Source organism: Miniopterus natalensis, chromosome X (genome assembly GCF_054644295.1).
Source record: "Miniopterus natalensis isolate mMinNat1 chromosome X, mMinNat1.hap1, whole genome shotgun sequence".
NCBI classification, from domain to species: domain Eukaryota; kingdom Metazoa; phylum Chordata; class Mammalia; order Chiroptera; family Miniopteridae; genus Miniopterus; species Miniopterus natalensis.
In genome coordinates, this window is record NC_142103.1 from 17,027,249 (window position 1) to 17,143,179 (window position 115,931).

General features: G+C 41.2%; 1 protein-coding gene across 1 annotated transcript; it reads left to right on the forward strand.

Annotated features, from left to right (window-relative positions):
- The first annotated feature begins 2,011 nt into the window (after positions 1–2,011).
- Positions 2,012–65,449, forward strand: KIAA1210 (KIAA1210 ortholog). Its single transcript, XM_087813510.1, has 14 exons — positions 2,012–2,209; positions 14,716–14,775; positions 24,829–24,899; positions 31,264–31,435; positions 37,467–37,593; positions 37,913–38,044; positions 44,396–44,530; positions 51,748–51,943; positions 53,610–53,611; positions 54,286–54,391; positions 56,547–60,362; positions 61,328–61,491; positions 62,373–62,472; positions 64,169–65,449. The coding sequence occupies exons 1-14, from the start codon at positions 2,175–2,177 to the stop codon at positions 64,339–64,341; spliced, it is 5,289 nt and encodes a 1,762-aa protein (XP_087669636.1). The 5' UTR covers positions 2,012–2,174; the 3' UTR covers positions 64,342–65,449.
- The last annotated feature ends 50,482 nt before the right edge of the window (positions 65,450–115,931 follow it).

Genomic DNA, 115,931 nt, shown 5'->3' on the forward strand with positions numbered 1-115,931 from the left:
AGGGTACATACAATAATCAACCAATGAATGCATAAATAAGTAGAACAACACATCTCTCTCCACCCCCCACACACTCATTTTTCTTACCTACTTGAGCAAAAATTGCAGACACTATACTTCACCTCTAAATTCTTCAGCATGTATCTCTTAAGAACAAAAACATTCTCCCACAAACTTCCAATGCAGTTATCATACCTCTTAAACTTAGCTAGAGCCAAGATTTGAACCTAGCTCTGACTCCAAAGCCCTGACCACAAGTGCTGTGTGAGTTCAGTACAAGGAACCATCAGTATAGCCTAGGAATTGCAGGCTGAATTTTCTGTGGAACTTCTAATGATGATTATTCATAGCAATGAAATAAAGGAGTTGGCGAAATAAGCACAAAGAATGCATAATCAAAAAACAAAATTCCATGTGTGTTCTATTTGGGTGGGAGATTTGCCTTCCTAATTAGTTTCTTCTCTGGCCAATATTAAAATTGATCTTTCCTGCCCTGGCCAGTGTGGCTCAATTGGTTGGAGTGTTGTCATGCATGGAAGGGTCTCAGGTTTGATTCTCCATTAGGGCCCATACCCAGGTTGTGGATTCCATCCTTGTTCTGGGTGCGCATGGGAATCAACAGATTCCTGTTTTTCTCTCACACTGATGTTCTCTCTCTCCCTCTCCCTCTCTCTCCCTCTAATCAATTTAAAAAAATTGGTCTTTCCTAACCACCCTCTGGGGTAGATACCTCAGAAGTTATTCTTTGATTAAAACATAATTGCAAAAAAACCCCACCCCCACTAAATGGGTAAGCCACATATGAATAGAGAAATGACCATAAATTCTAGCTAGAAATTTTAGCCACAGGTCAGGATTCAATATCTACAATGTAAACCTAGTCCTTGGTCTACTTATCCAATGAAATTCCAGAAATGGGATGTTTGTTACCTATTGCCCACTAATGAAGGAAAGCAGACCCTCTGCTACAGACTGGCCAAGACACCCCTCACTCCCCCGGAAGGGGCCCCAATCTGGCTTTCTTCCTTCTTTTCATTCAAGGAAGCCAGACTTAGAAAGGCTGTGGGATCAGGTCCAGTCCTGAGGTATTTAATGACTGCCCCCGACCCCCTGCCTGCCCTGGAGAAACCTTGAGCTTTTTAAACCCTTCATTTCTCTCAGTAACTTAAAAAGAGCCCAAAATCTGCATCTGCATTTGCTTTGCTTTTCGAATTCTCACTAGACACTTGCAAATCAAAATGTTGCTGTGTCTTAGATGATAGGGCAGGGGAGGCTGGGAAAGATGCCCCTATTGGATCTTCCAGGCAGCCAGCACTAGGTCACACTTTTGTTCTCTCTGTTCTGTTTTCCGCAGACACAATGTGATCAGCAATATCTCTGAATCCATGTCATGTAAGTCATGTTATAACTCAGATCCACTGTGTATACATGATCATCTCAAGGGAATTCAAATTTCTTTCACAGCTTTAAGGACATTCTTGGTGGTTTTGATTTTTATGATTCCCGACTTGCTTAGAAAGTAAACTGTTTTCTTTGGGATTAAACAAAACAATTTAGGTGGGTCAAAAATAGTGTTCAGATTGAGATGGGAATGCTTGCAGCCTAGCTATTTAAATTCCCTTTTGGGCTTTCCCTCCCCCCAGCTCCTTTGTCCCTCCCTCCCCCCGCCCCCCCCCCCCCCCCAGGCAGAATAAAAAATGCCTGAAAGCGACTAATTTACATTTGCTTCCCAAAGCTGTGGAGTGTCCTTCTTTGCTCGGGTAAGAGTCTACTAACTCGTTAGGGCTTCTTCCCCTCCAAACTCCTCCTCACATTCGTTAGCCTGCAGGGATACAGAGATCCTAAGAAAGAGCATCTGGTATTTTGCACTGAGGATACTGTGGTCGCGGGAAGTTGGAGGCAGCGGGGAAAGGGGAGTTAGCTGTTCTAACCATGTAAGGAACAAGCCCAGCCCTCTTTGGACCCGGTTCAGAAGACAGCGGGAGGCCTCGGAAAAAAAACTTCATCTGGCTGGTTGGTGCATGGGCCGGCTGGTTCGGAGCTGCGTGCGTGTGAGCGCTGGGCGCACAGAGCTTCCCGCACGCTGCATCCCCACTGGTTCTCCCGCAGTGCCGGCTCCTATAAACGCCGGCAGGCGAGGTTCGTGACTGGCGGCCGGCTCCGTCGGAAGCGCGATGGCTGGGTTCTATGGTTGTCTGAAGATTGCAGAGTAAGTGGTGGGTGCTGCGAGGGCTCCAACTGGCCTTCGCGCAGTGGAGGTGGCAGAGCGCCCGCCGAGGGTGCGTTGGCTTCCACCTGTCCAAGCGGGGCGCTCGCCCGCAAGAGGGGCAGCTGGGAGCCACCGGGGCTGGGCGGCGGGCATGGAGGGGATCCAGGGTTCGAATTTACCGCGGGTTGGAGGCGGGACGCCCCGGGAGGGCTCACACAGGTGTGTGTGCGTGCGTGTGCGTGTGCGTGTGCGTGTGCGTGGGAAAGCGGAGGGGCGAGGGCTTCCAGGACTCGGTGGCCCAGGAAGCAGTGCGGGGAGGCTGGACGCCATGCGGCTCCTGACTCTGAGGGCTTTCTCCTTCCCGCCACAGCCCTACCTGGCTCACCTGTGTCCCAGCTAAAGAGGGACCGGGCCAGGCAGGCGGGACAGGCAGGGTGTCTTCCCAAGGCTGTTGCGGTTGTTGATTAATTTACTCGCCAAGGCAAGGAGAGAAGCACCAAAGGCAAGATTTAGCCGAGGCTCAGTGACATGAACATACCCAGTTATTCCTGGGGTTTCCTTTCCTGCGCATCCCGATGCCTGACCTCTTGGTGCAAGGGGTACTTTGTGGTACCCCTCCAGCCTTCCCCGAGTTTGTAAGGAATGGCTCAAGGGTCTGAGAAGGGAGAGCTGCACAGAGAAGGAGGATGTTTATATAACCAGATGGGCTGGGGAAGAGAGACTGGCACAAAGCTATACGTTCCTAGCCCACGTGTCCTAGCCCACATCTTATTAAAATAAACCATACCCCAAACCTGGATTTTACAAAGCTAATTTCATTGACTAGTAACACTATTAAAACAACATTCTCAGTAACAATTCACTTAAATAGTGTGTTTCAGTTACACCAAAACACTTACTTATTGCACCAGTCAGCACCCAGCCTGACAGAAGATAAACGGGCTGGGGGGCGCTGAAGGCAAGACATGGGGGTGAGGAGAGCACAGAGGAGAGAGAGATGAAAAGAGAGAGGAGAGTTTGAATGAGTGGAGAAAATCGCCTTAAAGTTTTTGAGTTGTCGTAATTGTGTAAATTTGTTGCAAGCTATACAATGTGCAGTCTCCAGTTATTTGCTGTGGTGTTAGGTCCTCTTCTCTGATCTTTTCCCAGGGCTCCAGGGGGTGGTGGGAGAGGAAGAGGGGAAGGGGAATCTTGCTGCTCAAATATTCACTGCTCCTCATGCAGGCCTTTGTTTTTTTCCAGCCTCCATCCCACCAACGCCCCCCACAGGGGGGTTCCTAGAATCACAACCTAGCCAAATCAGGAGGATTGCCCCCTTTCAATGAACTTCAGTAGGCCTTGAAAGTTGAATTTGGGGGGAAACACAGTATTGGTTCACAGTTTCCTCTCCAAATCACAATTGCATTCTAAACGTTATATACATAGGTGTATACATTTAGTATATGAGTTGGAAATGTTTGACCAGTAGTGGAAATGGGTATACAAGATGCCAGTGGATCCCTGAAACGCAGTATAGTACCTATATATACCAGGTTTTTCCCTTTGCATACATACCTATGATAAAGTTCAATTTATAATGGGCACAGTAAGAGATTAACAACAAAAACTATACATAAAATAGAACAATTACAACAACATACAGTGTTAAAAGTAATGTGCATTTTGGAGGGGCCATTATTAATTAAAATAAGGGTTACTTGAACACAATCACGACAGTCAATCTGATAACCAAGATGGTTGAATGACTAATGGGCAGGTTGTGTATGCAGCGTGGATACACTGGACAAAGGGATGATTCATGTCCCAGGTGGGACAAAGCAGAACAGCACAAGATTTTATCATGGTACTGAGAACGGCAAGCAATTTAAAACTTATGAATTGTTTATTTCTGGAATTTTCCATTTAATATTTTCAGACCACAGTTGACTGTGGGTAAGTAAAACCACAAAAAGTGAAACCACGGGCCCTAGCTGGGTGGCTCAGTTGGTTGGAGTGTCGTCCTGTGCACCAAAAGTTTGCAGGTTCGATTTCCAGTCAGAGTGCATACCTAGGTTGCGGGTTCGATCCCCAGTTGGAGTGCATATGGCAGGCAACTGATCTATTTCTCTCTTTCACATCAATGTTTCTCTCTCTCTTCCTCTCTCTCTCAAATCAGTAAACATATCTTCAGGTGAGGGGAAAAAAAGCAAAACCACAGATAAGGGGATACTAATAACATGTGTGGTATTCAAAGCCACACATATCCTTGTAGGCCTTGCCTCCATTCCACTAGCCTCATTGGCACTTTGCTTTAATTAAGTGAGTTGCTAGGTTACCAGTTTTGGTGTTTAAATTCTGAACTGGTTATTGTAGATAAGCTCTTGCTTAAGATAACTACCTATTAAATTCTATTATTTTCATAGACATAGAATGATAGCAGGTTACAGGAGAATTGTCATGGAATCAGTGAATACACTTACTAGTAGAAGGGAGAAAATAGTAGTAGTCTTGAATTATGTGATACTGTTTTATGCAAGTATATGAGGAGATGAAGGAAAAGCAAAATAACTTTCTTAACTAGACAAGATCCTGTAATGGTGGGATGGGTGAAAATATCTTCATTTTAAGGATGATGAAACTGGATCCCAAAGATGTTAAGTGATTCTCCGTAGGTCACACAGTCAATGACAATTCCAATATTAGAATCTTGAGTACCCTGCCTTCCAGTGTAGAGCTGTACAGCCTAGGATAGAGGAAAGATCATCCTCTGAGCAAAGGACCAAAAGCCTGCATTATGGAGTTATGTGGCTGGGACTGCTGGAGGCATAGATTCAGCCCAAGGCAAGGTAGTAAGCTAGGGCAACTTTGCTGTTGGCAACCCCAAAATCTCCTGTTACAGCCCCTTTCCCATTTCAGCATCCTTTCTACTGCAGGTGTTCTGGGCCTGAACCTGGCCTTTCTCTCCAAGCCTGTCTTCTCAAGCATCTGGCATCCTAAGCTGTGGACTTCTCCTTGGCTAACACATTGTCATCCTGTGGTCCAGGGGCTAGCTCTTAAACTGACCTGTGATGACAGGATAGTGGGCATGGATGGATTAGTCCTGACAATGTGCATTTCAATAGGCCTGGATGCTTTTGTGTCACTCTGATCCTTGGTGGTCATCTGGGGGAGCTTGCTAGGTTGGTGGGCCCCTCACATCATGCTAGTAAGTTTTTCCCACTCTAAGAACGGGATTCAAGAAGGTGAGACTGAGCACTTCTGAAACAGGCACCTGCCACTTTACCAGGGAAGAACTATTGTAAATGATGTGCCGACCTGCTCCCCTTGGCTCCAAATCTTCCCTGATGCCCTCCCCTCCCCAAGCAGTGTGGGCTGCTATTTAAGATTAGAGGCTACGAATACTGACATGTTATGAGTTTCAGTTGCTGGTGCACAAGAGGCCCATGCATTCTTTCTTGGCCCTGGGTAGCCCCTAGCACCCAGATGCTGGAGGATCCAACCTTGCAGATCCCTCCAGTGGCTGAGTCTCACCACCCTATCTGCAACCTGTTCTCCTGAACCTGAGGCCTACCTGCACCCAGGGAGCAATGATGAAAGTGAAACCTGATCCTATGTGAGCTTCCAGTTGGGGAAGGCAAATATAGGCTAGCAGAAAGCAGCAGAAATATGTAGCTGCAACTACTTAGCCTGCTAGCTCAGACCAAACTTCCACTCCTCACTGTAATTAAGACCATTTAATGTGGTCATTAGAGATCCCTGTGGTACTTCACTTCCTTTTCTCATTCCCATCTTCCCTGTGTTTTTTTTTTCTTCCTTCTAGTTTTAGGAGAAAAGCTGTTAACTCTAGTTCCCTGGCCAGGGGCCCAGACTGGCTATTGCATTTTGCTAACCTGCATTCACCCTATGGCATCTGTCCTAAGTACTTTCTGTTTCATTAGAGCACTCTAGGAAAGCGGATGGAGTGGCAGGTGTCCACCAGGGGGCAGCACTATCCCAGGCCCCTCCCCCCTCCTTTTCAGGGGGTGTGCGGTGGTGGTGTAGCATATTTACCAGTTTACCAAAAGTTTGTCTCTTTTGACTATAGCATAGTTAAAATATTTAACTCTAAAAATTCATTTAGGGGGGAATGGTTTTAAAATCTTTTGGAGGTTTCTCTAAAGATGTAGTTGATAGGTTTCATTTGGTCTTTAGCAGCATTGGAAAAAGTGTTCCATATGTTGTGGGGAGGTTTAATTTCCTTGGGAATATGTTAAAAATGTGGAAAAATATATCATTTCATCAGTAACCAAAATTTCAGCTTTTTATATGGAAATATTTCCATTAGTTTCCCTTGAATCCTTTAAAAGCCCATTTTCTGTTGGGCCAACTTTAGCAATTTTGAGATTCTAATTTTTTTTTGGTTATTTCTAGAAATTAGTGGGCAAAATATAGTATGCAATTTGGTTGCTCCTGTCATTTACTAATTTATTTTCTACTTCAGCTTTCAATAAACCAATTCATTTTTATCCTTCCTTCACAATTTCATAGTTACAGGAAATGTGGGCAGCTAATTATACAATACATTAGAGTAATCCTTCATTAGTATTTTCACTCTCATTCTGCTGCTTTAAAATGTTTTATTGTTTTGAGAGAGAGAGAGGAAGGGAGAGAGAAACCAATTGGGTGTTCCACTTATTTTTTATTTTTATTTTTTGTCAATCCTCACCTGAGAATATATTTTTTTCATTGATTTTTAGAGAGACTGGAAAGGAGGAAGGGAGAGGGACAGAGAGACACACACACATCAATTAGTTGCCCCCTGCGCACGCCCTGGCTGGGCCTGGGGCTTGAACTTGCAACCGAGGTATGTGCCCTTGACCAGAATAGAACCCAAGGCTCTTAAGTCCGTGGGCCAACACTGTAACCACTGAGCAACACCAGCTAGGGCAGGAACTGTTCTCAGTATTTATACAAATTAACACATTTAATCTTCCTTACAGTTCTGTGAATGAAGTAGGTACTCTTTTGTTTTCTTCTTTATCTTACAAATAAGAAAACTGGGTTACAGAGAGTATAGTATGTGACTTGCCTAAGGTGCCAGAGCTGAGATGCTACAAAATAGCCTGGCTTTAAAATCCATGCATGCTGTCCCTGGCCCAGTAGTTCAGTTAGAGCGCCATCCCATTGCACCAAGGTTGCTGGTTTGATCTCCAATCAGGGCACATACAAGAATCAACCAACAAATGCATAAATAAGTGGAACAACAAATTGATATTTCTCTCTTTCCCCCTCTCTGCCTGCCAAGGCTCCAACCACTGACCTACACCAGCCAGGGCTGTTTCACTTATGTGCATTCTTTGGTTAATTCTTGTATGTACTTTGACCTGGGATCCAACCTGCAACCTTGGCATATTGGGACAATGTTCTAATCAACTGAGCTACCTGGCCAGGGACTCATTCTGCTTTATTTACTTAGTTATTTAATTTTTTTGCTTTTCTTTGTTTGCTTTTAAAAAATTTTTGAGAGTATTACAGATGTCCCCTTTTTTCCCCCAGTGCCCCTCCACCTGGTTCCCACCCCACCCCTTCACCACACTATTGTCTGTGTCCATGGGCTATGTATATATATTATACGTATAAGTTCTTTGGTTAATCTTGTGGGTTTTTAAAAATATTTTTTTGGCTGCAGAGATTATCATTTTAAAAAAATTGATTTCAGAGAGAGGAAGAGAGAGGGAAACATCAGTCCAACCCGCAGTCTGGGTATGTGCCCTGACCAGGAGGGAATCAAATCCGCTACCTTTTGATGTACCAGACAGCACTGCAACCAACTGAGCCACACTAGCCAGGGCTCATTCTGCTACTTTAATTGGTTTTTACTCTTCCATGAAATCTTCAATAGCTATTAAAACCATCCATTTAATGCAAATTTCTGTAAACTATGATTCGCTATAAGAAATAGTTGTTTTCAAAAGGTCAGGTTTAGGCAGTGAAAAGATTTGCTGTTTGATTACTTCAAATACATATGCTGACCTTAACCCAGAGGTTCTCAGCAGGGATGTGGGACTTTTGGCAATGTCTGGAAACAGTTTTAGTTACCAAAACTAGAGAGAAGGTGTGCTACTGACCTCTAGTGGCTAGAGGCCAGGGATGCTGCTCAACATGTAGGCTCTTCCTACCATGAGTAACAAGAAGAGCCCTCTACAACAAAAGATTGTCCAGCCCCAAATGTCAATAGTGTCAAGACTGAGAAACTGCCTTAAACTAATAACACTTTACCAAAGTAGAAGTCGGAGGAGGAACACTTTTAAGTATTTAGATTAGAGTTATTCAATAGAAGTTTCTGTGGTGATGGAAGTTTCTGTGGTGTTCTCCATCTGTGCTGTTCAGTATGAGAGCCACTTAGCCATGTGTGGCTATTGCGCACTTGCAGTGAAGCTAGTGTGACTAAGGAGCTGGCTTTTTAAAACATTTTAATTTTTTAAAAATCCTCACTCGATATGTTTCTTGATTTTAGAGAGAGAGGGAGGGAGAGAGAGAGAAAGAGAAACATCGATTGGTTGCCTTCCACATGCGCCCCAACGGGGAATATAACCTGAAACCTGGGTATGTGCCCTGACTGGGATTCGAGTCCACCACCTTTTGGTGTACAGGACAATGCTCCAACCAGTTGAACAACCCAGCCAGGGCAGGAGCTGGCTTTTAATTTCATTTCATTTTAATTAAAGTTAAATAGCCATATGTGACTAATGGCTTTCATATTGGACTCAACTTTAGTGGGACTGCAGTCTAGTGGAACGTGATTCTGGGATCAGACAGTCTTAGGTTTGTGTTCACGGTCTACCAATTCTTAGCTTTATGGTCTTGAGTATTTCATATAAGCTTTCTGAGCCTCAGTTTTCTCATCTGTAAAACAAGAGTGATAATGGTACCTACTCCTTGGAGTATTATGAATATCCAATGAAATGTTGCATGAAAAATAAAGCATGTAGCAAAGTGGGCATTTAAAAGATGGTAGTAATTTTTGCAAGAGATTTGTGATTAGTATAGTAATTGTCATCATGTAAATGGGGCTTCAGCAGGACTTACAAAGGAGATCTCCCGTGGGATATTATTTAAAGGCCATTTCAGCCCAGCTGGCGTGGCTCAGTGGTTGATCATCTACCTGTGATCCAGGAGATCCTGGTTGGATTCCTGGTTAGGGCACATGCGAGGGTTTTGGGCTTGATCCCCAGCAGGGGGCGTGCAGGAGACAGCCGATCAATGACTCTCATTATTGATTTTATCTCTCTTTCCCTCTCCCTTCCTCACTCTGAAATCAATAAAAACATATTAAAAAAATAAAAACAAAAACTTTTTTAAATTTTATTTTGTTTAAAATATTACAGATGTCCCTTTTTCTCCCCAATGACCCGTTCCACCCCATCCCATCCCCCTCCCCAGTCCCTCTCCCCACCATTGTCCATGTCCTTGGGTTGTGCATACATGCATATAAATTCTTTGGTTACTCTCTCCCCCTCCACCCACCCGCCCTCCTCCATCACTCTGACATTCGTCAGTCTCATCTATGCTTCCATGTCATTGAATCTATTCTGTTCATGTTTACTAAGTTCTTTACATTCCACATATAAGCGAAATCATGTGATGAAAAACAAAACTTTTAAAGGCGATTTAATAAGTAGAGCCCTAACTCTCAGCCCTCATAGCATTACCATAGGCATGTCCCCATGCCTCTTTAGGCCTTGGTTTTCTCATCTGTAAAGTGGGAGTAATAACAAAAATGATAATCATTTATTGCAACTTCCCTGTCTATATCACAGAATAGTTGGGAGAGTCAAATGGCTGCAGAAAAGCTTTGAAGAGGCCAAAGCTCTCTGTAAGTGTAAGGTTAATGTTACAAGTTGGCACAAAAGAGTGCATTTATTTAGATTCAGTGCAAAGTTCTGTCTTGGTAGAATTGCCTTAAATTCAGAATGAGAGTGCCTGAATTGGAGAAGTTGTACTGGAGAGCAGCAGGAGGCCAGGAGCGCTTCAGTGTCAGATTTGCCTCTGTTCGTCATCCAGCCAGTAGTGTTTTAGGAGAGCCCAGGCACCACTTTAAGGATGCATGGAAGTTTGACATTTGGGGTTGGACAACCAGAGCGGTGTATGGACCAGCCTGCCTCCCGGCTACTAATGAAGGAGCAAGGCATCTGGCACACTGGGAGAGAAGAGGGCTCCTCCCAGGAGCTTTTAGTGTGCTATCAAAGGCCATACTGCTCAAGGGCTCAGCCACCCAGCATCGTGTTTGGCCCAAGAGATACACATGTACACACACTGAAAATATTTGGCACTGGGGCTTTGGAGTCAGACATGGGTTTGAATCGTCACAGTGCTACTTACTAGCTGTGGCCATGGGTGAATGCCTTCATCTTTCTGAGGCTTAGTTGTCTCATCTGTAAAATGGAGATAATGATTTCTACCTCACAGGATTGTCACAAGGATTAAGTCAAGTAACTGGCAGGGATATAGGCTGCTAAACATGAGTTCCTTGCCACCTAATGTTGATGAACAAAGGGCAACTTTTAACTAATTAATTAGTCATAATCCCATTTCTGTTTCTCTGAGATGGAAAAAGGAAACGGAAGTTTCTGCTGATGCTATGGGGAAACCATACAATTCTTTCTTGAGAAGAGGAAAGGGAAAAGGACCCTCCTTGCTGTGCCACTACCATGTCTAGAAGAGCAGTCTGAACTGTTTATGGACAGACTAACAGGAGTGATAATGGGACCTACTCCTTGGAGGATTATGAATATCCAATGAAAATGAAGCACAGGGTTCTGAGCCAGTCATAAATACAGTGTTAATGAGGAGCCTGAGCAGCCTCACTTGGACTTGGGAGTTTCCCACAAGAAATTACCATACTCTGTGTGCCCAGAGAGAGGCTTTCTGGAGACAGTGGGTTTCCAAGGCATCTGGAATCTAAACTCAAGCCATATCTGTGCCTGGTTGATCCAGTGGCAGCTAAGGAGCAAAGGGCACAGACTGGATCTCATTGACTTTTCCCTCACACAGCCATGGGTTCCATCCCTCAATGCAGATAGCTATTTACAAAGCTGCTGGTCATCAGGGGACTGCTGGAGAGAGTATGGATAACTAGAGGAAGTCTCATCCCCTACTTTTGAGAAACCCATGGAGAACAGGGGACCTAGTTCATTATCACCATGGGAGAATAGTAATGATAATAGCTAACATGTATTGAATGCTTCTTATATATTACACTCTATGCCAATACCTTTATACGTGTTACTTCACAAAATTGTTTGTGAGAGCAGAACCCTTCTCTTTTTCAAGCACTATTTTGATCTCTTAGCACATAGTAGGTACTCAACAAATAGTTATTAAGTGAATGAGTCCTCACATTTAACCTATGATGGAGCTACTGCTCTTAGCCCCACTTAAAAAATAAGGAAATTTAGGATTTGAACAATTAAGTGACTTGCTCAAGATCACAGGCTAGTAATTGACAAAAGCCAGGAGTCAAATCTAGATTTGTCCAACCTCATAGCCTAACCCTTCTGCAACTATGCTCCCTCCTCAGAAGGCCAAGTTGCCAAATTTCTCCTTCTATGACAAAGGAACATCTGCTCAGAAACTACTGGATCAGAAAATCAAAAACACTGCAAAAGAACATGATATTGTGACATTCATACCTCTTTCATCCTTGGGAAGAGGGAGGAGGTTCATTTTATGGATAAGGAAACTGAAGCATAAAGAAATCACATGACTTGTCCAAGGCCACACAGCTTGTGACCATCTTCATTAGTTAGATGTTCTAGTCTTCGGAAGACTCAGAGCCTGATAGGGAGAGAAAGAATTTTATCTATTGGCTCCAAGGCTAAATGGGAAAAATTTAACAAAGGGCCCCCTATTGTTAAAATGGCTTCTTTGAATTTCTTTGATAGTAGAAACAAAACATTTTACTCATCTAACCCGAACATTTGGAACTGTATTCCTTGTTATAAACACAACAAATTATAACAATATAATTCAGTTATCTACTATAACATATAAGGGAGATGTTCAAAATGAGGAATGGGGAAAAAAGAGAAAGAAGAGTACAAACATGGGAGGGTCTAGATATAGATTTTTAAAAAAGTAACAAATGTAGGCACTGTTATTTCAGAAAAGATTGCTACTAAAAACTGGTAAAGTCACGTTGTGCTTTTATATCAACAAGGTCATTATGTCTTATTTTCCATCCTGGGAACCCCATGGACCAAAGACCAGTTCATTTGATAAGCTGTGGGTTATGTTACTAAGATTTCCTTATTGCATTTAGAACTCCCAACTGTCTTGGAAAAATGAAGAGGGGAGTAAATGAAAGGGAGACTTCTGAGACCCATGGGGGTTGGGGAAAGGAAAAGGGCCTGGGAGCCCAGGCACATCTGCCTGCACACATTCTGAGCAGAGCCCAGTAGATAAGCAGGAAAAGTTTACTTTCCCAAATTTGCATAAAGCATATGGACAGAGGTTTCTACATTAGTTCGCTATTCCTTTGTGGTAGTTGGAGAGGGTTTCCAGAAGCCCTTTAAGGGAATCAGGTGGGAAAAATATCCCCACTAAACCTCCGTCACCTATTTTTGAAGGACATAATTTTGCTTTTACATGTGAGGAATGTTTATTTCTTCTGTGCCTGTGGTTTCAGAAGCCAAATATTAGTGATCCAAAGGCCTTATTTGATGCAGAAATGCCTGTTTGCTTATTCAGAGTTTGAAGAGGGAGGAAAATCTCTGGGATGTGGTAGTTTTCTGATAGGGATGAACTCTTGATTTGAAGAATTTTTTAAAAAATTGCTTTTGAAAGGGAAGAAAGAATGAGTGGGGGGTTTTAAGACAAATCTGAAACCCTGTGCATTTCTTAAATGGGAAAAATAGCTTAGTTTCTAAACAATCTGAAGGTAGAAGAGCTTTCTAAAAATACTGGCAGGCTTCTGAAGGGTTGCTCTGAAGGCTGGTTCTCCGTTGGCCTACTCAAGTAGGGCTTGTAGTGGGCTTCTGCAAAGTCTGGCTCTCTGGGAATGAACTAGGAACTTTGAAAGAGTGTCTGAGTGACTCAAAGAATCCCAGAATGTCTGAACTAAAAGGAACTTTGGGCTCAAGTCTAGTTCAAGTGTAGTTCAACCCCTTAGTTCTTAGGTGAGGAAGCTGAGGCTTAGAGAAAGGACTTGGTGTGCCTGAGGCCTCACAGCTAATTCATAGCAGAACTGAGGTGTCAAGTCTCAAAAGTTGATTGGTCATGTTGAAGGCTAAAGTCTTAGAGATGTTTATTAAAAACACAAAATATCTTCTTTTGTGGTCACAATCCTTCTTGGATATCAGTCAGTTTCCTTTTTCTTCACCACCCTTGCCTTGCCATCCATTTTTTATTTCCCCAACACTTTATTATGAAAAACCTCAAATATACAGAAAAGTTTAAAGAATTGTATATAGTACAATGTTGTTATACAGTTGTATATTGAACACTCCTAACCCACTACTTAATTTCAACAATTCTAATTAAGTTTCAGACACTTAAAGGCTTCATGTACATATTATAAACTAAAACTTAATATTTTTTTCATTTTCCAATTACAGTTTACTTCTAATATTATTTTGTATTGGTTTCAGGTGAACAGCATAGTGGTTAGACAATCATATATTTTACAAAGTGTTCCCCCTGAGATTCCCAGTACCCAACAACCATCAGTCTGTTTTCTGTGTCTATGAATCTGTTTCTATTTTGTTTGTTAATTTTTTTTCTTTAGATTCCACACATAAATGAAATCATATGGTATTTGTCTTTCTCTGACCGAGTTATTTCGCTGAACATTATACCCTCTAGGTCCATCCATGCTGTTGCAGTGGTAAGATTTCATTCTTGTTTTAAAAGTAATAAATATATGTTTTTTTATTGATTTCAGAAAGAGGAAAGAAGAGGGAGAAAGAGACAGAAACATGGATGAGAGAGAAACATCCATTGGCTGCCTCCTGTGCACCCCCCACTGTGGACCAAACCTGCAAACCGGGCATGTGCCCTGACTGGGAATTGAACCAGTGACCTCCTGGTGCATGAGACAATGCTCAATCAACTGAGCCACACCAGCCAGGCTCATTCATTCATTCATTCATTTTTTTTTTTTTTGGCTGAGTAATATTCCAATGTATATATGTACCACCGCTTTTTTTTATCCACTCGTCCATTGATAGGTATTTGGGTTGCTTCCTGCCGTCCATTTCTTATGGCTTCCCAACATGACTTGCAGCAGGGTTTCCTTAAAGCGGGGTGTCTACCTCAGAATCACCTGGGAGTTTATGAAACATTCAGATCTCTGGGCCCCACCCCCAATGAAGAATGAGAATCTCTGGGGGTAAAGGCAGAGTGTTGACTTACAGCTTTCCCCCTCACTCATTTCTCATGCCATTGTCAATATCTGTAGCAGTAGTTTTTAAAAACCTTATTATTTATTGAGCACTTACTTTGTATCAGGTACTTTGCTATTTTTCATGCTTATTTCATTTATTCCTCAGATGCTGGCTGTGTGCTTCCTTCTCACTCTTAAGTGGACAACAGAGCAATGTCCAGCTGGGGTAAGGGGCCAGCCACCTCCCACCCTCAGTCAAGCTCTCTTCTGTAATTTTATTCCCAGGGTGGCATTTATTTCCCTAGGCCATTCTGACTGGGGATTCTTGTGCCTTAAAGTTTAAGGAAGTTCAATAGATTTCTACTCTCCTGGTTCTCACTGCCACTTTTCTTTTTCCCTCGAGGTGGTGACTCTAGTGGAAAGACCTTTGCATATGTCATTTATCCTTTAAAGAGACAATCCCCCTTCTCTTCCTGCATAGGAATGACTTCAGTTGAATGAGAAGGATTGTGAGAATGCTTTGAGCACTGAGTGTTGTGATCCTTTCTGCTTCTAGGCCTAAAGTGAACACAGGAGGATGGTACCAGGAATCTTTTTTCTGCTCTTGGCCATCTGAGCCTTTTTTCTCCCCACTCCCATTAACTGTCTTCTAGCCTCTCCCAGTTCTAAGCCCTCCTCTTTCTCTGACCTCTTGCTGTCCTGTCTAACCCCGGCCCCTGGGGCACTCCATTTTCCAATCCATTGCTATCTGGTCTCCCTTGTCTTGGAGCCTCCTTCCTGTGTCCTTCTCCAGAAGTTCTTTTCTAGGCAATGGATTAAAGAGGTACAAGAATCAGGTGTGAGAGAAGATTTGACCCTGGGCAAAAGGGATGTAAGTAAGCCAGGTGCCACCTATGCCTCATTGCCCCCAAGAACATCATTCCAAGTCAGAGTCCTCAGGCTCTTCCTGGTAATCCAGAGTTTCTGGCTATCATCTGCCCTCTCTGCCTCATCCCCAACTCACCTCTGCTGATTCTCAGTGCCTCAGTTCTCAAGCTGTTAACAAACTTTCTTACCTAGCAAATGGCCCATCTTAAGGTGGGCTTCCTTTGCTAGGCCTTTCATGGTTACTTTAGCCTACACCAAGAGGTTCCTTTTAGTCCCTTTTGCTGCTTTAAATGGAGCCAGCCACAAAAGCAACCTCTAGGACCTCCTGTGGCTAGACTGCCTCATGTCTCCTAATTCTTCCATCTGCTGTTCCCCTCTACTCTCACCTTCCCTTGTTCTTTGACCTCATTTACATCTAGGCCTCAGCTTTCTAGCCTTGCTTTGACACTCCCTGACCAACTTGGCTTTGCAATGTATTTTGGTGTTTTTGTGTGTGTGTGTGTGTGTGTGTTGGTTTTTTAAAAAAATATATCTTTATTGATTTCAGAGAGAGGAAGGGAGAGGGAGAGAAAGAAACATCAATGATGAGAGAGTCATTGATTGGCTGCCTCTTGTAAGCCCTCGACTGGAGATCGAGCCCACAACCCTGCATGTGCCCTGACCGGGAATCTAACCTCTATCTCCTGGGTCCTAGGTTGATGTTCAACAGCTAAGCCATGCCTAGCCAGGCTGTTTTGTTTTGTTTTTGCAACATATTTTAGACACACTTCTCTGGCTTACTTTTGCCTTCTGCCTCATTTCTGCCCTCTGACTCCCTGTACCACACATGCAAGCAACACACTCTATAGCTTCCTGTTCTATGGTCCTTGCGGCCTATAGCCCCCCACATATACGATTTTCATGTTTATTATTATTATTATTATTATTATTATTATTATTATTATCCTCAGGGAGTGAATGATTTTAGTGTAACACTTATGGGCTCTGGAGTCAAACTTCCCTGTTCAAATCTTGCCTTCACCATGTACTTCCATGTGACCCTGGGCAGTTACTTAGCTTTGTACTTTTCTCATCTACAAAATGGGGGAGGAGTGATAACAAATAGTACCTACCTCAGAGGATTGCTCTGAGGATTATATGAGATGATGTATGCAAAACACTTCAAATAGTGTCTGCACATATTAAATGTCCAGGAAATGTTAACTGTTTTATTTTGTCTTTGTCATTGCCTCCATAATACTAAAATAGGTTGGATCACAGAGTAGGTTGGCATAAAGACTTTGGAGTACTAAAGAGAGAGACAGACCCTGGGAAATAATGTTTTGACTTTGTTGTCTGGTTGAAGGGGAATGATGCTAATGGTGAGTATTTTAGGCATCCACTTGATGGCCTTGGTGGTCAAATACCCACCGGTGAGGGTATGGAATGTAGAGAAGTGATCCTCTATCCCTTGTATGCCTTCTTACTGACACCCACGGGCATTTTGAGGGTTGGCTTTGCACAGGTTGCTGAAGATGTTTTTTCAAACAATGTTCCACAAAAGCCATGTTACAGTTACTGCTTTGGGCAGATATCCATCAGGGCTCAAGGAGCCAGGATAAATAATCATCAAGATTGCTGTCCTCTATCCAGGACCCCATGAGGGCACTCACATCTGCTCTTAGGAGCATAAGAAAACAGAAGTTCTAGAGCTAACTAGTTGGTCTAGAGCCTGCTAAGAGTTGCTGCTGCTCTTGGACCTTGCTGGGAAAATGCCAGTTATGCTGACTACCTTACAAAGCTCTGATTTTTGCATGGAAACAGTTGTATCATGAGTGGAACATGGTATCAAACTCCTACCACCCCAAATGAACTCTGCCAATCAGTGAGGTGACTGTCCACATCAGATCCATCCTCATTGCTGATGGGCTCATGGAACAAGACTTCTGGAGCTCACTGTGTGAGTCCAAGAGCTGGTTGAACCTCTAATGCCTTCCTGCCAATTTCATGCAAGGAAAAGAGGAAAGGGGAGTAGTCACAGACTCCTCTGCCTTGGAAGTTAGCTGGTTTTATAATTAATAAGGAGAATGGGGGCCTTTTCTGGTGTTTTCATTTCTGGGAGCAGCTCAGATTCCTTTATGAGTTGGCTTCCTGGAGGCAGATATTTCCTCTAGAATTGGCTGGGTAGTTTTAAGGAGGAAGGCATTTGCCATCATTCTCTCACCCCTTCTGTGCCAGAATGTTCAACTCTAGGACTCTTCATTCACTGATGGCAAATACATACACGCTGGTTGAGGAGATCACGAGTATAGCAATAGTTGAAAGGGGTTGGAGACATTCTCGTGTGGGTAGAGAAAGCCATCTCAAACAAGGTAAGCCTTCAGGAGGCTTTTGCATGTTCTAACATTTTGGCAGAGCTTAACCTGCTCAGCTGTCAACTCACTTGAAAGAGTGGCAACTTATGTTCTTAAAAAAAAATGTTTGTGGTGGAGTGGGCTGGGAGAAGGGAGCCAACAATACCCTCATTGGCTTCTCACTGAGTTCTGTGTTGCAGCTTACATAGTTCCAAATTTACTCCACTTTACTCAGTTAGAGCTTGGAGGACTTGTATCTGTTTTCCATTGCTGTGTAAAAAGTTCCAAAAATTTTAGTGCCTTACAACAACGCAAATTATCTCTCAGTTTCCATGAGTCAAGAGTCCAGGCATGGTACAGCCAAGTCCTTTGTTCAGGGTCTCACAAGGCCGTAATCAGTGTATCAGCAAGAAATACAGACTCATCTGAGGTTCCAGGTTTTCTTCCAAACTGACTGGTTGTTGTTAGAATTCAAGTTTTTGAGGTTGTAGGGTTGAGGTCTCTGCTTTTTGGATAGCTGCCAACCAAGGGTTGCTCTCAACTACTAGAGGCCACCTGCCATTCTTTGCCACTTGGTCCTCTTTACAACCTGGCAGTTTGTTCCTTTAAGGCCAACAGGAGAGTATCTGCTGTAGCTTCAAATCTCTCTGATGTCTATATGTGACCTCTAGACGCTCTTTTAAAAAAGCTCACCTGATTAGGCCAGACCCACCGACACTCAAGGACCAGGGATTTATAGGGCATGCACACTGGGGGAGGGACAACAATCTTGAGGGCCATCTTTAGAATTCTGCCTACCACAGACTCTATGAAAAGTATTTCATCCTATCAGATTTTTTTTAATGAGTCCAGCTGCTTTCCATTAGCATTCCCCACTCTGGGAAGGCAGCAAAGTTGTCAAGTCATCTTCTGAATTCGTGAACCTGAACCAGGCTGTAGTTAAAAAATTTCAACAACCTTGGAAGATAGGCCTTTCCCCCTTGTTCTCTCTCTTCCTCTCTCTCTCTTTTCCTTAGAGCCCTTGTTGAGATCTCAAGTCAGACAGTCTGAGAAGGAAAAGGCAACTCTGGGGCTTAAGCATCTGGGGTTGGCCAAGAGAGAGCGAGCAAGCAAACATTTAAATAATGACTGATAATGCAACTTTATTTATCTGTTGGGCCAGACTTTCTGATGACCATTATTACATGACTTTTATACTCCTTGGAAGTGGTTCTGAAGGCCTCTCATCATTTACTGGATAAAAACCTACATTATTTCCCTTTTCCTTACTCAGTTTGCCAGCTTTTTCATGGACTTAATGCAGAAGGATCTTTCACTGAAAGTGTGTCTCAAATTGTCCCATATGTTTTAAAAAAGGAACCACTTTTCCAACTGATTTCTATTCATCACTTCAACCCTCTCCTCCACTCCTGCATTCATCCATCTATAAAAACACCTAGTGAGCACCTTCTGTGTGTCTGGTATCAGGATAGATGCTGATGATATCCAGATAAGCAAATGTGGTCCCTGTCTTCAATGTGATACCAGCTATGACAGAGGCATGTGCAAAGGGCTGAAAGCATGGAACGTGGGTGGTAACGTTTGAGCTAGATCTTGAAGAATGTAGGATTTCAAGGATGTGGGGACTAAAGGTTGGTATTACCAGGCCAAGTGGACAGTCTGTGCAAAACCCAAAGAATGTGAAAGAAGCCCAGCCGATGTTGCTCAGTGGTTGAACATTGAACCAAGAGATCATGGTTCCATTCCAGGTCAGGGCACATGCCCGGGTTGCGGGCTACAGCCAATCAATGACTTTCTCTCATCATTGATGTTTCTATCTCTCTCTCTCCTCCCCTTCCTCTCTGAAATCAATAAAAATATATTTGGGGGAAAAAAGAATGTGAAAGAACATGGTATATTTAAGGAATGACTAGTGATTCTGAGAGACCAGAACATGGCAGTGTGAGTGGGGGTGGACTGCTGGTAGAATGGAGGAGGACAGGAAAGGTCAGATTGCGGAGGGCCTTGAGAGTTAAGAACTTGGCTTTCATCCTGCAGGCAGCAGGAAGTTGGTGAACTAGTTTAAGCAGGGAGGCTCATGGTCACACTGGCATTTGGAGAGAACATTGTTACTTTTTTTTTAAGATACCAGTAAGGTGAAAGTAGTTTTTGCTGAATTTCATAAATAATAGACCAATGGAGGCAACCCCAAGGCTATTGTTAAAGAGCCTTGGTACAGTTAAGAAACAAATTAACTTTAAAACTTTATTAGCCACAGCAAGACACATGAAAAAAACACAATGATGCCTCTATGAGGTGATAGTGGGAAGCGAAGCTCTGGTTAATAAGTCAGCTTGGGGGCAAAAAGAAAGAGGTTGTGCCAGTGGTGGTGGCTATAAAGTAGGAAGGGGCAGGGTATCTGTTCCTGAAACCTCCTCCATGAGGGTCAAGGCTTAGCCCAGCTGAGTGGGGCTCTACACCAAGGGGGTCTTGTGGTTAGGACACCTGAGAGTGGACTCTATGCACCAAGGACAAGAGAGGCCCAAGAGTACTTGGTTCTGCACAGGTGAATAATTTTGGGGTGGGACCCACTTTGCTGGGAAGGAAGGCAGGTCCTGCTAAGTTGGGCAAAAAGGGGGTTCCTCTCCCAGGACAAGTCTTCTGCCTCCCATAGCACACCTCTACTTCTGAGAAATTGCTGACTGCAAAATGGTTCTTACATTACTTCCCCTTCCTTTATTAAATTTGGGCATTCACTCAACAAATATTAATTGAGTGCTTGCTATGTGCCAAGTACCATTCTAGGTGCTAGGAGATCCAGTAATGAAAAAAATAGGCAAGGTCCCTGCCCTTATGGAGTTTACATTCTGGTAGAGGAGACAAACAAGATACCAGTAATGAAATTAATATAGAATAAACTTTTAGGTAGTGAAGTGATGAATGCTATGAAGATATTAATAAAGGATGATGTGACGAGAGAGACTGGGGAGGCTTTAACTAGGATAATCATGGAAGTCTTCTCTGGGAAGTAACATTTGAGCTGACTTGAATGCTACAAGAGAGTCAGCCAAGCAGCTAACGTGGGGCAGAATCCTCCTGGCAGAGGGAGCAGCAAATGCAAAGACCCTGAGATTGAAAGGGGCGGGGTGTGTTGGGAGTTAGCAAGAAGGCCAGTGAGGCTGAAGCAAAGGGATGAAGTAAGGGGGTAGCAAGATCGGTGGGCACTGGGGCATTGTCATGGGGCCAAGTCACATAAGGTCCAAGGTAAGGAGCTGGGTAAGCCACTAAGGGGGGTGGGGGGGAGTGAGCAGAGGGCTGACATGACTGATATGGCTGCTGTGTGGAGTATAAGGAGGCAAAGATGGAAACAGTGAGACCCATTATTGCAGTAATCCAGCAAAAATATAATGGTGGTTCAAACAAAGCAAGAAATGGTTGCATTACAGAAATATATTGAAGGAAGAGAGGAAGAGTCACAGAATTTACTGTTGGATTACATGTGGCATGGGAAAGAAATAAAGGAATCAGTGACTCCTAGGCTTTAGTCTGAGCATCTGGCTAGTGGCATTTCTTGAGATGAGGAAAATGGGGAAAGACAGTATGAGGAGAACCAAGAGTTTGATATGCACTGTGAGGTGGAGATGGTAGCTGGGCAGTTGGTTATAGGGATATGGAGTTCAGGGAAGAGGTCTAGTCTGGATACAGAGATTTTGGAGTTCAGAATGTAAGTAGTATTTAAAGCCTGAATGAGATCACCTAGGATATGGTAGCCACTAGCCACATGTGTCTATTGAGCACTTGAAATGTGGCTAGCCCAAATTGAGATGTACTATATGTTTAAAATACAACCCAGATTTCAAAGACTTAGTATAAAAAAGAATGTAAAATATCTCATTGATATTATTTTTATAATGATTACACTTTGAAATGATAATTTGGTTCTATTGAGTTAAATAAAATAGTAAAAGTGACATCATCTGCTTCTTTTTGCTTTTTAAAATGTGGCTACTAGAAAATTAAAAATTGCGTACGTGGCTCATAGTAACATTTCTATCTGGGCCTAGGAAATGCTTGTAGATAAATTAGTAGGAGGGCCCAGGTCAGACCCCTTGGGTGCTACAACATTTCAAGTTTAGTGCAGAGGAGAAAGAACCAGCAAAGGAGATAGAGAAGGAACAGCCAATGAAAATTAGAGGAGTGGTTTTCGTGATAAAGGCAAGTGATAATAATATTCAAAAGGAGGGAGTGTCAGATGCTGCTGGAATATCAAGTAAGTGAGGGTTGAATTTAACAAGAGCAGTTTTGGTGAAGTGGTTTGGAAGCCATTCTGTTTGGAAGCCTGATTGGAGAGAGCTCAGGAAAATAAGAAGTGAAGACATAAAGATAGTAAGTATAGGTAACTCTTGAATTTTGCTTTAAAGAGATGCAAATAAATGGGGTGGTAATAGGAAGAAGATTTTGAATCTAGGGGAGGTTTGTGTGTTTTGTTGTGGCTGTTGGCTTGTTTGTTTAGAAGGGGAGACAGCTCAGCTGATAGTGGTGCTGTCCTCAGGGCCCTAAGATGCAGTTGGGGAAATAAGGCAAGTATGGCAAAAAAAATTTGAGACAGTCTAAACTCAAGAGTTAGTTAAATGGAATAATATTTACATTGAATGATTCTATTAGTGCTCTAGGGGTTCAGATGCTGCCAAGATGCCCCCTTTCTTTGTTCTCCCTTTAGTCTTCCATATGGGGTTCTCCCAGTAGTCTTCCATACAAAAGTAGGTCTACAGTTGTGAGTACGTGAAACAGAGTTTATTCTTGTATTAGTATTCATTAATTATTGCATTATTTTCCATATGAACAACTGCAAACTTACTTTTGCCCCACCCTATATATTTTCTCTTTGGTTGTTTCCCTTTCTTCTACTCCTGACAGTAGTGGATCAAGGACAATGTTAGTCTTCTATGGCCTGACATTTTGGAAAACAGGGCCCTTTTTCATGTTCTTCTCTAAAGCTCAGAGATAGCTTATTTCCCTAGTGTCTAAAAAGCTTTCCTTAGTGGCCGGGGTGGGGTGTTGCCATATTTAGTAAGATGGTCCAGAAACTCACCAGTGATGGTCCAAGGAATTTTTATGTTCTTCCTCTGAATTTCTGAGGGGCTTCTGAATTTCCCTACCCCTTTGCTTCTTTCAGATGTCCCAATGGAATGTGTGTGTCTGTGTGTGTGTGAACTAGTGAGCATTGTGTGGGCCTGGAGCTTAGTCATCTTCAGGCAGAATTGTGATATTGGCTGATAGAGTTTGAGTGGCTTGAACAAAGTGTCAATAGCATTCAGCCAAAGCCCACCAGGAACACACTTGTTGTTCAACAAGTTGTGTTTATGACTCATTGCAGTGAGAAATAACTCACACCATTGGACTTTTCAGTGAGAGAGTTGGATGCCATCTTGACGTTAGGGCCCTTTCAGCTCTCACTGTGGTTTGGAAGCTTTTGCTTTCCAAGGCCTCATTCTAGTTGGGTGACCTCTCAAGTTCACCTTAACCTCAGAGCTTATGGTCACCCCTCTTTACCTCCAGAAGTGTATCAGGGGTTTATGATGTATGAGTGCCTATTTTTCCCATATATGACAGCAATGGAACATCATCAAAGTTAATTTTTTTTGACAACCTGAAAGGAGAAAATGTTAACTTTATATATGTAATTTTAAATATGTTTTTATTGATTTTAGAGAGAGAAGGAGAGAGAGAAACAGCGATGTAAGACGCCCCCTACTGGAGATCTGGCTGGCAACCCAAGCATGTGCCCTGACCCAGAATCAAACAATGATTTCCTGGTTCATAGGTCAACATTCAACCACTGAGAAATGCCGGCCGGGCCTAACTTGATATTTTGATTTACAGTTTTTAAATTATGAGTGGAACTGAGCCTTTCTTGATGTGGTTATTAGATATTTGTATCCCTTTTTCTATAAACTCTTTGTTGTATCCTTTGTTCCCTTTTATATAGAGTTGTTTGTCCTTTACTGATTTATGGGGATGGGTAACAGCTTTACCCATACTATACAATTAATCCATTTGAAGTATAAAATTCAATGTATTTTAATATATTCAAAGATTTGTGTAACCATCACCACAATTAATTTTAGAACATTTTCACCACCTCAAAAAGAAACCCTGTGTGCTCTGGCTGGGAAGCTCAGTTGGTTAGAACATCATCTCCATATGCCAAGATTGTGGGTTCAATCTCTGGTAAGGGTATATATAAGAATTAATCAATGAATGCATCAATAAGTGGAACAATCTATGTTTCGCTCTCTCCCTCCCTCTCTCTCTCATCAATAAAAAAAAGAAACCCTGTATTCTGCCACTCAACTCCCATCCCCCCAAAAAACAAAAACAAAACCTATCTCCCCAGCCCAAAGTAAGACACTTTCTGTGACCATGTGTTTGCCTATTCTGGAATTTTATTTCAATGGAATCACTGTCTTTTTAAAAAGAAGGATAATTCTCTCTAATAGCAATTCCCTTTGTATACTTTTCTTGAATAATTTAAGACTCTAACTCAGCCATTTTCAACCTTTTCCATCTCATGGCATACAAAAACTAATTACTAAAATTCTGCAGCACACCAAAAAATATACATTTTGCCAATCTGACAAAAAATAGGTATAATTTTGATTGATTTACAAATACTACTACTAATAATAATTACCTACCTTTTTTCTTCCAAAGTGGCCTTTAAAAAAATCAGGTGCTTATACTTGGATATAAGGATTTTTGGTACTAAGAATTTACCAATCAGACACAACCTTATTATGTGACATGACCAATAATATGCAACTCTATTATATGACCTATATATTTATGGTTGAAGACAGGGCATTCACACCAGACGGCTATTGTTGTGTTGGCTGTTTTCATTTTTAATTTGACAATATAAGGGAAAAGAGGTCAGTGCCCTTGACTAGTCAGGTATTGCATGTTTTTAAAAATTCTTGCCTTACACCGGTTGAAAATTGCTGCTCTAATTGAAGGATAAGGGGTAGGGTAAAATGATTGTGTTATGTTCTGGATATAAGTGATGATTTTTTGTTTTTTTACTCTATATTTTACTTTAGTGATCTTAGTATGGCTGACTCACTAAATGAAGCTTCTGGCAATCTGGAAGTTCTGGAGGGCAGTGATGAGGGTAAGTAACACAAGAAAATCTTGGTAACTAGAACTAGATTTGTTTACTGTGTTTAACAACCCTAAGAAAGAAAATCAAGTCACAAGCAAACAAGTTCATATCAAATTTCTAACAACATGAAGTTCAGTCCACATTTACTTTTTAGTCTTCTAACCGCTTCACTTTCATTTCCAATCTGATACTCAAAAGGTTTGTCTGAGGCCCTGCAATCTTATTAGGGGATGGTTAACAGGTTCTACTTACTAAGGCAGGGGAAGTATTTCTGCTTAATCAGAAAAAAAAAAATCAGAGCAGCCCATGATCAGAGAGATTCAACTGAGGTTTTACTGTAGCTAGTAATTCAGATTTAGCCAATAGTAAAGGGGGAATAGAAACAAAATATGCCACCATAGGCTTCTGTTAAATAGGATTCAATTTAGAAAAATTTTCTTGTTGCAAAACTTACTCAGATGTTTATCTATTACTTAAATTATGGTACCAACTGTGAGTGATAGGTGTCCATGAGTGATAGAAAGGGAGGCAAAAATCACTAAACAATGATAAGCTTTACTGACACCAAAAAAAGTGGAAAAAAGGAATCTAAGACATAAAATGAGATATTGAACTTAATGACAGAACTGAATTTAACAGTTCACTGGGTTATTCTTCAATTTTTAAAAATATATGTTTTTATTGATTTCAGAGAGAGGAAGGGAGAGAGAGAGAGAGAGATAGAAACATCATTGGGAAATTCATTGATTGACTACCTCCTTCACACTCCCTATTGGGAATCAAGCCTGCAACTGGAGCATGTGCCCTGACCAGGAATTGAGCCGGTGACGAGTTGGTGCATGGGCTGATGCTCAACCAACTGAGCCACACTGGCCAGGGCTGTTCTTCAATTTTTGCTGAGTTTTCTTAGTGTATTGTGTAGAAGACTTGGTATGGAAGGACAGGGAGGGGAGTGCCTTTTTGTGGTTTCCTGGAGGCCTGACCACTGAAGATGAGAGGTGGAGGATACTGAGCCTGGTACATGGATCTCTGAGGAGAGGGTTTAAGCCTTCATCTCTGTGTCACCACTGTTTAGTATTACGCCTCAGAAAGAGTGATTAGACACTCAAAAATATGTAATGAGTGAATTAATAAATGAATGATAGGCCTCTTCACCCAGGCAGTCCCAACCACTAAACTAACTGACCTATCTTTTTGTAATGAGGTAGACAGATCCCTACAAACGAAAATGGCAATGTAATGCCGCTTGGTGAACAATGAAGGTAAGGAAATGCCTTTTCTCTATTCCCAAGATTTTTTTAAAAGACCAAACATTTGGGTACATTTTTAGTATTAGTCATTGCTAGCCAGAGAATAAGGTGGCTGTTGGGAGGTTGAAGGAAAGGAAGGTTAGTTAGAAAGGTTTTTTCCAAGCAGCAGTGCAACAGAACAAGGTCAACATTATGTGATGCATTTTAAAAGCTGAGTTCAACTTAGATGGGCTGCCTGTGTGCATGGTGGATAAGCAAATATACAACCCAGCAGCAATGATTCCATCACTGGATTTAATGGTGTTCTCTTCTCTGGGGGGGGGGGGGGGACGGACACCTGCCTACCATGGGCCATTTTCTGGCATGTGATACACTGCAGGCCCTCATTGGATGAGGATGTTGAAAGCTACTGCCTGTTTGAGATTACATAGTCCTTAGGCTTGGACAGGGAAATGAATGGCTTTGTTATAGAAGAAGTCCAGACAGCTGTCAGCTCTCACCTGTCAGTTCACTGACCACCACTGCTGTACCTTATGGGGCATAAGGTACCCAGTGTATAGGTGATCTACATAAACATTTCTGGATACAAATGTCAGTTTTGACCCAAACCTGCTGCATAGGTCTATCTACCCTTTACATTTTTAGCAACTCTTGAAACCAACCCACATAGGACTCAGTTGCTGGCAATTTAAAGGCACCCCTTTACAAAGAAAGCTTGAAAGGCCAATTTATACACTTGAATATATGGCAACTGTCTCAGATTCCATTAGGGGTTCAAAAGTAACATAGATGTGGACAGTTCCCGGCTTTGTAGCTCACTCCCAGGGCTCATCTCCATACATGGGATCTGATGTAGTTCAGGATGGGGAGATCTCTTAACACAGGCTGAAGACCTGGAATATTGCAGCTGACATTGACTGTCTGGCAATAGGTTGCTCAGTAAGGCTGTTTCCATCTGCCCTAGATCAGTGAGCAGCCAACCCACCATGTGGTATGGTTACCATCTCTTGGTGACCCTCCCAACTCCTCACCAACAAAACTATACTACCACTATACCTAGAGCTACCCCACAGGGAGGAGTGGACACATTCTTTTCCTCCTAGAGCCCAGAATTAAATAGACACACATTGCTTAAGGCACTTTAAATCCTTATGGGAAAATAAGTTGTTTCAGCTCAGTAAAAATGGAAAATTGGGGGGGAATTGGAATATATGCATATTTAAATTTTAGTACCTGTTACAGTTCTAGAGTCTCTAGTCATTTTGTTAATTTAGGTACATAAAAATGTGTTAATACTTTCATTTACTCATACAGTGGTTATGACTGGTATGTTCAGTTTTGCAGCCTGAAAAGTTTATTAGAAGTGCTTTGATTCAGTTATTTTTTTGTTAATCCTCGCCTGAAAATATTTTTCCATTGCTTTTTCAGAGAAAGTAGAAAGGAGGGAGGGGGGATAGAGAGGGAGAGAGAAACATCCATGTATGAGAGACACATCGACTGGTTGCCTCCCGCACTTGCCCTGACCCAGGGTGGGGAGCGAATCCACAATTGAGGTAGGTGCCCTTGAACAGGAATTGAACCCGAGACCCTTTGGTATGCAGGCGGATGCTTTAGCTACTGAGCCACACCAGCCAGGGCTTGATTCGCTTAAGTGTTTGTAGATTGTGTGACAGATGTCTTTGCTGCTTTATGAGAAGCAGATTTGCAACTCCAAACCCTCCAGCTTTCTCCTCCTCCCGTCCATTCTGGCATTTTGATGCAAGAGAGGCAACAATCACTATGTTTCCAAACACTCTGAGCATAAAGTTGTTCCCCTTTCCAAAGACCAGAAAGAGATCCACCTGTCAAGAGTCAATCAATCATATTAATTCTGTTTGAAAAATGGCAATGCCTGCAAAGGCTAAAATATAGCATGCTTCTTCCTGTTTGTGAGAAGACACTGCCCAATTTGTCCTCACTGGGCAGAAATTACTTAGTGGTGTATTGGAGCTGGCTTACACTGGCTTGAGAGAGACTGTGCATATCTCTTCTTAAATGTCATGTTGGTAGCTTGACATTGACTGAGATGGGAGTATTTACACCACAAAAATAGTCAAATACTACAAATAACAGCATTTTTTCCAGAGATTCACTTGGTAAATATTTTTCAGTTAAAAACTAATTATAGTAATTAGTGTAGTATAGTAGTGAGAATTTTGCATAAAAATCTCACTATTTCATAGATTTTAGAAATTGTTTTGGGGTGGGGAGATTGAGAGAAGGCCAGAGAACAAAATATAGATTATTTTAGAGTCACCCTACTCTGTATTGTATACTTTTTGGCACTTTCACACTGAATACTTATAGTAGTTCTATGAAATCAAACATTTTAAATATTTTGATTTTATTGTCATACAAATTAGTTTAATTTTTCTTGAAGAAAATTATAGAAGGGGACTTGAAAAAAATATGTTTTCTGTTGTATATTCATGTTTTATTCTTTCTATCTTTAGGTAGAATTGCCAAATTTGTCCTGATCATGGCCCTATATAGATACCTCCTAGTAGATGAGAAATTGCCCAACTCATACAAAACTGAAATTTCTTAAGCAACAATTATCAAGCAAACAGTCCTATATTTTTTCATTGCCCCTCCCCATGCTAGCTTCTGTTTTTCTAATCATGTATATTTTAGAGCTCACTATTGAGTTATAGATGTGAGGTTGCTTCCCTTTATCTATAGATAGATTAGATAGAATTGATAAATCAGTTCTATAGATAAAATTGAATGTGGTCTTAATAAACAAGAAATTATTGACTACCTAATACTAGCTCAAACTTATTAGCACTTACTACATACCAGATACTATGCTAAGCTCTTTACCTACATTATTTACAGTTTACATCAACCCCAACAAGGGCCAGTGTTTAAATTATAACATGCTTAAGGATGACTCTGCTAAGTGATCTCAGTTTAAGGGAAATGACACTGTGTTGGTACTCTGCACCCCTCAGTGGACTCAGTTGTCCCTTGGATGTTACAGCTTGCCTTGCACTGTGCTAGTTGCTAAAGGGATGCTAAAGAGGGCCCGCTACAGCCTTGATTGGGGGACAGTAGCTAAGACATAGAACTATATCTTATTCCTTTCTCATGATACTCAAAGTATAATAAGTGCTTGATATGTGCAGACTAGAGAGCATTCAGATACAAAACTCTTGGTGCTAACACTCAAGTTTTAAGTGTGCAGAGAGAAGTGTGAATTGTAATGATTGGTCAGAAACTGGACTTGAGGCAAGCCTTGAAGTTTAGAAACCTTTCTAATAGGCAGGGCCAGCAGTATTAAGTACACAAATAGGTTATACCATTTCAGAGTTAAAAAGAACCCTAGTTCAGCATTTCCCCAGTGTGTTTTGCCAGACATTCTGCTTGCATGCATTAGGGAGACAATATTTTTGTTCAGTTTCTTGGACAATATTTTTGTTCAGTTTCACCGTATACATAGGCATGTTGAAGTTTCAGGAAAATCTTGCTGGAAAGCAGACCCCTAAACTTTGTCTTATCCAGTGTCTCCCAGGTACTGGACTGTAGACCCCTTTTTCATGCAACAGACCCATAAGTATCCCTCTGAACACACTTTGGGAGATGCTGATTAGTGTGATCCCCTCATTTTCCTGCTAAGTGCCAGAGCGGCTGAGTGATTTACCCAAGGTCACAGAGCTAATTGACAGCAGATCCAAGCCAAGAATTCCAGAGTTTTCTAACTCTTGGGAAGTGCTTTCCATTAAGCCACCAAGCCTTTGTAATGCCAACTCCACTGGCAACTTCCTTGGTGAGTCCTTCACTGCCAGCACATCATTGCTGTGCTGGCAAGAGGACTTCCAGGGACCAGACTTGGGAATTGCAGTGAGACACCTGGGTTAGTAAATCCTTGCATGTGAAAGCAATAAGAGCTAATTCCTTCCCTCTGAAGAATGTAGCACAAATTCCCCTCCTGTTTCCTCCCTTCTATGGAGCCCCAATAAAGACATATGTGCTTATTAGGAAACTAAAGAATGCCTAAATAGAGTCTAAAGAGCATTTAAAACTCACATTCTTCACTGCTGTCCTGGTAGTTATTATAGATAGAACAACCTTTCAGTTATTTGCATGTGCAGAGGGCAGCAGCCCTATAGATAATCCAAACCAATCAGCAGTAATTGAAGAACACACACAATGCATGTAATACACACGCATGCAAACACATGCACGCCCCTTGCAAAACCCTTTGGTATCCAATTTTGTCATGCTTTTTGCACAGTCAGCTTTTCTTCTTTCTGATTCCAAGCCTTCTCCCTTGTTCATAAATTCCTTCCTCAAGGAAGTCTTCCCTGACTGCATCAACTGACCACATTCATTCTTTGGGTCTGCATCGTTTGAGCACACAGGCTAGGCAATATCAACTCCCACATAGATTTCTAAGGGTCCCGAAGCCCTGGGCAGTACCAACTCCCACTTGGATTCCACATGTGGAATCTTAGCTCCTCAACTGGATTGTGATGATTCCAGCCACCGGGGTGGAGTGTAGGGGGTAACAAGTGCTTATTTTAGCTCAATAATTGCTGCATATGAATGAACTTCTTAGGGCCAGAAAAGAGATGTATATTAATAGTTGACATTGAGAGAAAAGTGAATGCCTAGTGAATTGGGCCTGAACAGAGGCTGCCCAAACACCACACACAAGCTGGGGCCTGAGCTTCTGCTCTCATCAGCAAATCAGATACTTTGTCACTGAGTTATTAAGAAGAGACCATCCACAGACAGTATTGCTCAGTGGTTGAGCCTCGACCCCATGCATAAAGTGGTTACCAGTTGGATTCCCAGTCAGGGCACATGCCCGGGTTTGGGGCTTGATTCCCAGTAGAGGCATTCAGGAAGCAGCCGAGTAATGTTTCTCTCTCTCTCTCCCTAAAATCAACAAAAATGTATGTTTAAAAAAAAGAAGAGAACAAACCAAATGAATGGTGCTGTGGTCCCTGGGAGCAAGGGCCAAGATCTGCAGGGCACCTGAGATCATAGTGCTTCTTCATGTCACAAAGACCCTGCTTCCTCTCCTGTCTTCCCATCCACCATCACACTCTGTCTCACTTTTCATTCCTAACTTCCAGGAAAGAAGAAATCCAAATTTAAAGCCTTAAAGAGTTTTTTTGGCAAGAAGAAAAGAAAAGAGCCTGAAGGTGCCCAGGGAGGGAGGAGCAGCCTGAAACAAAGCTCGTCCAGCAGCAGCATTAACAACTCTTCTCTGAATCTGGTTCAGGAAGGTCAACAACCTAAGTTAAGGTAAGCTCACTGGGTAGTGTGAGGGGTTTGGTGGGGGATGGGGACAGAGTAAGGGGCAGATTGCTATATCCAGGTCCTCCTTTGGTAGCCAATCACCGGTGGGCCTTTGGTTCCAGGGACTTTTGCCCTCCATGCTTGTGGGGGCTGGGTCGGGGGCCATTGCCAATGCAGCCATTTCCCAGTGGCCTGTCTCTGTGCTCATGTGTAGACATGTCATCTGGGCCACACAGCTCAGTGGGTTGGAACATGGTAAATGCACTCCCCATTCCCCAAGAGCTTTTGGTGGAGGGTGCAGTAGTAGATCAGGTAAACCCTTCCCTGTCTTAGCCACAAGAACTTGTATTTTGTAAGGTAAGGATAGCCTATATCATTCAGGAAGCTTGGTCTGGCTTGCTTGCCTGGCCCTCAGACTGCAGCTCTGTGATTACTGGGTGAGGGGAACTAGATCTCAGAATGTGTGAATAAAGTCTCAGTGAAGCCATATACCTGGGTTGGGACATAAGTGTGAAGTCACTGTATTAATGTAAAAATGAACAAATAAATAAGCAAGCAAAGAACCCAAAACCATTTCTCCCTCCATCCCAGGAGACTAGGGGAAATGGTGCATCTGGTCACAGAAGGGATGGTAAAGACTGTTTCTGCCACTACCACCCCTATTTAAAATTTCATCTGTGATGCTCCAATTTCTGTATCTTATTGTGGAAAATCTGGACTCTCAGTACCACCAGCTATTCCTGGCTCAGTCGGATCCCCCTCTATGGAGTTCCACCAGGGACTGTTCTCCTGACCTTAAACTCTAGACTTATCTGGACTCCCCACAGAGCTCACCTATGCTGCTCCCCATTATCTAAAGTCTTTGTTTGGTGGTGATGGGACAGTTAGCAAACATATTATACTATCCCCTAACAGCACATAGGTCTCTTTAAGGGGGACATTAATGCGTGCATTGAATGTGAGGAATTTCAGATAGCTTTGCCAGTGGGAGAGATGGTTTTGGACAGGGGTTTGTTTCATACCTCACAAATCATACCATTACAGACCATTACCTTATAGCTCTAAATAAGGCTAAGACTAGCCCTGCTAAAAACTGCAGGGTGGGGTGGGGAGGGGAGGGGCATTTGGATTTACTCTGTGTTGTCTCTACAAATTGGCAAGGGCTCTCTCCACTAAAATTGTATATTTCCCCTTCTTACTTGCCCCTCCCCCCTCTAAAATGGCTCGTTTAGTCTGCTGCATTTCTCCACACTAAGAAAGTGTGTGCATGTGCACCTGTCTGAGGTGGGTGGGGAAAGGAGGGAAGGAACATGAGAATGAGAGGGAGAGGCAGTGCGTATAAGAGCATGTTGCCTTCACCACCAGGGCCAATGAGTAGCAGAGCTTTATAGGGAAAAGGTGGGTAGGAGTTTAGTACAAAGTGGCCCACAAGCCACCTTAGCATGGTGCCATTTGAATCTTCATGGCACCACACTGCCCTCAGAGTGTGTCATGATCAGATGTGTATGTCCTGTAGCCAGACAGGCTCACAATGACAGAGTGGGTGCTAGCCCTACAGTGCCTGAGGTGCTACTTTAGTTATCATTGTTTTTTAAAGTGCCAACCTATGTGTACTGTTTTGTAATAAAGGTAATAAGTGCAAAAAAAATATTTGAAAAAATTTTAACTATTTTATCCAATTTTAAAATATTTCAATCCCTCCCTAAAAGAAACTCTGTACTGATTAGCAGTTAATCCCCATTATCCCCTACCCCCACTCCAGCCCTAGGTGAGCACTTATGTATTTTCTGCCTCTATAAATTTGCTTATTCTGGATTTTATGTAAGTGGAATCATACTACTTATAGCCTTTTGTGACTGGTTTGTTTCCCTTAGCATGTTTTCAAGGATTACCCATGTTGTATGTAGCATGTATCCTTTTATACTACTGAATAGTAGTATTCCATTGCATGGATATACTACTTTTTATCTGTTCATCAGTTTACAGATATTTGGGTGGTTTCCACCTTTTGGCTATTTTGAAGACTGCTGCTGTGAACATTTATGTAGAAGTTTTTTTGGATATATACTTTTATTTCTCTTGGGTATATACCTAGGAGTTGAGTTGCTGGGTCACATGATAATTTAATGTTTAAATTTTTGAGGCAACACCAGATTGTTTTCCAAAGCAATTGTCACATTTTACATTCCCACCAGCAGTGTATGGAAGTTCCAATTTCTCCACAGCCTTGCCAACCCTTTTGTCATCTGAGTTTTTGTTTCTAGCCAAGTGTGAAATGGCATCTCATAATGGTTTGGATTTGTATTTTGCTGCTGACTGACAATATTGAGAATCTTTTCCTGTGCTCATTGGCCATTTGTATGTCTTCTTAGGAGAAATGTTTTTTGGGGATCCTTTGCCCATTTTTAAATTGAATTATTTTATATTATTGAATTATAGGAGTTTCTTATGTATTCTAGAATTGTACATCTAGATGTACAATTTGCAAATATTTTCTCCCATCATGTAGGTTGTCTTTCCCACTTCTTGTTAATATCCTTTGAAGCACAAAAGTACAGTAAACCCTCAATTTTGCAGATCTCAATTTAACAGACTTTGGATTTAATGGACAAAATTTCCAGTCTGTATGTCATATGTGAAAATTAATATCCTGTTAATTTTAAAATGCTTTTAATCAAGATTTGCTCATAATTAAATTAACAGGTTATTTTTTTGTTATGAATTCACTGTTATTTTTAACAAATTTTAGCGAATAAGCCATATATTGGAAAAAACACTGTAAGAATTTCACCAACATAAATAAATATAACATATCTACAACTATAGTCTACATATTTAAATCCAAGCATCACTGTTTGTAAACAATGTCCCGAGAATGATTAGAAAGTGATCACTGCATTGAGAGTGGTAACTGGTTCTGTTGTTGCTTGGTGTGACTTTATGCAGCAGTTTTAACTCCTGCTGGCCAATGTTCCACAAACACTAAGCCATGCCCCAGCCTTGTGCATTTGTTTACTTGCAGTGACTGGTGAACTCACACATTTACTAGACCTATTCAGTATAAACTTAAAATTATTGTAATACATGTAAAAACTTTTTCATGAAATTAAACTTTTCATACATACTCCGTTTTAATTACACAAATGTGTTTACATAAGAAAAATAAGTTAACTAAATTTGTCATTTTTTTAACATACACATTCAGAAAACCTACTTTATTATATAATGGACTTTTGGCTTTAACGGATACCCCCTCACCCAAATTAGTAAGTTATATTGGGGTTTTACTGTATTTAATTTTGATGAAATTCATTTATCTATTTTTTTCTTTTGGCGCTTAAGCTTTTGGTGTCATATCTAAGACTTCATTGCCAAATCCAGGTCATGAACATAGACCTCTGTGTTCTCTTCTAAAAGTTTAAGCTCTCATATTTAGGTCTTTGACCAATTTTGAGTTACTTTTTATATACAGGGTGTCCCCCAAAATGTATATGCACTTTGAATGATTATAAAGTCAGTGCTTATTACCATACAGTTCATTTTCAAAATTTAAAAGAATCTATAGAAATGAATAATATTGTTTGTCAATGCCTGTTTTCAAACTGATGACCACCATAGACCAGGCACTGCTGATAACATGAAGCAATGGAATCACAAACATCAAGAATCATTTCGTTTGATATTTGTATGCCCTCAATTCATCGGCTCTTGACAATTTTATACTATAAACCGTATTATTTATGTATCCCCATTAAAAAAAGTCTAGTGGCACTTTAGGATAATTTTTCTTTGTTCAAAACTTAGCCTGGCTTCACCCATTATTTCAAACCAGTTAAACCTGAAAAGGAGTGAAATTTAAATCAGTTATCAGCTGTTAAAGTGTGTATACATTTTTTGAGACACCCTATATAGTGTGAGATAAGGATCCAATTTTATTCTTTTACATGTGGCTATCCAGTTGTCCCACCACCATTTGTTGAAAAAGCAATTCTTTCCCCCACTGAATGGTCTTAGCACCTTTGTTAAAATAATTTAACCAGAGGTTGGTGAGTTTATTTCTTGATTCTCAGTTCTATTCCATTGATCTATATGTCTATTCTTAGGCCAATGTTACCTGCCCTGATTATGTAGCTTTGTAGTCAGTTTTGAAATTGGCAAATGTGAGTTTTCCAACTTCTTGTTTTTCAAGATTGTTTTGGCTATTTTTGTTCCCTTGCATTTCACTGTGAATTTTAAGATCAGCTTGTTCATTTCTGAAAAGAAAAAAAAAAAAAGTGTTTAAAGGCAGCTGGAATTTCACTAGGGATTGCATTAAATCTGTACATCAGCTTGTGAAGTAGTGCCATCTTGACAAGATTATTCTTCCAAGCCATCAATATAGGTTGCCTTTCTATTTATTTAGGTCTTCATTAATTTTTTATCAGCGTTTTATAGTTTTCAGAGTATAAGTTTTACATGCCTTTTGTTAAATTTATTCCTAAGTAGTTTATTCTTTTTGATGTTATTGTAAATGAAAGTGTTTTTTTTTCTAAATTTTCAGATTGTTTATTTCAAGCATTTAGAAATACAATCAATTTTTGTATATTGATCTTGTAGCCTGCAACTTTGCGGAACTTGCTTATTAGTTCTAGTAGTTTTTAATGGATTCCTTAGGAGTTTATACACAAGATCAAGTCATCTGTGATTAGAGATAATTGTACTTCTTCCTGTCTAATATGGATGCCTTTTTTTTAACTTCCCTGGTTAGAACCCCCAGTACAATGTTGAATAGAAGTGATAAGAGCAGACATCCTTGTCTTGTTTCTGATCTGAGGGAGAAAGTATCCATTCTTTCATCATTAAGTATGATATTAGCTGTGGGTTTCTCACAGATGTCTTCTGTCAAGGTTGAGTGTCTTTAACATGAAAGGGTATTGTATTTTACAAATGCTTTTTCTGCATCTATTGAAATGATGGTTGGCTTTTGCTTTTATTTTATCGATGTATTACATGAATTTATTTTCATATATTAAAGCAACCTTGCATTCCTTGCAAATTCTACTTGATCATAGCCTTTAATTCTCTTTATATGTTGCTAGATTGTTTGCTAGTATTTTACTGAGGATTTTCGCATCTACATTCATAAGAGATAGTGGTCTATAGTTTTTTACCCCTGTGATGTCTTTGGTTGATTTTTTAAAAGGTAAAATACCTTCCCAAATCCCAAACGGAGTTTTTTGTGCCTTTAGCCTTTCATTTTTATCTAACTTTCTTCTGATTTGTCTTAACACATAACTTTCATCAACCTGGCCCCATTCCCAATCAGAAGGCATTTCCATCAGGGTTTAGCAAGCTGTGGGTGTGCATGGGGCAGTGGTGGGTGCATAGGATGACTTTGAAAATAAGACAGATGTATTGCAGATCCTTTGTGTGAAAGAGAAAAAAAAACTGGTGCATGAAAATCTCCAGCATCTGGGCAGATATTTGATATTTTAAAATAAATAAAAACAAAAACACTAGAGAGAAATTTGGGTATAAGAGGTCTTTTATAACTCTTACCTTAATAATAGTAAGACTCTGGGTCTTCCCTTCTATTCCATGGGGTTGCCGCTATTGAACTGTACATTTTAAATGGGTGAATTGTATGGTATGTAAACCATATCTCAGTGAATATATTATGTAAAAAAGATATGTGTTAATTATTTTAAAAATAAAAATTATACAGAAGTACATCAAGTAGAAAATTATCATCACCTTCTTGTCTCTAGATCCTTTCCTCAGAGGAAACCATCACTAAAGATTTGGTGGCAACCCTTCCAGACATTTTTCTATAAACATAAATGATATATGTATGTAATATATATTCATATATTAAAGGGGACCATACTACTCTTTATTTTTTCATTTATTATCTCATGAACAACTCTCTGTGTCAGTATATATGCATCTTCACCCTCCTTCTGTGATGTCTTTGGTAGGCCATATTATAGATGTACATGTGTCATTGGTTCCTATGGCCCTTGGGCTGCTTTTACAAGACTTTCTCCTTCCCTTCCAGGGTCAAGAGAACCATGAGGAGCAAATCCTTGTCCCATGACAGCATCTTCATGTTGGATTCTGAGTCTGAAAGATCAGAAAGTAAAATATATCCTTCTCCGGAGCCCCAGAGAGGCAGAACTCTGGAGGTAATACTAAACTTGAACATCTGTGCTTAATTGGATTGACTACTCTTCCATTCCCTATTCCTACCCTACCAAAAAAAGAAGGGAGTCATTTGGCCCTATTTCTCAGCTGATTCCACCCCCACAGGGCTGTTGTAAATATTAAATGAGAGAATATACAAATATATGATGTGCTTACTTAGTTCCTGGCACATAGTGTTGGCTGGTGTTACCCCATTCACTTATTTTGACACACTCGAGAATGCTTTAAGTATTATAACAGTGATATTCCACTGTTAATGTGCAAGTGTTCCAACCCCCATGTCTTTTCTCTCTTCCACAGAGATCTCATGTTTCCAGAACTCTGCCTATCACTGGTAGTACGCATAGATCTGTTTCTGGAGCTCTGCTTGAAGTTAAGCCCCATTACGTGCACAGAAGTGGCATCTGGGTTGGAGGATCCAAGATCACTGAGGTAATAGAGTAGAATTGTTAAAAGTATGGCAGCTAAGTCAGATGGACAGACCTGTGCTTGAATTCTTGATCTGCTACTTACTGGCTCTGTAACCTTGGACTGATTTCTTAACTTCTCTGAGCCTTTCTTTCCTCATCTACAATGGGTATGATATTAATATCTACCTCAAAGGGTTGCTTGTGAGGATTGATAAAGACTCATAGGTGTTCAAGAAGTTGCTCAAGTTCTCCCAGATAGTAAGTGACAGACCTGGAAAACTGACCCAGTTGTGTTGACTTTAAAACCCATGATCTTTCCATTACCACAGTCTCTAAGATGCACAACTTCTTTGTACCTGCTTCAATGGGGAGAGGGGTACACCTTTAGTCTCCATAAAATGCAGCATGTGCATAGGTCAGTCTTACCTCCAGCTAATCCTAACCATTGCTCAGTCAGAAATTTCTGGAGCTCTGATCTAGAAATGCTCCAGGTGAAGCTGGAGATATTGCCAGGGAGATAACCCTTAGCAGCTACCAACCTTCCTCCTTCTCTCAGCTTTATATCCAAAGTTCCCTGTGTAACTGGAAAGGCCACACAGGGAAGAGACCTTTCTCCACTGGAGAGCTGATTATTTTGTATTTGGCAAGAGGTTACTAGGGTTTATTTTTATTTAAAAATTTTAATTAAATTAAATTAATTAATTAATTTATTTTAAAAAAAATCTTTATTGATTTCAGAGAGAGGAAAGGAGAGGGAGAGAGAGAAATATCAGTAATGAGAGAGTCATTGATTGGCTGCCTCCTGCAAGCCCCCGACTGAGGATCGAGCCCGCAACCCGGGCATGTGCCCTGACTGGGAATCGAACTCTGATCTCCTGGATCCTAGGTCGACGCTCAACCGCTGAGCCACGCCAGCAGGGCTAAAAATTTTTTAAATAATTTTTTGATTTATTGATTTGAGAGAGGAAGGGAGGGAGGGAGGAAGAGAGAAGGAGAGACATTGATTTGTTGTTCCATTTAATTATGCATTCATTGGTTGATTCTTCTATGTGCCCTGACCGGGGATTGAACCTGCAACCTTGGTGTATCAGGACGACATTCTACCCAACTGAGTTACCTGTCCAGGACAACTTGAGTTTATTTTTGACATGGCTGCTTAAGATCCCATATCTCTTGCTTTTTTTTTATGTACTGTACATGGAAATTTTCCTGGGTAAATTAGCTATTAAGGATAGAGAAGCAAACACTAACATGGTCAGCAATGATGCTGATCTTATGGTTGTAAAGCAGCCCCTAGGGCAACAGATTGTTGCCCTGTTGTACTACAGTAGGAAAATTCACTTCCATGAACTTTCTAGTCCAGTTTTAAATGTCAGTACCAGCCCAGCCCCATGGCTCAGTGGTTGAGCGTTGACCTATGAACCAGGAGATCACAGTTCGATTCCTGGTCAGGGCATATGCCCAGGTTGCAGGCTCCATCCCCAGTAGGGGGCATGCAGGAGGCAGCCGATCAATGACTCTCATCATTGATGTTTCTATCTCTCTCTCCCTCTCCCTTCCTCTCTCTGAAATAAATAAAAACATATAAAATAAAATAAATAAATAAATAAATAAATAAATAAATAAATAAAATAAATATCATTACCAGCTTTTGCTTGTCTCCACAGCTATACTCCCTTGCCATCCAGTGGCCAAAATCCAGGTCTACATGACCACATGGGGTTATTTCTCATATTCAAAAAAGAAAAAAGTGTTTACTGGATTCTTCTCTCTTTCCTTCCTCTCTCAGTCCCAGCAAGAGAGAGACTTTTATAGCAGAGATATTTGGTTTTTAAAAAGATGATTTTTGTGTGTGAAAATTACAGAAAATATTCTAGGGGCATGTCCTCTCACAATGAAGGAGGTGGGGAAAGCCCAAAGGCAAGTTTTCTTAAATGTCTGGTTTGAGCCCACACCTCACAACTTTAGCCTACTCCCTTAGTCCCTCCCTTGGGAAATAGGGCTTAAGACAGCACAGAGTGTGCCCTGGCTTGTGTGGCTCAATTGGTTGAGTGTAGTCCCATGTACCTAGAGTTCACTGATTCCAGTCAGAGCACATGCCTAGGTTGCGGGCTCGATCCCCAGCAGGGAACATGCAGGAGGCAGCTGATCAATGTTTCTTTCCCTCCTTCTCCCTTCCTCTTTCTCTAAAATCAATAAAAACATATTTAAAAAATATTTTTAAAAAGACAGCATAGAGTGTTAACAGAACCTGAGTTGTCAACAACCAGATTGACTTTTGTATGGGAAACTTCCCTTAAGTGCCAAGGAGACAACCTTAAATGGCAAAGTAGTTGACAGAATTAAGTTGAGGGTCCTCAAACCCAGTGCTGCATAAAAGTTGGCCAGGTATGGATATTTTTAATGGATTAAGTGAGCAACTGTGAGACTGTGGGAGAGAAAATTCAGGTACACCATTTCTGTTAGAAATACCAAGACTGAGTCAGTTTTTATCCCCTGCCAGATTTTCACCTCATGTCCTGTCTGAAGTGTTATGAATGTGGGTGCCTAGATTACTCTTCAAGACATTTCATGTTCTTTTTATTTGAGGATTAATAGATAAGAAGATGTAATAGCAGATTGTTAGCATTTTCTTATTGTTGAATCAAAATTAACTCAGTAATTTAAGAAACTGTGACAGCGAAGCAGTTTTTCTTACTGCTCACAGGCCCGCCTCTCCCTCTGCAGCCCTTCTTAGTGAAGCAAGCACACCTCTGCTGGTTGTTGCCTTTAAACTTCCTGAACTTGAGTATGGGCCATTCCCTTCCTGTTAGGAGACAGTACACAGTGGTTAGGAGACAGGAGTACACAGTGGTTATGAACATGGGCTCTAAAGGCAAGCAGACCTTTCAAATGTATGCAGTGCTACTGTGAGAATTAGTCCAGTTGTGTCATCTCTCAAACCTGGTTTACCCCATTTGTAAAATGGAGACCACAAAAGTGAATACTTCAAAGGATTGTTGTAAGGTTCAAATAAAAGACATCTATGAAGAGCACACCATGCCTGGCAGGGTGAATGATCTCAAATCAGAAACCAATCTCTCCACCTTAAGGACCAAGAAAGAGAAGAGCAAACTAAACCCAAAGCTAGCAAAAGGAAGGAAATAATAAATATGAGAAAGCAAAGTAAAACCCCCAGTAAGAGTTAGTTGTCATTCTTGTACTTATGATTAGAATTGGGCTTAGGGAGGCTGCAGAGTAGCTAGAAGTTACACTCACCTCCTTCTGGCACCAAACTGGATTTACAGCTTAATTATAAAGCAGTCAACCTGAACAACCAACTGAAGGCTAGATGAACTGAGGTATTATAACCAAGGATTTACAGAAGAAGCCACATAGAAACTGGTAAGAAGGACAGAGACACAGAAAGGGCTGGCCCCTGTGCATTGGTGTGGTGGCTAAGAAGCCAGAAAGATATCTTGGCTGCAAAACTTCCTCCCCCCAGGAGTGTGGGGTCTCAACCTCACTCAGGGATCCCCAACCCAAAGCAACAGAGACGGGAAGAGGAGCTTGCATAGCATCTGGTGGTGAAAATCAGTGGATATTCAATCCACCTGGGAGTGAAGGGCGTCTGCTAGAGACCCAGAAGACATCTTCCCAGGGTAAAGCACTCCTATTGTTATAGCATCAACAAACAACAAGTATTGTCCCAGATGTGGGGAAAAGGGAACCCTCGTGCACTGTTGGTGGGAATGCAGACTGGTGCAGCCATCGTGGAAATCAGTATAGAGTTACCTCAAAAAATTAAAAATGGAAATGTCTTTTGACCCAGTGATTCCACTTCTGGCAATATATCAAAGAGACCCAAAACACTAATTCAGAAGTATATATGCACCCCAATATTTGTTGCAGTGTTATTTACAATAGCCAAGAACTGGAACGGCCCAAGTGCCCATCAGTAGATGAGTGGATAAAAAAGCTGTGGTATATTTACACATATAGAATCTAATGAACAGAATAAACTGACGAACAAACTAGAAACAGAGGCATAGATGTATGGAACAGACTGACAACTGTCAGAGGAGACGTGGGTTGTGGGGCTGGATGAAAGAAGGTGAAGGGATTATATATGTATATATATATATATATATATATATATATATATATATATATATATATATGACACATAGACACCAACAACACTGTGGTAACAGAGAAAGGAGGGTAGGAGTAGGTGGAGGTGGGCAAAGGGGGGACAAATGGGGACCAGAAGAGACTTTGTTTTGGGTGATGGGCACATGATACCATGTGCAGATGGTATTTTGTTGGTTTGTACACTTGAAACCTGTATGGTTTTGGGAATCAATGTCACCCAAATAAATTCAATTTAAAAAGAATGTAAATCAATTAATATTCTTATAATATGTCATTTATAGGTGATAAATGGTTATTTGGGTTAAAAACTCCACAGTTGCCAAATTATTGCTGATATTTACTAAATTATAGAACAAAGAAACATTAATTTATTGCCCAAGATTTTTGCATGATTCCATATGTTGTTAAGAATGAAACATCTTTATTGCAAATAAAATGTGCTGTCATAATGCACACACACACAAACACACACACACACAGAATTGGACTTTGGATGTTTATTCCCCAAAGCCTCTTCTCAAGATCCTCCACTGGAGCCTGGTATTAATAAAGGGTTGCCTTATACACTGACCAGGAGTATCCCAGGGGCAAAATCTTGGCAAATCCTCATTGTGGCCCTTTTTTTTGGCTTTGAAAATTTGAAGACATCTCTTCTGAGCTGGAGCAGAGCCTATGACAGAAGCAAGCATTTCAGATCCATGCCAGCAAGGATTTTGTTTTGCTCATTGCTATAGGCCCTGTACCTGGAATGGGGTGTGGCATATTGTAGATACTTAGCCAGTATTTGTTAAAGATAAAATTGGGATTCTGATTCACATTAAAAGGACCATGGCAAAGACCAGTGCTTCAAATTCAAGTGTACCACGAGCTTCAAACTGGAATCAACTAGATTAGTCTGCTGAAGCCCAAGGAAAACCTAAATGATCAATTTTATCCCCATAGGAACACTAGTAAAGCAGTTATAACCAGGACTAGTTCTGTAGATTTTTTTTTTTAAATTCCAGAAATCCATCTTGACAAGATTAAGAGAAGCAACCAACACAGTCAAGATCTGATCCAGACTATTTCTAGAATGATAGGAGCAAGAATTATAGTTTGGATGCCAAGCCCAGACCATGACCCAAAGACTCACATCAACAAAAACTAGATGTCCAAAGACTGGGCCAAAAATAAAGTTTAGACTTAAATGAGATTTATAGTGAACATCAGTAGGACTATAACACCAGAATTCTGGTTTGGGTCAAATATGCAATTTGAAGTTTCTGTCTTTGTTTGAGGATTGGCAAAAGTGTGCAGCAACCCAGAATGTGAGCTAAGGCTATTGGTCTTTGGTGGGTAGAAGATTCTTTCTTGGCATGTTTTTTCACTTTGGATTCTTAGTCCTTTAACCATTAAGCAACAATAGAACACCCGTAATTTGTTTTTTGTTTGTTTTTTGTTGTTTACTTTTGTTTAAAATATTACAGATGTCCCCTTTTCTCCCCAATCACCCATTCCACTCTGTCCCCCCCCCCCCCAGTCCCTCTCCTCATCATTGTCGATATCCTTGGGTTGTGCATATCTGCATATAAATTCTTTGGTTACTCTCTCCCCTCCACCCACCCGCCCTCCTCCATCCCTCTGACATTCGTCAGTCTGATCTATGCTTCCATGTCATTGAATCTATTCTGTTCATCAGTTTATTAAGTTCTTTAGATTCCACATATAAGCGAGATCATGTGATGTTTGTCTTTCTCTGCCTGGCTTATTTCACTTAGCATAATACTCTCCAGGTCCATCCATGCTGTCCCAAAGGGTAAGAGATCCTTCTTTACAGCTGCGTAGTATTCCATGGTGTATATGTCCCACAGCTTTTTTATCCACTCATCTACTGATGGGCACTTGGGCTGTTTCCAGATCTTAACTATTGTAAACTGTGCTGTTATAAGCATAGGGGTGCATATATTCCTTCTGATTAGTGTTTCAGGATTCTTAAGATATATTCCTAGAAGTGGGATCACTGGGTCAAAAGGCAGCTCCATTTTTAATTTTTTGAGGAACCTCCATACTGTTTTCCATAGAGGTTGCGGCAGTCTGCATTCCCACAAGCAGTGTACTAGGGTTCCCTGTTCTCCACATCCTCGCCAGCATGAGCCGTTTGTTGATTTGTTGATGGTATCCATTCTTACAGGGAACACCCATAATTTGGAGGGAAGTGCATAAGTTTTTAACTTTTTCCTTCTATACGCCTCCTTAACAGATCCCACCACTGCGCTCACGCCAGCCCAACATCAGCCCACCTCTTACACCATCTGACACAGTCTCTGATGATGATGAGTCACCTAAGACCCCACAAAAGAAGGATTTACTACAGAAGACATTGACGATGAAGAAGGTAAGTGTTAGCCTCATCTTAAATGGTAGGCTGTGTGGGCATGGTGGTAGGTGGAGCATAAGTCAGAGGCATAGCTTCTTGAGTTTTATTTTCTCCTGCTATAGCTCAGTGCTAGGGAGATGTTTGGGAAAGGAGATACCATTCTTGGCTTTTGATTTGCATGGTGGTTTACATTTTCCGTCTAATTCTAAAAGCCAAATAATCAGTCTTCAATTTATAAGCAATGGAAGGCAGTATCTGAACAAAAAAAAAGTTTCCAGATGTTTTCAGTTATTTCAGGAAGAAAGCAATGGAGATTTTGATGGAAGTAAAGCCTTTACAGATTTAAATGCCAAAGTCTTAAAGATAAAGACATGTTATATTATTTGAGAGACACATATTCATACGAAAAAAATCATTTGACACATGAGAGGGCATGCATGTGTATTTCATACATCTAAGTTTGTCAACCAAATAATAGTCATCAACAATTGGAATATGAATGTATTGTGCCCATATCAATATTTCCATTCTCAAACTAATGTGTGGTTAATTTAGTTGGTATTGAACTTGAGGGGGTTTTTAAAGTGAAGTGGAATTTTGAACAATTAACATTGGGAACTAAAAAGTAAACTGAAAGGTAATTTATAATGAAGGCAATTGGCCAGTCAGCAAAAAACTATGTTTTGATGTTAAGATTCTGTAGAAGGAAGCAGCCTTCAGTTAGATATGTCAACCAAAAAAACAAAAACAAAAACAAAAAATTGCACAATTAAGCTGGCAGTAGGGGGATGGATGCTCACTGATTTATGGATTTAGGCTATGACTATCAGGTTTTTCTGCAGAATACCACTAAATCAGATGACATGGGACAGACAGCCTGAATTGGTGGAAGGATTGAATTAGATAACATTTTTGTTGAGGTAAAATACACGTAAAATGTAATTTTTTATATTAAAGTGTACGACCCAGTGGCTTTAAGTACATTTACAACATTGTGCAACCATCACTACTATCTAGTTCCAAAATAGTTTTGTTTCCCCCAAATGGAAGCCCCATACTTATTAAGCTGTCACTCATCCTTCCTCCCTCATCCTTCTTCCCTCCCCTCTGGATTTGTCTATTCTGCATACTTCATATAAATATAATAATACCGTATGTGGCCTTTTGTGTCTGGCTTGTCTCACTTAGCATAATGTTTTTAAGGTTCATCCATGTTATAGCACATATCAATACTTTAGTCCTTTTGTTTTTTTTTTCAGGTCTAATAATTACTGTAATTTTATTTTATTTTACTTTTTATTTTTTTATTTTTTTAACTTTTTATAATTTTTATTTTTGTTTAAAGTATTACAGATGTCCCTTTTTCTCCCTAATGACCCATTTCCCCCCGTTCCCTCCCCTTCCCCAGTCACTCAACCCACCATTGTCCATGTCCTTGGGTTGTGTATATATGCACATAAATTCTTTGGTTACTCTCTCCCCCTCCACCCACCCGCCCCCCTCCATCCCTCTGACATTTCATCAGTCTCAACTATGCTTTCATGTCATTGAATCTATTCTGCTCGTCTGTTTATTATGGCCAAGTAATACTCCATTGTATGGATGCACTATGTTTTTTTAGCTGTTCATTCATATCTACATATTGGTTATTGTAAATATTGTTGCTGTGAACGTTCATGTATAAGTTTTTATTTAAACACTGGTTTTCGATTCTTTTGGGTATATACCTGAGAGTGGAATTGCTGGGTCATATGGTAATTCTATGTTTAACTTTTTGAGGAACAATCAAACTGTTTTCCCTAGCAGCTACACCACTTTACATTTCCCCCAGCTATGTATGAGGGTTCCAGTATCTCTACATGCTGGCCAACACTTGTTATTTTCCTATTTCTAAAAAAATACAGTCATTCTATTGGGTGTGAAGTGGTATCTCATTGTGGTTTTCAGTTACATTTCCCTAGTGACTAATAATGTTAAGTGTCTTTTCATGTGCTTATTGACCATTTGTATATCTTCTTTAGAGAAATGTTTACTCAAGTTCTTTGACCGTTTTTAAATTGGGTTGTTTTTGTTGTTGTGGAGTTGTAAGAGTTCTTTATATATTCTGGATACTAGACCTTTGCCAGATAAAGATTTGCAAGTATTTCCCCCTATTCTGTGAATTGACTTTAAACTCTATCAAATGAACAAAATTGGTCAAAATTTTAAACATTTTAATAAAGTTTAATTTATTGCTTTTTTTCCTTTTAGTACTTATGCTTTTGGTGTCATATTTAAAGAACCATTGCCATGAAGATTTACCCCGATGTTTTCTTCTAAGAGTTTTAGCTCTTATATTTAGGTCTTGAATTCATTTTGAGTTAATTTTTATATGTGGTGTGAGATAAGGGTCGAAACACCTTAATTCTTTTGCATATGGCTGTCCAGTTGTTCCAGCACCATTTGTTGAAAAGACTATTCTTTTTTCCTTTTAATGATTTTGGCACCCTTGGTGCAAATCAATAGATAAATGGGTTTATTTCTGAACTCTCAGTTCTGTTCCATTGATCTATATATCTCTCCTTATGCAAGTATTACACTGTTCTGTTTACTATAGCTTTGTAGTGAGGTTTTAAAAAAATTTTTTAATTTAATTTTTAATTAATTTTTTTATTGATTGGGGGGGGATATCGATTTGTTGTTTCACTTATTTATGCACTCATTGGTCGATTTTTATATGTGCCCTGACTGGGGATCAAACTCAAAACATTGTGTATCAGGACGACTCTCTAACCAACTGAGCTACTTGGCCAGGGCTTTTTAGTAAGGTTTCAAATCAGGAAGTGTGATTTTTCCAATTTTGTTATTTTTTCAAGATTGTTTAGGCTACTTGAGGTTTCTTGTAATTCCATGTGAATTTTACAGTCTGTTTTTCCATATTTTCAAAAGGACACATTGGGATTTTGATAAGGATTGCAATGAATTTTAGGTCACTTTGGGGAGTATCACCATCTTAATATTAACTCTTCCAATCAATGAACATGGAATGTCTTTTCATTTATATAGGTCTTTAGTTTCTTTCAGCAATGTTTTATAGTTTACAGTGTACAAGTCTTGCACCTCTTTGGTTAAATTTATTTCTAAGTATTCTTTTTGATGCTATTGTAAGTGGAAGTGATTTCTTAACTATGTTTTTGTTTTTTGGTTTTTTTCTTTTTGGAACAACATTTTTAATGGAATTTATTGGGGTAACATTGGTTAATAAAATTACACAGGTTTCAGATATACAATTCTATAATACATCAACTGTATATTGTATTGTGTGTTTACCATCTAAGTCAAGTCTCCTTCTATCACCATTTAGCCCCCTTTTACCTTCTTCTACCTCCCCTCATGCTCCTTTCCCTCTGGCAATCACCATACTATTGTTTATGTCCATGAGTCTTTCTTTTTTTTCTTTGCTTAATCCCTCCAACCTCCTTCTCCTTCTCCTCCTCCTCTTCCTCTTCTTCTTCCTCTTCTCCTCCTCCTCCTTCTTCTTCTTCTTCCTCTTCCCCTTCCCCTTCTCCTTCTCCTTTTCCTTCTCCTTCATTAGTCCTCACCCAAGGATATTTTTTCCATTGATTGTTAGAGAGAGTGGAAAAGAGAAAGAGAGAGAGAGAGAGAGATCGATGTGAGAGAAACACATAGATTGGTTGCTTCCCAAACACACCCCAACCTGGGTGGGGATTGGGCCTGCAAACCAGGTACTTGTCCTTGACTGAAAATCAAACCCATGACCTTTTGATGTGTGAACCAATGCTTTAACCACTGAGCCACACCAGCCAAGGCACCCTTCTTTTTTTACAAAATAAGTTTGTATTGGTTTTAGAGAGAGAGGAAGGGAGAGGGAGAGAAACACCGATCAGCTGCCTCCTGCACACCCCCTACTGAGAATCAAGCCCGAAACCCGGGCATGTGCCCTGACTGGAATTGAATTGGCAACCTCTTGGTGCATGGGATGATGCTCAATCAACTGAGCCACACCAGCCAATCACCCTTCTTAACTGCACTTTTGGATTGTTCATTTCCAGTGTATAGAAATACAATTGATTTTTGCGTGTTCATCTTGTATTCTTTCAACTTTGTTTAATTAATTTATTAGCTCTAATAGATTAATGGGCATTCTTTAGAATTTTCTTTTTTATTTGTTAATCTTTTAATTTCTTTTCTTCATATTATGTCTTTTTAACTGACTTCTCTATACAAATGTACTTGGTATTTTCTTTTGTTTTCATGAGTATGCAAAATCTATCTGGGAATCCCCCCCCCTGCCCCCGCCCCAGACATTGTAATTTTCAAGTCTGGAAATTTCTATTTTTTAAAATAGTTTTCATTTCTCTTTTAAATCCCCTGTCTGATCATTTATTATAACTATATTGACTATAACTATATCTATATATAGAATTTTCTGTATTTAAGATCATGTTATTTGTAAGTAGAGATAGTTTTACTTTGTCCTTTCCAATTTATATGCATTTTGTTTCTTTTTCTTGACTAATTGCTCTGATTAGAACTTCCAGTACAATGTTGAATAAAAGTGGCAAAAACAGACATCCTTGGGGGGATCGCTTTCAGATTTTCACCATTAAGTATAATGTTAGCTATGGTTTTTTTTAAATATATGCTTTCTATCTGTAGTTTGTTAGAAATTTTTAGCATGAAAGGTTTTTGGATTTTGTCAAATGCTTTTTCTATGCCAATTGGGATGCTGTTATTGTTTTCCTTCATGCTATTAACATGGTATATCACATTGAGTGATTTCATATGTTGACCCAATTGCCTTAATATGCTGTGGGATTTTGTTTGCTAGTATTTTTGCATGTGTATTCATGAAGGAAATAGGCATATAGTGTTCTTTTCTTGTGAGCCTTTATCATGCTTTGGAATCATGGTAATGCTGGCCTCATAGAATTAAGAAGCATTCCCTTTTCTATTTTTTTTGAAAATTTTGTTAAGGATTAGTGTTGTTTCTTCTTTAGAAGCTTGGTAGAATTCACCAGTGAAGCCATCTGGTCCTGGTCTTTTCTTTGTTGGGAGGTTTGATTACTGATTAAGTATCTTTACTCGTTAGAGGTCTATTCAGATTTCCTGGTTTTTTTTGAGTAAATTTTGGTAGTTTGGGTGTGTCTAGGAATTTATCCATTTCATCCAATATCTCCACAGACCTCCCTGACTTTTTCTTTTTACTTTTAACTGGAACTAACGAGGTCTCAGAAAGAATAACTAAAATGATACAGAGGACAGAGATGGGTTTCCTTTGACAATTTCTCAGAAAGACAATGTCTTGGTGGAAGTTTTAACATAATTAATTCAACAGTTCAACAAACATTCATTGAGCAACTGCTATGGACCAAGCACATTTCCTAGTATTAGAGATACAGTAGTAAATAAAACAGATGAAAACCATTATTCATGGAGTTTATATTTGTAGTGGTGAAATAAACAATAAAACAAGATAAATAAGCAAAATATACAGTATGTTAGACAGTGATAAAAGTGCCAAGGGGAAAAAACATAGGAAAAGGGATTATGAAATGTCAAGGTGGAGGGCTAAAATTTTAAATAGGTTGATCAGCAAGGTGTCACTAGAAGATGGCTTTTGTGTCAAGACCTGAAGGAAGTGAGGGAACTAGCTACACAGGCATGGGGGAAGAGCATGTCTACAGAGGGAATAGTAAGTGTGAATGCCCTAAGGGAAGAGCACACATGGAATATTTGAGGAACAGTAAATCAGATGCGTGTCTGGAGCAGGAAGTGGTAAGCAGTATGGTCAGAGAGGTAATGGGGAGACATCATGTGAGGTTAGTGGGAACATAGATGTTGTCATCCATTGCCAAAAGGTCAGAACTACAGGAGCATCCTGAAGCATGAAAAGTTTTGAGAACAAAATAAGAGACATTACTCTGTACACTGAGTATTAAATTCATAATTCCAAGACATAACACAAGCCAAATATACAGTACCAAGAAGAGGTATTAGATAAATTAATGGCTAACAGTTGCAGAAAGAAGTTAGGAAAGGTTTGGGACCACTCTTAATTTTGTGTAATTGACCCCACAAAAAATAACTGTGCCATTCCTTCCCCTTTTCCTAAAATCTAAAACAGAATGTTGAGCTTGATGTATCATCAACCTGATATCATTAGCACTGTGTTAACTTCCCAGGCACTGGACTCACAGGCCATAAAATAACCATGTTTGGAACCAAGATAGTAGCAAAGGTTATCACTGGCTCAACGTACAATGGTGGTGGGAAAATGTGAAGGTATATGAAAGCTGCAAATACCAAAGGGGCCTTGGTTCTGTGTAGAGCTAGTTTGGAAAGAACTAGTGAGTAAATACAAACAGAAATTCTGTCCACCTGCTAAACCACATCATTTTCCACTGGTCTCAAGGAGAGAGATGGCTCATCACCTGGCCTTCAAAGGGACTTCTGCTAATCCAGATATGTGGAGATTCTTAGCAATGAGAGGTGTTCTAGGGTGTCTCTTTGAGGTGTGAAAAATGCTATCAGGAAGCCCAGAGGAGACTTTTTTGAAGCCCCTAACGAAGAACCCAACTAGGAGCTCCAGGACCAGATAGTTTAGAGAGGTGGAAGCCAGCCATAATGAGGACAAGGTGACATGTTTCATCCCCACACCACTGGGGGTGGAAGCACTCAGTTCTTCAGGGTGCTGCCATCAGCCTCTTTCCCATGAACAGTAATATAAGTAAGGGCAGTGTGTTGTCTATGTAAACTCAGCTTACAGACAAGCCCTCTTCCAACCTGATTTTCTTCCCTCCACTGAGCGCTCTTATGAAGAAATCCCAGAACCCTGATGGGTTTTACTGACACAGATTGTGCCTTCACCCCAATTAGCCCCTGTTAATTAAACAGAGGTACAAGACAAGAGAACGTGCATACCCTCTGACCTTGTAAACTCCATTAAATGGTTGGGCTCCTATCCTGAGGGCAAAGGGGAGCCCCTGAATGCTTTCTAAGCAGAGGAGCAACCTGAACTTCTTGTTTTCACCTGTTAGGGTACAAGCAGAAAGTGTGCACCTTGCCACTAATGATCCTTTTGACCTGAAGTGTCAATATTGCTGTAGTAAAAAGGGACAATGGTTCATGAAGGATTTCTGCTTTAGGAATTCTTCAACCAGAGGAATGTCCAACTTTGGAGGCCAGTGATAGCATAATGAGTTGACTTCTTTCTTTTCTTTCATTTTCTTCAGAGTGCCTTTGAGCCCTCATCTAGACCCATCCGTGCACAGTCCTTGACAACATTTGCCATGCTCAGCTCTCCCAGCAGCCCCCAGCTGCCTGTTGGTTTCAGCACCCCAGCTACCACCCAGGGCTGTCTGGATTCTTCAGCTGCTCGACACAAAATGGCTTTGAACCCCCGAAAACAAAAGAAGAAACTTCAAGTAAGTCCTTCAAGAGGCTTGGGAATAAACTCCTGCATAATAAAAGATGAGTTCGAAGCTTTGCAAATTGCACCTAGGGAAGTGGTATGATTTGGAGGATTAATACTCTAAGTAGAGGTGGTAAAGTCAAGGGCACTGTCCCAGGCTTGACACCCTTGGAGAAGTGAACAAACTTTAATCTAGTAATTGAGATGTCCTATGCATGTGGAATTTACATAAAAGGGACTGAAGAAAGTAGAAATAGTAACCTAAACTCTCAGAAACTGCTTATTGTTTTAGCATCAGGGAATTCACTCAACCTTCTTTGTAGAGGATATTCAATTATAGCCTTAAATCAGGATTCTTTCAATTAATCAGGTAAAACCCATGTGTTACGATTGCAGCACTGTTACACTCATTTGGGACAACACTAAACATTCAAAACTCAGCTATTAACCCCTCTAAAGTTCTCTCAATATCACATTGATGTCATAAATTCCTGTCTCATGACTTTCTAGCAGGCAGAGCTACACTTAGCGAGCCCATTCTTTTAAGAGCACAGCCACAGATCAAACTGAGATCTGACAGCAAGGAGAAGTGACAGTTGATAGCAGAGAGGGGCCATTTAGTACAGGGATCAAGAATGTTGCCCACCTTTATAAGTCCCTCAGGGCTACACTGTATTGTAGTCCAATGTAATATGTAATGTTTATTATTTGCCTGTGCCATCAAGAAAAGTTAAACTGTATTCCCTGATTTCTGTTGAAGAAGGTAGGGAAGTAATGCCTTTGGGAAAGATTTTTACTAAAAGCTAAGAATTAAAAGATGTTGATGTTTATAAAGATGTTTCAGTTGGCTGGAAGATAATTCACTGGCCAAACACCTAATTTCTCAGTGACTGTGGGTTATAAGTAAAGGGCTATAAATCAAAACTGAATGAGTCTAAATGATTTCATAGTCATAGTATTTTACAGGAAGGAAATTAAAGCACGAATAGTTGCCTAAGGTCAAACACCCTGGTGGTGGCAGAGCTAAGGCCAGAACCCAATCTTCTGACTTCCAACCCAGTACTCTTTTTACCCCACCTTGTTGCTCCTTAAGGCATCTCAATTACATCACCAAATACAAGTTGATAGAACAGTAGGCAGGGCAGCAGGCCCAGGGGGCCCTCTAGTGGCCCTGAAAGAATTTCCTTGGTTCTGTGTCAAGCAGAGGATGACTAATTACTATGCATTAAACCCTGCATATGCACATCACCTGGACACTTCACAAACCTGGGAGATGGAGAATGTTGGTTAAGGAAAAGTTAGTGTGATCCTTCTGCACAGCCTAATTGAGGAAAGGCCTGGGTAGCACTCTTTAAGAAGGCTGGGGTATCTACTTCTTCCTTGTGACTCTCTACCTGACACTTGAATGAATATAAAGGGGTCCAGGATCATATATGACACATAAGCTGCTGCCACTTGCTCCCTGTTTTAGAATTTCTTAGGCCTTCAAGTCCCATAGGAGGTTTCCCCTTATCCCTAATTTATAGATGTGAACACGGAGATTTAGAGAATAACTTGCCCAGGGATCCACAGAGAGTAAATGATGGAGTAGAGATTTGAACCCAGGTCTCTCTGGCCTAATTTACTCAGAAGTCATTTTGAGCTGAGTCTGTGCACAGGCACGTAAAGTGGGAGCATAAAGAGTTGTATGTTTGTCTTGAGATGTACATCATAAAGGCTTGCGTACATTAAGCAAATTCTGGACACTGTTCAATATAGTGCTACTCTGACATCTCTAAAGTTGCACTGTAATTATCTGAAAACCTTGTTTATTCTAAACCAATTTCAACCCCTTCAGTATAAAGACTGAACCCTTCATCTTTTCCTCTCTTCCTTTCCAACAAAACCCCGATCCTCTTTCTGCTTTTGAGCTGTAAAGACATAATTCATATTTTCACTAAATTCCCTGGGGAACAAAAAGCCAAACGGGATTTGAATTTCGCTCCTAGGTCTGATGAAGCAAATTTCGTAATTCCAGTGTTGCCAAAAATATGATTGTTATCAGGTCCAACACCCCATTTTCAGATTTATTGCTTTGCAGTGTGTTTCAGTGGCCTCTAGGGGTGTTTTAGAGAGTTCCCTGCAGCATATCACTAAGAGATTAGAAACTTCAAATGTAGGTGAATGACTTCCAATAGGTAAAATGATCACCAGGTGATGGATGCCATTGGAAAGAGTTTTCATTGTTAATGGTATTGTTATGTTCCCAGCAGAGCCGTTTGGACATTAGGGATGTTTTTCCTGATTTTTCCCCTTTGGCAACTATGCAGGGGTGGGTGAGCACTTTAGTCTGATTCAAGCTCTTTCTTCTCTCTTTTAGGCAAAGCCAAAGCAGGAGGAACCAAGCTTTCCACTGGTTTCTGAAGAGGAGAGTAAAACCAAACTGCAAGCAGCTAATCAAAAGAAGCTCAAAAAAGACAGTGCAGGTTGGCATATCTTCCCCCTCACCCAGAAGCATGCACTACAAGCTTAATTGCACAGAGCTATATGATGGGAGCTATATAATGAGAGTTACCTAGGCCAGTTGTCCTTGGTTCTCAGAGAGCTTTCAATTTAAGATGCATACTAATGTGGTCCAGGTGTCTCCATCTAAACTGCCTAATTAATACAATTGCCACTTGCATGGGATTTAGGGAAAGGGTCATAACTGGATCCCTAGTTTTGTCTGAATGAATTTCCAACCAGAGGTGTTTTGTGTTTGTAAATTTAAATTTTTTTAATCCTCTCTAATGTACATGCTGAGTTACTTAGTGAGCCCATATATCTGAGGGCAGCCAATAATTTCCCCTTTAACATTCCCTCAGCAACAGAACCAGACATTATTATAGAATTGGCCCCAAACTAGTTTTTTAAAGTTGCTTTTCTCTTCCAGTAGAGAGAAAAGGTCTTGCATTAACAGTGAGACCAATTTCCATACCCATGGGTAAAGAGGGCTGGGGCAGCTGTAGACACATGTCCTTGACAGCCAACACCCATCAGATCACCAAATAATACCACAGGAGTGAAAAATCTCTCTGTATGTATGTGTGGATGTTGGCTCCAGCTGATGACAACCTAACTTCAAGCAATACTTGACAAAACAAAACCCCAGTTTCACAAATTAAGCCAAACAGTTATTTCATATTTTTCCACAAGGGATTTCACATGTGAGTTTGAAGACAGGATACTCCTAAACAATTTTTTTAAATATCTTTATTGATTTCAGGGAGAGGAAAGGAGAGGGAGAGAGAGAGATAGAAACATCAATGATGAGAGAGCCCACAACCGGGGCATGTGCCCTGACTGGGAATCGAACCCCGATCGCCGGGATCCTAGGTTGATGCTCAACTGCTAAGCCACGCCCAGCAGGGCCTAAACAAATTTTTTCATGAAAACAAATCTGTTCGGCAGAGAGAGAGAGAGAGAGAGAGGGAGAGAGATGAGTAATTCCTTTTACTTTTTATCATTTTTTCATATTTACTTTTAATAGTTGTCCCTTTTATGCACAGAGGATAGAACTGATTCAGTGTCCATGGGGGCAGATACTGATTAGTTTTCCATATAATGAGAATAAGTAGTTTGGAGTGTACCCAGCTATGCTCATTGCTGTATGCTGGATATGAAGCCACTAGGTGGAGCTAGGGATGCAGTGGATGATGGGGGAGGAAAGGCAGCAAGGGCCCTCCTTTCTGGGCATCAAGCTGAGTTCCTTAGTAAAAGTATACAGAGGAGAGAAACAATCTGTATAACTGTTGCCTTGTACTTGACCTGAAGTCTATGGAGAAGCCTTAGTGCAATTAAGGCTTTCCAAGAATTTCTTTGTATGTATATTATATCAGATTATTTTAATATAAGAGAGTGGCCCTGGATGGTGTGGCTCAATTGATAGGGGCGTTGTTCTGTACACTGAAGGATCTTGGGTTCTATTTCCGGTCAAGGCACATGCCTAGGTTGCAGGTTTGATCCCTGGCCCTTGTCAGGATGCATGATGGAGGCAACCAATCAATGTTTTTTTCGCACATTGATGTTTTTCTCTGTCTTTCTCTTCCCCTTTCCCTTTCTCTAAAAACAAAAAATCAATGAAAATGTCCTCAGGTGAGGATTTTAAAAACAAACAAACAAAACAAGAGAGTAGAAAACAGAAGAAAAGGGAGCTATAATTTTACCTCCCAGATAATCCCTGTTGACACCTTTCTTAAAAAATGAAGGAGTACCTGCATATGATATGAAAATTAAGTAGAATTAAATAGAAAATATAAATACTAATTAGAAAGTAAAATTTCCCCTTGCCCTGCCCCAGTCAGTTTCCTAAATGATAATTATTGCTGCAAGTTCAAAAATTGTCTTTTGATGTGTCTCATTCCTAATGGTGGACCAGGCTATTGATATAATGGTAATGAACCAACCTTAGAATTAGTTCATAAAACTGGGATTTCACATCAATTTTAGTGAACAAGTTGCTCTCTATCTTCTGAATAGCTACTTCTTCATGCTAGAAAATTCAATAGCAAATAGGTACTCATTAGGCCAAGGAAAATTGTTCTTATTTTAGGAAGTCAAAAGCCCACATATTTTTCCTCTCCTTATTTTTATTTGGTACAGGTCCCTCAAGTCAGGAACAGAGCAACAAAACTGAGATTTATAAGGCAACAGATCAGGCTGCAAACACAGATGATGCTGACAGTCAGGGCTACTCATGGCCAGCAGCATATGGCAGACGACGTGGAAGAAAAGAATCAAGTGCTTCAGGCACGAGTGAGTGTGGACCCAGAGGAAGGAGCTCTAAACAATCCATTGAAGAGCTTGGCTTAGGAGATAGAGCTGGGTACCCACCTGCCGATAATATCACCAGGGGTAGCCCTTTCCAGCACTTGTCCTTGGAGAAACAAGTCATGAAGCAGCCCAGAGTTCTGCAATTAGAAACCACTACTCCTCAGGAGTTGCTTTCAGATAAAAATGACATGGGAAGGAGAAAGGCAGGTTTCGATTTTAAAACCCAAAAAGCATCGGTATCATATCCCATACCTAAAGACATGAAAGAGTCCATGGCTAGTGGTCCATCACAATATCATGAAGAAGGGGCTTTTGGAACCAAGAAGTCAGAAGCCAGAGCTTCTCTTTTGGCGGAAAGCTCTTCTACATCCCAAGAAGATGTCATGTTCTCAGTGCCAGGGGAGGCTCAGGTGTGTTTGGATCCTTCTCATAGCCAGTCAGAAGAGGAAGATTCCTCCAGTTCTGATTCAGAAAGTGCCCAGTATGAAATGGAGTCAGTTCAGGATACCTCAACTATCTGCAAAGAAAAGCCTCCTGGAAATGTCCTCCAGGCCTTTCCAGCAAGCGTTTTGGATATGGCAAGTGCTTTAGCAGAGGGAGGCATTTCCCAGTCTTTGGGGAAGCCAGAAGCTGAAGGAGTCTCCTCAGATTCAGATAGTAATTCGGAGGTGGAAAGTGGTTCTGAGCAGCAGCTGGGTCCCGGATACTTATTCCAATCCTCGAGGAAGCCCGAAGATGAAGAATTCTCCTCAGATTCAGAGAGTGCCTCTTCAGAGGAGGGCAGTGGTTCTGAACAGCAGCTGGATCCCAAATATTCTTTCCAGCCCTTGAGGAAGTCCAAAGATGATCAAGAAGCTTTCACAGAATCAAGCAGTTTTGTTGGGAAGTTGAGCAGTTCTCCTGAGCAGCTGGCTCCCAAATGTGCTTCCCAGGCTTTGGGGGAGCCTGAAGACAAAGTGTCAACAGAGTCAAATAGTTATTTTGAAAAATGCATTAATGCTAAGGATTGGAGCAGTTCTGAGGAAGATACACCTCCCAGGAACCCTTCTCAGGCCTTGGGGAAGCCCACAGATGAACAGGAAACCTCCTCAGTTTCAAAGCGTATACTCGAGGATTGGGGTGTATCTGTGGAGCAGATTTCTCCTAGACAACTTCCTCAGCCCTTTGTGAAGCCACTTGTTCAGCAACAACTCTCTTCAGGTTCAACGAGTGCTTTTTCGGAATGGATGCCAATGCCTCCCAGGCACCTTTTTCAGCCCTGGCTGAGCCCTAAATCTGAGCAACAAGCCTCTGCAGGTGCAGAGAGCACTGCTTCTGAGTGGGGCATTTTTATGGAGCCGCTGCCTCCCAGAGTACCTTCAAAGCGCCTGATGAGGCGTAAAGTTGAGCAACCAATCTCTTCAGGCACAGAAATGGCTACTACTGAAGGGGCCACTTCTCTGGAGCTGCAGCCTTCGAGAAATCATTCTCTGCCCCCAGGGAAACCAATAGTTGAGCAAGAAACCTCTGCAGATCCAGAGAGCCCAGCTGTAAAGGGGAGCATCTCTATGGAGCCTCTGCCTCCTAATGTTACTGCCCAGCCCTTGATGAGCCCAAAAGTTGAACAAAATATGTTCATAAGTTCAGGGGGTGCTGAGAAGGTCATTTCAGTGCAGCCAACATCCTCTGAATGTTGTCCCCAATGCTTGACAAATCCTCAAGACCAGCATATCTTCTCAGAAAACACTGCTAGTAATGAGACTATGTTTGTGGAGCTCCCGCCTCCAAACTGCCCTTGCGAGCCCTTGGTGAGGCCTAACATCCAGCCACAGGCTATTTCCTGCGACCCAGGGAGTGCTTCCACAGAATGGAGCAGTCCCGTGGAGTCGATGCCTCCCAGACCCACCTTCTGCCCCTGGGGGAGCACCAGCTTTGAACAACAACCCTCTGCAGATCCAGAGAGCACTGCTCAAGAGTGGGGAATTACTGTGGAGCCACTGCCTCCAAGAATGCCTTCTCAGCCCCTAATGAGATCAGCTGCTGAGCAAGAAGTCCCCTCAGGTTCAGTGAGTGCTCCTGCAGAATGGAGTGGTCTCGCACAACCAATGCCCCCCAGATACAATTTCCAGCCCTGGGTGAGCTCTAAATTTAAGCAACAAGCCTATGCAAGTCCAGAGAGCACTGGGACTGACAGGAGCATTTCTATGGAGCCTCTGCCTCCCAGAAAGCCTTCTAAGCCTGTGATGAAACCAGTAATCAAACAACCGATCTCTGCAGGTCCAAAGAGTGTTGCCACTGAGGGGAACACTTCTACAGAGCTGCCACCTCCCAGACATTGGTCCATTGTGAGACATAAAGTCCAGCAAATGATGCCAACTTTTGAGAATGCTGCTGTTGGATGTGTTTCTGGGAGGCCACTGCCTCTTGAATATCCCACCCACTTCTCAATAAAGTCTAAAATTCAGGAAATATCCTCGCTTCCACAGAACACTGCTGTTGAAGGAGGCAAGTCTAAGAAATCGTCACATCCCAGGTGTCCTTCCCAGTCATTCGTGAAGTTTATGGCACAAAATATATTTTCAGAGAACCCTAGTATGGAGAAGCAGGTTTATGTGGATCTTCTGTCTTCAAAACAAGCTTCCAAATCTTTGCTGTGGCCTAAAGTTGAGCACCAAGCTTTCTCAGGCTGGGAGAGTGCCGATATTGAGGGAGGCATTTCATCGAAGCTGCTGCCTATGCAATACCCTTTACAGTCCTTGGGAAGGCCTGAAGACGCACAAGAAGTTTTCTCATATTCAGAAAATGCTCCAGTGAAGTGTAGCTTTCCTCAAGAGAAGCTGCCTCCCAGATACCTCTCCCAGGCCTGGGGGAAGCTTGAGTATGAGCAAAAAGTCTCAGTTACTAAGAGCTCTCTTGAAGAATCGAAGTGTTCTGGAAAGCAGCTGCCTTCCAGATACCCTGTCCAAGCTGCGGATGGGGCTGGATTGCAGCGACAGATGACCTCCACAGGCTCAGTGAGTGTACCTGTAGAGTGGAGCAGTGCTGAGAGTCACATGCTTCCCAGACACGCTTTTCAGGCTTTTGCACACCTTGAATATCAACAACAAGTTTATCCAAGAGCCATGAGTGCTGCTGCTAAGGGCACCATTTTTGAGAGCAATCCTAGAAGGTGGACCCTACCAAGAGGTCCAGCTTCTCCAAGCAAAACCAGGAAACACAGCCAAGGCTCTGAAGATGTCACTAAGAACATCTCGACTCCTGCTACCAAACCTGTGAAGTTCACCGTCGCTCCTACCTGGCCACCATCCACTTCTGGGGACACTTACTCTAAGGAGGAGGTTCTTGAGAGTAGTGATCCAAATAACAGCTATTCAAATTTATCCACCAGTGAGGCTGATGTTGAAAGCCTTTTTGGAGTCCGACTGAGGAGGACCCCTTCCTCTCAGAAGTACAAGAGTAAGGAACAAAGCCATTTTAACAAGCTTCCTTCACTCTCCTTGGGCCCAATTTCATCTCCCGGAGATAAACCACAAATCAGAAGTGCTTCCCAGGGGCTCCTGGGCATCACAGAGAACCTCACCGCAACATCTGACATTGCAGAGAAGCAACAGAGCAAGCCGAAATCTGAGAGCATGATCAAGAAGCAACCTGAATACAAAATCCCAGGTGAGACTTTATCTTTCCAGACGCAGTTAGGTACCAAGTGGAGGGAAGAACTGGAAATCAGTCTTTAATGGGAAGAAGTCTGTTCTAGCCTTGTCTGCTGAGTTTTTCCTTTGATAAGGCTGGTTTGTTGATTTAGGGGCAGGATAGTGGCCCATTCTAGATTAATGGATTCTCTAATGGACACATGACCATGTCCTCATTCCCTCTCTCCCACCCTCTGTACACCTTACATTTAGATGGAATTTTGTTTTCCTCAAAACACTTTTACATGTATTATGCTCCCCCCAACACCATGTGGATTTTTTAAGCCAGCTCATTAATAGAGCACTATGTTCAGACTCTCAGCTTGAAATCTTAATTTACTGTGTTTGTACTTTCCACAGCTTCTTCACTCACCTGAAATGTCTAAGACTCCAGAGCTAGGTGATCTTTTGAGCACTAATCTCTAACAAAGCCTTTGCACCTTCAGACTCACAATCATATAGTCTTGTATATGCTTATAACCACACCCACACAGTCTTGTATATACTTATCACCACAGCCACACACTTGCATGAGGAACTATGAAGTAACAAATACTGTAAGCATTTCCTTGAAGTTAGAGGAATGACATTAATGGCCAATGGCCTGAGCCTCTGGCCTCCTAGGAATTTTTCCAGCCCACCTGGCAACCATTGTCCTATCATGATTTGGAGATAGGAAGAGGGAAGGACAAGGGAGGGAAAGGGACCAGTAAGAGGACAGTATGTAAACTTCTAAGTACAGCTTCTTATCTACCCAAGGAACTCCTGCCTTGGCAGGTTGTGGGGAGAGCACAAAAGAAAGGGGCCCTTCTCTATGTGATATCTATTTTCATTTGGCAATTCACAAGGATACCATTGGGACATTATTGTGGGTAGGCTCCAGCCAGGCTCAAGATTCCGCTAGCCTCACTTCAGTTCTAACTCCTTTAATTCCTTTCTCAGGAAAGGCTCCTGGTCAACAATCAGGTTATGCCACCTCACAGCCATCTTGGGTAACCATGGCAAAGCAGAGACAGAGGAATTTCCCTACCCAGGTTCCTCTGAAAGAACCGAAAACCAAGACTAGAGCTGGAGCAACGGCTGACACTAAGGCGCCTAGATATGAGGTAGGACCTGGGGTAGCCCACAAAACACTCCAAAAGGTTGCATTGGGAACTTTGCCAGTCACGCAGCTCTCCACTTCTTTGGTTGCATTAATCAAGATGAGGACTCTTCAGGGGATAAGACTTGCTTTGTACTCAAACAAACGTGCCCCGCTTTGTGCTCTTAAAGGGTACGTGAAAGTAATGAATGTGAGAAGATTCTGTAAATCAGTTCATGTCCTAAACATTCTAAAGCAGGATTCTGTGAAATTGGTTGAGAAATAAGGAGTAAGTCATAAAAAAACCCAAAGGTAACCACTGGGGTGAGAGTTGAGTAACTATCCTTACAGATATTTTATACCTATAAGTATATATATACTCATTAATTTAGACCAGTATGGAGAGGTTAATTTGAAAAGCTTAAACTGTACAGTTTTGAAAAGGCCTACAGTTATATTGTTTTCTAATGCAAGGAGTGCAAGTCAGATGTCAACAAGTTTTGCTAAATAGAAATCCTATGGAACTCACTTCAGTTAATTGATAAGATTTGTGTGTAATCACCATACAAATGCTGTTAAGTGCTAGGGAAAAGGTTGTTCTCAAGTTAAATAATTCTCATGTTAACCTGTTTACACTATATATATGATTAGACAATCCTTTCTTCCAGATCTGAAAAGTGGTTAAACCTGAACCAGCTTAGGTTTTGTGAACCTAAATTCTGAACCAAGGGGCTCTCACTGCTATTTCTTTTCTTATCTTTCTCTATCTCTATCTCTCTTTTTTAAAATTAGTGTTGACCTCATAATACCCAGGACAGGGTTTACACCTTGTGATCTTATGAATAAGTAATTTTCTTTTTTCATGTTAGGACTTACAAGCTTCCTGTTTTCATTTTTGTATTAAAGGGAGCTGGCCTTGCACAAAACCAACAAACAGAAATTTCCACTTCCATTGTCAATAGACAGAAGATGGCACAGATGAAGCTACTGGAATCTACCAAAGCAGGTAACACACACACACACATACACACACACACACACACACACACACACACACCTCAAATAGCCCTGGCAGAATGCTGTGAAATTATTGCAATTTCAAGTTCAGACAATATGTCTTCCCCTGACTCCTGGTCAGCTTCATGATTCTTTCATGGCTCTTCCATTAGATATAGATATTAGTTTGTTTTAGGAAAACCCAACCATTATGACTGCTCTAAGTTAGGTGTATAACTTTCAGAGTAGCTTCCACTCTTTTATGGTATTGAGGAAATTGTGTAGGTACAAAATTGTGATGATGTACTAAAATGTTCCTGAGGCTAGTATTCAAGAGGAAACAACCAAGCTACTTTTCAGTTCATAGCAAAGCGGTGTTTCCTCACCTTCTATATTCCCAATGAAACTATTAAGAATAATCCACTATAAAGACCCAATGGTATTGAATTGTTTTTTAAAACTATTTAAAAGGCTTGTTTCAGCTCCTCTGTATTCTGAGCAGGGGTATGAGAGGTGGGGAAATGTTGAAAGCTGAAAAAACATTATGCTGGGATAGATAGAATGTGATTTCATCAGCAGAGTTATATGCCAGAGGGATTTTTTTTTTTTTCTTCAGCAGGAGCAGGGGGCAGGGAGGATGAATTTATATTGAATCATCTTTGTCCTTTCCCTTAGTCCCCCTCATGAAGAAATTAGACTAGTAATTTAGGAACTCATTGTCTCGCCATGAAATAGCAGCACCTGATCTGCTCATAGCTATTAATAATCTCATGGGCACTATACTCCTATCAAGTGGTTCTCAACTCACTGTGTATTAGAATCACCTGGTGAGCTTTTAAAAAAATTGCAGATGGCCCTGGCTCCATTGCTAGAATTCCTAACTCAGTTAGTTCAGGAAATGGCATGGGCGCCTTGGTATTTTTATTTATTTATTTTAAAATAGTTTATTGATTTTTAGAGAGAGAGGGAGGGAGAGAAACATCAATGTGAGAAGGCAACATAGACGGCTGCCTCTTGTATGCTCCCCACCAGGGATTGAGCCAGCAACCTAGGCACATGCCCAGACCAGGAATTGAACCCGCATCCCTTTGATGCACAGGCTGATGCCCAACCAACTGAGCCACACTGGCCAGGGCTGGGCATTGGTATATTTAAAAAACTCTAGGTAATTCTTATGTGTAGCCAGGGTTGAGTCTAAGCCACAAGTTAATCAACCATAAAACAGGATGAGGGAAGGAGTAGAATTGGGGAACAGGAAGGTAGTCTGCTTGGTCAGAGTAGTTGGTACAGTGTTATTTAGCATAGACTTTTACTGAGTGGAGCTATTTTGTCATCATTTATGTCATAGAACATCATGGATTGCCAAAGGAAAAATAATATTACCTTCTTGGAAATTTAAAAAACTGAAGATATCATACAATATGATTTCTCTCTAGTCTCAATTCAAAAGTATAAGACAATCCAATAATAACCACCCAAACACTGGCAGTTACAGCTGTAAGCATTTTCTCTCAGACGGTCCCTTGTCCAAGTCCCTGTGGCCATAGTCATATTGATTTTACCCCTTTGTCATACCACCCATGGCATTGTACATGCATTGAATTTTAAAAAGCAGAGTAAACATGAGAGGAAAATTTTTATTGCATTCTATAAACACAGGTCAGTACTTCTCAAGCTTCTTACTGCTTGTGTGTTATTTGCTGTAGTTCCAGTAGGATTTGAAAGTGAGAAGATATTTCAAGTGCCTGCCATGAGAAAAGAAACCAGACCATCTTCAGCTCACCCAGCCATGTTCCAAGAGCCAGTTGAGCCAGTCTGGTTCTCCATGGCCAAGAAGAAAGCCAAAGCATGGAGCCACATAACAGAAACCATGCAATAAATAGTTCCTGGGTGGAGCATCAGCATTTCAAATGATAGTTGCCAAGAGTTGCATTAATGCCATATAGTGATTTATTTACTATAATCATTTTTAGTAAGCAAAAAAGCCTTAAAATGGGAATTAAAGCTAATAATTGTGTGAGTGAAACAAATGCCAGGAATGCCTAATGTTTAGTACAGTCACTGCCAGCATCTGAAAACCCAGCATTTTCTCTATAAAAACTATGTAAAATGTTTGCAGTACTGTAGAATTTGGAAATCTTTTACTTTGGATAATGTGATTTAGAAGGGCAAAAGCAAAAACATTTTGTTGGAGCAACTAAGATAAGGGCCATTTCCCTTGATCAAATGAATTAATTTTAGTGGAAATAGCCAGATGATTTGGTCCAAGGATTGGCTTTTAGGCTTATGAGCCTAGTTAAGTGCTTCAGTTCTTTGGTTGCTGCTCCAAGCTTTGCAAAGGCCCCTAGAAGAGGTGGTGGAAGTGAAAATTCTGGGTCTTCAAGAAAAATTTTGCACTGCCTGTCCCTCAGTCAGCCCAGTGCCTTTTGAAACACCTTCTTTGTATACCTGGGAACCTCCAATGCCTGCAATTTATTCAGAGCTCTCTTTCCACATTCACCATGTCAACCTGTCACAGGTCTGGCAGCAGTGAATAATACCTTCCTATGAGACAGAATTTTTCTTGGGGATTATCATGCTCTGGATGGTTAGTTCATCACTGTTTGACTGCTTGCCCCAACGCCACTGTGACTCCAGTTGCTCAGAAGTGTACTAGATATCATACATATCTTGTTTTATAAGCACTGGAGACCCTGTTGAAATTCAAAATTCTGTTTTGTTGTTGTTGTTAATCCTCACCCAAGGATATTTTTTCCATTGATTTTTTTTTTTTTTTTAGAGAGAATGGAAATGAGGGGGAGAGACAGAGAGAGAAACATTGATGTGAGAGACATAGATTTGTTGCCTCCTGCACTTGCACCCTGACCGAGGCCAGGTTTGAGACCACAACTGAAGCATGTACCCTTGAATAGAATTGAACCCAGGACACTTCAGTCCGCAGGATGACTGAGCCAAGCCAGCCAGAAATTCAAAATTTTGTAGATGCCCAAAATTTTGTAGATGCCAAAAAATTTACTTTTAGTCAAGAAACGTTTTCCTTCCTTCCTTCCTTCCTTCCTTCCTTCCTTCCTTCCTTCCTTCCTTCCTTCCTTCCTTCCTTCCTTCCTCCCTCCCTCCCTCCCTCCCTCCCTCCCTCCCTCCCTCCCTCCCTCCCTCCCTCCCTCCTTCCTTCCTTCCTTCCTTCCTTCCTTCCTTCCTTCCTTCCTTCCTTCCTTCCATAAAAATATTTTTTTCTTGATTTCAGAGAGAGGAAGGGAGGAGAGAGAGACAGAAACATCAATGATGGGAGAGTCATTGATCAGCTGCCTCCTGCACGCTTCCTGCTGGGGATCGAGCCCGCAACCCAGGCATGTGCCCTGACGAGGAATCGAGCCACGATCTCCTGGATCATAGGTTGATACTCAACAGCTGAGCCACGCTGGCTGGGCTCAGTCAATAAACTTTCCATGAAGGAAGTCTAGGGCCACTGGAGAACTACCTTACCCCCTAGTTCCAGCCTTAAGGGTAGAGACCTCTGCATAGCCCAGTTTCTTTTCTCTTTCCCTCAGAAAACTCTATTTCACAAGATTTTAGCCCAAAGCAAGACTGCCATAGAACAGTTAATTTTTTGCTAACTGGAAGCCTTAAGTGATTAAATCAGCCTCTCCTTGCCCTTTTTCCTAAAGGCACACATCTCAAAAGTCACTAAGTTTAACAGCCCCCACCTCCCCAGTGAACCACTCAATCAAGTCTTGTCCCTCTATTCCATTCCCCAAACACACCAAACACTAAAGTAGCACTTCATCTGGATGCCTGGACAGCACCTTGCTCACTTTCTTAGGAGACCCAGAAGTGTCTTCTCATTACAACTTTCACTGTGCCTACCTCTGCCACCTTGGGGCTACTTTGCTTAAACAGAAATGGCAGGGATAGACATAACTGCCTTTAAGTTCGGAGTGGGGTGTTGCTTCATGCAACAAAATTCAGATGGACAGTGAGATGCCAGAGCTAATTTAAATGTTTTTGATGCTTGGCTTTGTTGATGGTATAATGTAAGATTGTATAATCATATGCTGGATTTTGCATTTTCTCTATAACACATCTATTTTTCCTGATACTGTATCTTTACCATTTAAAAAAAGTATATATCTATTGATTTCAGAGAGAGGAAAGGAGAGGGAGAGAGAGGGAGAGAGATAGAAACATCAATGATGAGAGAGTCACTGATCAGCTGCCTCTTGCACATCCCCCACTGGGGATCGAGTCGCAACCCGGGCATGTGCCCTGACTGCAGAATGGAACCAAAATCTCCTGGATCATAGGTTGATGTTCAACAGCTGAGTCACGCAGGCCGGGCTCTTTACCTTTTTGATAATGCTAGGTTTTTTATTGATTTGGTTTGATTTCCTTTGTATTCCCATAATGAATAGTTCATTAAGGTGATACCCTTTACCCAGGTAATCCTGTAGATTTGTTGCTATATCTCCCTTCCCCCTTCTCTCAGGGTGGACCACTATTAGGTTATTCTCACTGTAAGAACACTCCATTAACAATTTATTTTTCACAGTTAATAACAAAACTCTTTTTAAGTAGAAGATAAGTTTTTTTTTAATGCCTAGAGGCACATTCTAACAAGTTTTCAGCTTTTAGCATTCTTGATTTTGGCTGTATGCAAAGCAAATAAACTCAATAAAGCTTGTTCTGTAGTCCGTCTCTGTCTGTCACATGGGGAAGGAAATAAAATAGAATATTGACAGTTCATACCTGAGGGTTGTCACAGAAACAAAATGATCTTAAGAGGTTGTGTGTGGCATAACCAAGTTGTGCCTGACCAAGCTGATGGCCTCCATTTGGGTATTTGTACAGGAGAGGGCCCTAACCAATAGGAGGTTCTCATCTGTGTAAGCACGTGGGGAGCAAAGAGAGTGGCAGGAGAAAGAATGCTGATAGAGATGAGTAGAGGGGGCAAGGTTGTGGTTGTACTCCAGCCTGGCCCAGGGACTGGGTCCAAGTACTATAGCAATATGGGCTTTTGGAACAAGCCATTATCAAAAGGAAAGGGCCCTGCTGTGCTCAGATAAAGTGTAGCATGGAGTGAGCAAGGGGAAGGGGTGCTAGATCAGATATTTAACCTGGCACTCCTGCAGCATTTGTAAAATTTGTGGGATTCAGAAAAATAGTTCAATTAGGGATTCACATACCCATATGTATAAAAGTATTTGAAATATTCAAATCAACCAATAAACCATTAAACAAAGTAAGTTGGAGAGAATGGCACCCTAGTACACTATTTGTAGGAATGCAGACTGGTTCAGCCACTGTGGAAAACAGTGTAGAGTGTCCTCAAAAAATTAGAAATGAAACTGCCATTTGACCCAGTAATCCTACATCTAGGCATATATCCTAAGAAGCCTGAAACACCAATCAGAAAGAATATATGCACCTCTATGTTTGTAGCAGTGTTATTTACAATAGCTAAGATCTGGAAACAGCCCAAGTGCCCATCAGTAGATGAATGGATAAAAAAACCCACTGTGGTACATTTACACCATGGAATACTCTGCAACTGTCAAAAAGAAAGCAACTCGTAACCTTTGAGATAGCATGGAGGGACCTGGAGAGTATTATGCTAAGTGAAATAAGCCAGGCAGAGAAAGACAAAAATCATATGACCTCGCTTATGTGGACTCTAATGAACAAAATAAACTGATGAACAAAATAGACCCAGAGACATGGAAGCATGAAACAGACTGACACATAGCAGAAAGAAGGGTGGGGGGGGGGACAGGAAGAGATTAACCAAAGAACTTCTATGCATATATGCATAACCCATGGACACAGACAATAATATGGTGAAAGCCTGGGGAGGGGGCAAGAGGAGGGTGGCAGAGGTCAGTGGTGGGGGGAAAGGGGGACATCTGTAAAACTTTCAACAATAAAGATAAATTAAAATAATATCAAAATACTATAAAAATGAAAAATAAGTTATATCTTCTTCCATGACAAATGTACCTTCATAACCACCTGAAAAGCCAGGTTGGGATTTAGAATTCTCAGATTCCTGTAAGTCCTCCAATGGTGTGAGAAGAGGTGCCCCTTTCCCCATCACCTAAACCAGACCCTATCCCCTGTTCTGGATATCCCCTGTCCTACCCCTTAGGCCTGGGAGCACAGGCCCTCCCAAGGACAGCTCCAAGAGAAGCGTGCAGGCCCTGGCAGCAAGCTTGGGACTGTGAAGGTGTGCCAGGTACCTGGAACATGGGTTAGCAGGGGCATACCCCTTGTTCTGTGGGCTGGGCTCCTGGCCCTATAGGGAGGGGCATGCTTGGAAGATGACAAAAGTAGGGACTCTAAAGCATGGAGCTCAGGACAGAAGTCCCTGTTGTCTGGGTCTAAGAGCAAAACTATAGTATCAACTTATACAATGTAAACACTGACAAATCAGAATCAATTTGAAGGTGCCCAAATCATACTATATAGAAACCTGTCTATTGGCCTGCCCTTTCATTTTAGGTAATGATGACAAGGGGCCTGTGCCTCTCTGTTTCACCATGTGGTTCCAGCCATAAGGAATACATAATACATTTTAAAACATTGACATACAAAAAATGATCCTGGAAGTGTTAAGTTTGCTTCACTTTGACACGCATTAGTAGAACAACCTACTAAGTGAAAAACTCACTTAGTAGGCTTTGGAAAAGAAATAAAACCTTTTACAGTCCCAACCATTCAGAAGTTCACAGTCCAGGTGATCGGGGGGGCGGGGGGGGCAGGGGAAGTAGACATACATATATAAATAATGCACAAAAAAATACTTGGACATGAATGTTCATAGTAGCACTATTCATAATAGCCAAAAGGTAGAAACAACACAAATGTCCATCAACAGAAGAATGGATAAACAAATTTGAGGGATATGCATACAATAGAATATTATTCAGCCATAAAAAGGAATGAAGTACTGATTCATGCTACAACATGGATGAATCTTGAAAACATGATGCTAAGTGAAAGACACCAGACACAAAAGGTCAGATATGATTTCATTTCTATGATATGTCCGGAATAAGTAAATTTATAGAGGTGGAAAGCAGATTGGTGATTGCCAGGGGCTGGGGGAATGGGGAGATGGGGAGTGACTATTTAGTAGGAACAGGGTTTGAGGGTGATGAAAATATTGGGTACTAAAGAATTGATAGATGCACAAAATTGTGAATTTCACTGAATTGTTCACTTTTAAATGGTTAATTTTAAGTAAATTTCACCTCAATTAAAGAATAATATGTTAGAATATGAGATGTGCTACCAACAGAATATAAGAGAAGGTATCAGTACCACCAGAGCACTTAGAAAGACTTAACTAAATGCAGAAATGAGGTTGTCTAGTTTCAACCCCAAGAACCCTGGCCCTTCTGATCCTTTGGTCAAATACGACCATCTTTCCCCCCCTTTAAACAGTCTACAGATTAAGCCCATTCTCTCTCCCTTTCCTCTCTTTATTTTTCTCATTTTTATTAGGAAATATCTCAGATCTACACAAAGGTATAGAGAATAATACTATTAACATCTGTGTATGCACCACCCAGCTTAAGATATGTAACATTACATTTCTTAAGTTGAAGCCCACTGTGGAACCCTCCTCAATAAATCCCCTTCCCTTTCTTTCTCCAAGAGGTAACCATCATCCTAAATGAGGTGTTTATTTTTCCCCTGCATGCTGTTGCACATACTACCGTTGTAAGCATCTCCCATATGCATGTTTTTTACTAAAAATACTTGTATCCACAATCAATATATAGTGATAATTTTGCATGTTTTTTATACCATATATATTGTATTTGTATCCTTCTGGAACCAGCTTTTTCCCCTTATGCATTTTTCTGCTGCCATCATCCACTCTTACCCCCCGTCTCTCAGTTCCTGTGAGTTCTACTCTTCCCAGTCTAGCCCTTGCCGCCCTGTTCAATTTACCTGCAACAGTCCCAAGCCAATGAGTTAAGGCTGGTCCTACCATAGATGAGCCTCAGCTTCTTCCCCTTGTGGCTTTAAACTAGTGCTTTTCAAACCTGAGATGCATCAGAATCCCCTGGAGAGCTTGTTAAAACCCAGGTTGCTGGGCCTACCCTCAGAGTGAGTAAGTCTTGGGTGGAGCCTAAGAATTCCTGGGTGATGCTCATGATGCTGTTTTGGGGACCAAACTTTGAGAACCAGTGCTCCAAATTAATATCTTGGCCCAGGCTCGGCAGCACCATCTGGCCTCCAGGCATGTTGGTCCATCTATGAGGTTTCCTTCTAAACTGCTCTAGAGCCTCTCTATCTAGCAGACATATAATGCAAGTCACATGTGTAATTTTAAGTTTTCTTGTAGCTGCATAAAAAAAGGGCAAAACTGATTTCAATAGTATATTTTAACTCACTATATTATCACTTAAACAGGTAATTAGTATACAATTTATCAGTGAGAATGGTAACACTTTTTATAGTTACAGCATATCTCAAATCAGACTAGCTAGTAACTAACATAGTGGACAGAGCAGCTCTAAGGCTTAACATCCATCTCTCTCTTTACAAAAAAATTTTTTCAATCGACATTTGAATTTATTTTGGGGTTGCCATAAGATAATTTAAAACAGGCTTACAAAGTGGTGGATAGTGAAACCTTTCAAAACAAAGAGGTATGAGAGAGATTTGAGTAAGGATTATTTATCTAAGTAAACTCTGCCTGTATTTCAGCTTATTAATTAAAACAAGCTTATTTTAAACTAACACAAATGCTGTAAAATATAGCTATAAGAAATAAAAGTTAGATATCACTGGATAGCAATTTTTGGGTACACTTTGGAATGATATCAGTGTTTAATACAATTAACATGGACTTCTGAAAATGAAAAACCTAAAAAGAGTGAACAAATTCTTCGTCCATCTTCTTTCTAGTTCTCCAAACTGCAGGATAAAATGAGAGAAAATTAACACTTTCAAGGCTTTAACCAGCTCCAGTGACTTTCTAAATTTAAGAAAAGTCAGCCCTATGCCTATCTGCTGCACTTGTGTGCTATATCTCAACAAGTAGAGAAGAACAACATGTTTCCTTCTTGTAACCTGCCTTGCAGGTCATTTGGTTCTTTGCAAGAGATCCTTTGAGGCATTTGGTCCACACTAAAAGGTCCTTGATATTTGGTCCTGTCCAGAATGTCCAAGCTTAGAAAACATCTTGGGTTCAAGTAGTCCATAATGTTTATTTACACTTCTGGTCTACAGGATTAATACATAAAAAAAATATACCATCATGTTTTATGGGTCCAATAATTGTATTGTGGCCGTATTGTCCATAGTAACCCTTCTTGCCTTGGTAGCCTAGCTGGTAATGGCACATGGGGTTAGGTAGATGGTTCAGGGCTCCAACCTTCAGAAGAGCGGAATTTAAATAACAAGAACGTTTTGGCTTGGTCCAAATGTCTCCATGGACAGTTGGGGCAGGAACAAATATCCACTAATTGTAACCTGCACTTTTGGACATAGGGTGCTACTGTACCCCATGGCTTCAATCATGATCATACCAACCTCGTCTCCCTCTTGCCTAATGCCATAAATGCTTTCATTCATTTTGAGAGGCCATTCTGGGATTTAAATAAATCTCTTCACCTTAAAAGCCTGTGGTCATTCCACAAGTGACATTCCCTGTCCCTCCCAGACCCTCAGTTTCCATATCTCCCATATGAGAGGCTGTTATGAAATACACAGTTGTGAAAGTGCAAAAAGAGAGAAAATTTAATCATTTAAATATACCAAAGGTAAACCTTGAGACTTAATTACCCATTCAGTGATAAACAATAATCATGCTATGACTACATTTCATTTCTTTTGATTGTCACATAAATTACAAAAATCTACAACCAAACGTTTAAGTATTAATCATTAGATATGGTCCTACTTGAAATTGTTAAGTTTGGGGAGGGGGTGGGAGCAGGGTGGAGGGGGTCAATGGGAAAAAAGTGGACATCTGTAATACCTTCAACAATAAAGATAAAATTAAAAAAAAAGAAATTGTTAACTTTTTGCTATTTGTAAGTAGTCCTTGTCTCCTAGTTAGTATAGGAGACTGGTTTCTTTTTTTAACTTTCTTTTTGTTGTTGACAGTATTACAGATGTCCTCACCCCCTCCCCCTTTTGCCCACCTCCACGCAGCCCTTGCCCCCCTTCCCTCTGGCCATCACCACCTGTTTTCTCTGTCTATGGGTTATGCATATATGTTCTTTGGATAATCCCTTCACTTTCTTTCATCCAGTTCTCCCTTCTCCCCTCCCCTCTGACAGCCGTCAGTCTGTTCCATGTATCCATGCCTGTTTCTATTCTGTTTGTCAGTTTATTTTGTTCATTAGATTGCACCTTACAGTGAGATCATGTGGTATTTGTCTTTCTCTAACTGGCTTATTTCACTTAGCATAATAATCAGACTGCATTTCTGTGGCCAAGCAATGAAGGCCCAACTAACTAGTACATAGCACAGCTACTTTAGCTGCTGTATCTAGTAACTGTTTTCTAAACAAATATTGGCCTTGGGTACTGAGACATTTTCCATTTGTCAGTAGCCTTTACAGGTAGAGGACGGAAGACCTCATAAGAACAAATGAAAAGCCATGAAGTATATTTCAGTACACAACGTGTTTTGTATTACTAGGTGTATTAGTATGTATTAACAGTCTAAGTAGATAACATTGAATTTTAAAACTAATTTTAAACTTTTTTCTTAATTTACTGGGAGAATTAAAAACCAGTAATGCTGTGAGTAACAGGTCCATGCCTGGAATGGCTGGGTGATATTCAAAGCTACACACAGATACCTGGATTTTCCGGATCTGCTCTCTGCTGGGTCCTCATCCTTTTCAGGTCCTTCTTGGTTTTTGTTAAACTCTTTTTCTTCCTTACTTTCAGCACCCGGGGCCTCTTCCTCAGTTGTTTCTTTAGTGGTGAATAAGACAGACTTTGGGATCAGACCCTCACAGAAGAAAATCCCAGTTCATAACGAATGGGGACGTACAGTGCTCCGCCCTCAGGAGAAGCAGGAGGAGGGAAGTAACTGGGAAAAGTTAGGCAGCTTCCTCCTAGTTGCTACAACACTCTCATGGCCCTCACATGTCTGCTGCTTGATCGTTTGCACAGTGACATTATTTCTCTGTGGTAAACCTGTGCTGATGCTGACTTCTGGCCTTTCAGAGAAGCAGGGATCAGAGTCACCCGGGTCTGGGGCATTCTGTGCGTCCTGGTCACAGCTTTACTGGGAAAATATTTTTGCCTCAGCGACAAATTCTATGGTGACTTTCAGAAGCCATGAACGAAGCACGAGGTATTCCATCTGCTTGTTTTTTTACCTCAGGTTCCCCTCCCCTGTCCTCCCGGTTCGCTCCTGAACACCTGCCCCCTGGGACCCAAGGGCATTCGTCTGTGGGCCACGAACTGCACGGACGAGCTCAAATCTCTTAGCAGAGGTCGGGAGAGGGCAACGTCCTATTTTCTAGGCGGGGAAGGTCGGTATGGAGTCGGGCTGCTCCGTGGGCCCAATCGGCCTGCAGCGTGTTGAGGGCCCGACCCACCCGAGTGAGCTTGACGGGCCAGGGCGCCAGCTGCACCCAGCCGCAGCCTGCTGGGAGGCTGCCCGCCCGCCATGGAGCCCCCCGGCCCTGGTCCCCACTCTGCCCGATCCTCACCCTCCTCACCTTCAGGGGCTTCGGCCTCCTGCAAAGGCTCCTCCTCCGCCTCCTCCACCTCCTCCGCCTTCTCCCCAGCGGCAGACTCCTCCTCCACTGCGGCCTCGGCCTTATCCTCGGGCTCTGGGAAGGCCAGAGACCCCTCTCCAGAGCCCACGGCTCCGTCTCCGGGGCCCGCGGGCAGCATAGCTACAGCCCCCTCTCCGGAGGCCTCGGGCACCGAGAGCACGCGGATCTGGGCCGCCTGGCCAGCCACCTGAGGTCTGGGCAGGATGATACTGTGGCCCCCGCAGGGACGAATGAGGATGTGGTCGTTGTGGTACAGGCGGTGCAGCATTGTGCGCACTAGGTCCAGGAACATAATATTGAAGCCCGCCAAAGGTAACTGATTGGGATCCATCACCAGGTCCGGGCCCCGCTCCATGTTCTCCTCCCCGTCGTCGGCCAGCCAGATGTCGGAATCTTCCTCACTGTTGCTGCCCTCCAGGGCTCCCACTGCCCCGGCCTCCTCCCCCAGGCTTCCCACAGCTCCTGAGACTCCCACCGCCCAGGCTGCGGCATCCCCGCCCCCCTGGGGCCCCGAGTGGAAGATCACAGCATCCTCAGCTCCAGCTGCCCTGACCCAGGCTCCCACCTCGCCCTCGGGACTCTCCGGGCCACCTGGGGCCGGGTTTCCATCATCCGAGTCAGACATGGCACCAGCTAGTACCTCAACCACTCAGCGAACAGGCTGTGGCGTCGAAGGCCAAGATGGTGGCGAAGGAAAGCAGGCTGTTGACAGTTGGGCCCCACATGAGGTGGGCGGGGCGGCAGAGGTGCTCGCTTTCGAGGGGACAAAAGTCTTTGGTGGTGCCTGAAGAGGGCCCACCACCAGAAGGACAGGGGGCAGATGTCAGGAACCACTCACCAAGGCTTCACCAGACCGCCATGGACGGGGCGGGACAGGACGCCGGGGGCGGGGATAGAAGAGTCAACAAAGGGCTGTGCCTGCTCTTCACAAGCTTCAAGCTCATTGGCTGAGAAGCAAGGATTGACATGCCGTGTGTCCAATGCATGGCAAAGGCCCTTAGGTTCTAGAGGCTCACAGTCACCTCTCTTTTCTTTGAGGCCTTAGGGTCCTGAGCTACCTGTAGATCCACATAGGTCCTGCTCTTTCAACTTTAAGATTGTCTAAAAAACTATAGTAGTTCCTATGGGAGTCACCCTGGGTAGGTGACACTTATTCTGTAAAGCAGCAATTTTCAACCCGTGTGTCACAAGAATTTGTAAAACATGCAATATCTGACTAGTCAAGGACATTGACTTCTTTCCCCTTAGATGGTCAAAAAATAAATAAATAAATAAAAAATGACAACAGCCAACACACCACTAGCTGCCAGTATGAATGAATCAAAATTACACCTATTTTTTTGGTAAGATCAGCAATAAATATATTTTTGGGTGTGCCACCAAATTTAAGTAATTAGTCTGCGTGTGCCATGAGATGAAAAGGGGGTTTGGTAACTCAGAAGTACATTTGAAAACGCTATGTAGATACTCATTTAACAAGAGAAGAAACAAGTTTCCACAAATATTTAATTGTTGAAACAAAATATAATACTAATTGCATATAATTTTTTATGAGAAGAGAAGAATTCTTTTGGGAGAATAACATTTTGCTTACTTGGGGTTCAAAGTTAGGAATTTCTATCAAAATTTATTGCATATGTTCACCTGTTGATCTGTAATGAGGTTTTATGTAATTTATCTTTTTAGAAAATATGCTGAGCATTTTAAAAAATACATTTGTTATTGATTTCAGAGAGAGAGGAAGGGAGAAGGAGAGAGAGATAGAAACATCAATGATGTAAGAGTTGTCATTGATCAACTGCCTCCAGCAGGCCCCCTGCTAGGGATCGAGCCCGCAACCCGGGTATTTGCCCTGACTGGGAATGGAACCAAGATCTCCTGGATCATAGGTCGATGCTCAACCGCTGAGCCACACTGGCTGGGCATATGCTGAGTATTCTTAAAGGGTTTAAAAAGCATGTTCAATTAGCATACAGTCTTTTCTCATTTATATAAAAGTTGCATTTTCATGTCCTTGAGTATAGCAAAGGGTTAGAATCTGAATCAATTTATGACTTCGGAGATATGCTGTTTCAAAAATGTATTCTATGGAATTTACTTCACTGCTTCTACCACTGATCCTTTAAATAAACAAAGTAAAGATGGTATAATCCCTTGAAACTGCTTGTAAACACTAGCATTTTAATTGAAATACAGGTAAAAACCTAGAAATTCCTGGTACAGTGTCTGCACTTGATCTTATTTAATATAGAAATTGAATGCACAACAAAAAAATAACCATTTTATTTATTCTTGGAGCAGAGGGAAGGATAGAAAGGAGAGGTGGAAATATAGTCACACTATTGAAGAGCTGAATAGGAGAACAATGAATCTTTCATAATGCTAACAACTGCACAATGAAGAACAACCATGTTTATCATCAATTTTATAATTCATGCTGGATCAAGAAGTTAGGTTCCCCTCTATGTATGTCAATTAATTCAAACCCCATGCCCTCCAGAATACAAAGATAAACTCAATTGGTATTTCCTAAGTAGAAGACCAAACACCAAAGGGAATCCCTCATTTCGACATCTGTTGATATGATAAGATTTCGCCAAAGTAGAAATCTAACATTTAAATATGAAATCTCTGAAAAGGAAGAAGTAAAACTGTAATTGTTTGCAGATGACATGATACTGTATGTAGAGAACCTTAAATATTTCACCAATAACTACTAAAACTGATAAATGAATTCTATAAAATAGCAGGACACAAAATAAATATCCAGAAATCAGTTGCATTTTTATACATCAATAATGAGCTATCAGAAAGGGAAACTAAGAAAACAATCCCATTTACAATTGCATCAAAAAACAAAAATAAAATACCTAGGAATAAATTTAACCAAGAATGTAAAAGACCTGTACTCAAAAAATTATAATACACTGAAGAGAGGAATTGAAAAATATACAAATAAGTGGAAGCATATACCATACTCATGGATAGGAAGAATTATCATCATTAAAATGCCCATACTCAAAGTAATCTATAGATTCAACGCAATCCCTATCAAGGTACAAATGAAATATTTCACAGAACTAGAACAAATATTCCAAAAATTTATATGGAATCACAGAAGACCCCAAGTAGCCACAGCAATCTTGAGAAAGAAGAACAAATTGAAGGAATCATGCTACTTGATATCAAACTATACTATAAGGCCATAGTAATCAAAACAGCATGGTACAGCCCTGGCCTGTGTGACTGTTGGTTGGGCATCATCCTGTGCATTGAAAGGTTGCCACTTCAATTTCTAGTCAGGGCACATGCCTGGATTGTGGGCTGGATCCCCGGTAAGGAGTGTGCAGGAGGTAGTCAATAGGTGCACATTGATGTTTTTATCTCTCTGTCCTTCTCCTTTCCTCTCTCTCCAAAAACCAATAAAAAAAATCTTAAAAAAAACACATCCAACATGGTATTGGCATAAAAACAGACATATAGATCAATGGAACAGAATAGAGAGCCCAGAAATAAACCCACACCTTTATGGTCAATTAATATTTGACAAAGGAAACAAAAATATACAATAGGGTAAAGACAGTCTATTCAATAAATGGTGTTGAGAAAACTGGACTGATACATGCAAAATAAATAAAACTAGGTCATCTTCTTACACCATACACAAGAATAAACTCAAAATGGAATAAAGACTTAAAAATTTGAGACTCAAAACCATAAAAATCCCAAAAGAAAATATAGGCTGTAAAATCTCAGACATTTCTCATACAATATTTTTTCTGATATATCTCCTTGAGCAACAGAAACAAAAGAAAATATAAACAAATGGGACTACATCAAACTAAAATAGTTTTGCACAGCCAAGGAAACCATCAAGAAGATAAAAAGACAAAAGAACATGTTCCCCAAATGATACATCTGATAAGGGCTTAATATCCAAAATTTATAAAGAGCTTATACAACTCAACACCCAAAACCCAAACAATCCAATTGAAAAATGGTAAAGGACTTGAATAGACACTTCTCCAAAGAGGACATACAGATGACCAAGAGACATATGAAAAGATGCTCAATGTCACTAATTATCAGAGAAAAGCAAATTAAAACCACAATGGGATATCGTCAATAAATCCACAAACAAGAAGTGTTGGCAAAGATATGGAGAAAAAGGAACGATCATGCACTGTTGGTGGAAATGCAGACTGGTACAGCCACTGTGGAAAACAGTATGGAGTTTCCTCAAAAAATTAAAAATGAAGCTGCCTTATAACCCATTGATTTTACTTCTAGGAATATATCTGAAGAAACCCTAAACACTAATTCAAAAGAATATATGCACCCCTATGTTCATTGCAGCATTATTTACAATAGCCAAGATTTGGATGCAGCCCAAATGCCCATCAGTAGATGGCTGGATAAAAAAGCTGTAGTCCATATATACAATGGAAAACTACTTGCCCATAAAAAAGAAGGAAACCTTACCTTTTGTGACAGCTTGGATGCACCTGGAGAGTATTATGTTAAGTGAAATAAGCCAGTCAGAGAAAGACATATACCATATGACTTCACTTATACATGGAATCTAATGGACAAAATAAACTAACAAAATAGAAACAGACTTATAGATACAGAGAACAGACTGACAACTTTCGGAGGAGAGAGGAGTTGGGGGACTGGGTGAAAAATGTGAAAGGATTAAACAAACAACAACAACAAACAACCCTCATAAACACAGGCAACCTTATGGTAATTAGGACAGAGATAAGGGAGGTGGAGAGGGTAGAAAAGGATAAAGGGGGGATAAATGGTGACAGAAGGAGACTTGCCTTTGGGTGGTGAACACATACTACAATATACAGATGAAATATTATAGAATTGTACTCTTGAAACCTATATAATTTTATTAAAAATTAAAAAACAACAACTATGACTATGAAATGACAGAGATTACTGTGACTAACCATATTAGAGCTGAGGCACTACTGACTAATTTACACATCAGGGACAGTAGTATCAATATAGAATATGATGTTAATATAGTGCCTTAGTCCATAAAATGAAAGGTGATCTTTCATTTGAAGTCCATGCTACCTTCAAGTAAGCCCCTTATTCTTCTCCCCGATTTAACAATAAACCACTATATCTCTTAACATCATCAAAGTAAAATTTTTGTGACATTCAATATGTAGTTGGTACAGAGCAGCTAAATCAAAGGCATTCAAGGAACCCAGACAAACCATTGTCAAAATATTTGGTAATAAAGGCCCACAATTGGTAGAAACCGGTGAGGGGTATATGGGCCTTTATACATTGGTTAAAGCAATCTCTGTGATATTTTACTGTTGATAAGTCTACCTAGCAAAGATAAATATTTTATTCATGAATGAACACACTGCTTCACTACCTACAATTCATCAGAAAGTTTCTTTACCTCTTATGATCAGAGACAGCAAGCCTGACAATAGTTCTACGGACTTGTTAGGAAAAATCGGGTATTAATGCACGCTGCCTTTCATAAAAGCCATATATGAAGAAAGTCTCAAAAACACAATGAAAAAAAACCCCACAACTGAACATTGACTACTCAACTAGACAACAGCAACCTAACTATTTTAATAATATCTGTTGACTCATGAAGTTACAGGACACCCATTATAGATCCTAGTCATTCAATCATTCACCAAGTATGTGTTGACTACCTACCATAAGCCTGAAATTGTGCTAATGAGTCCCCACTCACTGATGCCTAAGACTCATGAATTGCCCTAGTTCATGGTCAAAAGGGTTAGACAGACACTTGGACAATGACACAAGTGTCAAGTGCTAAAACAGGGATGAACACAAAGTGCTATGGGAGCATGGAGAGAGAATAATTAACTGGGGGTGGGGAAGAAGAAGTGGGTTGGTGCCTGGGAAGGTGCTTAAGAAGAGGCATTTCACCTGGACCCTGATGGATCACTAGGGGTTTACCTAGCAATGAATGATGGCAGAGCAGGGGGAAGGAGAAGGGACACTGCAGGTAAAGAGCATGCATAATGTGTGTGTGTGTGTAATTGCCCAGGGAATGGAAAGGCTCCAGCATGGGCAGGGTGGCAAATAGGCTTGGAAAACAAATTGAGGCAATAATTACTACTAGTAGTAATTATTACTACTAGTCATTATTAGTAACTAAATCTTCTTCCTCCTATATAGACACATATTCCTCTTTGTGCCACCCTTTCCTTTCTCTTTCACTTAGCACAATGCCCTCCCATCCTCTTCACCTCCTACCAAACTGACCAACTTTATTCATTAAATCATGCATTTACACATCTACCGAATTTACCGGGTATCTTTTTTTTTGTTACTCTTCACCTGAGGATATTTTTTCCATTGATTTTTAGAGATAGTGGAAGGGGGGGAGGGAGAGAGAAAGAGAGAGAGGGAGAGAAAGAGGAAGAGAGAGAAACATGGATGTGAGAGAGATACCCTTATTGGTTGCCTCTCAGACACATGCCCCAACGGGGGATGGGGATTGAACTGCAACCCAGGCACTTGCCCTTGATGGGGAATTGAACCCTCGACCCTTCTGTGCACAAGCCAACGCTCTAACCACTGAGACACACTGGCCAGGGCACTAGGTACCTTTTGATGTACCAATGCCATGTCCCATTGGGACTGTCATTTTATCTGTTAGTGTTTGACACATGAAACCAAAAAATGGCGAAACTACCCATTGTCCCCATCTTAGTGTCTCCCCATCATCATTACTGTGCCCTTTTTGAAGGGTTGGCTAAGACCTCTGGAAGTCAGGTCCTCCAAGCTGCACACAGTGTCATTGTTCTGTTATGTTAGCCAAGATTCTATTTATATTCAATCATTTCTTCTTCGGTTCCTCTTCAGTTTTCCCCTCCACTTATCAGTCGGACCGAAACAACTTAATGACTGCTGTTAATCAAGAAGTCTCCAGTAAAGAAGTTTGCACCCAGAGTCTCTTCTTTGTGCAGGGAGGCCAGACTGAGAACTGGGCTTGACCTGGAGAAAACTTTTTCATGAAAAACTATGGCTATGAAATGACAGGAGTGAAGAGGACCCCAGAGGAGATGGTCCCTTTGCAGAGGAAGCAAATTATCTCCCTAGGTGGTTGGAGTTGGTTCTAAGTCCCTGGGAGGTAGAACTAATTAGCACCAGCAAACAAAGAAGAAAGGAGAAAGTGGGCGTGCCTTTAGGAAATACCTGAAGCAAAACTGAGGGAGATTCTCCTATTAGCTCTGACCTCAGGGCTTTCTTCATGGTGAATATTCAGCCCAGAAGTCCATGGGACAGTCACCAGGGCCTCAGCCATCTGCCTGAGACTGCCCAGGGTTGCAGATCCATCCAGGAGGTCCTACACCATTTCTCTGGTGTGCAGTAGGTGTCTGATCTCCATATCCACTCATCTACCCATGACTTCTGATTGGTCTCCAAGCCAGGAAGTTGGCACAACCCAGAATTTCAGATTTCCTTAGGGAAATGAGCCCTCTTTCTTCACCCCATGCACTCTGTCAAGTCAACAGAAGTAACGACATCTTTTCCCTCTGTAGACCTGTCATCAAGGCCAGGGTGGGACAGAGGGAAGAACCCAAGGCCACAACAACCTGAAGAGATTACCATTTAATGTCCACATGGCAGTGGACACTCCCCGAAGACCAATCCAAAACTCTCTTTTACAACCTGCCTCCAACTCACCTCCTGCAGGAAGCCTTCTTTTCTATATCTGTTCCCCCCTCCCCCACCGTCACCCCACAGGTTTTCCTAAATTACAGTGATAGGTGTGGACACTGTTTAGCTCCTTTAAAAAAACCACAGGCCTTTGTGGGGAAACCTACAGACATTCGAGTTTGTGGCACCCATGGTGTCTTTGCACAGGTAGGTGTTTGTGATGAAATCACAGGGCTTCAGAATCACCATCACTGTCAGTGGTGTTTCTCTTCTGCCTGCCTAAGGCAGGCTGTCTGCATGGCCTCCTGTGAAGTTTCTGCTCTTGTGGCTGTGTGATGCTTGTGGTGCTGGGACGCTGGGACAATGAGAACTTGCATCCCCCAGGTGAGACTCTGCATGCCCCCTCCACACAGGGAGTAACTTGGCTTGTCGCTGACCTCCTACTGCACTGTGTCACAGCCAGATTGGGCTGTGGGTGCTCCCTGAAGAGAAACACCTACACAAGGGTGCCATCTCCCTATAGAAGCCAAAACCCTAGGGACAAGAGCACAGGGTCCTCAAGCTGAGCACCTCCTGCTGTCTGTGGAAGCCACAAGAGGGGCAGGGGTAGTTTCTCAGGACTTGACCTTGCCTCGCACATCTCAAGGGGTCATTGCATAGGCCCTGTGACCTGGAGCCCAGCCCCCAAGAGTGGGGTGCAATGTCAAGGCTCCATCCTTTCTGTTCAGCAGGAAATTCAACCCTGCTGGGCCTGAGCCTGGGCCAGTTGGCACCAACAAAGACCCCTTTTCACTCATAGGTTTACCCAGCTGGTGGGGTTTGTCTTTCCCTCCAGGCTCAGTTGTCCTTCCTAAGTTAGAGCTTGTTCATTATTCCTGGTCATTCTAACATGTACATGGACTGCATATCTCACATCCTAGACTCTAACTTCCACTGACTTAATTATCTGGTATTTTCTACAACCTTTTATCACATACTTACCTCTATGGTATGATCCTACACTAGCCTGTGCATCATTTTGAAAATTTCTTCTCTAGTGCTACAGTTCTTCATTCTCATCAGATTACTTCTCCAGTCTACTGACCCCACCATTTTTTACTCTTCACCCCACCACTGTTTCTCCATTTGCCTCCTTACCCAGTTTAGTGTCTATCCATTGGCTATTGTTACAATTACTCTGTGGTAAGTAGAATAATGTCCCCACCTAAGATGGTCACATTGTCATCCCTGGAATCCTGTGAATGTATTAGGTTACATGGCAGAGAGGATGCAGATGGAATTAGTGTTGCTAATATTTGAGGAAGTCCTTCCAGTAGACCCTCTGCACAGCAACCAGAGTGATTTTCTTAAAATATAACTCAGATTTTTTCACTCATTCTACTTAAAAACCTTCACTAGGCATCTCATGGATTAAATAAAATACAAACTCCTTGTTCTACCATATAAGACCTGTGTGATCTGGCCTCTGCCTGCCTCTGGTCTCATAGTTTCTAGAACACATGGACTGGCAGAGGCCCTGCTTCAACTCTTCCCATAGCTGACTTCTCATTCTTCAAGTCTTAGCTTCCATGTCACCTCCTCAAAGAGGCCTTCTCTGACCTCAGTTATTTTCTATCTTAGCACCATGTCTTTTTCCTTCATAGAACTTATCACCATCTCTACATATAGATTTGCTTGTCTGTCTTCCTCACTGCAAGTTCCATGAGAACAGAGACCTTGTTTGTCTTGTGCGATGCTGTATCTCCAGTACCTAATACACAACCACCCCCTGAGAAGTGGGAGCTGGTGAGAAAGAAAAAAACTCCTGAGGAGAGAATGCAAAAACAAAGAGAAGGGTCTAGCTTAGCACCTTGCCCAATTGCCTCCTTCCATCCTGATTGTCATCACAAAAAGTCTCCATTTCATAAGGAAAGTCCAAGTTCAGCCAACCATTCTCAAATACAGCAGCACATCTGAATTCCCTGGGGATTAAAAAAAATAGTAACATAACCACTCATCCCCACCACTTCAAGGTTCCTTTTCAATCTGGGGAGCTCTGGAAGACACTCTCAGTGCACTATCTAGAACTTGCCACTGGGTGGAGCAGTGTGACTGTTTTACAGTAGAGATCCGGCTTTGCTACCGGGAGAAGACAAATACAAGTTTTTTATGATTTTGCTGCTGTTTTGATAACTCTGATCTCAGATCTTCTCATTCTAAGGGGATTGGCAGGCAGTGCCTCCAAGAAAGTTCTATTCTTGGTTTCTTTTCCTTATCCTTCCAGGTGCTCAATAAAAAGACACCTACCTAAAGATTCCTCACCTCTCATAACCCACTTCCACAAAGCTCTGCCACCATCCTCTCACCTTCAGCTCTCTACTTTACTTTTTTAAAGCTTTATTGAGATACAGTTGACATATAACAGTGTGTAAATTTAAGGTATACAACAGTGATGGTTTGATATATGTATATATTGTGAAATAATTACATGATAAGGTTAGGTAACACCTCCATCATGTCATATAATTACCACTATTTTGTGGTGAGGACATTTCAGATCTATTCTTTTATCAACTTTCAAGTATATAATACAGTATTGTTAACTATAGTCACCATGCTGTACATTAGATCCCCAAAATTTACTCATCTTATAACTGGGAGTTTGTACCTTTTGATGAACATTTCTGCATTATCCTCACCCCCCAGTACTTGACAATCACTGTTCTGTTCTCTGTTTCTGTTCCACATATAAGTGAGATCATATAGTATTTGTTTCTCTCTTTCACTTAGCATAATGCCCTCAAAGAGGTCCATCCATGTTGTCACAAAAGGCAAGATTTTCTTCTTTTTTATGGCTGTATATATATGAATATTATTCATATATATAAATATTATATATAGAAAACTTTTTTATCCATTTATCCATCAATGGGCACTTAGGTTTTTTCATGTCTTGGCGTTTGTGAATATTGATTCAATGAATATAGGGGTCCAGATATCTCTTTGAGATAGTGATTTCACTTCCTTTGGATATATACTAGGAATTAGGATTGCTGGATCAAAAGGCAGTTCTATTTTAATTTTTTGAAGAACCTCCATACTGTATTCCATAGTGGTTGTTCCAATTTGCAGTCCTGCCAACAATGCATGAGGGTTCTCTTTTCTCTGTATCCTCAGCAGCACTTGTTATCTTTTGTATTTTTCATGATAGCCATTCTAACAGGTGTGAGATGATACTTCATTTTGGTTTTAATTTGCATTTCCCTGATAATGAGTGATGTTTGACATCTTTTTATATGTCTCTTGGCCATCTATATGTCCTCTTTGGAGAAGTGTCTATTCAGGTCCTTTTCCCATTTTTAAGTTGGATTGTTTGTTTGTTTTCTATTGAGCTGTATGAGTTGCTTATATATTTTGAATATTAACTCCTTATCAGATGTATAGTTTTTCAATATTTTCTCTTATTCCATAGGTTGCCTTTTCATTTTTTAAAATTATTTCTTTTGATGAGCAGAAGCATTAAAAAGTTTGTTGTAGTCTCATTGGTTGATTTTTGTTTTTGTTGTTTGTGTTTTGGTGTCATATCCAAAAAATCATTGTGAACACCAATGTCAAGGAACTTTTCCTGTGTTTTCTTCTAAGAGTTTTACATTTTCAGGTCTTACATTTAAGTCTTTCATTTTTTAGTTAATTTTCCTGAGTGATGTAAGATAGAGGCTTAATTTCATTCTTTTGTATGTAAATATCCAGTTTTCCCAAAACTTTTTATTGAAGATACTATCCTTTCTTCATTGAATAATCTTGGCTCCTGTGCCAAATATTAGTTGACTGTATGTGAGTAGTTTTATTTCTGGGCTCTCTGTTCTGTTCCACTGACATATGTGTCTTTTTAATACTGGTACTATACTCTTGATTACTGTCTCTTTGTAATATAGTTTGAGATCAGGAAGTGTGATGCCTCCAGCTTTGTTCTTTCTTAGATTATTTTTGTTTTTTGTTCTTTTAAACGTATCTCTATTGATTTCAGAGAGAGGAAGGGAGAGGGAGAGAGAGAGAGAAACATCAATGATGAGGGAGTCATTGATAGGCTGCCTCCTGCACACCCCCGAACAGGGACCAAGCCCGCATCCCAGGCATGTGCCCTGGCCGGGAATTGAACCTCGATCTCCTGGATCCTAGGTCAACGCTCAACTGCTGAGCCACGCCTGGCCGGGCTCATAGATTGTTTTGATCACTCTTTGTGGTTCCACACTATTTTTAGGATTGTTTGTTCTATTTTTGTGAAAAATGTCATTGGAATTTCAATGAAGATTGCATCAATCTGTAGGTCTACTTTTCTTTCTCTTCTCTTTTACCTCTTTATCTTATCTTCCTCTTTTTTTCTTTTTAATAGGAACCACTCTGTGCCTTGGTTTCCTTACTTGTAAAACAAGGATAAGGGTAGCATTGTTGTGAGAGCCTAAGGAGGTACTATATGCCAAATTGTATTGATCTAACTTGGTATATGGTATCTTGATAGACCCTCAAAACAGTGCTACCCTGATCCACATCGTAGTGGCAGCTTTTTTGTTTAAGCAAGCACAGCTTCATTAATGTCTATTTTCAAGAAGGTGCATTATGTAAAGTAAGTTACAAGTGAATAGTATTTGGGGAGAAAATCCACATGCACGGCTCCCTTACATCATTAACCAGCTTCTGAGTGAACTGGATGGGGAAGGGGCAGAAGAGGTAGCAGAAAAGGCTAGGAAGAGGTGCTTTGTTTTCATCTAAAAATGGAGATAATAATAGCACTTACTTCATAGTCTTGTTGTGAGTATTGAATGAGTAAATACATGTAAAAACTTAGAACAGAGCCTGGGACATAAATAACATAAGACGTCTCAACACATAATTTCTGCTCTTAAGTAGCTTAGAGTTCAGTTGGATAGATAAGACTCATGCAGTAAAAGGCAATTAACAGTACATGTCACCACTTATCACAACATGCATATACTGCATGTTGTATTAGCCCTAAGATATGATAGTGAGAAAGACAGTCTTAATGGAACCTGAGAGTGCCAAAGAAGTAGAGCAAACAATAAAGGCACCAAGATCAGAGCAGCGAGAAAGTGCTTTGGGGTGGAATGGTCAGAGATAGTTTCATGGAAGATTTAGGACTTGAGGTAGTCCCCAGAAATAGGCCAGGGGCTGGGTAGGTGGAGATAGAGTAATGCAGTAGAGGCAAGAGAAATACCTGTGTCATGGAGGAGGAGGTCAAGCTTATTTTAAATGGACTTAAGGAACCCCCTTGTACATCCCCTTTTGGTAAAACACTAAATTAAGAGAATATCATCTAACATTCAGGAGCTAGTCTGGTCCTATCAGCCAAGCCTTGGTGTTGCTAGGAGCTGGTCTGACACTAGTCACAACGTCAAACTAGGACTTGATGTTCAACTGAATGTAAACAATCTCACAGGACATCATTATCAGACAAATCAACTCTCCAGCTATGACTGATCAAGGCAAAAACAAGATCATCCCATAATGGTTGAACCTGGACAAAATATAAACATTGCCCAAACCACAAAAATGACCCATTATCTCTCTCTCTCTCTCTCTCTCTCCCGGCTAATATGATTACCACTGCTTGTTTACCAATTACAGCTTCTACCTCCCACCTCAGATAAAATTGATTGAAATAGTCAATCACAGAATTGCTCTTCTTTCTGATAGCATACAACCTAGAGTGAACCTCATCTTCCTTTGACCCTTCTTCAAGTCACCCAACCAAAGCTGGATTTCTATAATAAGTCTTTTTAAATAACCTTTTCTTTTGATGCCTCACAGTTCTCTATGGTGTCCGTTCTTCACTGCAACAAGCGATAAAAACAGCTTGATCACTGCATGTGTGTTCCTGGTAGTCTTTGGCTAGAGGACATTGACATTATCACTACAATAATTGAGAGCTACAGATACAGACCTGCCACTTAGCTTCATTTTAAGAATTCCCAGAAATAACTCCAGAAATGTCTGACACAAAAACAGCCCCACTTCGTACAAGTGAAATGATAGAGGCAATCATATGATGCTGTAGGGACAGAAAAAAGACTCCTTTCAGCAACAAATCACAATCCTACAATTCACTGTGCATAGTACTTTCCTTTTTTCCTGATCACACTCGTTATTGAGATAATTTGACACCCCCCCCCCCCCCCGCTGCTGTTTCTACAACCAGCAACTGGACAGTGTTTTTTTCACTTCCAAATAAGACATTCATCCAAGACTGGTATTTTCCTGTAGTCTGGCTGAGGGCCCAGGGAAGATGGGTTCAAACTTCAGGCTGCTTAGATACAGAGCCTGACATAATTTGCCTATGGTCTAAGCATCAGGAGAAAATTGCAGTTGATGCTCATGAAGCATGCTCTTGTAGTCAGTTTTTAAATGCTTTATAGGGACACAGACTTTATGTTTATGACACCCTTCAGTCAATTCTCAAATGCTGTTTTTGAGTAATCATTTGGTTCCAAACTGTGCTAATCCACTGAGGAGGTAGAAGAAGCGGTATAACTAAAGCATCTGAGACTAATCTTATTCTCAAGGAGTGTACAACCTGACCAGGAGACAGCAAATAATCACAAACAGAACAAGAACATGGGCACAGAAGAATGTGTTAAATGACATGGTTCTTTGAATGTCACATCAACTTGTTCCATGAATGCAGAGGAATTTCACAGCAAGAGCTCACCGTGGGCCAGATGAGCCTCGGAAGATTTTGTGGAGGAAGAAGAAAGGGTAAAATGCAATTTAGATAAAAATTTTGGGGTGAGGGGGATTTCATGCTTTAAATTATCTTTAGAATAAAGTAAATTGGGATAATTAATTAATTTTAAGGGGGTTGTGCAATATTCTTTAGGACCGTTGGAGTCAACTCAGGATGTTCCCAAAATAGTGTTAGAAATATTCACTTTTTTTTTTAATATAAATAATTCTTTTAAAAAAAATATGTTTTTATTGATTTCAGAGAGAAGAAACTAGAGGGAGAGAGACATGGCAATGTCAATGATGAGAGAGAATCATTGATCGGCTGCCTCCTGCATGCCCCCCACCAGGTATGTACCCTGACTGGGAATCAAACCATGGCCTCCTGGTTCATGGGTTGACACTCAACCACTGAACATCACTGGCTGGGCAGAAGTGTTTACTTTTTACTGCAATCCTGGCTCTCTTGGAAAGTGTTACCAAGCAGCTATGTGCACATTTCATCACAAAGGTAGGCAACTTCTGATTTGAAGGGCTTCCAGGGAGAATTTCTGTATCATAGATAACTACAAACCCCCACCTGTCACAAGTGACTGATATTCATTCTCACCAGCATTCTTTGTCATCACTATATTTTATTTTAGCATTCTGACAGGTGTGTGATTATATGCTTATTTTTTATATATTTCATATACTTTGTTCCCAAGCATTTCTCTGTGGTTTCATTTTTTTCAACCTACTTATACATAAGATTCCATTCAGTGTGATTTTTTATTTAACTATAGTTGGCATAAAATATTATGTTGATTATGTTTCAAGTGTACAATATAGTGATTTGACATTTTTATACCTTACAATGTGATCACCCCACTAATTCTAGTAATCACCTGTCACTGTGCAAATCTATCACAATATTATTGACTATATTCCTCTTCACCTTTTTTACTCACCCCCCCATCCCCCTACCCTCTGGCAACTATTTCTTTGGTCTCTGTTTCTATGAGTCTGTTTTTGTTTTGTTTTGCTTGCTTGTTATGGGGTGGTTTTTTTGGTTTTTTTTAGACTCCACATGTAAATGAAACAATATAGAATTTGTCTGTCTCTGTCTGACTTATTTCATTAAGCATAATACCCTTAGATTCATCCATATTGTCACAAATGGTAAGATTTTATTCTTTTTTACATCACTTCTTCTTTATCAATTCACCTATCAATGAACACCTAGGTCACTTCCATATCTTGGCCAACAGACATAGATGGCCAACATACATATGAAAAAATGCTCAACATCACTAATCATCAGAAAAATGCAAACCAAAACTACAATGAAATACCACCTCACGTGTGTCATAATGTCTATCATCAATGAATCAACAAATAACAAGTGTTGGTGAGGATGTGGAGAAAAGGGAAACCTTGTGCACTGTTGTTGGGATTGTAAATTGGTGCAACCACCATGGAAAAGAGTATGGAGGGTCATCAAAAAATTAAAAATAGATGTACCATATGACCCAGCAATTTCATTTCTGGGTATTTATCCTAAGAAAATGAAAATACTAATTTGAAAAGTTATATGCACCCCTACATTCATACAGTATGGTTTTTAAAGTGTGTTTCTGATTGCAGTATCATTCTCTAATTACACTGATGACATATCTTTAGTAAAACAAAAATGAAAACTATTCTTTTCAGCATGGTTGTTAACATTGTTCTTTTAGATTTTATTTTATTGTGGTAAGAACACTTAACATAAGATCTACCTTCTTAACAATTTTTTAAGTGTACAATACATCATAGTTACTGTAGGTACAATGTTGTACAGCAGATCTCTAGAACTTATTCATCTTGCTTAACCAAAACCTTTAAGCCCACTGATTAGTAACTTCTCATTTTCCCCAGCCCCAGCCCCTGGCAACCCCCAGTCTCTACCTTCCCCCCTTTTTAGAAAAATATGTTTTTATTGATTTTTAGAGATAGAGGAAGGAAGAGGGTTAGAGAAATACAAACATCGATGAGAAACATCATTGATTGGCTGCCTCTTGCACACACCCTACTGGGGATCAGCCCACAACCTGGTCATGTGCCCTGCTGGGAATGTGCCCTGCATGGGCCGACGCTCAACCCCTGAGCCACATCATCTGGGCTCTACCTTCCCCTTTCAAATTCCTACCTGTGCACATTTGCAAAGGCTCATCATATTGCCATTCCTAAACATAGTAGTGAATGCTGGTGAGAACATTCAGAAGAGGGAAGAACCTCCCAGAAATAGACTTGCAAGTGTTCATGCAGGAAATTATCTTCTCTGGATAAAAGTCAACAAATGTACATATAATCCTGACATTCTACCTTATGGAGTCTGGTCAATGTAAATATCCATGTAGTCTGAGAACTCTTCTACTTGAATTGGATTGGTTAGCTTAGTAAATTAAATATTAAAAGAGTTGTATGGTGTCATATGTAACCTTGGCTCATTCATTTGACCTCTGTAAGCCTCCATCTCTTTGTCTATAAAGTGGGGAAAATAAAAGTCTCTACCTCTTAGTGTTGTTTTCTAGATTAAATACAATAATAAACTTAAGTGCTTAGCACAATTCCTGGCACTTAGGAAGTGGTCAGTAAGTATTAGCTGTTATTATTATTATTATTTTGGACCCAGTGAGTGCTCTCCCTTTGGGGAGCACTTCCCACTTCGCCATTCCCTTTGCCCTCTTCTTCCCCTACTTCTTCCCCCACAGGCACACATCTCCTAAACCCTAAGGGACCCCATGAGACTTGAAACCTGGGGACAATGGGCAGTGGGGGCAATGGGCAGTGGCAGCTCATCACAGGCTAGTCCCCTGAACCTGTTCTCAAGGTCCCTTTTTCTCTGACTCCCCAGAGAGCTAGGACAGCCCAGCCTAGGCTCTCCTGTTGCTTTTTCTAGGCTAAGCCCTTTCTTGTTTTATTGTCCCCAGCTTTAATAAATGTCCCCTCATAGTCATCTGGACTTGTGTTGTGAAATTTTTCCTGCATGAAGTCAAGAACCCACACACTACTGGCTGGCCCTAGGCAGACCCACCAGGGGCCAGGTCCCCTTATTTTTGGAGATTGGACTTTCTTTCCTGAGCCTGTGCAGTCCAGCTGACTCACCTGCAGTGACTTAGATTGTCTTGTGGCATAGAATCACAGGATTCAAGAGAGGAGCCCACTCAGGACTACCTCATCAGGGGTTCATTGTGCCCCACCGGCTCCTCAATTTGTATCTGGTAACCTTGGGTGAGTTCCCTTGGAATCCTTGACCCCCCTGTTGTTATAAGGTAATGTTATAGGCACCAGGTGTTAGGCCCGTGGGATCAGACCAAACCTGAGTTCAGCAGCCTCAGTACGTGGGTTCTGGCTAGGAAAGAATTCAGAGCCAAGACTCAAACTGCTAAAGAAAATTTATTTGATAAAATTACAGAGGTGGAAGAAGTAATTTCTAGAAGAAATGGGCTTAGGAAACAAGTTATAGAAGCAAAGGAAGGGACTTTGGGGCTTGGGAGTGAGGAAGCTAATGCTAACTGCCTGGGGGGGGAGGAAGAGGGAGAGGAAAAGGGAAAGGGAAAGGGAAAGGGAAAGGGAAAGGGAAAGGGAAAGGGAAAGGGAAAGGGAAAGGAAAAGGGAAAGGGGAAGGCGAAGACGAAGACGAAGGCAAAGGCAAAGGCAAAGGCAAAGGCAAAGGCAAAGGCAAACACCTGCTGCTCCCAGGAAGGAGAGCCTTAGCTGTTATTAAGGTAAAACAAATGCCATTACAATAGAAAGCAGCATACTGTCCTGGAAAAAGCACTGAATTGGATGTCAAGAGTGTTAGATTCTAGTTCAGATTCTGCCACAAAATACCCATAATGACCTTGGGTAAGTGACAAGATTTTTCTGGACCTTAGTTTATTCACTTGTAAAAAAAAGAGAGAGAGAGAGAGAGAACATTGGAAAATGGTTTTTAAGGGCTTGTTCAATTTTATTTATTTTTATTTTTAAAATATATCTTTATTGATTTCAGAGAGAGGAAGGGAGAGGGAGGGAGAAAGATAGAAACATCAATGATGAGAAAGTCATTGATCAGCTGCCTCCTGCATGCCCCCCACTGGGGATTGAGGCAGCAACCAGGGCACGTGCCCTGACCAAGAATCGAACAGAGATCTCCTGGTTCATTGATCGATGCTCAACCGCTGAGCCATGTCTGGCCGGGCAGGGTCTGTTCAATTTTATTTTATTATTTTTAAATTTATCTTTATTGTTGAAAGTATTACAGATGTTCCATTCCCCCCCCTCCCTCAATTGACCCTCTCCACCTCGCTCTCACCCCCTCCCTTGGCTTTCACCAAGTTATTGACTGTGTCCATGGGTTATGCATACATGCATATAACTTCTTTGGTTAATCTCTTCTCACCCTCCAACCCCTTTCCCTCTTTTCTCTGAAATATGATCATCTGTTGCATGCATCAATGTCTCTAGAGCTATTTAGTTCATCAGATTCTTTTGTTCATTAGCTTCTTGTTAAAGAAGACACTTCAACTTTTCCTGTAGTGCTGGTCTGGTGTTGATGAACTCCTTTAGCTTCTTCTTATCTGTTAAGCTCTTTATCTGACCTTCAGTTCTAAATGATAGCTTTACTGGGAAGAGCAATCTTGGTTGTAGTTCTTTGTTTTTCATCACTTTGAATATTTCTTGCCACTCCCTTCTGGCCTGTAAAGATTTTGTTGAGAAATCAGCTGACAGTTGTATGTGTGCTCCCTTGTAGGTAACTAACTTCTTTTCTCTTGCTGCTTTTAAGATTCTCTCTTTGTCTTTAACCTTTGGCATTTTAATTATGATGTGTCTTGCTGTGGGCCTCTTTGGGTTCCTCTGGTTTGGGACTCTCTGTGCTTCTTGGACTTGTAAGTCGATTTTTTCCCCAGGTAGGGGAAGTTTTCTGTAATTATTTTTTCAAGTAGGTTTTCAATTTCTTGCTCTCTTTCTTCTCCTTCTGGCACTCCAATAATACAAATGTTGGGCCTCTTGATGTTGTCCCAGAGACTCCTTATACTACCTTCATATTTCTGGATTCTTTTTTCTTTTTGCTCTCCTGGTTGGGTGTTTTTTGTTTCCTCATATTCCAAATTGATGATTTGATTCTCAGTGTCCTCTACTCTACTGTTGATTCTCTGTAAATTATTCTTCATTTCAGTTTGTGTAGCCTTCATTTCAAATTGGTGCTTTATTATTTCATCAATTTTCTCAGTTGTTTTCATAATACTCTAACTAATATGCCTGAGCATCCTTATAAACAAAATTTTGAACTCTGTATCTATTAGCTTGCTTGGATCTATTTCATTTAGTTCCTCTTCTAGAGATTTCTTCTGTTCTTTCCTTTGTGACATGTTTCTTTGCCTCCACATTTTGGCTGCTTCTAGTTGTTTGTTTCTATGTATTAGGTAGAGCTGCTATGTCTCCTGGAATTTGTAGAGTGGCTTTGTGTAGTAGGTGTCCTGTAGGGTCCAATAGTTCAGCCTCCCCAGTCACTTGAGCTGGGCCTTCTAAGTGTTTCCCTGTGTAGGCTATGTGCACTATCCTATTGTAGTTGAGCCTTGGTTGCTGTTGGCGTCCCTGGGAGGAATTGACTCCCAGACCAATAGCTGTGAGGACCAGCTTCAACTACAGCCAACGAGCTGCTGTGCTGGAGATGCCCCTATGGGGCAGGATTTACTTCAGTGGAGATTTGGTGTTCACCAAGTGTGCCCCTTGAGTGTGTCACTCGTGGATGTGGTAGGGTTGTAATCCAGCATGGTTGAGTCTGACCACTAGGTGCACTGTCTCTGGGACCTCCCTGGAGGTGCAAAGTCAGCCTGTTCCAGTGCCTTGCTCAGGGCCACCCAGCATGAGCTACAGAGCAAACTGTAGTTGGCTGCTACTTGTGCTGGCTTGGAGGTGTCCAGGAGAGGCCAAGTTATGAACCAATGCAGGCTGCCGCTAGTGCCAGGCCTGGGTCCACTTATCAAGCTGTATGGGGCACACTGCTGCTTGTTTGAGAGATTTTAGAAAAGTCCTAAACATGAGGCTCAAGAAGCCACTTGCATAGAAAAGCCACTGGAAATGGCTTGGATGAGCTTGCAGGTAGGGAGGAGCGGGGTTTCGGGGAATCACCAGGGTGGGGCCAAAGGTGTGAGTCAGGTGCTGGTGATTCAAATATGGTGCCTGCCTGCCGGCTGTGTGGAGGGAGGACTCGCCAAAGGAGCAATGGCCTCTGCCAGCTCTTCTGCCTGGGAGAAAGCTGCTTCTCCACCTCTTGCCCTAACTTCAGGCAAGTTAGTTCCTCCCCAGTGTCCCAGGCTCCTTTCAAGCTGCTGCTCGGTGCTGGGGCTCAGAGGGAGTGCTTCCGAGTCCATGTGCGGGCCCTTTAAGAGGAGCTGCCTGGGACTCCCGAAGCCTCCGCTACCCTTAGCGACAGTCCTCACTGGTTTTCACAGCCTGAAGTTGTGGGAACTTCTCTTCCCGGCCCTGGAGTCCTGGGATGGGGGCCTGATATGGAGCTGGGACCCCTCACTCCTCCGGGAAACCTCCACCGCCAAGATGTCCCTCCCGGGTTTAACCCGCAGCACCGGGTGTGGGCTTGCGGCTGCATCTCCATGATTCAGCCCCAATCCACCCACGTTTCCACCCCTCCTACGGGTCTCAATGCTTCTTCAGTTCCCTGGTTGTAGGGCTTCAGTTCAGCTAGATTTCAGGAGGTTCTGGGTCATGGTGGTTCTAAATTTTAGTTGTGATTTGGATGTGGTTGTGGGAGGGGGTGGGTACAGCTGTTACCTCCACCGCCATCTTGTTTTCTCCTGTTCAATTTTAAATATCATTCCACAACAATTTTGTAATTCTCCTATTACAGAAAAGTCCACTCTGCCTTCTACTATCCCAAAAGTATAGTGTAGATTGCCGGATTAAAGGATGTGTAAATTACTGGATTAAAAAAGTATCCATGCAGTTATCAGAGGAAAATTTGTAGAGGCCCCTCACCGGTACTGCAGCTTTGTTCTGCCCATGGCTGTAGTCTGTCGTGAAGGGTAGATTACAGCAGGAGCCCTGCAACACGTTGGAGAAGATTGGCACAGCCCATGAGTGCGTCATTAGCATGATGAATGAGGCAGCAGAGCCCACGCCTTATCATTGACATTTATGTGCCTCTACTTTTTGCATTTGGAACACACAAGGATGCTTCAGAACCACCCACACAATACTTCTTTGATGACTATGTCTGGAACAATGAAAACATCTGCACTGATCTTGCCTTGGGCTTTGTGTGTATGAACAATTATGACTACATTCTGGGATTGAGAGGCTATATGGCAAATTGTCCCTTATTGATTTTGGGAGGTATTAAAAGCACACCTAGCTATGAAATTTACTCTCTGAACCTGTTGTGGAAAAGACAGGAATACTTCATAAAAGCTCACTTACAGACTTCCCTTTCTCTGGAGGAAATAAAAAATAAAAAAATAAAGAAATAAAGAACTTTGGTAGAAAACATGTTGATTGATTAATGTGCTATTTCTAGAGAAAGAAACTAGCAAAATAGCCTTCAATTTGAGAGCTGGTCAGTTCCATTGGTTGAGTATGATGTCAGGATGTCCAAGGGACACCTACAAAGGATGTTAAGTGTGCAGGGAACCCAGGGGGCATACAGGTAGCCAAAGGACAGATTCCACCTACACTTAGGAACAGCATGGTTTTTCTATATGGGTTGGACAAACCATTCATTAGCATAAACATGGCGAACCCTGGAATACCTTCAGCCCTAGCAGAAGTCTAAGAAGCAGAAGTTAGTTAACTCATAATCCATACCTTATGGTGTACACGGGAGGTTCACAAAGAAGCCCATGTGCTTTTTCATGCATAGCTTTGTGGGATATGTGCTCATTTATGAAGAAATTAAATTGGATAGTTGCCGCCTCCTCAAGGGTGATGAGGTCCTAAAGGAATGATTCTCACTAATCAAGCCATTAATAGGCAGATTTTCAAAATAATTTGGCGGAATGACTTAATGATAATTCATACTCGCCCGGCTGGGCGTGGCTCAGCGGTTGAGCATCGACCTAGGATCTAGGCGATCGGGGTTCGATTCCCAGTCAGGGCACATGCCCGGGTTGTGGGCTCGATCAATGACTCTCATCATTGATGTTTCTATCTCTCTCTCCCTCTCCCTTCCTCTCTCTTAAATCAATAAAGGTATATTTAAAAAAAAAAAGAAAGAAAGAAAATAATTAAAAAAAAAAAATCATACTCATTGAGTATTTGGTATGTGACTGGGACAATGAAAAATTCTTTACATGATTTATCGCATTTATACTTCATAATAATTTGAGATATGCTATGAGGTACTATTTTCTCCCCACATTTTAGATAAGGAAATGAAGCCTCAGCCAGAGGAAGTAATCTACAGGAGCTTAAAGGACAGATTTATGTGACTCCAAAGACATTATGACATTTATCATAATGATAATAGAAGGCCGAGCCCCTTACTCAAGTAACTAGGCAGAATATGGGGAGGGGATAAGGAAGAAGGCCTATAACCAGAAAACACAAGTCTCTCTTTTTCTGTCTATGACTCAGCTGCAGCTGTGACTCATAGAAGGTCACTCAGCAAGTTGGAAATGACCCTGGACTTGTATTAGAGCCAGCGTATGAGTGCTATAGCTCTCGTTGTTATCCCAAACTGACCTCTCTCACCAACCACTCCCTCAAAGTTAAACAATCTTCAGTCTTCCACTCCTACCTTCTCTCAGATAAATGTGATCAAAGACAACAAATAAGGTGCCTGACGTGCTATTTGGAGGGTGGGGAGGGCAGAGATGGGTTCTGAGACACAAAGGAGGTTGACAAAGAAGCAATTTCCAGGGTCTAGGAATTGGACAGCATCCCAGCATTTGTGTGGTTGGTGAGAATGGGGACTCTGGCCCTTTTGATGGGGTTGATGTTGACCAGGTGATAGGCTTTCCTCCCACAAGTCACTGAGAAAATAAAATGCATCTCTCTCTCTCTCTCTCTCTCTCTTTCCTTTTCATTGTATGGCCTAGACTGGAAACAAATTTCTCTACTTCAAACCCTGTTCTCATCAGCAGGTGCAAAATAAAATAGCTGCCTTATGTAATGCTCTGCAATTTCCCACATTAAATGAAAGTATGTTGATTAATCTATTTACATCTGGTTTGCAGAATTGGTGCTGAGATAAAAGAAACTAATGGTGGGTATTCATTTCCAGCAGTCTCTGTAGTAATCATCAATTTTCTACCTGATGCTTGCAGGCATAGATAGGAATTTACGGTTGTTGTCATAAGCTGTGGAATGAGGGATAATGGGGACTGCAAGGGTTGTATCTACAGTGTAGTTTAGCCCATTATGACCTTGGTAAACCTTCAGATTCCCAGGCCTAGGTTTTTTGTTTTTTAGTGTTTGTTGTTTCTTTTTTGATATCTGCCAGCATGCCCATCCTGGTCTTCCTGTGTTTTCTTACCCACACATTGCTTTACTCTCAAATACAGCTGGCTCATCTCTCCCATCCTCCCCCCCAAAAAGGCCTGCCCACTCTTCTCAGGGTGGCAGACTAGCAGGAATCACCCAGTCTGAGTAGCACCAGGCTTTTCAGACTTAAGCCTTAGGTTTTCTGTTTTCTCAGGTTTTGTCCTTCCACTCCTCAGGGAACCCTCATCATCCTGAAGACATATACACAACATATATACTCTCAACCCCCACTCCCCACCACCAATTGAAGGCTGTAGGGAAAGCGAAAACACTTAGGCTTTCTCGCCACCTTCTCACGGCAGAAGGCTGCAGTTATGTAAACATGATATAGCATAGTCATAACAGATGCTGTGCTGGTTGACTAATGTCTGACCCATCTTTGGCTGAGAGCCACTATTGTCTTGGGTCCTGTAAGACTGGCCCAGGACTTTCAGAGGTGCGGGTTTGTGGTTTGTCCCTCAGGGTTCTGGTCTGTCCTCCACGGTGCAGGTTTGTCTCCCGTGTATGCCGAGCTGGCCGCCACCAAGAGAGAGTGTAGGTTTGTCTATCTTGTACATTTGGCCTGCCCAGGCCAAATAAAGAAAATGTCTCATCTTCCTTTGGCACCATGGTCTTCTTCATATTGTCCCTGGATCTAGAGTGAACCTCCCTGGCCCTGAGTGGCCACGACGCTTGGTGCAGTCCTCTGCATTACAAAGGCCCTCGTAATGAAAGGCAGTATGAGCTTCAGACATTTGTAAATACCCACTTGTCTCCTCCTTGATGAGCGGGCTGTAACTTTCACTTATTCCAGTTATATAACCATTGGTCAGACAATTCCCATAAGGCTCTTCTCTGACCTAGCTGCACCTCAGAATTTAATGATTTCATAGGTTACAAGAGGTGTGGCTGCCAGGTTTAGAAACCTTTGCTTTACTGGCCTTTATTTTTTACCCTAATAAAAAAGTTAAAACAAAGTCAAATAACTATTCCATGAGGGATTGAGTAAATTTAAGTATAATGTGCTCTTTCACACTGGGGAAAGCTTGAAAGCCTTCTACCTCAGACAAATTAAATTGTCTCCTGGGTTTTGTTTTGTATGGTATTTTGACATTTTCAATTAAATAATCCTATTGGGTTTCCAAAAAAAAGGGAATTACCTCTTAGTTGTGCATGCTGTTGTTAAAGGACTAACTTCATTGTCATGCTGACACTCCACAGGCTGGAATGAAGTGGAGGAGAATGGAGAGTTAATAAGGAATGGCAAAGGAAGAGTTGGTGGTACCAGAAGTCAGGCAAGTCTGAGGTCACATTAAAAAAATGATCAGCTAAGAGCTATGCTCTAGGTCCAAGGGGTGAGGCCATAAAAGCCCTGAATCCTTTGCTTGGGAGAATAGTGAGCAGAGTTAGGTGTCTGGGCAACCAGAAGTCAGGTCCCAAGCAGGTGGCTGAGGGACAACATAAGTCCCTAAGAGCAAAAATTGAACTTGGAGCTGAACAACTGCCTTCTGATAAAAGATTGTGAGCCTAGATGCCTCCTGCCCAGGAGTGGTGGCACCAAGGAGTAGGTTGGGGGAGCTATCTCTTAAAGTTGTCCTCAAATAAAAAATAATAAAATCCTTCTTTGACAAGGACAACTTATATTTTTTAATATTAAGTCAAAAGTGAAAAAAAAAGGCATAAAGATGTTTGCTATTTTTGCTCTTCTACCACATGCCATCTAAATAGAAATAGCGTGCTTGCTATGTTAACTCACCTTCAAGATAGCTCCCTGGCCACACACAGTAGCCCTTATTCTTGACCCATCTTTCCCCCTGCCCCACTAGTAACAATTTGCTGTCCTTAATAGATATATAGATATTCTTCCTAATAGATATTACAGAGGTGCCACTGTTTCCCAGAATGACCCTTGGTTTCCAAGTAACAAAGAATAAAAGTTGACACAATAGTAATATGGTATTATCATTATCTACAAGTCTTCATGACTGAGAGCAAAAAGGCCTGGGATGGGGTGGAGAGAGACACATTTTAAGGCAGCTTTAATTCCCAAGAGAGCTCAGATGGAGTAGGACTCACAGAGGTACCTTACTCCCAAAAGCTCCACTTAAGGCTGAGCAATGTATGTGGAGGCCAGTGGCTTAGCCAAAGCATTGGCCAAAGATGAGGAACAAAAAAGAAGGACCAAAAGAAAAAAAAAAGAAGGAAAAAACCCCCAGAAAAACGAGAAGGAGGAGGAGAAGGAGGAGAAAGAAAGAGGGAAGGAAAAAGAAAAAAAAACACCTCAGATGAGGTACTCCTCTTGCCAGCATCTCTGATGGCTAGAGCACTGTTCAAAACTGCCTGGCTACTGAGAACCCTGAGGCCTTCATGATCCAATTTTAAATGTTTTTGACACCTGGTAACATTTGCAGTTGAGTTACTCTCAGGATACAGGTGTAGACCTGAATCATAGCAGTTGGTGGCCTTAATTATAAGCCACAGAAACCATCTCTAAGTGATTTAGGGAGAAAATGCATTTATTTAAAGGTTTTTGGTAGCTCACAGTGTTTCTAGTAGAGCTAGGGAACCTAGCCCACGTCTATGCAAGCCAGAACAATGACCATCACATTGCATTACTAGCTTGATCAGAATACTACTACAGTTGCCACCAATGTGCACTAGACATGGCAGCATGCCCCCTAAAACTCTCGCTATTAAACCAGGAACTTTATCTTGATGCAACCATTGCTCTGCTAGAGAAGCTCTGCCTCCCACCAACATTAATCAATGGGGACTTCCCAAATAAGGGAAAGGCATTTAGAGTCTGGGACATAAAAAAGAAGAACTGTATTAATTTGCTAGAGCTGCCATAACAAATAACACAGGTTGGGTGGCTTAAACAGCATAAATCTATTTTCTCACAGTTCTGGAGGCTAGAACTTCAAGATCAAGGTGTGGTAGGTCTGGTTTCTCTTGATGCCTCTCTCCTTGCCTTGCAGATGGTCACTCTCTCATTGTGTCCTCATGTGGCTTTTTCCCTTCTTATAAGGACACCAGTCATATGGGATTGGGGTCCACCTTAATGACCTCATTTAAACTTAATTACCTCCTTGAAGGCCATATTTTCAGGTACAGTCACATTCTGAGGTACTGGGCTTGAAGAGATCAGGGCTTCAACATATGGATTTTGCAGGGAACACAATGCAGCCCACAACAGGGACAAATGTTTATTTCCCCGTTTGCCTTGGGTACTACTGACTTGGGATGGCTTCCTACTCTATTCCCTCTACCCTTCTAAGGTCAAACCAGGCTAACTCCCCCCCCCCCCAATGTTATCTAATACCAGCTAGTCCTTCTTCTCTATCAGTCCTCTATTGAAACCCCAGCATGCTTTGTGGCTGCACTTACCCAAATTAAAACATCTGGAGTTCTTAAACCTCCTGATCTGATATTTTTCTAGATGAAATATTGGAGTTCAAATTGATTCATCTAATGTAGCTAGTTCTGGTACAAGTAGCAACTCATGTCCCAAGGACCAGATGGGTGGAGATATCTAGAAACATTTGACTATCATGTTCCCCAAGCTAAGCTCTGGAGAAAATGATATAGAATGTGGTCCCACCACCCTTAAAAATATCCTATATACCACTCTTAATCTAAAAAGGCTATGTGTAGATGTAATGTTTTCACTATCAGAAACATACTGCTTTGGTTTTGCCATGTAGTTTTAGGTCAATGCAAAGTGTTACCTCAAGAGTTCATCTATCTAGCTCTCATTCAGAAATTTTTCATAATCCTGTTTTGTAAATTGATAGTCATTAATTTTTTCCTAATAAATGGCTGTTAGTAGAAGTGACCTAACTAAAATTCTGTTTGAAAAGAGTAAAACGAAGTTGTTTTGTTTATGGGCCCCCACATATACATCTCTGGCCTCAATCTGATGACCTCTTTTCTTTAGCCAAATAGAATGTTCTGTTCTTTAGCCTCACAGCTAAGGGAAGAGAGGGGAGGGAAGAGATGTAATGTTACTCTTCACAAAGCAGTGGTTTTGAATGGTGGAAACCAATGAAGGATAAAAGGATAGTCAGAACTAGACTTTTAAAATATATATATAAAAAATAAAATAAAATACATTAGCATCGCTTCCTGAGTTGTGGGTTTTGTTTTGTTTTTGTGTTTGCAAAGCTGAAATCTATGTGAAATGTGATCAAAATGCAAATGTATATTGGGAAGCCCTAATGAAACTCTTTTGGGGAATAAGGCAAAGTCCATTTGCAGGAGATGCTAGAAACTGTCCAAGGATGACCAGGCAGGTGGTGTTCAGAGATTACTGGGGAAAAAGGGAAGCTGAGGCCAAAAGAACAGAACAGTGTAATGCAAGGCTCAAGAAAGAATAAGAGTTGAAAGAGCAAAAGAGGAAAACCCAGAGGAAATATGGCTATGGATCCAAGATGAGAGAGATCAAGTGTAGTGAGGCAAGGACAGAGACAACTAGATGAATAAAACAGGGAACAAAACTGGAAGTGAATGTCCAATTGGCTTTAGTATGGACTCTAGAGTCAGAGAAAGACTGTTGCCAAGAAGGGCCCAGGTCAGAAGCCAGAGAGCAAATAAGATGGTTCATGAATACATGTCAGGAGGTCGAAGAGCCCCCCAATATATGTGCCCATGTATATGGCCTTTAGCTGACTCTCAAAAGCAGATCAAATTATACACATTTTCTGTTTATGCAGAATGGCCCCACAGAGATTCAATGGCTATTTACATTTTCTTGTTTGCTGAGTCAATTCTAGGCTATAGCCCAATAGCCATCACTCCAGGGAAACTAAGGCAGAGGGAGGTGTTGGGGGCAGTCCTCAAACTTGTCAGACTGGAAGAGTTGGGAGTTTGGATCAATTCAAAATTTAGCATGTTTTCCTGATGTGCTGAACCACAACCAAATCACTGAAACATTAAGGAGCTCTCATGTTAACCTTGGTATCCTCAAACAATTATGTCTTGGAACTTCCTATTCAAGATTGCAGATGTTAGTGCGTAGAGAGTTCTTATACATAGAATCCATGAATGAGCTTCATTGATTCAGAGAAGGTCTGTAAACTGTATGCAATGTGTATTAAGAATTGTGTGTGTGTGCCTTTTTCTAGAAAGCAGATGCATAATGTTCCATGTTTCTGTGTGACACAATAATGGTGATAACCTCCACCAGTTTTTTAAGTTCTTTAGATTCCACATATAAGCGAGATCATGTGATATTTGTCTTTCTCTGCCTGGCTTATTTCACTTAGCATAATATTCTCCAGGTCCATCCATACTGTCCCAAAGGGTATGAGATTATATACACATCCCAAGGACATGGACAATGGTGGGGAGAGGGACTGGGGAGGGGGAAGGAACGGGGTGGAATGGGTCATTGGGGAGAAAAAAGGACATCTGTAATATTTTAAACAAAAATAAAATTAAAACAAAAAATAATGGTGATAACCACTAAGACACAACGATAAAAAAGAACAATGAACTAAGGTTAAACTATATACTCAGATGACCAAAAAGTCAGGACAAGGTTGTCTTGGCCTGGAAGGATTTTCAAGCTTGTGCTACCCTCTGGAAGCTACAGTGAAGCATCAGAGCTGTGAAACTGAGTGGCACTGATGGTACTTGTGAGGGGCCCTCTGCTGTCGGGAGCCTTCTGTCAGGGTAGAACTTGGATGGGCAGCTAGGAAAGCTGTTTGATGAAAGCCTTGCATTCATGAAGGGCCTCAGTGTTTGAGGTTATCTCACAACAAGGCTACTTTTCATAGATTCACAGAGTTTCACCGATAAGTCTGTACAGACAATATTTGTTGTACAACTTAAAGCTTGTGTTCCATTTGCAGACCACACTGCATATAGTGCAGTACAAGTTAATTTTTATATAAATCCTGGATTTATCTTGTGAATAGCAAACCCATACTGTGTTAAACTGCTCTGCAATTAAATATATGAAAGTGTCACCACTAATTTTCTAATCTTATCTTTGGCATTTGTTTTTGTTTGTTTTAATACATTGGAAGGATCATAAAATGAAAATGGTCTGAGACTTTCTCAGCTTCTGTGATTTTTCTCACTTAATAACAGTCAAGTTCAGCCATACATCTGAGTCCCTAGGTGTGACATCCTGCAATGAATAGGGAGAGAAAACAGGCTGGCCAGAGAGAGCAAGGGATGAGTCCAAGCTGAGCAGAGCCATAGGAAGGGCCGTGAGGACAGCTTTGATGGAATAAAGCTCCCTGCCACGGTGAGAAGTGAGTGCTCCGGGAGCTGACTACCTGGATTCATATAGCCCTCCACTGTTGATTGTTCTGTGCCTTTGAGCAGGGTCCTTAACCTCTCTGAGCCACAGTTTTGTCTATAAAATGGGGATGATAATGGTACTTGCCTTATAGGACTGCTGTGAGTGTTAAAAGAGCATTTTGCCTGGTACACAGTAAGCTCAATATATATTAGCTGCTGTGATAATAATAATAATAATTAGTAGTAGTAATAGTAGTAGTATTTATCCTTGTGTGGTGGTGGTAAAAGGCGACCTCTCTATTTGGGAGTTTCTGGGCTGGGGACTTGCAAATCCATTTTCTTATGATTTTAGTGGGATGAATGATGAAGGGTCAACAGCTTCATTCCACTGAAATCCTAGACAGGGGGAATAGTTTCAGTTTTGTGGTTTGAAGGGGGTGGATGTGGAGTGATGACAACCAAAACCAGAGGAAATAGTTGTCTATTATGTACATTTCAACAGCCTCTGCAGAGGCTGGCCCAAAAAATCTTTTAAAATCATACCATCACGGTGTCTCCAGAAGATTTCTGTTAAAGTACAAATTATCTAAGAGCCAAACCCCTAAATCTGGACTGCTAGCACTTCACATGTGCACATGAATTCATTGTAGGTAAGCTTAGAGACCGAGAAAGAAGAAAGACTGAGTCAGTGGTGTGACCCGTACTGATAAAAATGTAGTAATCAGTTTTCTGGGAGGGGAGTCCTGATTTCTAGCGTGGTGTAAATACTCCCACCATGGCTGATCTCGGCTACCGACCTGACATCACTGAATGTGGACTTGGAAAGAGATGCCCAGCAGCATACCATTATACATTTCCCCCTCATGGATGCAGTAGATCTAAATAACTTCAAGAGCATTGATAAGAGTAAAAAATAGTCCAATAATTAGAAAGTGACAAGCTTTGAGTATTTATTACTTTGTTTTTAATGTAATTTATTTAATTGTAAGTTTACATCATATATTTTTAAATAATGGTTAAGTTTAACAACAAATTTCTGAAATCTTAACAATTGGCTTTCATTAGCCAGTGTGAGCCAGCTCCCGCACATCATGGCCAGGGCCCTGGTTTATATTTGGTAGATCAAGGTGAGGACATTGATCTGGGTTCATTGTCCCAAAGCCTTCAAATCTTATAAATCACAAGCCCCTACTCCAGTCCTGTCAGATACTTTCTTTCCCCACTCCACCCCTGCCTTCCCCATTTCTTTGTGTGTTTCCTTAAGTAATTTTTAATTTTCCAATTACAGTTGATATACAATATTATATTAGTTTCAGGTGCGCAACCCAGTGATTAGACATTTATATAACATGTGAAATGATTCTCCCTGATATTTCCAGTACCCACCTGGCTCCATACACAGTTATTAGAATATTATTGACTATATTCCCTATGCTGTGCTTTACATCCCCATAACTATTCTGTAACTACCAATCTGTACTTCTTCTTTTTAAAAACATATATTTTTATTGATTTCAGAGAGAGTAAGGGAGAGGAAGAGATAGAGATAGAAACATCAATGATGAGAGAGTCATGGATCGGCTGCCTCCTGCAAGCCCCCTGCTGGGGATCCAGCCCACAACCCAAGCATGTGCCCTGAGTCAAAAACTCAGTCTCCTGGACCATAGGTTGATGCTCAACCGCTGAGCCACACAGGCTGGGCCCAATCTGTACTTCTTAACCCTTTCAGTTTTTTCACCCATCCTCCCTCCCTGGCTTCCACCTGGCAACCATCAGCATGTTCTCTGTATCTATGATAAATGGATAAAGAAAAAATTGGTGCATATATACAATGGAATATGACTCAATCATGTAAAAGAATACAATCTTGCCATCTGCAACAACATGAATAGACCCAGAGGGTATTATGCTAAGTGAAATAAGTCAGGCAGAGAAAGACAAATGCCATATGATTTCACTTATATGTGGAATCTAAAAATCAAAATAAGTGAACAAGCAGAACAGAAACAGACCGGCTTCCCCATTTCTGAACATTCTACTCCTCAAAATATGTCCAAACCACCAATCCCCACTCTTCTTTCTCTGGTCCAAACAGTAAGGCATCTCCTGGTCTCAGCACCAGGAGTCAGGCTGTGCCGAGAGGACTCACATGGCGGTTACTTGATGAACCTGACTTGACCAGCAGGCTGGATTCTCATACATTTGCCCTCTCCCTGGGTCCCAGAGACTGACTGGTTGTTTCCATCAGGATAAAACAAGCATGTGAGAAATCAGGCCCTGTTTTCCTGTCAGGGACTGCCATGCCTTGAGTCCTGTGCTCTGCAAAGCTGAACTGCTCACAATATTCCCTAGGTCTGGATAGGGCTCTCTCTGTGGACCACCAGATTTTTTCATGTGTTGCTTCTGCCTGGCACGTCCTTCAAACCCTCTCTAGTCTTCTCACCCTTCAGGATTCAGATCCTGTACTACCTCCTTCAGGAAGCCTTCCTTGAACACTTTCCCAAGTAAGATTAAGTGCTTTTCCTTTTTAAAAACATGTTTTATTGATTTTTTAGAGAGATAGGAAGAGAGAGGCATTGATAGATAAAAACATCAATGATGAGAGTAATTGATCGGCTGCTTCCTGCACACCCCCTCACTGGAGATCAGCCCGCAACCCGGGCATGTGCCCTGACTGGGAATTGAACCATGACCTCCTGGTTCATGGGCCAATGTTCAACCACACTGGCCAGGCAAGGTTGAATATGTCTTTATGACCTGCTGGAGAGGGCCATATTTTGACAAATCAAAATCATCTGGGATCTAGCAGATGACTAATGGTTAAGAAGTTAGCACTATTGATAAGTCTCAGCTCATATACTCCTTGCAACAATCTTATAGGGTAGATATTCTTATTACTATCATTTTATGCCTGTGGAAACTGAGACATAGAGACCTGAAGAAACTTCTTTAAGGTCACCTAGGGAGTAAGTGTTGGGGGCAAGATTCTAACCTAAATAGTTTGACTCTAAAGACGGTGTTCTCAACCAAGACACTTTACTAATATTTGATCAATGAATTAATGTAGTGGAAAGCACTGTGGGTTGCAGGGCTGTCTGTACTGGATCAGGATCCCCAAATCTAATTTTCTTCCTTGCTGGGATGTGTAGATCACCTGAATGATTGGGAGTGGAGGGGTGTCAGAGCTGACAGATGTGATTCTCAAGGACTTCTCTTGCCCAGCCTAAAGTAGCCTACCTCAGAGCCATCAAACCCAAACTTCTGTGGAGAGGGTGAAGTTTGTCCCAAGCAGCAGGCTGTGTGAGAGAAAACCTCCTTGAACAGAGAAGCAATTTACATAGAAAAGGGGTGGGGTAAGGGGAGTCAGAGAAAGTAATCCCCAAGGAGGCTTTTCCAAATAGGCTGCTGCCACTTTAACAATAATTGGTCCTCCCAATGAGACCCCCATTTCTAAGACACCCCCCATTAGAACATTCATGCAGTGAGGAGGAGAAGCTATGAGCTCTCCCTAGTGTGTAGAGTGTGCATCAAATATTAGGCTCTGTGTTGGTCACTACTTCATGGAATACCCTAGGACATCGTTGTGCAACTACAGTTCACTTATCTGAAAAATGGGAGAACAATACCAGCCAAAAGCAGGAAGTTGGGCTCAATGACTTCTTAAGGCCTTTTCCAGCTCTGGGATGTATGACTCTAGAACTACAGGGTTGCAGCATTCTAATGTTCTCATACACTTTACCCTTTGAGTCTTCAAATCTATACTCCAAATTTTTTCAGTAACATAAGAATATTCAAAGCAGCCACAGAGGTGGGTCAGGGGAAGAGTGAGCTGGGCAAGCTGTGTTGACAACCATGAGGCTCCTGAGTTTGTAGTCATTAGAGAGAGAAGCCCTCATGGAGGAGGGCTCCAAAGACCAAAGATGGGTAAGACCTTGGGGGACTAGAATGAGAAAGACTATGCACCTGAAACCTGTATAATTTTGTTAACCAGTGTCACCCCAATAATTCAGTAAAAAGGACAAAAATTAAAAAGAGTAAGTGGGCCCGGCCCGGCGTGGCTCAGCGGTTGAGCGTAGACCTAGGATCCAGGTGATCGGGGTTCGATTCCCGGGCAGAGCACATGCCGGGGTTGCGGGCTGCAGCCGATCAATGACTCTCATCATTGATGTTTCTATCTCTCCCTCTCCTTTCCTCTCTCTGAAATCAATAAAGATATATTTAAAAAAAATAAAAAAAATAAAAAAAAATAAAAAGAGTACGTGGTCATTGAAATCAGACTACCCAGGTTTTAATCTGCATGATCACAGGCAAGTAACAACCATCTTGCACTGCAGTTTACTCACCTACAACATGGGAATTGAGATCTATTTCATAGATTAATAGTGAGGAGCTAATGGGAAGCTAAATGCTATAAAAAGACACACAAAAAAAGCACCCAGAAAAGAGCTTGGCACAAAGTGAACATTCAATGAACATTAGCTGGGCCTTTGGCTGCCTAAGAGGGTACGAATATGACATATTTCCTGAAGACATGACTACAGTCTTGTTGTGAGCATTAAGTGGCATTCCCAATCGGGATGGAAGATCAAATCCAGTCAGTACAGGAAAAGGACGCATAGAGTCCTGCCCAGAAGGTAAAAAGGAAGCCGCTTTGGTTGTCATTAGCCATTTCAATCTTTCTCTGCCTCCTTCCTTCCTTCCAACTAGAACTCATCCCTGCAGACTGCCTAAATGGAAGGGCTTAACTCCATTTGTGGACATAATGCTCTCCTACCCCTAACTACTGGTCCTGTGATGAAAGTGCTCATTTGGGCTTGTAGGAGCACGTGGCCCTGAGAATGAAGTGCAGTTGCGTGCTAGGAGTAACTGTGGGCATCTTGATGGACCAAAGAGGTAGCAACTTCCCCTGTTGCGATGACTGTGTTGAATATTCCCATAATGCACCTCTAAAACCCAAGAGAAGCAAGATTTTTAGAGCAAAACTGGACTTACGATAAGTGGACTATTTCAGGACTTAATTTTGTTGCACTCATGGCATCCAGAAATTGTTGCTATTGACTTACTGGAAGGTAGGCAGTGTTCTGCAGGCAGGTTTAGAAGGGAACACTTCAATAAGCGGAGGAAAGGGTTTTTCAGGGCTTTCTAACACAACGACATTTGTTAGTCCATGTGTCTAACTGGACAGGAAACATGGATGGCCAGTCAACCTGAGCATAGGTTGAAATAGGAAAACCAGTAGTAGAAAACTGGAAAGGGTGGGGGAAGTGGGTTCAGAGATCTAGTCAGGGCTCTTTTACTTTCTGCCTTGACCAGGGCATGCCTCTGGCTGGGAAGTTTTTGCATCACCTGGAGGAAGCCAGTACTAGGGAGTATTGCCACCAGCCCCTTTCCATTCCACCTCAGCCTCTCCTGGGGGTGAAGAAATCAAACATAAGAGCAGAAGGGAAAGTTTAAATATCTGGAAGCTTGTGGGCCCAGGGCATTTTCCCTTCCCTTCCCTTGCTCCTATCTCATTTTGAGACTGGGACTTCTTTCTAGAGAGGCATCTTTGGCTGCAGAGAACTTACATTTGCCAAAGTGGATCCCAGAGGAGAGGAAACAGAAAGTGTTGGCTTTGGCTTTGCTCAAGGTCTAGGCGACAGCTGCAAACAAGACCTTCTTTTTAGATGATACAATCCAGTTCACCAGAGAGTTATGCCAGCATTCTGGGCAGGACTGCCTTGGAGGGAATATTGTGCCTTTGACCGGTGTACTCTATCTTATGAGAGCAGGAGTGTGGCAGACTGGGCACAGAAGGGCAACATCCAACAGAGCCAAGCATTCCCTCTGGGACCTAATTGGGCAGGAGTTCTGATTTTTCTCAATTACCCAAAGATCCTGTTACCAAGAACAAGGTCCAGCCCAAGTAGAATTTCTCTATCATTTCATTTTTTAAAATTTTCCCTTCCCATGTCATCTTTTTCTTCAGTGGTAAACTAGAACTTGTATAAAAGTCATCAGTGGAACATGACTAAAATGGGTCATGTCAGTAAGATGAGTTGTTGCTGAAGCTTTCTTGCTAGACTCAGTTTGGTCAGTATCATTCACTGTCACAGTCAATGTTACCAATTTTCTTGTCAAAAGGTTCACACTTTAGGCCTTAGCTTTAGCCCATTGTTAAGAAACTGATTGAAATAAAAGCGTGTAATTTGCTTTCATGAACAGTTTATAATGCCGAAGAAACAGAGTAGGTAGTGTGCTTTGCTTTAAGCAAACCCAATATATGAACAGGTTTACAAATAAACTGGGCATAGATTATCGGCAAAAAGCTTCAACATAATTCTTTAAACAACAAGTTTTTCTGGTATATTAAAAAAAACACACAATTAATTTATGGCCAGGTTTCCAGAACATGTCACATTAATCAGTTCACACCTTCCCCACAGTCACATACATAAGAGTGTGCTATCTCAGGTCCATTTCCTTGAAAGAGCTTCTGGTCAAAAGTATTACAACCAATAGGAACATGAACAAAATTGATGTTCCAGTAACTTTCCTTTCTATTCGGCTTCCAACAAAATGAGAATGTTTGGATAATTTTTGCCCTAAAGTACAGATGGAGCTGGGTTAGATACAAAATGAGACAATCGGAAACATTTTTTTAATGAACCAACAACTTTCACAGAGACTGTCTATATCACATTGTTATTACAACATAGATGAGCTGAAACTTTTCTTTGTACAGATTTGGAGGAAAGAAAACCCTAAAGAGAAATCAAGCACATAGAGGTAGTTGAATAGCAATATAGAGGAAAAACAGCATTATCTTAATTCCTCTTTCAGTTCATTACAGTATGAAAGTAAAATGGCTGCTCAACAAATAACTGGAATAACAAACAGACACGTTTGCCACTGTTTAAATGGCTTGCTTGATATTTTTTACTCCTGGCATTACTGAGAACTGCAGAAAGTGGTGAAACTAGTTTATTTAAGATAAGCCTATGATGCCACATTGACCTATTTGCTCTCCTTTTATTTTGTTGTTTATTGTTGTTGCTTTGACAATAGATGTATGTTAAAGAACTTTTAAAATGATGTATAAGATACAGCACTGCTTTGTAAACTTCTGTTTATCACATTTGCTGAGACAAATTTTTAAAAGGCTACAAAGTCATGAAGCAAAGCTTTAAAATGACACCAAGAACAGAGATTACAGGCACTTCTCTCTCAAGGTTAACTCAGCACATTTGCAAATACCCATTTGTTAGTGAAAATGTCATTCATTTCACCTCTGGATGTGTATAACCCAGATTATTAAATAGTTGAACATCAGGATCTATCATCCTAGGAGGAACTGAGTGCATACATTTTACATGGCTCCTTTTCCTTCTTCCTCTCTGCACTCAGGAAGGGCCACAAATTGTAACCCATGTAGCCGGCTGCTTTTCAGAATTCTTTGGTCATAAATCAAAACCTCGACCCCCCCAAAAAAATTCTGCTTGTAAAAAAAATTGAATATTCTGTTCATTACTAATTCGGGGGGGGGGGGGGGAAGGCCTCAATCCACGAGCTCAAGAATGCGCTGAAAAAATCTGTCCTTTTCCATTATTTTGGCTGCTTTCCATTTACATCTTTATTACACACTTCTGCTATGATTCTGCTTCAGTAAACTAGGATGGCTGCAGTCAGCATGTTGGGAACTCAAGGAATGAGTCCCTGAATAAAACTCCATCTTGGAAATAGAGTCTGCATGGGGCAACATAGTCCCCAATGGATTCCAGTCCATCAGCAGTATGCACTCTGTTGATAGTAAGAGACCTCTGGGTGCTGTGAACCAGCCTAAGGAGATCCACTGCTCCAATGGCCAGTCACAGGGGATTATCTGAGCTCAGATAATCAGGCAGAGATGGAAGTGCCACATGCATAGTGACTTAACTAGCCCCAGGGGGCTAGAAGCAGTCAGCCTTCAGAAAAGGCAAAAATTGTTGAAATAGTCAGTTCCCTGCCCCATCCCCCAAGTCAGGGGCATGTACACTTTTGTCCAAGTTGTCTACAGAAAATTAGTTTTATTGTTTCCATTTTACACATTTTGCTGGTTGTTAGCTAGCAGCAACAGTACAGTACAAAGCAGAAAGGCATAATGTCTGCTTGGTACTATATATATCTATATCTATATCTATACACACACACACACACACACACATATATACACACATACATACACACATACACAGAAAATAATCTACTAGAAAAAGACTGATTCCTGATAGACAGGAAAAGTAACCAAATAAATGACGCTGCCTACCAAGGAGAAATCTTGTCCTTCTGGCCTAGATTCAACTCTGTCTTTTCTCTGTATACTCTTCATTCTTAAGCTTTGCTGTAAAATCAATTCATAAGAAGTGAAAAGGGTCACATAAGTGATTACCCCGTTCAAGTACATCCCAAAGAAAGCCAAGGCTTAGCCTTGCATCCTGCCTCCCACCGCTACAAAAACAAAAGCTTGCTGTAAAACTACCCGAATGTGTATCTAGGCTACTGGGAGCAAAGTGCAATTCTGCCTCACCAAGATCTGCATTTGCTGGAGTTAAGTATTCACTCAACACAAAGCATTCTATGATGTGGCAGTTTATTTAAAAAATCAAACTTCCCTTTCTACCTAGATTAAGTAGAGATGTGCTGGGTAATTTAATTTTACTTAACCTGTAATGTCACACTGTGAGTTTCTGGGGTGCTTTTAAGTTGATTTGCATGCCTATTTAATACAATTATGTATAACACAAAATATTTAAAATGTTAAAAATTTGCAAAGTCCTGGGATCAAAAACAAGCTTGGCTACTTACTGGCTGTATTACTCAGGCAAAGTATTTAACATTACAGAGCCTCAGCTTTCTCATTCAGCAATATGGAGACAAATGATCTCACAGAGTGGATGTGAGAAATAAAATGATTTAACAGGTTCATGGATATGAAATCACCTGGTTCAGTGTATGGTACGTAGTAGGTTCACAATACATTTTTGTTGTGAAGAAAAAGAGAGAGCAGCAGCATAAAGAAATACCATGAACTAAGCATAAAAGTCATAGATTATAAAACTCACTCACCCTGGCATGGCCAAGATTTTCAATACATTTTGGAGAGCAGGGAGTGATGAGTTGGTTATTCTAATGGAGAAAGATCTTAAGGCTTCCATTTTTTCAGAAATTCTAGACTTGCAAATAATACTACTCTTTAGCTCTATTGAAATAAGAAAAATTTGCTGACACAGAATTCTCCTTATCTCTGACCCTTATTTGTTTTCCAGCCTTTTCACTTTCCCAAACAGACTTGACTCCAAAAGGAATTATCTGCAAAGCTTCAGGTTATGGCCTAAAACTCAGTGGTATGGATTCCACCAACTGAGTTTCAAGGAGTTAAAAATGGGTATTTTGTGTAACGGTAGCATTTTATGCAAATGTAGGCCCCTGATGAAATTCCATGACAAGGAATAATCTAATCACAGCTATTGTTTGTTGAGTGTCTTCTATATGCTAGGTCCTGTGCGAAGTGGTTTACATATATTATCTTATTTAATGTTTATAACAACCCTATATGTGGTATTTATCATTACTATGTGCCAGATGAGAAAACTGGGGCTCAGAAAAAAATGTTAAACCACAAAAGTAACACATCTAGCAAGTGGAGAAGCTTATGACCCTTTGTGTGTGTGTGTGGGGGGGTGTTACATTTACACTGAATAATAGGAAACTGTTATACTAGGACTGTGTTATGACCACATGGTTGTGTCCCAAGTCGGAGAGGCAGACTGTAATTTAACCCTTTGCGGTCGTTTGTCTACTCTCAGCCACCAAAGCTTTTTTACCGTTCCGGTCATATGTCTGCTCTCAGCCACCACAGCAAGGAACCGTATGAATCTTAACTCTATTCATTCATGTATCAGTTCATAATTTCTCTTGGTTATCCTTCATAATCTTGCATGTTATGTATCACTGCTCTTCCAATGGAAATTAATTCCGACCAGTATGACACCCATGTCCAAATTTAATACGACCGCAAAGGGTTAATGCTCCCGGAGTCTTGTAGAGTTTGCTTGGGCAGTAACCATGCCTATCCTTCCATTCTTCACTGGCCCAGTCTGGCTCCAAACATCAAACCTGGTAACATGATGCTCTGAAACCATAGTGTCCATTAAAAGTGCAGATCATCTCATTCTGCCTTTTCTGTTTCCAGCCACAGGTGGTGATGGAAGAAGCCAGAGTGACTACCTGAGGTACTAACCTCTCACCTTAACAGAGTGGACAGGCTTCAAGGAAATAACACACTACTGCTGTCCAGGATCTCAGGGTGTGGGAGGTGCTCATCTGTGTAAAGGTACAAATGGCACAATTCACTTCTTCCCTGCCCAAATCTCTTTTATTATAACGCTCCCATCCTCACGCTATTTTTCAGATTTGTCTGACACTAAAGGAATCACACTAGCTCTAAGCAAGCTAAACCAGGGCTCACTCTCACCTCCTTACCCACCATTCTTTCCCTATATTGAAATCTTTGGCCCACTGCAACTGGGAGAAAAGGCAGTGGTTAGATAAAAGAATGGATTAACTTTCTGGTTCCTTTAAAAAGGTTTAAAAACCAGTATGAGAGTTTGGGTTATTTTTTAAAAAAGCATTCGACCAGCTTCTCTACACTTTACTTAATGAACAGTCCTTCACCAATGTTTCCACACATGCTGGCCAGGCTGTGATGCTCAGAACTCCGAGAAGGGGTACGGAAGCTGGTTGGGTCTAGCTGTGATGTGTCAAACTGAAAACCATTCCCTCTGAAGTGTTCAGTATTAGCTTACCTAAAAATCTCATTCCTAACTGAACTGGGAAGAAATCCGAAACACTTAGAATTAGATTGCTGAGATAAATGTCTATAACAGACTATAATAAAGGACACTCCTCTGATTCATCGCTTCGTTCCACAAAATTAATTCCTTCAGCTTCGCTCTGTATAACACATAGAAAATGGGTTGTTTTACTTTATCCTGGCTTATTCCACAATCTATGCCAAATCCCTTAAGTATTTTATATTGTTGAATTCAAGCTGAAAACAAAATGGAATCTGTGAAGATAAATGATCTTAGCACAATTCTGAATTCCTTGGAGCATCCAATTGGACAAAAATGGTTCAAGAACTGGGATCAAATGTAGTAAAAAAAATGGTTAAAGCAAAAATGGCACATTATTACTTCCCTCTAGTTACATGGTTAACTACATCAATAAATAAAGCAACCTAATTCAGTAACGTACACTTACATAGTTATCAACATACATGTAGAAAAAAAGGATACAGTAGTGCAAAAAATAAATTATTAAAACAGAAAGGAGTATAAATATTATTTTACACAATGCTTTATAAAACCTGAACTATTTGGAATAAGACCTCAAGTCAGTGAAATAATGCAGCAACATCATTAGTATCTTTGCTTCACATTTCAATCACACAGTCATTCAGCGATGAAAGAAAGAGAATTAAAGCAAAACCACTTTAAACTTTCAGAAAATTTTATGTTAAAAGCAAATTTGTTCTGGCCTGTCAAACATCTCTGCTGTGCCTATA

Coding starts and splice junctions, on each gene's coding strand:
- KIAA1210 (XM_087813510.1), top strand. CDS start 2,175: ATGGCTGGGTTCTATGGTTGTCTGAAGATTGCAGA. Junction 2,210..14,715: donor GGTTGTCTGAAGATTGCAGA/GTAAGTGGTGGG, acceptor TTTATTCCTCAG/ATGCTGGCTGTGTGCTTCCT. Junction 38,045..44,395: donor GAGGATCCAAGATCACTGAG/GTAATAGAGTAG, acceptor CCTCCTTAACAG/ATCCCACCACTGCGCTCACG.